Below are 144,179 nucleotides of genomic sequence, written 5' to 3'. Positions count from 1 at the left end.
TGATGTTCAAATGGTTAGAAAATATAAGAGAATAAGATATACCACTGAAAGAGGAAAGACAAAAGCAATGAAGAATACGGAATTTTATCAGATAAGACACTCCTCGTCTTGAATAGATGTCTAATTATTGCGGACACGATTTTATTATCAAGTGAAAAGAATGAATCCGATGAAAAGGATATTTGTCGAGGTGCTAAAAAAAGGATAGAAATCTTTGAGTAGTGAGGAAATAATTAGTTAATTGCAACTTTGGTGGCCTACCAGCGGCCGAGCGGTAAGAGCTGCTGAACACTGGTACTTCAGTCCGGGGTTCGAGTCCCGGCGAACGGGCTGGCTGCATGAGCGCTCCCGTGGTTATCCCCATGTGTAATGTGGATATGAGCCAGTTTTCCTTAATAAACCTCCACGGCGCATCCCTCTCTTTCCGTATAATGCCTATGGGTCGAGCACGTAATAAGTAATAACAACTCTTGAATTAATTTTAGTTTTACGAACAAGCAAGTTCGTAAAATCCAAAATAAACTTAACATCCGTAAAGATTAAATTAGGAAAAAATACAGATTTTTGTATTGTGTCGATTAACAATCTAAAAGATGTTTAGGACTATATATTTATACCTGAAACATTTAAATTGTTAACCAAAAACATGTTTTCTGGAAGATTTCTGATCGGTTGAAACAGTTGGTTTGAACAGACAGTTTGGTTGAAAAATTCATGTAAATTGTTGTATTTAAAAGATAAAAATTCAATCTAGATTTCTTATACTGAAATCTCATTCAGCGAAACTTCATTAAAATTCATCCATTCAATGGATTTACTAACTTTCATTTCAAATTATAAATTTGATTTGTTCAATTCATTTAATAAAAATCCTTCATTCAAATTCACGCAGTTAAAAAAATAATTTCATTCATTAAAAGTGTTTTTATGTAACGTTCCTTGTAAAATTTTATCTTCTATGTTTTCTAAACCCCAGATTGTGATATTTTCATCCCAAAAGAATAAAAGAAAACCGGCATCAGAAGATTCCTGAAAATTCACGAGCTGTTGCTGGACATCATGCACCTGCTGGGGAAAGAAACGCCTATTCGTTGTAAGCTTCGATTAACCTTCAGCCTCAGGAAAAGGACGGGTCAGTGTTTCAGAGCATGCTAGAGTTTCCCATAAGGTACAAGAAAAATCTCAATGTATTTGTCTTTTCATGTAATAAAGATTGGCCTCATTTATAAATAAAAATTTGATCTGAAATTTTTCCGTGGAAAATGTAGCAAAAATGATTGACCATGCGATTTAGAAATGATAACTCGGCAACTTTCAACTCAGCAAATGTAAATTTACGTATTAAGTTCATGTGTTTTCAATCTTTCTGAGTAAAACTAAGTTTAAAAACGTTTAGCAGTCTATGAATGAAACTACGAACATGAATGTTTTCTTAAGGCCTTTTTAACATAGCTTAACCATTCCCCATTCAATAGGTCCTGCATTCTTGGCGTTAAAATATTTTTTAAGTCGGTAACAACATACATTTGCTAAAAATATTTTAAAAAAGATTTTTCTAATTAATTTAAGAGAAAGATTATCGGAAAGAATAGAAAGAAAAGCTTTAGTAAGCTTGAAAGTAAAATATTTTAAATAAATTAACTTCTTCCCTTTGTGTATTTCAAATTTATTTCTGAATTAAATTTCAACCAAGACGCAATACACTAATTGACGTTAATTGCAAAAATGAACGTGTGTGAGTGTATTTGCATAACTGTCTTGATCAAAATTAAAATCTTGATCAAATTAAAATCTTGTCTTAATGAAAATTAAAAAATGAATGTATAAGGTCTTGATCAAAAACCTTATGCATTCATTTTTTAGTTTTTTGATAGATTAATAGGGAATTCTTAAAATACAAACTATCGAACACGAATTAAGAAAATATGCTTTTCCGAAAGAAATTCAATTACATTTTCTGTAATGAATACTTATTTATATATTTGAGCAGTAAATAATTATACTGATACTCATTTTACGTCTAATGTATTAGCAGTGTTTGTTTATAATCACAATGAATATTACGGCGGGCACTTGCCTTTTCGACACTGGCCACTCCTAAGGCCGGAAGTGGGAGCCATTTTATTGCGGATGCGCCTAATAGGCGGCCACCCTTGCCTCCTATGAAGGGACGGACAGTTACAACCATGCCTTCTCTGGAATTCGAACTTGGGCCTTTCGGTATCGCAAGCGACTCCCTTAACCGCCACACCATCTGGGCGGCTGAATGTAAATTATTGGCTTTGGTTATTGAGATCACTCAGAATGTATACCCCAAAATACTTTATATCATGTCATAACCGTATTATTGAATTTTTCTAAATTTGTGCAGTGAAATTTACCGTTATCGTGCGAATATTCTTTAAAAACTTTAAACACATAAGTTCAGATGTTTTTACTGAGTTAAAATATTGATTCTGAATAAATTTGGAAAATTACAATCAATAAACAAATTCTATACCTAAATTTATTCCAATCAAGTGCAACGGAAAAACAAAACTGAGTTGAAGTTTCTAGACTGAACTAACAGTGCATTTGTGATTTTCAATAGCGATGATAGTACAAAGGTGTTTTTATGCTTCCTAGTGAAATTTAAGAAATACAAAGAAAACGGAATGAAAATAATTTAAACATAATTTTGGAAATAAACAGAAGTGCAGAGAAAAGTATCCGCGTTCTGTGAATATTTTTTTCCTTTTTTAAATTTAAAATGATTTACTTTTAAAAATAGGAAATCAAGGCTTTGTGACTGAGTTACTGTGATTTGGAGGGGGGGTATGGAATAAATAACACTTTATGTACATTAGGGAAGGAGTTGTGAAAAATATTGGTTTTAGTATTAGCCATTTTTAGTATCTGAGCATGAAGTTGAAATAGCTCTGATTATTATGTGTTATCTATTAGAAGCGAGAAATTGCCTTATGTCTTAGATCTATCGATTGCTGCTTATGGAATTTATTTCTGTTGCGTTGTACGTAACTGAAAATTATTTGAAGCTTGGTAAGTGAGACTGCTAATCAAATTAGTTGTTTTTGCCTAAACAGCTGGTTTTATGATTTCGCTAGCTACTGGAATACCTGTTGCATTATAATTTATCTTAAATTGCAAAACCCATAAGTAATTCCAAATGAAATTTTGATTCCTGTTTCTTAGGTTTGCTTCATTAGTTGTTTTATTGCCGGAGGTAGTTTGACATTACACTGAAGTTATCCAAACTTGGACGTTAAATTTGAATCAGAGTGGCACGCGGAGATTATGACAGTATTACTGCGCAATTAGGGAAATCTTTTAAGCTGGGATATAATTATTTCTCACGGCCACTTTGCTCTTTAGTATTGATGAGAAAGCGAAAAACCCTTAACGCATTTTGCCGTCTCATCACCATGAACGTTGTCTAGAGAGCACGACAGGGACGGATTGAAATATCTGCAAGAAAGGGAAGCTCTGCTACAGTTTTGAAGGAGAGCATCCCGTAACATGGATCCAAGGGCCTCAACAACCTCTAGAAAAGACTTTCAATTCAAGTACTTTGTAGCCTCACTTCTGCAAATACACTGAGATGCTATACACTTATATACATTAATACACTCTCAGAGGTTGGAAACAGGCAGAAGACTTTGGCAGACAACTTCCTTAATTGCAATGCCAACAAGCCAACAAGCATATATTATGTTCCAAACCCGTACGCAGGCAATACTATTTTTTAATAATAATATTTTTTCATAGTGTGTAATGTAAAGCAAACACCGATGTCCTGTGAATATAAAAGCCTAACAGTTTGAATTTGGAATTACACAATGAAATGACAGTCGGGTTTTATTTTTCAGAGAAAAAGATGGAGGGGCACAGTTGTTAACTTTTGCAAATGTATATTTCAGGATATACACCTTTAAGAAAATTGTCTCCTGATTGCAGTGACCTGAGTTTGATCTGGTTTACAGGAAGTTTAATTAAAATAATTTATATGTAGTCTTACGCATGTATTCTAATGTAAGTATCTTTGTTTTGACATGCTTTATGTAATAAATGTAACAAAGTAAAGATTTCTATACACTAAGGTATCTATATTTTTATGTACTCAGTTTATATTTTTATGTACCAGTTTCTACTGCGTATTTGTGTGAGGCGAGTAAAGATTAATGCAAAAGACGAAATCACTTCGAAAAATCACTGATAACACCAAAGTACTGCAATTTGCGCAAAGGAACAGTAACACCATTCGCGGAAAAATGAATAAAAAATTATGCTGAAGTCACTCTTTATTAGCCCAAAGGAGCAATTTGCTCAGAAGGACTATTAATTTCGTTTTAGCATTTTGCGTTGATTCATTATAAACGGCAAATCGTTTTTTAAATTGTTGCCAGCAAATATTAGAATCCTGTATAATATTTAAAGAAATTAAATGATGAAGCATCCACATAAATGAATATATGTTTCTCGCAATGTGATAAAATAGCGGTACCTAGAGCCATCAAATTTTGAATAACGTACATCTCCACCCGAATATGGGTATCTGGAAGGCCAAATTTGGAATTTGTTTTATTAAATATTTCATATTTTGTAAAGCACTTGTGAATTTTTGATTAAGAAACTCAGCGATTACAAAGTGAGCAATAGCAACACTGTACGGAAAAAAAAATAGTTATTTGTCAATGAAGCAGATACTGTTTGACTTAATAAGCATTTTGTGAATCAAATTTTTGTCTTATGCGTTATAGGTTAAAGAAAGAATTCACATGAGAAATATTCTTTACATGTTGAATTAAGTTAAGAAATTAAAAAAAAACAGTTGTCATGACATATCTCGATTTCCAAGTATCCGCGCGGCTAAAAATTTCAAAGTATAATAACGAAAAGTTCTTTCTTTAGGGAAGTATTTTTAATTTTAGTGTTGTGCAATAGTATAGCTGTGCTGAAAATACGTCCAAGTTAGGTTTCCTCTCTTTTCTGTCATTAATTCATACGATTTTTGGTTGTGGAAAAACCGGAAAATAAATTTCTAGCATAACAGAATCTGTAATTTGCCAAAAGAAGAGGCTATATCGCCATAGGCAGAGTATCATTTACGGTACGTCAAATTTTGTAGAAGAACACAGCATGCTATGAATGAAATGTTTTATCTACTAAAATGAGCACTACATTGAGGCCTATATTCATCTCACCAAAAGACATCTAATAAAATTTCAGAATGTTTAAATTATAGTTCTTAAATTTTATAGCTCGTTGACCTTTGAGTCAATAAAACTTATTTTGCTCATGAATCAAACTCTTCTCCATTCTTTTCTGAAGAAACCTATTGAAAAAATTTATTTACATACAAAAAATTCTTTTTTTCTGAGAACTGCAGGATTATTCCTTTTTTTACCATTATTCCTCTTTTTCTTCTACCGGTGCTTTCGGAATGAGCTTCTTTTTTCCTTTGGACGTAATTTAAAATCTGAAACCTTCTTTTTTCCTACATTAATATTTTCCTTGATCATTATATATAATTATTATATATCTTAATTATTATGTATATGAAGTTTGATACATTTTTGGAAATTAATAAAGTAAAGGTGAAAAATCTTTCATACAGAAAACAATTATTATACGTTCGCTCTCTGTTTAATAGAAAACTTCTGTATGTATCTATAATTATTAAAAATTCGTGACAAAAATTTACAAGCAGGAACAGGGGAACGAAAAAAGCAGATTTGGTAACGGGAATAGCACATTGAAATTCAACAGGGTGTTGTTGAGCTGTGCGTAAAAGCGTTCTGCTGGCATTAAACGGCAAATGGCCATTTTCCGTGCGAATTCCGAGCGGGTGCATCGATACATGAAAGCGGATATTAGTGATATGCACTTTTTTGCTGTGGTTGCGGTTGGAACGAAGAAGCTATTTATATGAAGTACAGAAAAAGATTGCTGCTCAGACGGTACTTTAAACGCAGTCCAACCCACCTGTCCGTCCGAAGGGCGGATTCAATGGCCAAAATGGTCAATGGCTACTCAGACGGTATAGTGGTTAAGGTAGCATCCTTGCAATACCGAAGGGTCCGAGTTCGAATTCTAGAGAAGGCATGACTGATTGTAAATGTGCAGTGTCTGAGCGGCTTGAGAGCCCCCTTAATGTGCGGCCAGCCAAAAGTCCTCTCTAGAGTTTGGTGGTAAGGAAAGACGGATTGGAGAAATTTGGAACGTCCCCCGGGGCACGTTCTTCATCAAAATTGGGGACTGAACTAAGTCATACTATCACCTGTATGGTGCTCAAAGCTCTTGCCAAGGACAGGCGCAAACTTGCTCTCCTTGCCACTACAAATTTCGTTAGCTTCGTTGGATGTCACTATAAGAGAAGTGAGATAAGACACATCAACGAAACAAAGAAAGGTTCCCAAATATCTTCCTGCCTTTCTATTTTTAAAGATTCTATAAACAGCAGTCTCACAAATAGCAATTTGTTTGCATACAGTTCATGTCTGCATTAAGGGTTAAAATCTGAAACTCGAAAAAGTGCTACAAAGTATTTCATGTAATAAACTAATAATTTATATTATATAAGACGTTTGAAAAATCATTTTAAATAACTACAAGTAATTATAATTATAATTATTTTAACTTAAATAAATATAATAAAGTTTAAATAAAAAGGGCTATATATTAGTTTCATACATGTTAATTCAAACAAATTCTAGTAGAAGAAAGAATTTTGAAACTCTGTAAGCAAAAATCTTGCCCCGGTTATCAATGATATGAATTTAATTTGATAATTTTTTTGCAGATTTCTGAAAATCCTGATATAGAACATAAATGAAAATATTTATAACTTCTTTTAAAGTTATGCAGATTGTCTTTCTTTGAAATTCTGAATTTCCTAGTTTGAATATTTGAATTGGGCAAAACACATTCGACTGCAGAGCAGACATGGATCCTCTCCGTCGGGGGCCCCTTCCGTGCCAAATGAACCCCTCTGAATTATGCAAAAGTTGTGTTCCTAAGACAGAGAGATTTCTATGTGATCGCTTTCCACAGAGTTTTAATCAAAATCTACACCAATATACCTTTGCGTTTTAGATCATTTTAAATGCCATATTGGAGTAGACTGAAGAATGTTGTACAATTGCTTTTTATTACTTATAATTAGCTTTTTACACAAACTTTTAAGGCAAAATACAAACTGTATATATATATAAAAGTATGTATAAAGTTTTTATACACACTTTTTGTTATATATACAGTTTGTAAAATGGAGCATATTTAAAATCAATTCCCATATATCTGTTACATTGACCTCCCTTCATAAATCACAGCACTGTCTTTCATTGTATAAAATGTACTATCCGTTTCACGGACGATAGCTTTCCTCCGTTATCTAAGCTGGCTTTCCTCCGTTAAATTTGAAAAACCAACGTTTTTAACCATTAAAAAACAGGTTCTGTAACAAACCTCGTTACTTAATGATGCGTCCATATCAAAGCGGGAGGGGAGATTTTTTTCCGCAACTCATTTCCGAAAATACCTAATGACTCAAGATAAAGCATCTGTCTTTGAGCCTAGAACAAACTCATATTATATATGAAGGATGGTGACATATAATATTTTGATTCTACGCGTTGAAAAAAAAGGAGAATTCATCATTTATACATATCAGTATTCAATGACTGCAAATGTTTTAAAGATAATTCCAAAACTTGAAATCGCATATGGACATTAATATAAGCACGATGATTTCTGAATTTACGGTCAAAAATTAATTTTCTTTTTAAATTAATTAAAATAATATTTCTTAGTTTCTAAAATATTTTGGTGATTAATGGACTTGATATGCATTTTTAAGGTGTATTAGAGAAATTAATTTTTGGACTGATTCGGATGTATAGAATAATATTTTAAATATATAGATTGCTTTAAAGATTAATTTGAATAAAATTATTTGTTAATTAATTTAAAGAATTAAATTTAAATTACGTAATAATAATTTAAATTACAGTAGTATTGCAATTTTGAAAACACAGAAATAGCGATATAGAATTTAAAAAATGTTTTTCTTTAATTAAAATTTAAATGTAAACAGCTCAGATTATCAGTTCCATTCATCACTTTTACAGTTCCGCTTACAAAGCTTCACAGATGCAATAATAATTTATTTTTCTTCTCATACTGATTCATAATATACAGTACGAAAGATATCAAATTTGTCGTTAAATTGAGTTATGAAATGATTTAAATAGCAAATGCATATCCAAGACGTTCTGGATACCTAGTAATTCTTGAAGTATCGCTTAATGTATACTGTTCAACACCCTGGTTAGGTAAGATTTTCGGATGTGGCAAAACACAGAAGGATTATCTGCCTAAAAATAGAGATGTTTTCGTGAAGAACATTCTAAGGGAAGATGTTTTGTATTCATATGACACATGGTGAAGACCACCCAACCCTATATCGTTATTTATGTGTTTCAAAATTGTAATGTTACAGTAATTTAAGTTAAAGCCATACAGTAGCGTGTTCGCCTAGGCTCGAACTACCCGTATTCAGCTATCATAACCACTCGATCTTTGGTGCGTCACTCTTCTGTAAAATTCACACATCTCAGATACAGGAATTTTACGTTTGCAGTGTTTCATTTCATTCATATTTAAATTGGAAAATGAGAACAAAATATGGCAGTGTGAAATAAACTTTCAAAACATTGTCGAAGTTTCAATTTTAGTTATGAGCCTACATGAAGCACGTTATAATTATGTTTTCACAAAAGTAATTGTTCTCGAATTTTATTCGAAAACATTTGCTTTTATAAAATTCTTTATCGAAATCGTCCTTAAACGTGTGTGAACAACCTCTGTACTCGAAAAATAAACACAAAATAAAGATAAAAATAAAAGAACATTCGAGTTGGAATTCAGAAAAAATATTGAGTAATTAAAATCAATGTTCTAAACAAATTTCTAGCTAAAGAATAAATAGAATTGCTAAAAACTTTTACCTATCCGACTATTCAACTGCCATTTGTGACCTGTTCATTTCCTTTAAGGAATATAATTTTATTAACAATTATCCCAAACCAGAACTTATATGTACATAGATCACATCATTCCCATTAATAATTACAATGATAATGAAAAACAAGATATCTATCCTAAATGTATTGAACTTAGTAAAACCAACAAAGGTGACACCAAAGCAAATCATCTTTACCTACAACGTTTAAACAATCTCAACAATATTACTTTATTTGACAAAACAAGAATTTTCAATTTCAAAGCAACCAAACCAATTAGTTAGAAATCCAATATCTTCAGAAAACTTATTGCTTACACTGTTATTAATCAAACAGAAAAGATATAATGTATATGTAATAACAGCAATGATTTAACAAAAGAGCTTGGTTTATTAATTAGAATGATAAATGGTTATAAAACTTCGTATAGCTTTATCAAAAACAGTTAATGTTTAGTTGCTATAGTTGCTATAGTTGTCAACATAAAAACTATTTTCCCCATCAAACTTCACATTTTCATTCAACAAACTTCACATTTTCTTCATAGGCTATATCTAGGTACTATAGCGGTATAATCTGGAAGTTCTCAACAAAGTTGAATTAGGCGTTCTTCGTCAGAAATAGTACATTAGATTTAATTTAGATTGAATAATCTAATAATTGTATTAAATTGAATAATCTAATAATTATTTTAACAAAACGGTATCAATTTCCAAGTCTCAAAAAAGCCCTCTTGAGTGAGTTCTATATTTCTGTAACATTTGACAACGTCTTTTATTTTCTGCCTTTTTTATTCTAGGATACCTATAATTTGTAACGTTTTTGCTAAATTCCTCATTTGCGTTTTCTAAGATTGATAATTGTTTACTAGAAACTGCTCTATCATCATTGCATTTTTTAAAATACACGCTTTAATACCATGTTGATTCTGAGTCTGGGAATAGTCGTACTCTAACGGATGTGAACATCGAAAACGTTGGCATTCACTGCTGAAACATCGCCACTGTCTTATCACATGTTAGCTTAAGAGAACATTCACCAGGATGAGCTTGGAAAAGTAAGTCTTAATCTCATTTTCAACATCATGATAATGTACCGTCAAATATTCCATTCTCAGCAAGCATTTTCTACCAAACAAAAAGGCGAAATTTCCAGATATTTCGTTTAATCATCAGATACGTCATCTACAAGATAAATTCCACAAAGGAATCAAAAAGCTACACAATCGTTATGAAGTATTTTAGAGATTTACAAAGATAGTATATTGAAAGCTAAAAGATCAGAATGCTTTTATTTTGTATTCTTCAAATATGCCTGCCAATTAGTAGAAGCATTATGTAGGTTATACTCTCTCTTAACTCTAACAAGCATTTGAAACAAAATTGGCTTTCTTCTTCTGCATAAGCCATTTTTCTTCTAAATACACTAAAAGATTTCCTTGTTAAAAATAAAAGAAAACCGATTGGCTTTTCAACTGATATTCATGTTAAGCCATTTAAAGAATGTGTCCATTGTTCAACTGGATGGAAGCCTCCTCTTTTTTCCTCTTTTCCTTTTCCAAACTTGTGGGAAAGAATTCAACGCCAGATCAGCTTTTCTTTATTTTTCTTTTCTTTCCATTTCTAAAGAATGAAATGGACCGAACTTTGGACAGAAAAAGCGATAGCTTGGACTTCAAGCCTGAAATTGTCACTGCCCGCCCATTTTTTTGAATAGAAGCATATTAAAGGGAGGGTACACAATTGTCTTCTCCCCCTTTTCTTCTCTGACTTCAAATCTCCGGTTTTCCGCATTTTATGCAGGACGTTGTGTTCCTTAAGCGTCATTAGGTGCAAGGGGATGTTCTGGTATCATACTGTTTAAAAATGGCTCTTTGAATTTGAGAGCTTTTTCACTGAACTATATTGCTGAAATAAAAATCTTGTTCAGCTTATGCATTTCAAGAAAAATTAAGGTTTATTTCAAATATTGTACTTCTTAGAAAAATTCTTTAAAAGTCAATGATTAAAATTTAATAACATGACTATTGATAACTTACAAAGAGGGAACATTATGGGCTAATTTAACGCATGGCAGTAGGTATCTGCAGTTAGTTTATGTACAATTTCTGAAGAACACACATTTATCTATTGCTGCAGATACAATGAAACATAATTATTATCAATTGCTAGAAAGATATGGAGACTTGTCAGAAAAGTTTTGTTGAGAATATTTAAAATCTTGATCTCTTTTAGTGATTTTGACTCACGTGAATTAAGAGTTAACAAATACTGGCTTCTATGCTTTGTAGGCTTTATAAAACTGGATATATATTTTAACGCTTGGAAGCACACTAAGTTTCATAAAGATATAGTATTATTATTGCATTACTGCTTGCTTTTTAAAGCATATTTTTATTTTGTATGTACTTGAGTAAGATAGATACCATTTGGCTGTATAATTTCTATTGTCTCTCTATATAAAAGGAAGAGTCTGTCTCTCTGTCTGTGTGTCTTTCGTTCGTGTTGCGCTTAATCTAATAGACCCAGGCCTACGAAATTTGGTACACAGGTGAATCTGGACAAGAGCCAACACACCTCGAAGTAATTTTTTTCAAAATTCAAATGATTTTTTTTTTTATTTTTTGTTTTTTGATGAAATCGCATCAAATCGATAATTCTCCCTCATTATATGAGCAAAGATGGCACGCAGCCATTGTTGTTGATATATAACTGTTGCTACTGTTGCTGATATGTTGTAAAGCACTGTTGCCACTGCTGCTGATATGTTGTAAAGCACTGTTACCACTCGGAAAAATGAGGGCGATAATTCTTTGCGGTTTCTAAATTTAATGTTTCTTTTGGATACTGGACGTTTGTCGAGAGAAGGCTGTGATGACTTCGTGGTTTAACAAGGCACCATTTAGCAAGACGAAACAAACATTTATTAAATATATAATTCAAAGCATAATATAATAGTTACTCAGAGCAGTACGTCGCTCCTACCGCATAGTACAATCTACTACCTTCCTCTTCCGAGGCTAACATGCAACTCCTAATAAATACATTAACCCTTCTCGAAGAAGAGCTACCTGCGCCAAGCATGCTCTTTTGATCGCCAAACAGTCGCCAGATATCACAAAGGCAACCTAGAAATTGGTTAATTTATTTATTAGGATAATTAATATTTGTATTAAGAGATGTTGCTTATTTCATTGTAATTTTTATATGTAATACATTTTTTTTCTCTTTTTTTTTTTTTTTTGATAAAGTTGTTCTGCGGAGTAAAATTCTGTGCAAGTTTTAAATTTAATGTTTGGTGTTCCCTTCAGGCATTTTTCCGGTACATTTAAAAGCTAGATGAATTTTACTAGTAACATTTTCTAGTAAAATTATAAGGAATTATCGTATTCCATCCATGAATATTTTTGTGATGTACAGGTAGCAAGTCGAACTAATAAATGAAAGATCCCTGTTTCGAATACTAATGAAAGCATAGTTCATTTCTTCTGATTGCACTGAAATATCGCTAAGTTTAAATGTTGCGTAATATCATTCTTCACCTGTATTTGGTCGACTGGATTTTACGCGTCTTCTTTCATGTTTCTTTTAAATAATTAAGAACATAAGGAATTATTGCATTTTCTCCGTGCAGGATTGTCAGAGTATAAGTTGTAACATTTTATAGCTAGATAGTTTAAGATCGTGATTTGAAACCCGGATAAAGCACAGTCAATTTCTCATGGTTCTCCGCTTCAAAAAACGCAGTGCATTTATAAAATAACTCAAAATAGTTAGAAGTCAAAAGTTTATTGCAGTTAAAGGCCTGAAAAGAGAATTCATTATACTTTGTATAGCTTTTAAGTTTCGAATACAATCACATTAACTTTTGTAGAAAGTAGTAGTTATCTCATTCATTGCAATAAATATTTCTTTATAAAACGTGTTACAGATCTAAATCTATTTGCATCTGAACTCAATATATTATAAACATTTGATACTTTTTAGTGAAAGATATCAAAGTTGTTTATCAACAATAACAATGTACTAGATCTCCACGTTATTAACATTTATGAGTGGATAGCCCCCAAGAAGATGGTCAATGAAAAATCACACAAGCAAATGCACACCACCACCAGAACTTACAAATCTAGATAGAATCCGGAGAAAGTGGCGGCGATTGAGGTCAAATGGACGCCGGCGGATCGAAAGCTGGACTATCACTAGAGTGTTTCAGTAGATAGCTGGATCTATTACGATAGATCTGTATGTCCGATGATGATCGTTGACTGTCTGCACTGAGGACGAGGGCCATTTTGGGCTATTCGATAATTCCGCCTCTCACAAAATTCTACCGATAAGAATGGAAATTCGAAGAGAAAATATCCTGGGAAAAATAGAATTGGATTTTATAATTCTATTGTATTGATGGACATACTGAAAAACTGAATTATTTGGCGGTCTTTTTAAGGAGAAATTCAGTCAGATGCTGAATTTTGACCATAGGTGGAGGAGAGGATAAAATGAAATCAACTATTTATATATATGTTTTAACCACTAATCGCGATAAATGGGAGTTATATTCGGCCTTTAAATGTAATCATAATACATTTCATTTACACAAGTTGGAGTAAAGCTATCGACAATGTCTTTTAGTTGCAACTCTTCTGAATGTGGTAAAAAGGTTCGTCAATACTCCATATGAGTTTTATGTATGAAAATTTATGTTTTACTTTATGATTGTTTGCATGCAAGAAGAGTAGAAAAATGTATTTCAAAAAACCATTTCACACGTATAATTGCCACTCTTGAATTTATAAAATGCTAAATTATGTAGTACACAGAGAATCATCATCAGAGAGAGGTTTATCGGAAATTCTAAAGATATGCTCATTTGAAATTATTTTGCGATATTTCTGTTGAAATGAATTTTATGTTTTACATGCAAGGAACATGATATTTGATATTTAGGGTAACACAATAAACGTTAAAATCGCCCCTTTAGGCGAAATGTAAAATCTCAAAGCTTTAAGACTTTTGCTAACATTTTATTTTATTTTTAAACTTAAAACTCTTGAAAAGAGTACGATATAAAAGCTCCTGTTAATTTCAAACTTTCTTGCTTCTTAAATAGGCATTTTATTACATTTTCATCTGAAAAGGAAATTTATTTATCTATAACTTATCCTTCAAAGAATTACAGAATTTTCTATTAAAATCCCTTGCTTTATGTTTTACTTTGAATCTCTCACATTATTTCCGTATTTGATTATTCATCTTTCCGTCTCTTCCTATATGGATCGTGTAAGGGATTTGCTCAAGGCCATCGACTGCAGTTAATATTCTCTGTTATATGGATTTATAAGAGTGCATATATACACATTTTCATATGTATACATAAAGAGTTGTTTTAAAATGTTTGCTCGCTAAATATCTCTTGATGCGTTTGTTGTAAAGCAGAGATGTCCAACCTTTTAGCTTCCCTGGATAACACTGAAAGGAAGCAAGATAGTTTAGGCCATAGAAATTATTTCCAAGACTAGTGGAAGCTTGTGTCATCAAAATAAGTGAATTACACAACTGCGAAAGTTCTATTGAAAATTTTTAGGTTTGCACTGTTTTAAGAGCTGAAAGAAACGTGTGAATTTCACCTTATAAATATGCCAGTTTGAAGACGTTAGTTCAAATTTGCTCAGTATGTGCTACACATAAGAAAGAGCATGTGTAGAAGATGTTGATGTTTAAGCGTATCAGTGATTCACTTGATTCATATAAAAAGCCATCACTTCCTAGAACTAATTACGGCTAATCCCCCCAAAAAAGTCTGAAAGGTTTCAAATTTTAATTGTCATCCAAAGCGGTTGGTTACGGTTTTCTACGCTCTCGCTGAGCTCACAGTTTACCAGTCTGCTCTTACACTCTCTTCTACTAAACCATTTCTCATTTATTTATTTATTTATTTATTCATACTGTTATTCTAGCTTTATTATTAAACATTCAGACTTATGCCATATGCCGTTCACTAGCAAAATCCCCTAATATTTGAAAATAGTATCCTTTACAGTTTCCGACAGAGGGTTAGAGTTTGACATGCACATTTATATATTCCCTATATTATTTCTTTAAAAATTAACCGCTTGCGTGGCCAGTCATGTCATGATTTTAATACATTTATTTAAGTAAATCGTCTTGAAAAGTTAAAAAAACATATTCTTAGGAGCTGTGCTTATTGATTTTAAGTCGTTAGTTTTCAATAATCTTAATCTTCCAGATTATATTTGAAAGTATTTTACTGATTGGCAGTACGCTGGCACATGGAAAGATAAAAGTATTTTATTTACGGCTGCGGCAATACATTGCTTACGTAGAGCCAAGTTTGTAGATTAAAACTGAAAGATAAATTTCTTACGATTTCCGTAATGGCAACAGCCTTGCGTGTTGGAGGTAAAAAAATATTTTATTTCGAACAGTGTTGCCACTGCTTACTTTCAAACTGTTAAGTTTATTAATCAAAAATTTATTCAAGTTTTACAAAAAATGAAATAAATAATAAAATAAATTCAGAACTCGAATTCGAGTTTCCAGGTACATATTTTCGAGTAGACCACCACGTTATTCAAAACTGGATGGCAGTAGGTACGATCATTTTTTTTCAGAGTGCGAGGAGCATAAATATATACATGAAGATCATGAAGATTTTTCCTTATTTAGTTTTTTTAATACTGGGTAAGAATAATAATTAATGTTCGGTGGCAACAATTTAAAAAATGTTATGGCGTTTGTAGTGAACCAACTCAAAATCCCATTTCGGGACTGATACCCCTTTTAGGATAAAACGTATGTACGTAATTTAAAATTTATTAATCTATGATTTGTTTTAATAATAATGAGAGCAACATTGTAATTTTACTCTCAGTGTGTTACAATTTTGAAAACAGTAATTAAAAATGTACATGCTGCCAAATAATGATGACATGCATAACTTATGACTGTGCAGAGATGTCAAAATGAGGATAATCACTTCACTCACACATCAGGAAAAACATTTGAAGCAGCCACATTTATTAAAAAGCATTTCATTTCTGTCGGGCTTGCAGTGTCAAATAATCCCTCTGTGTTGAAATCCAACCTCGAACCACGATCACAAGAGTCAAATGTATTATCGAGGTGGAGAGGGTGTTGATGTTCCTTTTGCGCTTCGGCGCTCGCCTCTTGGCTGAACTGATACTTGCTTTGGGCCATATGCGGCTCGAGGGTTAGACATTCCTGTTGTAAAGTCATGAAAAAGTAACGTTTTGTTTACGAAGTGAATCAAGTCAAATAGATTTTTTTGACAATATCAATTCTTCCTTACTGCTTTTAATAAAATCGTAATAAATTGAAATTTTTACATGGCTTTTATATTAAGAATATTCCAATGGTAATATTTTTTATTTTATTAAAGAGTTTCTCTTATCATACATAAAGTAAATAAAAGCATTTCTTCATCCTTACTATTTTCATTACAATTTTAATAACTTTTTCCAAAACTATCTTAGATAGAAATATGCCACATATGTTCTGAAACGTCCAATTACAGACTATCTCACGAATTTATTTGACATACTGTACTGTAACTAAAGCGAAAAAACTGTAAATATTGTAAGAATTGGATGCAGGAATAAAATGGGCACATTTAGGCGCCATAATTGGCCTGAAAGATTGTAACAAATATCTATCTATATTGTAAATTAATTCGCAGCAGTAATTAATCTTTTATTTGTATACAATTAAATTTTCATAGCTTAAAATTTAAATTATCTTTATATAATAGAGAATATTTGTTAAGTGTAAATATATATATATATATATATGCAAGAAAAATAAAGAATATGTAAAAGATTAAATCAGCAGCGTAAATTAATTTCCCTTCTCTATTCTAAAAATAGCAACATCTATTTGCCTTGCGCCATTTCGAGTAAAATCTATGTCATATGACTCTTACGTAATTCTGGTGATGTAAACTGAACTAAAACTCAAGCAGCCAATAATAATTTTACAACAATATTAACTATATTAACCCAATCAAAATGTTTTGAGAACCAAAACTAACTCAGTTTGACTTCATCCTGAACATCCTGAACATAATGATCCTGAACATCCTGAACACAAAGATCCTGAACATCTTGAACATAACAAGATTTCATCCTGAACAAAACGCACTTGCTTTCCACTCTTTGGCCTAGCTACTCTGCTGTCTGTCTGCTGCTACAAAGTTATCAAAAATGTAAGCCTTTTGGAACAGACACATTCAATGCGCCGACTTGTGAGATGAAAATAAAACTGAAGATTTAATCTGCGTTCGCCTCCTATTTCCTAGTCGTTATGGATCAGCACTTCCACGCCATCAAAATTACTGCTCTTGAGTACATTACACAGAAGCAATGACCAAAAAATTGGAGGCGAAAGCAGATTAAATACGTTATAAACGTTAGATTTACGTTAGAAAGGTTTCAGTTCTCAGACTTTAGGTTCCGAAATAACTAAGTCATCAGCGTTACGCAAACTCTGGAATAGATTAATATAGAAATGACACAGTCTAAAAATGTTATTATTATTATTAGAATAAAGAGGAGATAACTAAATTAAAAATGAGGAATTGAGAGGCTTTTATTAATTTAAATTATAAAGATGATTTACATATTTTTTTATCTTATGTATATATATATATTGCTTCTCTGGATGGCTATTAAGGGCTATTTAGAAGTAACAACTGCAAACTTCTTTTCTTATGAGAAGTCAAAATTGGAAGAACTTATTTGTCTATCATAATACAACATATTTCAAGAAACCTGGAAACTAGAAATTGCAAGGTAACTGCTTCTTTCATTTGAAGGATTTCGTCCAAGAATGACTGAACCGTTAAAGGCTTTACTTCTAAGTAGCATTTTTTTTTTTGCGCGTTAATTGTGCATGTGAGATTATGGCCATAATATGCTAGATTTTAATGCAGTAGAGATTTTTCTGGAAAGTACCACATAGGAATCTTTTTTTGAAATTATTTTACTATAGAACCTATTACAATAGTTTTATTACAGAATACGTCCTAGGTTTTAGTTTAATGAGAGGAAGTTAATGTAAACTTTTTGCCAGGTCGAAAGAAGTTTAGAAAGGTCTTTGTTTGGTATTTCTAGATTCTCATGCCAATACTGAAGTGGATTTCCAATCTTCTTTCAGCTTGTAGATACTTTCTGGAAGGTGAGATAGAGGAATCTGTCCTTGAATTATTTTACTATCCATGGGAATGATTGAATTTCTGCCATTTTTTCACCTAGCTTTTAATTTATCTAGAGAAAGCTAAAGTAAAATTTTTGTCAGATGGAAAGAAGTTTTGAAAGGTATTTCTTCGGTTTTTCTAGATTCTTATGCCAACCCTGAAGTGGATTTCCAATCTTCTCTCTGTGTAAATATATAACCCCTACAATTCGGGCAAAGCAAAAGGAAGTGCCGGAGGAAACTGTTAGAATTCTTCAAGGAAAGAAATCCCCATAACTGTCCGTTGGCCATTTGCACCACTTCCACTGCGGCGCAAAATAAGATGGATACAAACAGCAAGTAATCTGGAAAACGTCCGGCAGTGCCCGAGGCGGAAAATCCCGCCGAAATATGGCCGCCTGTGCATAGGACATATGTAGGAGACGTGCCTGCCCCCTTGTGCCCACAAAACCCATTTCGCTGGACATTATGTGGGTTTGCCATAAAAGGATTTCATCGCTCATTTGGCGAAGTGATTTATTTCGAATGTAAAAATTTGCTTTACCTTATCGTAAAGAAAAAGGTAATATGACTTTTTAATTTTTCTCTAAAACTATATTTAAAATATTATCTTCTAGTAATAAAACGAATTGTAAGGAATATTAAAAAGAAGTTTCTAAGTATTCCGCCAACATATATTCGTGATAAAAGTTATTTAATAATTTCTTATGCGGATTGATTTTTTTCAGTTTCATCTCTGAAATTACATTTTGTTAGTAAACCATTTAAAAAGTTATTAGGAAGGTCAAAACTACATAACAAATATTTTTTTAAATATTTTTTCTCTTAAAAAAATTTGAAATCGTAGATCGTAAATCGAGCTTAGTATTTATATATTTCATGCGTCACCTCACGTGATATTACTATTTTCGCTACAGATGTAAAGCATCTCCGCTGATTGGCAAATTGCCAATTCAGTGAGTTGTTGCCTTTTCCCGCAATTAAATATTATGTTCAATTGCCAGATTATAACACCATATTACTTATGTAAAATTAAAAGATTTAGGAAAAATCTTGTGTGCTCCAAAATTTTTAATCTTTTGGGTCAAAAATACTTTATTATATAACGCTTAGTAACGAAGTTTGGAGTAATGCTTTTATTTATTTATTTACTTATTATGATTAGCCCCAAAGGGACGTTAGTTCAGAATAAAATATTAACCTCGACACTGCATTTTGCGTTGAATCACTATAAACTGCGTATCACTTTTCAAATTGTTGCCACCAAATATTATCACCATTATTTAAAGAAATGAAGTAATGACGAATCTGCATGAATATATGCATGTTTCTAGGGCTGCGAAAAAACAGCAATACCTAAGGTCATCAAATGTTGAATAACGTATTCTTCTACCCTAACATGTCCACATGTAAGCCCGAATTTTTATTATCTATTTGATATTTTTTGGAATACTGTAATGAACTTTTTGATTAACAAATTCAAAGTAATTTCAAAGCGAGCAGTGACAACACTGCGGAATTAAACATTTTTATCTCCAGCGCGCGAGACTGTCTACTAAAATTCTACAGATATGCTGTTTTTAAAGATTTTGGGATTTTACTATTCAGTCGAATTTTATACGGAGCAAGCGCCAAGAACGTGATACTTAATAGATAAACTAAACATATAACACGTTCATAATAAAAACACACACAAAAAAAAGTTTTGTAAACCTATGTTAGTAAGAAAAACTGAACATAATGATTTTTTTTTTTCTGTTTTTTTTTTTTTTTTTTTTTTTTCTGTTTTTTATAACATTGATATAATAAACTGTGAGAACACTGGGAAAAAAACAGAAAAATGTGTGGCAACACTTAACGCTGCATCGGGAATTCTAAACGTATTCTGTAATGTTGTTGTTGAACTGTATATAGTGCAAGTGCGAAGGAAATTATCTTCAATAATAAAGCTAAAAAGTACAAAAATTTTGTTAGCAGGTGTGAGTGTAACAGGAGACTGGTAGACTACGAGCTCAGCAAGAGCGTAAAAACCTTAACAAACCCTTTTGGGCGACCGTTAAAATCTGAAATCTTTCAGATTTAAATTATTATTAGCAGTAGTACTGTTATTATTATTATTATTATTATTATTATTTCAGAAAATGCTTAAACATTAGTTTTACGCCTTATTGAAAAGAAAAAAAAAATTCAGTATTATTTATTTATTTATTTTATATTTGCCTTTTGGAAAATATTTCAGTCATGCGTCCTTTTATATATTATGTCTCTAGCTGGAAAGTCTTTACGTCTCTCTTGCATTTATTGGTTTTATGAATTACCACAACATGTAATTTTTTACTTCTTATAATCTTCCTCATTATTATTTTTTGTTTAATTAATTTTAGACGATATTTTGTAATTTTGAATTTCTTATCAGAGAAAGGGTATAAGTTTTAGTTCAATCTCGTTTTGATTTGAAAACACCGTGAATTAAATATTACAAAAGTACTAATTAGCCCATGCAAGTATCACTACTTTTTAAAAACTCTGGTGGCAAATCAAAAGAAATATGAGAATCTCGAATGTGAGGGAATATGAAGAATATGAGGATACTATTTCCCATGCGCTCATCATTAACATCAAGATGGAGAACAGATATATACCCTTTGTGTACATTACCTTAATTAAATAATTTAATAAATCCAGGGCTTCGAGTTAGGTTCTGAACGATTGGAAAAACTGTGATTTAAAATTATCTTCAATTTAGAAAAGATATGGAACGAGGTCTTCATTGAAGGAAAGATATTTAAAAATAAACTTACAAATATTTAAACATAAGCAAATATAACATGTTATGATTTTACATTGGTGAGTTAAAACGAAATCAGCTATTGTGAAATATTATATACATCATTATTGCGAAAAATTAAAACAGTTGCCAATTAATTTATAAAGGTTTGATAAAACAGCTACAGTGGCGAAGTGGCTGTTAAACTTCAACTAAAATGTATTTATTTAGGAAATTTACCACAAATGTCTGAGTTAACACAGTCTTTCCAACTTTTTGATAACTCACTGCAATAAGTTAAACATTAAAGAAACATAAAATCTTACAGAATTTTAAAAGTCTTTAAAATTATGATAGCAGAATTTAAAGGATAGTAACTTTGTTTGAAATTGATGAAGTGGATTAATAGCTTTGCTTTGTGTCTTTAATTATTAGATTAAATTTTTACAATATAGGGTATTTCTCCCGCCTTCTTAGCATACCTTCGTGGTGTAACGCCCAGCACACTCGGCGCGTATTCGAGAGGTCCGAGGTTCGAGTATCGGCGAAGGAGTTGCTCATTTTTCATCTTTCCTGCATTCGAAATATTCGAAATAACTTAATGTCTCTACAATAAGTGAACCTCAGAATACTAGGAGCACACGTATTGCAATTATAAGCATATCAATGTATTCTTGAGAGTAAAAATGCACTAATTAAAAAAAGCATTTTGCGAAATATCAGTTGTCATTATTTACATACAACTTTTGCATAAATTCTACCGTCAATAAATCAATGTGAAGATATTTTTGTTAATTTTGCATTTCTTTAGATGAGAAGATAATCTGGATTTTCTCAAAATCTAAATGCAAATATTTCAGAGCTTGCAAAAAATTCGAATGCAATCGAAAGTCCTGCAATTAAACCACAGGACAGTTATAGCATTTATTTGCTTCCTTAATTACTTTACTAGCTGGCAATTAATAAGTAAAGATGTGATAAACATTTTACAATTGGAAATTGCAAACATTTATTGTAGTTCTCTCTGATTATGCACACCAAGTTAAAATAAAACTAAAATGTTTACCTATTTATTCTTGCAAATTTCAAGAACAAATGCAAGGTTGTCTTGCAACTTCAGAGCTGATTCCCCCATTTCCAGTATTAAGACCAGCATTGAGTTTGCTATAACTGCAAGAATTCAGTAACTGCTAGGTATAGTCGCTTAACTAAGCTATTTTAACATTTTTTACCAATATTAACTTTATAAGGCATTTTCTTCCTCCTTGCAGCATGCATTCGTGGTGTAAGGCAGCACACTAATTGTCGAGGTTCAGTTTCGAGTTCCGGTGAGGGCACTGCACATTTTTCAAGTCTCCTGCAACTTGAATGAGCTTATTACTTTACAAGCCTGACGACTATTCCTACTTAGTTGAATTATATAAGTTATTCCACTGTGCGAGAAACTTGATATAAAATAATTATACCTTTGTCTCCTCTCTTTAGGATCGTATTAAATTCGCTAGTAGTTAAATTAATTCTGTGTTATAGGAAGTTATGAATTTTAGAAATTAAGTATTGGAATTTGCAAGAACTTTTCCAGTGATCAATCACTACGAGTGTTAAATTCTCGGTGTAGCAGAGAAATATAGCGGAGAAAACAACTCAAGGCGAAAGCATTGTCGTAATTGTAAGAAATCATCGCAAGAGAAAATAAACTAAGGAGGAAACATCGCAGCACTAAAGTAATCGTAGTATGAAATTCTATCGCCGAAAAAAAAGATTAAAAACATCGCAGTTTCTAAACATCACTGTAGAAAATATTGCGGTTAAAAATAAGGCAACTGCAAATCATCACATGGCGATGGGATCGCAGACACGTGTTTTTCAGGCTTTGAATGTTCTAAATGATTTATAAGCGCAGGAAGGTATGAGAAATACTTTTATTCCTATATTTTATATTTTTGAAATAAATGAATTAAAATAATTAAATTAATTAAATAATTTTTTGCTAAAAAGCAAGAAGGAAATTTAAGCATTAAAAAACTGAAAATGAGTAGAAAATTAATGCTACGCATTTAAGTTAATAGAATTTTAACTTTTGTAATTATTTAATGAAACTCTTTTACATTCTAGGAAATACTGGTTCGTTTTAGGAAGATAGTCAGGAAAAGGATTGTCTGCAATCACATATTATTTCTGAAAAAACTGAAAATGAGTAGAAAATTAATGCTACGCATATATTTGTTTTTGACGAGTGGCTTTATGTAAATGACTTGATTTCGGACAGAAGCCATAAGAAACAACAACTATATTATTTCACACTAAACTTGGATTAAAGTTGAGATGAAAGAACAAGTAATAAGGATATTGCTATATAATAAAATTAAAGCTGATATTTTGCAAATACTTTGCATCATATTGTTGTTGCCGCTAATCTTACTTGTCTAACATAATCAGAACTAGTCCACGAATTTCATTTTGGCATCGAATTCATGAATTAGATCTGTCGTCGACATTAACTTTGAGTGCTGTATAGGTCACAATACAATTTTACCCATCTCCGCCCCAATTTTGAGACAGGCCTCGCCAGGAGACGGCTCAGAGACAGTTCCACAATTTTACAATTGAGATAAATTTTACAATAGATAAATTTTATCACTGTTTGTGTTCAACTGTGAAGCGAGTAAATTAGTTGACTTTCAATTTTTTAAATTTATTTTGGAAGAAAACCAATATACAGTTTGTAGCTTAAAAAGAGATGAGCTAAGAAGTTACCCAAATGTGACAACCCAAGTAGCACATGACGTTGCAAACTGGTCCGAGAGGTTGCAAAGTGGTCGTAGTAACGTTTACGACGTCTTTACAACGTTGCTAAGACGCAAAATATTTGCCGTTGCATTTTTCCAATTTATCGACGTCGCTGAAACGTCATGATATGACCGCTTTTAGACGTGGTCGTTCTAGCATTTTTTCATAGTTTATCAGCGTTACTTTTAGAATGAGGAAAGAAGAAATTGCTTTTCAAGAATCTGAAATCCGCATAAGATTTACTTTGTAATGTTTCATTACTTTATTTCATCTAAATATATTCATTTAAGGAAATATAAATTTAATATAAACACTTTTAATTTATTAAATTTAATTAGTACTAAAAATACGTGCTAAATTATTGTTTAAAATTTTGTTAAAATAATTAATACTTAAAATATTTTGTATAAATATTATAGCAAAATATTTAAAAATGAAACTAATGTATAGAGTAAGTTATTAAGTTATGTATTTTATATATTTTAAAAAATCGTATATCCGAAATCAATGCAAATCACACGTTAGTAATTATTTCACTGCTGAAATATGACTTTATTTTCGAAGTAAGGACGAATTTATTTGAATTAATATGCTGACATAATATGAAACATTTTATCGCATAGAGTGCAAAAAGTACAACTTTCGCGAAGATATGATTGTGCGTGAAGATGTATTCACGGATAAAAATGGAGCAATTTTAAGAATTCCGAGAAAACGCCCAATGTTAAAAGGCGATGCATATCCATTCATATTTAACGGCTGTTCGATATATAAGACGGAAGACTCACCGACAGTCTGCAAAAGCAGAATAGGAAAGTTAATGGAAAAGGAGAAAGAAATATTAACACTTTTCATGGGAAAAGGCAAAATTAATGACTTGATAAATTACTAATAAGTGTTGACATCAAAATTAGAGAAACTGTGAACAAAAATACGAAATTCATTACCTATTCTAATGAACTGTTTGTTATGTTTTTACGTTTTTGTCCATCTCCACAAATTTCAAATGCATTCAAAAATGCTTGGTTTAATCCTAGTATACTGTACACTCGGGATTCGGCGACATTGGCATTACAAATGTTTTAGCGAGCCCGATAAATATTTTTTGTAAATATAATCTTGTGAACATTGTTCGTAATTCTATTCAGTTGAAATAATTCTTCTAGGCCATATACATTGTTTGTGATGATCTGCTCTATAAGACGACACCAAAATATTGAATTTTGGATACATCGTGGAAAAAATATCACATGCAACGTGCTACAATCCTCCATAGAGTGAACTAGTGTTCTGTTTTGGTGTTTTATGTTTCCGGTGATTAAAATTAAATAGTGGTGTTGTCAATATTCAGTGGCTCCAGCGGTGCAATATTTGGATACACGGATATATGCTCGAAAAAATAGTGTTAAGGAAACATTAGCATTACTATGAAATATTGTAATATATAATTATGTGATATTTAATTGTGTAATATTAAAAAACACTAAATACAAATATTGGTTGCAAACTGCAGGTTTATTACTTTTCGTTTGGTATCTATTCTTCCAAATACTGTGTAATTCGCGTTTTTTAAATATTGCCGTAATTGTATGTTTGTTAGATTATCTCAAATGAATGTTTGAAATTAGGTTTTATTCTTTATTAAATTTAAAGTATATTCTATTTTCTTTGCTTACTTTTTATGTGCTTGTGATAACAAGGAAATTCAAAATAAAAAGAAACAAAACATTTCAATGTGTGCTATTTAACGAAGAGCTTAACGTACTTAGCGTACTATCGTATACTATATTCTTTAAATTATTTCTGTACAGTATTAAAAGGAACGTTATTGATTATAAAAAGTGTATGAAATGATTATTGTAGTCTACCACTATTTCTAAAATGTAGAAACCAAAAGTAAGTAAATACATTTACATATAATCGAAAGAAATGGTTTTAAGAATCATCAGCACTACTAGTAAATACCGCAATCCATAATTATTGCGCTTTTAATTGCTTACTATTTAAAAAACTCAAATAATTTTTAATTAATTGGATATTTAATTCTGTACGTTCCTTCTGCTATTTATACTTTTAAACCCTGCTAGTTCATGTTTTTTCTTAAATAGTGCTAATGTTGCTTGTTAGGTTATTATTTTATTCTATGTAGATATGAATATGGGAAGCGTTTTTTTTTTTGGTTACTAGCTTTAGGTATATTTTTGTTGATTTGTATTTGATCACATTTATTAACTACTTTATACAGTCTTTCATTTGCATATCTTGGAGATATAGAAGTTAATGGTTATATTTTTTACTATGAAACGCGAATAAATTTATACCTGAGTTCAAGTAAAATACTGACTATATTTATTACCTTACGCTTCCTAATTTATCCTGACAGCGGCAATTTTCATTGTCTCTGAGATTTATCAGAAATAAATGTGATGATGCTGTTATAATTAGAAACACTCTTTTTTTACACACATATATAGCTTTACTTTTATTTATGTCTACTATTATTGTTACATATTTAAACCACTTTTATAGTTACTCTCACTTACATATTAAAGGATTAAGGAAAAAAAATTATGAATTATTAAATAAAATATTAAATAATCGTAACTTAGAATTTTTACTATTTAAAGTACTGAAAATAATTAATTCTATTATTAATTATTCTCATTTAATCTGAAGAGAAATTAAAAAAATATAGTTTAAAGTACTGATAATAATTAAGGCTATTATTAATTATGGATATTTAGTCTAAAGGGGAAAAAATGTATTATCTTCTAGTTTTCAGGAAATGATAAAAAATTTAAACTTTAGAAAAATAAAAAGAATACAATATTTAAGAAAAGAAGAAAAATACATTAATTATTAAGCTTATTTTCCTTCATAAATCAATATGTAACACAAGGACGTTTTCACAACTGTTGCAAAAAGGTTGAATTTCGCGAACATTTAGACGACCTTAAGACGTCGTGATACGATGCTTTCACAACAAAAATATAACGCGAGAAAGACACAATAACGAGGTCTTTTCAACAATAACCTCAACTGCAAAGACGTAATAAAGACGTCTTTGCAACCGTTGCAAAATAGTGGAGTTTCGTGGACATCTAGGCATCAGACGTCATATATTGCAATGTTTTTGCAACGACATCTGCGACCAGTTTGCAACGTCGTTACGACGTTGCTGTGCTACTTGGGAAAAGTCTGCAGATGTGATACACATGTATTGTAAACAAAACGCTAGCAATTGCCACGTTCCGACTGACGAGTTAGATGGGCTCAACTCAGGGACTGTCGGAGACACCTCTCATCAGAGCAGTAAAATGCTCAGTTGGGAAAAAATCTGGCGATTGTGCCATATAAAAAGTGTTGGAGAAGCAGAAGATAAGCAGTAGAAGCGCATGTCTTATACGGCTGTGCATTATCCTGCTGGATCTGTGAAAGGAACGGCAACACTACGGGATGTAGAATCTCATCGACGTACCACCATGCTCTGAGGGTATCACGGATGACAACTAAAGGAGTCCAGTTATCAAATGAAAAGGCACCCCATACAATAACTCCCAGCTATTGGGTTTGTGGCTTACGACAGTCATCCGACCATTATCGTGGACGTATCCAGACATGTCTTCACTAGTCATCGAGGCTCAAATATCTCTTCGAAATGAATTCTACCAGTCCGTGAGGTCCTAGGTCGAATGCGCTCGTCACCGCTGCATCCGACCCCGATGGTATGCAACGGTGAGGGGCAGTCGACACAATGACATCCGTGACCTCAAACCGCATTTACTGAGTGGCCTATCAGTGGTCCTTGCAGTCACTGCTGTCCGGGTGACACGTCGAGTCATTAATATTTACACAACAAGAGCTGTGAGCTACAACCTGACGATCAATCTAACTTCGCGTCCTGTTGTTGTGTTCTGTAGTCGACATCTACCTGACACTATGTACGACCATAGTTCATAAATTTCTGTCAACATCGACAAATGGTTGCATCGCTCCGAACAAAATGTTTAGAGACCTGCGCTTTGACAATTACGCAGTATCTCAAATGGTGATATCTGCGTATACCGTTTGCGAGGCATTGGTACAGCTTCGATCAATCTAACGATCAATCTAACTTTGCGTCCTGTTGTTGTGTTCTGTAGTCGACATCTACCTGACACTATGTACGACCATAGTTCATAAATTTCTGTCAACATCGACAAATGGTTGCATCGCTCCGAACAAAATGTTTAGAGACCTGCGCTTTGACAATTACGCAGTATCTCAAATGGTGATATCTGCGTATACCGTTTGCGAGGCATTGGTACAGCTTCGATCAATCTAACGATCAATCTAACTTTGCGTCCTGTTGTTGTGTTCTGTAGTCGACATCTACCTGACACTATGTACGACCATAGTTCATAAATTTCTGTCAACATCGACAAATGGTTGCATCGCTTCGAACAAAATGTTTAGAGACCTGCGCTTTGACAATTACGCTGTATCTCAAATGGTGATATCTGCGTATACCGTTTGCGAGGCATTGGTACAGCTTACGAGTATCGACGAAACCACACTAACATGGAAGTTGTGCATTACTATGGAATGTCCTCTGTTTTAACACCATCCGGATGTTCCGTTGCAGTGCGTTGTGTCTACAGCCCTTCGCAGCCAAAAAGTGATCCATTTTCATATTCTGTTATTCTACTGTTCAAATTCTAATATTTTATTGTTCGTATTCTAATATTCTACTGTTATTCTATATTCTTCAGGTTCTTGACAGTACATCTTCATTATTTAATTTCTTTAAATGCAATACAGGGCGATAATATTCGGCGGCAACATTCTGAAAAACGATTCAGACTTTTAAGAGCGATTCAGCGCAAAGTGCCGTTTCGAGACCTTCTGGGTTTAAAGCTCCTTTGGGCTTAAAAAAATATTACTAAGAATTATCAAAAATGTCATTTTGTATTTTGTTTTACTGAAACTCAAACATTTTATTCTTTTTAATTGCATAATCTACATCGAAATAAGATGTGATAAAGGGGAAAAACATTCTGATTGATATGTGTTAAAGAATATTATTATCAATAATTTTAATTAATAAATATATTATTTAACTGTGAAAAATACATATATGGATTACAGGAGAACGGTAACCAAATTATCCAAATTTTGCAAATATCCAGCTAGAGTGTGATCTGAATTAATTCGGTTAATTTACATCTCTTGTAGAGAATACATCTTTTACCATTTTGATAGCAGAAATATTGAGAATTTTGGTTATCCGTTAAGCTAAACTTTAGATTTTCAAGTAAATGAAAGTGTTTTCGGCCGAGCAACTTTCCATTTCAAATCATTCACTCGCATGGCATCATCTTTTCCCCCAGTGTTCGGCGCCAAATCTGATACTTGGCGTTTCTAATCCCCAACCTGGAGCAACCCTGGATTAAAGAGGCCGTTTCTGGAGGCCGCAGATATTGCAGGGGATTACCCGATTTCTTCCACTATCGCTTCGGGACGTTCCATCACTTGGTTGGTTGGTCAGCTGTTAGAATCATCATCCTCTCTGCCTCTATCATCCCTCAGTTGCTCTTGAGCTTCTTTCTCCATCATTTTTTCTCTCCCTCCGGTACTCCAATTGAGAACTGAATGATGCGGATGGAGCAGTTTCTGGAGGATAAGGAAGAAAAGAGACTGAACTTGTAAGAGCCGAAAATATACGGTGCTGTTCGTGTAAAAGGAAAGATAATAAAAAATGTCTCGTAAGGTAGACTGCTTTCTAAATCCTTGCATGAGCTAAAAGAATATAGCTGCATTTAAAACATTTGACAAATAGTTTACTATTTAGTTTATTGGTAGTTTATTACTACTACACTTTTAATACCACGTTTATTCTGCTTCATTTTGCTTACCGATTTCAATATTAGATGGTATTTTTTAAATGGGTAAGCAAAAAAAAATGAAGAAATTGGGAATAATATTGTATTCAGTTTATCTGTTCATGCAAAATAGTTAGATTACAATCAGATTACAAGTTGGTCGTACGTATAAGATGATCCTATAATTTTCGAGGTATTTCGACGTAAAGTGCCTCGTAAAACGAAAAACATGCATGAAGCCGACCTGCCATGCATGCGATAAATGCATTGGTCTATAAGAGAAATAACTCTGTTGCACAGATCACAAAATTTGTAACTAAATATTTGTTTTCCTAATTAGTGCTAAATTTACATAATGCACTTTTATGTATTAGGATTCGCATTTAAAACTGTATAATTTTCAATAAAAGATATTTTAAGGGAAAAACAGGATATTAGGTTACAATGTAATAACTTGATATACATACAATGCGAAATGCAAGGTATTCGTTGAATTCTGCACTTATAACTGAGTCCTCATTTAATGCATTCCGTGGATTCATTTGTCTGGAAACTTGCCCATTGTTTGTAAAAAGTGTAAATTACCTTACTGCAGAAGAAGTGAAGTGGAAGATTTGTACAGTCATTAAATCATTAAATTAATTTTGATGCAGGAGATATGAAAAATGAGTATTGCCCTCCCCGGAACCTCTCGAATACGCGCCGAGTCTGCTAACCGTTACACCAGGAAGACACGCTGAAAGAAGGAGAAAATAACCTTATGTATTTTCCTTTTAAAGGGCGAATCGGGATTAGGGGAGCCAATCGCTGAAGAATCATCATCTACCACCTTTTAGTTCGGGCGCCACTGGAGAATAATTAGGATATTTTTATGAGAAAGACATGAAAAATTGAGCAATGCCCTTGCCGGGTCTCGAGCCTGGACCTCTCAAATACGCACCGAGTGTGCTAACCGATACTCCAGGAAAGCGTCATGAAAGGAGGAGAAAATAGTAGAATCGAGTTTAATTGATAGTGGTAAAATATGGAAGTTAAGTAGATAATTCCTCCTTTTAGCATTAGAGGCTACTAGGATTTCATGATGATCTGAGCGCTATCGTTCTGGAGATTGCGATCTGCTGTGGAAGGAGTTGATCTGACATAAGCTTACTAAATTACCATTTAAGGGGAATACGCTTTGCTACAGTAAAATATTTGAAAAAATTGAAAAGTTATTGTTTATGGCAAATGCACAAAAATTAATATTTATTTTTACAATAAAATATAAAAGTAAAACAAATTGTACATTTACCAACCTGGAGTTGCTGAGCTGCCAGTCTGGTGTTGCATGAAGGAGCTTTTGTTTCGTATGTGCCTGAGCCTTTCTGCACTGTGTGTTTAGTGGTTTTGATTAGTAGTGCAAGTAGTGACGTCTGCCCTATGGCTAGGCGCAAACTCGAGTTCCAAAAAAGCTATAAAAGTACTTAAAGTACCGTTGCGCTGACAGTATTTTGAGAGACTTGTAAAAAAAAGTTGGAAATCTTTGGATCCATCCTCCGAGGTGCTCTACAACAAAACTGAGATGGAGCTGACTAAACTTTTACATCATCAATAAGGATCCTATAGTGTTGAACAAAGTTAGGCTCAACTTTTGCCCTCTTACCCATTGAATCTCATTCAGGCTGCGTTCAGAACGAAAGGAATAGTTTTCGTAACAACAACAATTGTATTGTAATTTGCCACAAACGGGCTAATGAATGATTAAATCGGAAAAATTTAGTCGGAAAGTTAGCTGAATAAAAAGCAGTCAAGGAAGAGGCATCCAACTTGATTCACTAATAACTATACATGTTAATTAAATATTGTAGGAATAAACTATAAGACAATTTTTATTTACTTAGAAATAAACTATTAGTCGTCTTACATGCCAGTGCTTCTAGAAGACAGATTAAAATTTTTAAGTGCAGAGCCCGTATTTAGGTTGTTGTTGTCTATAGATGGCTCCGAGTCGCAAAAGGGACATTTACGAGGATCCCTGAGTCTGATGTAAAGTGATCAGCATTGAGGCAATCGTATCCTATCGAAAGAAGGAATGATGCCACAACTGTTGCACGAGGAAAATCAAGGATATTCTTTCTTTTATCCAGAATACATTGCCAAGTCTTTCCCCTAACTTCTATGCAGACATTTGAATTATGAATATTGATAGATACCATATACGTCATCCAAGTCAAATGAAAGTTCATAAAATTTTATTTTATTTTTTTGCTGCCAGTTGTTCTTTATTTGCCAGAAAATCTGCACCCTCATTTCCCTGTACTTCACAATGCCCTGGAACCCACTGTAGACAGTAGCTAATGTAGTTTTTATAGTAACCAAAATAATAATTAAAATATAATTTTGGTTATTTATATTAATGCTGCATTTTGAATTCAGTCCAAGTTCATAGATACTGATGACGCCCCGGAATTTAGAGAAGGATTTTTCTGCTTTTTAAAAAAATAAATAAACATAACTAGAAAAATTTGCGTAACGTTTAAATTCCATATTTCTGCTTTCAAGCAGCCCACCGGCGACCGAGAGGTAAAATATTTGAGAACTGCCAGTTCGATCCAAGGCTGACTGGTGAACAGGCTGACTGCATTGGCGTTAAGGTTTTTCTCTATGGGTGATGTGTATACGAGCAAGCTTCTCTCATAAAGCCCTCCACGAAAGCATCCGTCCTCTTAGATAGCACTTGAGTGTTTTGTCATAATCAAATAAAACAAACTTGTTTTTAAGGGGCTAGCTACTACTGGAAGGCTGTTTAGTAAAACCAATGCCACACCAGTTGAGATAACTACTTAATATTTTCAATCTGTCTCCAGTGGATCTATTTGTTGTCTTATCTTCCGCTTGTGTAAATGTACTGTGCGCGCACAAAATAATAAGCACTTAGGGAACTTTCTTAATGCACAATTAATTATTACTTATTTTATGAAAATAAGATTGAATATTAGCATGAAATTATTATAGCTAAAACTATGGATATGCATCTTTATTAATTTACTGAATATCCAAATCAGAAGAAAGGACCAGAAGAATTAAATATGAACGAGCATTATGCTTCGCCTACATGCTTAATTCTAAATAAATTTATTAATTATTAAACATGTTTCAAAGATGTCATTTAGATAAATATCAGAGTTGGCAGATGTCTAGTAGCCCAGGAGACGTTCAGTCGCTGTTGGATTTCAAAGATTTAATTTTTCCGCAAAACGTCATCACAATGAAGAAGGGTACTTATGTATTAACGCCACCGCAGCAGAAGTTGCGCTGATGCGCCAATAAAGAGCAATCCTTTTGTTCGCACGCTGTTATCTTTTGGTTTCCTTTTTGCCTTTTGTTTGCTGATTTTTGACGCCATTTTTTAGTACGAAAATGCATCTTTGGGATTTGCTAAACACAGAAGAAAATGCAATTTTATTTTTTCAGAAGCGAAATGTTTTACAAAAAAAAAAAAAGTACCAATTTGCATGATATGAAACTATATTTTGGTAAACGTACGTTTTGGAAATGTAATTTAAGACAGTGTGATCAGCAAGTGGGACTTAGAACTGGTTTGAAGGAAGCAGAATTCTATTTTGTTCAGCTTTGAGATCGAGGAGTTGGCGTTGATTAAATTTCGTGAAAAGCAACTTGATTTATCGGATAAAACTGTTATAGATTGGAACAATTACATGCGTGAATTATGTGCGCCGGGAATAGAACCATGGACCTCTGGAATAATAGCCCAGCGTGCAGAACCACTACACTAGGAAGGCGGGAGAAACACCTTATATATTCCCCTTTTTAAGGGGCGACTGGGGTTTTAAGGGACCCAATCGCCAAATCCTGGGTGTGGAGAATCCTCATTCTTTTAGTTTGGGCACCACTGTAGAGACATTAGGATTTTTTGGAAGCAGGAAAGATGAAAAATTAGCAATCGCCTTCGCCGGGAATCGAACCACAGACCTCTGGAATACGGGCCCAGCGTGCAGAACCACTGCACTACGAAGGCACGCTAGGAAAGTGGAGAAATATCTTATAACTGTTCCCAATAGAACTGGCTCTACCCTTCTTAAAAAATTATTGAAAACATTGCAGATGGTAGCACAATTTATTCTGACAGGTGGAAAGGTTACCAAACAAATAGAATAGAAAAAGAAGGATTCCTACATGCTAAAGTTAATCATAAAAACAATTTTATTAATCCTGATACAGGAGTTCATACACAAACAGTTGAGAGAATGTGGGGCAGTACTAAATGGAGGAACAAGAGAAATAGAGGTACAGCGAGACATCATTTAGAATCTTATTTAGCAGAGTTCATATTGCGAAACCATCAGGTCAAAGAAAATACAGACTGTTTGGAATCTATTTTAAACTCTATATCGGCCCATTTTCCACAGAAATCTGATTGACTACTTTGATTTTAAATAAAGTGTTTTGATTTTTGAAAGTGTTTTGATTTTAAATAAAATGCTTTGACTTATGATTTGTCTCAAAAATTTTAGGTGTAGATTGGCGGCACTTAAAAACCGCCAAATCTGCAGCTGCTGTGGCGTTAATACGTAAGTAACGGAAGGGTAAGCGATTTATTTTTACAGATGCAATTGATAATTATAGAAAACTTTTAGATACTTCAAAAAGCAAGGTAGTCATATCCAAAGATCAAACTTAAGGTAGTCATATCCAAAATCCATTTCTTTTCTTTATAGGCAACACGAAATCTTTATATTATGGCAAGGCAACTTATATGTAACCTTTTAGCAGCCACAAAAAAAAAAAAAAAAAAAAAAAAAAAGTAAAATTACTGCTTATCTGAATCTTCAAGAAGGTTTGTCCAGACATTGCGTTTGATGCTTAAGGATGGAAATGTTAATTATAGAAAACCTTAAGGTAGTCGAAAGTTCAAGGTAGTTTTATATAAAGACAAAACATAAGGTTGTCATATCCAAAGTTCACTTCCTTTCTATATAGACGGCATGAAATCTTTATGTTACTGCAAGGCAACTTATATAGGACCTATTAGCAGCCACAAGAAAAAGTAAAATTACTGCTTAAGTGATGTCATAAGTTTTCAATGATAAGTAAATAAAAAGTATTTATGCATAACTGGTTTAAATTCAATATCAATGTATAAAGAGTATTAAATTTGATTAAGAATTAAATCACATTCTCTCAACTGTTTGTGTATGAACCCCTGTATCAGGATCAATAAAATTGTTTTTATGATTAACTTTAGCATGTAGGAATCCTTCGTTTTCTATTCTATTTGTTTGGTAAACTTTCCAACTATCAGAATAAACTGTGCTACCATCTGCAATGTTTTCAATAACCTTTTCAAGAAGGGTAGAGCCAGTTCTATTATATGATATAATGATTGAACAGTTATAAGATATTTATAAATAAATTAGATAAAGTTTTAAACTGCTTTCTTTGTGAAAAAAATTAAGGGAGAAATGAATTAATGTTCAGTATGTCGGCGGCCGTCAGTCATCAATAATATGACAATGTTGTGAACAGTACCGTACAGCATATCTGTAGGTATGGTGAGAAACTGCCTTCGCACGTTGTCTTTTAACATCCCTAATGAGGTTAATTTAGAAGTCAAACAACAAAAATCAGCGTTATATTTTCAAATTTCACAAGACTAGTTTCGATGGTTTTACCGAACCATCATCCTCAGCTGCAAAAGCACAAATGAGCGAGATATGATATAATGATAAGATAAGAAAGCCTGTACAAGATCTCCTAATTTGCTTCCAAGTTATTTCTATCGCATCAATAGATTTATATCCATTTTTAGACGTACGTATATCCCCGCAATATTTACGTATCAGTAAACGATGTTTTAGTATTTGGTTAACACTGAGAAGTGACTACGATGTGTTCCGGGATTATTAAGATATAAATCAGTAGGGGCTTTCGAATTTGATTTTTGCTGTTGTGCTTCGTCATCACCGTTAAGTGCAAGAGAAAAACAAGTACAGTTTGGGTAGCGTGCCTGTATTACAAGAGTTTTGAAGTTCTAAAAATAGAACGATGTCCTAAAAAGTACTCTCTTCTAAGGCCTGATATAAATAAATATCTAAATGTAATAGAAATAGCCATAATATATGCTGCATTACTTAAGATTATACTCTCCTTATAGTGAATCTGTACTTTTCCATTCCAAGCAAAGTACCACTTTTAGTTTATCATATATGCTCAAAATCTAATTTGCTGCCCTCATTCATGATCGTATACGCATCGCAAATACCTATACGAGTTTTATTACCAAATTTGTGAATATTGTTTCATGAAAAACATTTTAAAGTTTCAAGTAAAGTACCACCTCCGGCTTATCAGTTTTAGCCAAAATCTAATATGTGCATCTAATCTGACATGTTTATCTCCCATTGCCATAAATGTCTTGAATACTGAAATTGACAAGTTGTACGGTATAATTTAATAAAGTGTTTTAGTAAAAACTGTTATGGGGCTCAGGTAAAGTGCCATTTCCTACTGTTCAATTTTACGCAAAATTGAATGAACTTTTTATGTGAATACTGAAAGCTTAACTACGGTAAATAATTTTTGGAAGTTTCATTTTAGAGTTAGCATAGACAAAAAATATTCGGCAAACGAACAGACAAACAAACATCATTGAAAAAATAGTAAAAACATGTTGTGGGACATTCGTTCGTACTTATTCACTAGAAATTCACTACCTAAATTTCGAACCGGCACTATCACTTCCATTACCTACGCATATAAGATATCAGGAGGTTAAAAATAAAAGAGTAATTTTATCCGACTAAAAGTAGTAATAAATTAGCCCATTCTAATTATAATCTAATAAATTATCAGATTCTACATTACATAAATTAGTAGATTAGCTGATTAGCGGCTAGTAATAAATTAGCAGATTCTCATCGGCGAGGGAAAGAGCGGTATAGGAATATTCTTTATATTAATGTAACAAGCTTTTAATATAGTTATGAGATGCTGAAGAAAGTCTTCGATAGCAATGTAAGACCTATCTCTGTTATTCCACATAAACTAAATTAGATCCTACAATGAACCTGGCGAATTCTCGCACAGGCGTGAATAAATTACCAGCACAGAAGAAAGGGTGAAAAATAACCCTTTATTAATTCAAACTAATTTAACAGAAAGACACGGACTTCGTGCGTTACAAAATCACCGTCCACTTGCGATGGGAATTAAAACGTAGAATATAACACAAGTCAAACCTGAAAGAAATAGTGCAAGAACGCACTTAAATTTACGCCTACAGAAATCTAACCGGCGTGATACTAATCTGATATGGCCAAGAGGCTTACTAGCGTGACCACGAAATAGCAACGAAACGTGCGCTTGGCTAGCGAAACACGCTCTGAATATACTGAGATATTCACACGTTTAAATAGCACTTCACTTAACTTTAAATTTACATCCTGGAGAGAGAATGTGAGGGGAAGATGAGAAGTTAAGAACAGGAAAACTTAAAATAAATTTGTTATGCAAAATAAGGAAAACCCTACAGCAAGGTCTTAGTTTCAGTAATGACATAAAACAGTTGATGCGTTAGAGGTATGAATTTAGTCACATATTTTTTTTTTCAAATACAAATGCTACTGAAGCTCTTGCAGCTACGTTAAATGTTATATTAAGTATGTTAAAATTCGGCGAAGATTTTTCAATTTTATTCTCTGTGTCGAATTATTTTAAATTTATATTTTGGCTTCTTCGTAATCTAGTCTTTTTAATCCTCATTACTATCATTAAAAAATGGAATTGTTTTCATTTGCAGTATACATGTTTACGATTCTTACATATCATTATAGCTAATTGAAAACAACTAGATAACTCGTCAAAAGTGAAATTGTTTTAAAGTTTCAACCGGTGAAAAAAGAGTTTTTAACTTTAAGCATATTTCTCTTAGCTGATCATATCTGCAAAACTCGATATGCAAATTTAAAAAACCACCATTAAACACCCCGCCTCATCACATAAAATCAAACAAACTTTTATTGCCTCCCTTTCAGTAGCATCCTCAATCTGTAGCGAGCAGGGGATAAGAAGTTTCAACTGTGCCGTACTGAAACTAGCGCCCCACGAAGCGAACAAACCATAGGATGACTTCAATTTAATTAATCGGTTTGTCCCCCTCCGCTTCAGCGCCTATTTGACTTCCCCTACCAATCTATTCTCTGCATCCATCCCGGCTCTGCGATTCACGTTTTAAATGGAAGTAGTTCGGCCATCAAACCGCAGAAGGTAGCCGCTCTTTCAGGCCCTCTATTTCCCCTTCAATGCAATGCCCCCTCCATGAGTCCTCGATAGTCCCCATAAGACTAGAGAACTGGGCCCAATCCAGTCACCATCTGTTAGGATTAATAAAATGAATGGGTTACCACATGTGGCGGATTCTCGCTTACTTGATCTTTGAGAATGAAGCCATAGTTTAATAAGTAAACAATGGGGGGGAGCTTGCATTAATTAGCTATCATTTTGCGTTTCTGAATGATTGTCACACCAAAACGAACATGTGTAATATATTGATGTATTTAATTAAAAAAAATTATTACGCTCTGATGGGTAGGACGTGCAGTAGGTATCTATTATAATTCTTCCCAATGTAGCCTCTGTTCGGATAAACAAAGCTATAGAGCGTATTGTAAGGCGTGCACAAATGAGTATTCTATAGCAAAGAACGTAATTCTAAGGCGTTAGAAACACCATTTGCTGATTACAATAACGTCATAAATGTTAATGAAAGTTACCTACTAGCTAAATTATAAATAACATAAATGAGATATACATCAGTTAGGGTGGTTACTATAAAGAATTATGATTAATTTTACTTTTAAATCACTTAGATATTTATAGAATAGAAAGAGAGAAAGACGTCACAGCAAAAAATAAAAATAAATAAATTAAAATTAAAAAAAAATTAATTTTTGTGTTTTTTGGCGGAGGAGGAGAGACTCCTGAAGAAGAGGAAACTATGTTAGTTTTATTCTTAGACCGTAGAAGTTTTTATCGAAATTGAATGTCAATTTAAGATCTCTTTTCCGGCCTAATTTTTAATTCAGAAACCATAGTGCTTTAAATTAGTTTTGGAGACTGTTCTCTTTAAGAAAATTTAAGTAATGGATTTTATTCAAGGAATTTATTTCTACGTAGTCATAGCCGATGGATATCTAACTTTTATTATAAAGTGTAAATTTATGACTGAGTACGACTGAGGTCTAAGAAAGTTAATACCTTGTTAATAAAAATAAATGAGCTACGCTTAATCCAGTATATTTTATAATACATACTGTTAAACTTGAAAATATGATGTAAATAGGACTTTCAAAACAAAATTCTGCTTAACTGCTGCTAAGATTGATATAAAGTAATTATGTAGTTAGGTTAAATTATAATTAAAAGGCAAAGATGAATATAAAAATTTGAAATTTTATCAAATTATTAAACATAATTTATAACATAATAAAGTTAGTGGAATCTCTGAAATTAACCTGGACTAAAGTTATGAAAAACGAAAGAAAAATATAAAAAAAATTACAAATGCAAACTATAAATACAACTTGGAAAAAGCCATTTTATCACTGTCAGATTCAAACCTTTTCAACAGATGGAAGAATCTTCACATCGATACTACTGCTTTTTATGGCATTATCAGTTATCTTTCTTTTCGCTTCAATTAGCTAAGGCACTGAAATTAATTTTTTAAAATTTATTTGTGCCTCTGAAAAGTAAAAACGCCTTCTCTACATAACCAGTTTACCTATACAAAAGTAAACCTAATGTATTAATATTCAAATAGAAATTCAAGAATCAAATTTTCGTGAAGCATTTGAAAAATGGCTAAATTGTCAGAAGGAAATTCTATAAACGAAAATCTAACGGAAAAAATGGGAATGTTTACAACCTGGAATAAATTCAATTAAATTTTCATCTAATTCAATCCATTTCGCGTCAGTGTCCAAAATAATTAATGAAATAAGCCACGAAAAAATCAGTACTTCCTCCCAAGCTGAAAACTCAGTCAACCTTTTGCAACGGTTATTAATTCTTATTCTAGTTCATTTGAACCATAAACAACAGCTACAAGAATTTTGAATTTAATCTTAAGTTTTGATTAAAAGAAGTATTAGCCAGTGCTTTCTAAATCATGAATCCAGAGATGGTCCTTTAAACTAAAATCAACGGAAAGATTTTGTTCTTTTTATTTTTCAGAAAATCTTTTAAATTCTTGAGTTGTGAACGATTCTTTTTGACGTTTAATTTATCTTTAATTTATCATTTATTAGTAAAGACTTGTTTCTTCTTTTGAACTATTGTGCTAATGTAATGCTCTATTTTTTCTCGACAGAAGCTTCTAGAAACCATTCTTATATATATTTAAAGGTTAATCCTAGTGAACGATCTAGTTTCTTAAACTGGATACAAGGCAATATTTTAAATACTTGCTTAAATTTTGTGTTAAAATCGGCAACTGAAATATAAGTATTTATTTATCAAATATATTAAAGTTTTAAAAGGAAAAACGAATTGAGTTTGCATGAAATTTTATTGCTGATGTTTTCAAGAGTACATACATTCATTTCCATGAGTTCTGAGCATTTTTGCATCAAATATTTTCATACCGATATTAGACTTTTAGATACTATAAGTTAATAAGCGTTTTATTATTTTGTGCTTATGAATTTGGAGAATTTGCATTATTTATAAAGGATTAAATAGTTTAATATGTTAAGACATTTGAATAATTAATTAGCATTAACTGTATAGATATGTATCTTTAGGTATAATTTATGACTTTAAATTACACTGATTTGAATTTCAAATACACAATTTTTGTTTAAAATTAAAAATATAAATCTATGGTAATATTTATGAATATTGAGTTTTCGTTTGCATTAGTTTTCCCATTTTTTGATACTCACGAACTGCGTATTTTCCTTGTAGTAATGTACTAAATAACTACAAATATACGACAAGTAATTTTTTTATTTAAGATATCATTTTAAGGAGAAGAAACTTATAATTGTTGTTTATACTAAATATTTCTATCTCCTCAAAATTTTATTGCAGATTTTTCATTTAAAATACAATGCATACAATACAGGATAAATTTTATTTTTGAATTAAGACTCAGTTTCAAGATCTATATCTTGTTTTTTATATTAATAACTTTTAAGTCTGAAATTCGGAAAAAATCATTAAAATATAATAAAGATATCTTTTTTGTTTCTAGTGGTTAAGTTACTCATCGGGTGCATAAACTTGGAATAACCTGGTAAGGCTGTATTCAGGAATACAAGTAACTCATGCAACGTATCAGTGATCGTATAACATTAACTATGTATGTGCATATGCATTAAAACGGTTTACCATCCCATCGTAATAATACATTTATAATATATATTAAAATATTTAGTGTTTCTTACAATTCCGTAATTGTTTTATGCTATATTTTTAATCGGCTTTTACAACTTTCTCAGCCATATACAATTTCACAGACTATACATTTATCCGAATGTGTAGGCAATATCCAATATTCCTCCTATCTTATTATGATGTATGCCACCAGAACATGAAATATCGATAATACAACATGTAAAGCATTAACATTTTGCTACTCTTTTGGCGGAAACTGGCTCTTGTTTTGGCGACAAAAATCAGGTATCATTTCACCCTTCCAAATGGTAACCTAGAGCACGCTACATTGTGGGTTGAAGGACAGATGCCCCGGTTCTCCAGCAATACAAAATAGAATTTAACAGCAAATAAGTGAGATCATCCCAAGCACAGCCTGAATCAATCAACACGTCAGTCCGGTGGATTGATACAGTTAACAGGTTTCTCCCGGAATTGGCTGGTGTGATTGGTAACTCACATTATCGGATTTTGGGTCCCAGGCCCTTTGCTTATAAGCCAACCGGAAAGAATCACTTGAAATTAACCTATTCTGAATCCTAAGCCGTCAAAGGCGATTGAGAAGTAGTGAAAATTAGATTCAAATAAGGGGAAGGTATTACATGGGCGCTTGATCACCTGTTACTATGATGAACAGAAACTCAACATGTATGTTAGAAACCCTACAGCTGTAATTTTTGTTCATTCTTAGCAAGAGATTAAAAGTTTTCTTTTAGTTCTTGAAATAATGTCATTCTGAAATTACACTCGTAAAATTCATATAGAAATTGGCTTTCATTAAATAAATGCACACTTAATAATGCACTTAAAATGTTAGATGCCTTGATTAAAATTGATTTTTACTCAAATATTAATAAATAGAATCATTTTAATATTAATGAATAGAAACTGTAGAAAACTGGACTTAACATAAACAAGATAGTTTTTAAAATTAGAAAGAAAAAGCAACTTTTCGTAGATTTTAAATAAAGCTATATCGATTTCAAAGGTAAAAATTCCTACCTCTTCTGAAAGCCTTGAATTTTGAATAAGTTGTAAACCATAACCTTCTTCGTTAATGAGAGAATTCCCGGTAGCAGGACCTATTCTTGTTTTCGAACTTCTATCAAAATTTGAATCAATTGTTGCAAAGTAAATTGGTGTTTTCTTTCGCATTACATTGATTTCAGAAGATTTGCAGTTATGAATAATGTTACTTTATAATTAAATTTCAAAATATTTGCATAATTAAAGTAGCTAAAATTTATGAAGAAGTAATTCAACTTAGTGTTCTCGTGGCTAATATTTTTAGTGTAATTTATTTATAATTAAAGAACATACGTTGAAAATAATCAATATGTTAATAGGGACCATTATAGGTTGTAAAAGGTACACTTTGTAAAAGTTATACTACGTTATAGGATTAGGTCACCTGATACGTATGAGAAGGAAATATTAAAATATATGCTGGCGAATATTTTCATTTTCTTCCAGTAAGCGTGTCCTTTTTTAATGCATCAAGCAATTTAATAAAGTTTTCATTACTTTCTGAGATTTGAAATCTTGCAAAATTATGATTTTAAAATCTAAAGCTTTTCCTGTTTCGTATTCTGAATTAAGGACGTTGCATTAAGGGAGTTTACTTTATATTACATAACTGACATTTAAGTAAAAGGCGATACAGAAAGCTTCGTTTAAAAGAAATCTAATGGAGGGACTTTCTTTTTTGTTTTATTTCAATGAAATCTTTATCATTGAGTCTAAATAAGGCATCTTTATCGTAGGGTCTCCGTTTTAACTTAACAAGTTAAAGAAGGTTTTCGAATTGTTATTACACATCATTATTTTAAAGTATATGTCATATATAAGGTCATAATAAAATTAAGGATATTTTCTAAACAAGGTAATAATCCCGAATAAAAGAATACGAAGGTCAAATTTCATTACAGCACTGCTTTTGTTTCGTGTATATGCAACACAGATGTACTAGTATTGTTCATACTGCATTGAAGTTCATATAAAATATGTGGGAAAGAAAGCAATATAATTTATTGCAAGAAAAGTAATATAATTAAATTATATCAATAGAAATCAAAATTACTACTTTTTCAGTTTGGTTTGGGTATACTTGAACTTGGGACACCTTGTGTAATTTTAATTTTCATTATTTTATAATTTTAATAATTTAATAAATAAGTAGCCGATAATTTTCGCCGGTTATAGCATACCAAATTGATTTGATTTAATTAAATTTATTTAAAAGTAAAGGATCATTAATAATAAAAAAAATAAAATTTTATGAGGCACCATTATCGTTTACTTGCCTAACATATGTTTTCAAGTTATTTTTTTCTTATTCTTTACTTTGCTTGTAAGATTAAATCGGGTTACCTATTAAACTTCACCTTCCTAATCTTCTGGTGTTTCAGATTAATTCTGGCTGTCATATTTACTAGAAAGATAAAAATTCCAAAGAATGTAGACAATATGTACAACTTAACTAAATGTTATTAATAATCCATATCTTCTAATGCTAAATAAAAACTGACCACTATTGCTTCAAGATAAATGAAATTTAATTATTTAAACACAAAAGTTAATTTTAGAACCTAACTAGCTCGGCTTCAGCCGCCACCGCAGCTTCTAACATATGCTCTAACAAGTACAAAAGACCTTGAAAAATTCATCAAGACCATATTCGGTATACAGGTGGATATATTAGGGAAAATTCAACTTTCGAATGAGTTCTGAATGTTTTTACTCTAAACTAATTGACATTCTGGTGATGTCTGACTGTAGAGAGAAGAGCAAAGAATTAGCGTAAAAATAACAAGTAAGTTAAAATAAATTTTTCTCCCTAATTTATCTTATGCACATATTGGAACATTTTAAGGCATTACATAGTTTAAAAATCTCTTAAATTAATTTCATTCGCTTAGGCAGCATAAGTGAATTAAATAACTGTGAACTAATTTTAATTCTTACTTCTTTAATTTATTATTTTAATGGAATTTGTAAATTAAATTGTTAATTTATAGTTAAATTTGAATAAAATGATAGGTTAAAATAAAAATGCAAAAAATATTATCCCAGCCAATTATATGAAAGATATAGTCTTGAAAATATAAAGAATTTACGCTTTTCGAGAATTTACCAACAATATTTAATTTTGTTTATTCATGAATTTTCCTTCACTGCCTTTCTGTCTCTCATTAAGCATTTAATATGATGATATAAAAATTTCTCTTTGAAAACTTAACAGAATTTGTAAGTGTTTTTGTGTCAATAATTTAGATCTTCTTAACTGCAGTTTTCAGCTGCTTGAAATTTCAAAAATATTTAAAACATCAATAATTTATATAAATTCCTATATTGAGTCGGTATATACATTTATACTGAATCTACGTATTTCGTTTATACGTCTGTACATTTTGCCTAATCCATACATTAATTTGCTAATGTATCCTCCAAATGGCGTTCAGAAAACGAATATTGCTCTAGTTAAAAGTACACATTAGATAATATATTTAAAAATCCAAATACCATTTTAGTGAACATGTGTTGTTTTGTTTGGAGTTTTAAAGCGAAAGGATAAATGTTCAGCCTCAGTGATTATTTTTCCTTATTGTCTTCGTAGTTTTGTAGCAACTTAATAATTTTTTCTACTCAAAAGAAATAATTGCTTCAAATCAAATTTCTTGTAGACAAAATCTCTGCATTGCGCAAATAAATATTGAACATATCTTCAAGTAGTATATTAATTGTTTTAAAACTGGTGATGCCTTTGCTAATAATAATAAAAAAATTCTGACTTCAAATAAGAATTAAACTATTATCTACATTTTAAGGGTAAGAAACAATATAAGTTGATATCTCAGATAAAAATCTTAATCATCATTATATTTATTAGACTGAGTAAGTTCAATTCATAATTACTGAAATGAAGCTATTTTATAACTTAAGTTGAAATGAGTTTGAATGTAAAAACAATATTTTAGTTTAAAAAAATAAATAATTGCATTTTCAAAAACTTCACACAACTGTCTGCATTCATTTATGGAAATACGAAGCTCTTCAAACATTTTGAAACTTTGAAAATAATCAAATATTTATGTCCCACACTGCCAATACGCAACGTGAGCCTTTTTCTTTAAAATGTGTGGGTATTAAAACCTCAGATGTATTTCTCCAGATCCTTCCGACCAATTTCCAGGACATTTCAATCGGTGGCCCCTCCTCATCTATCACGGCTCTCAAGCGATTTGCCGAGCAGGATCAAACTTACGGGCCAATGAGGAAGCAGTATTGGCGGCGCTTCGCCGCCTGTAGTTCAGTCTTTGCGGCATATCACATCGAGCGCTGCCGCGAAACCAACTAACTGTGAGAGGAAGACTTGCTTTTACCGCTGAGGGAGACATGTAGATTCAGGTTTCTTTGACCACGTGATTCAACAGCCTGTTTTGTCAACAGAACTCTATGTTGAGAATATTAAGGTAAGAATTAGTTTATTACTTTGGATACTTCGTTTGTTCCGTATTTATTTATATTTGAAGTTTGAGATGGATAGAAGCGAATGCCGTTATCAGAAATTTTCCTTAAAATTTTCTGTGATTTCTAAATTATGCATTTAATATTTTAGAAATATTCTATGGACATCCCTAAAATATTCTAAATAAGTAATATTCTTAAATTTCCTTTAACATTGTTTTATATAGGTGGACAGCAGAAAATATTGCTCTTGCGTCATAGGAAATTTAGTTATTAAGAACAACATAAATGAATAATTGTATAATTATTCCTATTTATCAATACATTATTTGCATTAATTTCGTATTTGTCAATCATTTATATGTGGATCGCGAAATTCTTCAAAATACTGAGCTTGCTATTAATGTTAAATTTTGCATTAAAATAAACTTTCGAAATTTATATTTATTAATTTTCAAAAGCAAAGACGGATCAAAATGCCGAATGTGACATTTATGAGAAATTTTGCAAAGGAATTACCTTTTTAGCTCGAATGAAATCTACGCTTTGGAAGCTTTAATCTTTTCAGTTTCACGCAGAAAATAGGATTGTATCACTTCTTATGTCATTTTTTAATTTTTAATATCTCTTGTGCATGCACTACTGCTTTGACATTTGACAAAGAAGTTTATCAGGTTTTGTTTACTTTCATATTCTAATTTCACATCAATATTAAGATCAAAAGGAGAACTCATGAATCTTCTTTTCAACTTCTTTCTATCTCTTCTTTAAGTTCAAAATTTCAGGTTATTTCCCCCTTATTTTAAGGAATATTTTAAGCACCAAATTTATACTGTACATTTCATTTGCTAAACGTATATACCAGATCATAATATTAGAATATACATCAGATTATTTCAGTACTTCTCATTTTTGCTTAATTTTACTTTAATTTTACTTGAGGTACTGGTTCATTAAATTAGCGAATGTGGATTTAACGACAGCGCAAAAAACTTACCTTTTAGTAATAAACCAGAAACGTCGTGCTCTTCTTTAAGATTTTTACATTCCAGATATTCGTTACGTTATAAATAATAGTTATTATTACACTCTATAATAAAATAATTAAAAGAGTTGTAAATGCAATAAAATTTTATATTTACAGCTTTCTTTTTAAATGTAAAACATACATGGCACCATTGCTTTGAATGTAAAGCATATAATTTGCTAAAATATGGTGCGAAAATATAATGCTATAGTTTTATTTTATTGATTACAAGAAAACTAATCTTTCGTCCCTTAAAATAATTATTCAAAACTGCAAAATTTACTACTTGAGCAGAGTATTTAGTAATCCCAAATTTATGTGCCATGAAAGCTTGCCATGTTTAGTTTATATTCATAATTATCTGAATAACTTCACAAGTAGTCTGAGTATAAAATGATATCAATAGCACCAATGGCAAGAACTTTCCTTCTCGTACACTCTAAAATGGTGGTTTCAAACTGGCGGCCCGCAGACGGCATTCGGTCTCCAAAGCAATGTTTTACGACTTGGGAAATAATTCCTGTAAAATTTCCTGGAAATAATTTCCTGTAAAATAATTAGAATTATTATGATACTATAATGAAGAAAAATTTAAGATTTGAATGGTCTGGAATCCAGTTTTACGTTATTTTCATTACCAAAAACGATCGTGAGTAATTCTTCTGAAAATATAGAAATTGAAAATCTAATTACTATACACTGCGATATAAATCCTATTCAAACACTTGAAGATGCAAATTTGACTAACTAGTGAGTTGATTCAATTTTTTTCTCAAATAAGAGCATCTATATTCCTCGACTGCATTCCGATGAGATAGTTGAACCGTAATGGTAGCATTTCCTTCCTCCTTCCATCATACCAGAAACGTCTTTTATAAGTCCTTTGGAAAACTTCTAGAGGTTGGAAGGAGCATTCCAACTTATTCCAAATTTTCAATTAGAGTAAGATTTGGCAACTTGAAATACAGTGTAAATATTATAACCTCACTGGAGTACCACGAAAGCAACCAACTGTGGGCCACAAGTTGAATAATAATACCAATTATTATGCTGAAAGGTGACATCATTATTATCAGAAACTACTGATAAATAGGTGTACATGTTCAATTAGTGTATCAGCATATCCTAAGCGTGTTTAGGGATCTTTCTAACGAAATGAGTAATCCTAGGAACGTAAACGCTCCACAGTTAATATTATTGATACAGGTGATATTACACTGCCATCAGCTGCTTAATAAAACCAGTTTGACACAACAGGTTAATTGTTTTGCAACATTTCTGTTACATACACATACACACAACAACACACTTTACCATCAATAGAATGCAACTGGAGCCTCAATTTATCTGAATGCGTGAGATATGTTCAATTCATTATAGTCCAGTGATGGAGGGATTTTACAAATTGCAGCGAACTACGCGCCTCGCAGTAAACAATCGTAATCAATCAAGTTATCGGCTGCTAAATGAAAATTTGAAATGCTTCGACTAAGAAACCTTGTATACAAACACAGAAAAGCCTTTGCAGTGTTTTAATGCAGAGATACAGTCCTGCTTTGGGATCTTAAGCGAATGAAAGTTTGTACTAACTTTTAACATTTACTTTTGGTAAGCCTGGACTTTCTTTACGACTTGCTTGAGGTTTTCCTGATTTCACATTCTACTGATACACTTCCGCTATGGTATGACGTGAATCAAACGTTGAAATCTATATGCCAGATTTACGAAAGCATATGATTGTTAATTATCAAACTCATCTAATTCGGTATAGAAAACAATGACAATCATCTCTCTCATCTACTACTCATATATTTCACATGTATACTGCGTAAAACGTTTTCGCTAGCCTTTGATTGAATGAATTACATATCCTTACCTGGGTCTTTTCATAATCCTACCAAAACTGTGTCTAATAATTATAGGTTCAGCATATAATGATTTACAAATAATTGGCTAATTCTTAACCTGTTTTACTTAACTAAACTCTTACGATATTCACTCGTATATTCGTCAAATTCGTAACTGTTTATGAGAAAAATAACTAATAAAAACAATTTTAAGTATAAAAATTACGTTTACAATTATTTTTGCGTTTTCGTCTTTTTAAAAAGTAACAGCAATAATTACCGATTGTAAGAAAATCAACTAAAAAAAGTAATGTAAATACGTCTTGTAACATACAGCACTAAATAATTATTATCGTCAGTTCATAAATCTTCAGTGACATGTGAACATTAAAAGTAAATTTTGTTTTGTTATCTATAAATATCATAATAATGTTACCCAAGCCACTGCTTTTGACAACTGCTCAGCACAAAGCATGTTAAGTAGCGACATTAAGAAATGCAGAAAATACAGGCAAAAAAACATTTATTGGAGCTTATCTCACTTGTCTCATCAGATCAAGCCCATGGACAGATCAACGAACAGTAACGTCAAATCAAGGCCATGAACAGATCAACGAACAGTAAATCAAATAAAGTCTATGCACTTTTATAGTGATAAAGATCGGGACTGTCGTTGTTGTTTTAGTTTTCGCGTACCTTATGATAAAATTATGAAATTTCCTCAGCTTCGTCCCTCACTCGAGGGAGACTTTCTCTGGAAATGAATCCGAGTGTTTCACAATCCTTTCCCCGTTTCACTACTCTCTCGCTTCGGTTCAATTAGTCTTATCAATGTCCCCATACCACAAAGACACTAACAACTATCCTTGATTTCTCTAATAATAGAGTCCTAGTCCAAGACTATTTCAGTTGGCTCGCAAACAAGGCGGTATAAAAACAGTTAGCGTATGCTATTGCAAAAGAAATTAAAACAAGCAGATAAATCAAAAAGTACTCTGCTGAATTAATCATTCAAGGCAAAAAATCTAAATGCTGGTGACGTGAAATACACAGGATGTTCTCATATTTTTTAAAAGATTTTGCTTCGGTGTAAAAAAACAAACTTCCACCTGGAAAGTTTTTTTAACTGCCGCTATATATCTGAAGGTACAAATTCTCCTCTGCTATTTAGTTTTATTTTCATGCAAAATGTCGCTTTTAAAGAAGCAATGGATGGAAGGCTATGCCGGTGTTCTTTCCGAAGGAAATTATTCCTACCTAGTTATTAAGAAACATTGTGAAAGCCATGAGTTTTCAATATCTATAGTTACGATTGGTAATGTTGCCAACAACAAAGGAAAAAATTTAGCTTCAAGTGGAAATATTGTTCCAAATATGTTTCCAAGGAAAAAACGGAATGTTTCGAATGTTGTAAAAGTAGGACCTTTAATGTTAAAAGAAAATCTTTGAAGTCAAAGCACGGATGGATAAACATTGAAATGCGTAGTGTCAACTCAAACCAAGTGATAAATGCTGATTTGAATCATAAAAAGGCGAAAAAATATAGTGTGCATCTTCCTTTTCCACCACATATCGCCGAAAGCAGAAGGCAATTCTTTATGAGAAACATTTATGCGGATAAATATGGAAAACGTTAATAGACGAATCTTGGGTATACTTAAATGACTGCAATAAAAATAGATCCATTTATTATCAAGAAAGACAAGAAAAACATCTAAAAAACATGGTTCAAGGAATCTAAGGAAGGGTTTTTTCTAAAGGATTTATGATTGTTGTTGATTTTTCATATAACGGCAAATTAAAAATAAAGAGAGGGGAGAAAAATGTTCTGATAAACTCCCCATATTAATAAAAACATATTTTATACAAAATTCCTTCTCTTTACACATAGTCTGATCGCTCAGTAGAACTGCATCAGGACAAAGCCAAAATCTAGCGTTAATTTCTTGGAAAACTGGAACAAGAAACGGATTTCAAGTCGACTTCCTACTCTCATATTCGTACTTTATTCTGATCTAATAATTCTGATTTAAAATGCTGATTGAGTGCGAGATACGATATTTGCTGACAAAGTATAAATTTGATTAGTTTAGAAATTATACATTAGCGGAGAGGGAAAAAACGTTAACATAAAATTTTAAAGGTCATCCCAGTTTAGGTTTCATTTTTACCTGATTTTAATATATCTACCTCAAACTGGGTTTGCTTATTCGCCTAGTTTTAAAACATAAATTAATCTATAAAAATTAAGTTGATATTGACCAAATAATTGTTCATGATAAAATTTCTTTCGAAATTTGTGCTTTACAGATTTACAGACAAAGTGAAATGTTTTCTGTCCCCAGAAAGATATAACCCTATAAATCTTCTTGTCTTTCCAAGTGATTGAATTTTCTATGATTTATGGCTGTTTTTGTAAGTGAAATCTGCATTTAAGGATAGAAGATTTTTTATATAACTGATATTTTACAAAAATTAAACGAGAACTGAACATTATTTAAAAATTCGGTTCTACGTCAGCTTTCAGATATGAGAAGGCCATCTGAATCAGTGTATAGTTGCATAACGGGTAATCTTTGAAAGTGACAGTATACACCAGATATAGTTCCTCTCATATATGTTTTAATGATTTATTGAAGAAATTTAATTATCAGGCCTAGTAATTAAATTATGCACCAAACTAGCAACTTCCTTCTTCCAACATTAAGAAACTCTATGTGCACGAATTTATCAAAGGCTGATTTTCGGTTTTGTAATTTGTTATGATATTAAAATGAAACAAGGATTATTATTATTAATTGCTCGGTTTTTTAAAACAACAGCTAAATGAGTAATATAAAACTTTCTTCTTATCTGTACATTTTAAAATAAAACTCACCGTACTTGCAAACTACTTCCTTACTTTACAAGTATGTATAGCAGGAACACTGTTCTAAAAGTTATAAATCATAAAAAATCACTTTTTATCAAAATGTGAAACTAATAATCAAGAAACGCAAATGGTGCATAACAGATATATAATTCTGTAATTCTGACATAAATTTAAATCAAAAAGGTGTTTAAATTGATGATAAATATATTTATCGGAGGTTATATTGAAAATAAGTTTTATATTAGTAAAATAATGATGCTTTTTAAAAACAAATGATTATATGTAAACATAGAGGCAAAATACGAAGAAAGCGTTTCACAGTTTTTCGTTAAAGCAGAGGAAGTTTTCCACACTCTTTTACTCCTGACGAATTCGAAAGTTAAGTGGGAAAAATTACGTTTTCAATTTTCTTGCGTTGTTTGTATATATAAACAAACGCAACATTTTATAGTAACAAAAACAGTGTTATTCTTGTAAATTAAAAATTAATTTGTAAAGAATTATTTCATTCCTTTGAGTGTCAAGTCGAATGTTACGTGATTAGCATACCCAACTAACAGCTGGGAGATTCGCGGCTTAAATCTCGAAGCATGCAAAGTAGATTTCTCACCCCGAAAATTATAAAAGTCTACGGTGGATTTCGAGTCCAAATGTTGTAACCTGTTATTATCTAAATAAGATAACTATTATTATCTCTCTAATTACCATCTCGTGCCTCTTTCCCATAGTCATTTAAATGGGAGGCAATATGAGCAATTATGACATATTCATTTGCTTCTCTTTTTTACGATGTGAGTGTTTAACCCATTAGTTAGTAGCTGGGAGATTCGTAGTATGAATTCGGGAGGGAAAATAATTCATATTAAAGCTTTATAGTATAAAACTTCTAATGGTATATACACAGATTTGATAATAATAGTCAACGTTATTCATTCTGTTCCAAATTTATCTCCTTTTTTATTAAAATGCTAAAATGGTTCACTTTAAGAAAATTTCAATGATTTTTATCAAAAAGAAATTCTGATATTTTTTATTAATAATGCTTTTTTATTGTTTATTTATTTAATTACCTTATTACATTTTCATTTATTAATAATACTTATTTTATCAATAATACTTTATTATACTTTTACTTCTTAATCATCCTAAAATATAAGGAGCTATAGCTCCTCATATAATTATTTTCATTAATGTCATTTATTTACAAAGCATTTTTATTGGTTTAAATAGATTTAGAAAGTTGCTGTACTTTAAAATTTGTGCTGTACATTATACTGAAATACATTATACCTTTCACTTTCCAGGCTCCGAATATTTTTTAACAACCTTAAGTTGATTAAAAAAACATTTGGCTCCCTGATTTCCATATGTTGGAAAAGCATAAAAGCAAATTGATTCCCTATCTAACCCTCTTACTTAATTTCCCATCCATTTATGATCCATTTTCAGTTCCCAAACGGGCTAATTTACCACCAAGTGAAGCGCTTCAAGGTAAATTCTCCGGGAAGTCTTTAACTGTCTCCTTATTCCAGGAGAACACAAAAGCTCTTTAACCGAACAGCATCCACTTGCGCAAACCGAATAATCAAAGCGACCAACGAACCGTCGACTTGTGAACGAACAATTAACCTTTAAATTCCTGGCATCGCCACCCATCTCCAATCTTCTCATCCTCTAACAATCATCTTCTCATCTTGGGCCTCCCTCCGACATGCCCTGGAGCAGGGCAGAGAGGAAAATCGGCTAGTAACGCTTGTTTGGGTTCTCATTTTCCACTTGGCTGCCCCGCAGACACACAGCTGCGTCATGCAGTTCTCTTCCTTCCCATCTTACTGCATCCCTGGAGTTTGTGACGCACTTGGTGGCAACAGATACTGAAGTGGAAACCATCAGCTAAGACGAGGGAACACCTGGTTTTCTTAGAAGTGGTATCCACTTCCGCCTGCACGGACCATGACCTGATGGTTATTAGAACAATAACAGACGGTCGAATGACCATCTAGCAAAGGTCAGATGGTCACTCTTCAACTATAAAGGAACTATTTGGTAGTTTTTTTTTAACTGAACGCACATTTTTCCTGTTTTAAAAATGACGTACTAGAGCCAAATAAGAACAAAAATTTGCATTTTTGATGTTTGGATTACATAATATTAAATTTTATGTTATATTGCACCTTAAGCTAGCAAATATTTGTCAGCGAATAAAATTAACTCTTGTAACTACAAAAAACAGACTATATTTTCTGTCAGATATGCTGTTTGTGTACAGATTTAATTTCCTTTATTAAGTCTAACTTTTGTTCTCGTATATTCTTTAACTAATTCAGTAAGTTGTAATTTTATTGTGTAAATATGAATACTGAAAGATGTTACAGCTCCCAAAATTCAATTCTAAAAGGGAAAAGAATATTGTAACATATTTTTTTCAGTTGTTTTTTACATTAGAGTTTTGTTATGCTTCACAACTTCAAACAAAGCAAATATAAAATCTAAAGACCATTTATAAGGTATTTCTCCCGCCTTCTTTGCATGCTTTCGTGGTGTGGTGGTTTGCACACTGGGGGCGTATTCTTCCTAAAATTTTTAAATAATGTTAAGCTACTGAATGACCTGCGAAATGCTTCAGTGCTCTATCTTCGAAAAATAATTTCTTTGAATAATAATCGAAATTAATACTAAACTACTACAAAGACTAAAATGTAACATGATGATCTAAACAATTTATTTTCCTGTTCCTTTTATTCAGACATATTCGGCACGTTTAAGGAATGAAATTAAATAAAATTAACTATTTCGGAAGCTCAAATTATCTCATATTCATACAAAAATACCAGATTATGAAATGCTTAGTAACGTAGCATAGCATTAGAATAGGCACTGCAAAAATGTCATGTACAACAAAAATAAAAAGTATTTAATTACGGGATAACAGCATACTTCAATCAAAACTCATGTTGTTTAAATAAGAATGTAACGCAAATACATAGCCTGCTATATAATGCGCAAATATATAAGCTAACAAAGGGCAACATAACTTCAGGCTGAATAATATTTGCTGATGACCATAGGTATTACATCTCATAAATGAATGACATATAAATTGGGAAGCTACGTATTTTTACTGCAGTGTTTCATTAAACAGTGATGTGCCATATTGTTTCCAAAATTTCCTTATTAAAATGTTATAAAATTTTTATTTATCAATATTACCAGTTTTTCGGCGTACTAAATACTTAAATTTATATGTTTAAATAAACAATTTAAATGTAAATTTGCACAAATTTTCTTCAAAGTAAACGCATAGATTTGTAAAAACGCATTTAAACTTATTAGATTGAATTAAATCTACTTCGTCGGTATCGCATAAGCCACAATAGAATAAATGCACTCTTTAAAATCCACTATATTTGTTTACCATAGCGACACTCTGGCGCTAGGTTCACTTAACAGCGTTACATTTCATTTTTAAACTCAGAATGCACAAAATTTATATCATCTTAAGATTTTTTTTTTTAATTTTAATTTTAATTTTATTTTAAAAATTTCTTTAAAGAAATATTTTCACGTACATGATGTGAAGTACTATTCAGTTTGTTGAAGAATCATCCTACTCGCTATATGGTACATATGAGATAACCCTAATTTTGCAAAACAGGATTTGCATTTTAAAATAGTTACAAGTTATACTTAGAATTTCCTCGAGGGCATATTTAAAACTCCCCCACTCAGTTCATAATGTGAGATTTTTTATTTCACTAATAGTTAATTGACATTAATGTTAACAGCTTAACTTTAAAATAATTACATTGCGTTTGCACTTTTTATTACTAAAATTGATAGGCCTTTGAAAAAAAGATTAGGAAACCACAGGGACTTATTAATACTTGAAATGAATCTCTTTAAACCTTTAAATAAACAGCTGTTTAAAATAGTCTTTGTAATTCCGTTTTGAATTTACATTTTAATATTCCATCAGGTAACAATAAATAATGTTCCTTTAAATAAACCAGTAGCGATTCTTGGAAAATTATTAATATTTTAAATGTTGAAACGACAAACTGAATTGAATTATTCTCCGGGAAAAATATTCCAAAATACCTGATATGTTGCAAATAGTGCTTTACTTGAAATATTCACATCCTTTTCGATAGATGCATTGGTTATTTATCTTTCAATTTCATACAAAGCAAAATCGAGTTATCGTAATAAATACATAAAATTGTTTGACGTAATGGATTATGCGATGAGAAATATTGTCATTCTAAACTTATGGTTACTGACTGCAGTTCTTATAATTAAGGGAAGACAACACAATTATTTTAAAATTAAGAAAATATAGCCTTTATTTTGATGCCGATTTCAAATAGAAAAAAAAAAGATAATAGCAAATAAATTAGTTGTATTTAATAATATTAAAACTTTCAATATAAGTCCATGTAGAACAAAGACTGGAAGCTGAAATTATATATTATTAGTTAACTGGTCTTCTATGTGTATTATATAGAAACTTACATGTGATTGGTTACATGAGTTATGAAATAACTGATATAGCCAATGATAGCATCAATAACAGACATGTCTGTATCAGTGCTTTAGCCTTTATTGCCTTATGACTGCACGTAAAGCAGCAAAAGAAAATGCATTTGATAGTCCCTGAAAGTGTGTCATAATATTTCCCTAAATTAACTAGAGTAATAGATAGTATTACAAAAAAACCGCTGTTGTATTAAATGTCTTAAACATTGGTACATAAATAGAGTACCAATTCAATTTTTTTTCAGTTCAAGGCAATATTTTAAGCATTATCGATAATTAAAAGCAATCGGGTACCATTAATCATTCATGATACGTTATGTCCCATAATCAAGTAAATGACGTAAAAATAAAATTCCTGACTGAAAAAAGATATTTCATCTGCAAATGATGACAGAAAGCAATTTTTTTATCGCTCTACAGTGAAAAGATAATAATTAGATAGTGTTATTTTCAGCTTTCCAAAACGTCACTAGTTTTTCGTGGTCTAATCATGTGGGGTTGCCATGTCATTTGGCGACTTTTTCTATAGCTCACAGTAAAAATTTGGCGATTCTGCAATAGCCTAGTACTACAATAGCCTAGTAAATAAATACATTAAAAATGTTTTCCCTTAAATTCTGGAATGGTTTTAGACTTTTAAATAAAACTTTCAGTTAGTTGCGGGGTTCTTTAAAAAGTGTTAGTATGTTTGTTAAAAAAAAATTTCTAATAGCTTCTTGATAATTCGTAAATGTTTTTTAGAGTCCTAAAAAACCCTCTTACTGTTTTTTTCTAATAGTATTTTTTATTATTTTGCTACTGAAGAATTCTCTTTCTTTTTCTCATAAAAGCGTTTAATCTCTTTGAGCAAAAATAATACTATTATTCAAATAACTTATTGTTTATAATAATTTGCTTAATTCGGTATTAAAATACAATTTGAAGAAGCAATTAAGGTTATATTCTTTATTTTGCCTTAAACTATTACATAAAACACTTTTAGACACTTGTAGAGAAAATTATCTACCTTTATAGTTATTCTGCATACCAGTACTTCCTGTGCTTTTGATCTCAATATCTATATACAAATAATACAAGTTATAGTATACATAGCTGAGATCTAAAAAAAAAAATTTAAAAAAAAGTAAAATGCAAAGAGTGTCTCTAAAAAAAATTACAATATTAAAAGAATTTGAGCGGAAAATAATGAAATAATAATAATTAAATAATAATAATTAAATACATATAATTATTAAAAGTTAATTAATATGTACGGATTACTTAAAATTATAAAAAATATTCATAATTATGTAGCAAAATAAAGAAGCTTAAAAAAGGTTTTGCGAGCTATCGAAAACATCGTCCGGCGAGTTGCTTACGGGCCTAAAAATAATGCTGCATAAAATGAAATCCACCTACAAGCTAGATTTTTATCTTGTAAAACATTATTAATTCAGCATTTTAAATTTAAGAAAAGGTCTTTAAGGAAATATTTTAAATTAAAAAAAACTTTTAAAATTAAAAACAGTGTGTGGCAGCTTCTGGTATGAATTATGGCGCATAATTAAATTTATCTTTATGTAACTACTGGAATGTTTTTCTAATTTTTAAAAATTAAAAATATTTTTTATTCTTAAAAATTAAACAAATGTTCAGTAATTACATAAAGATAAATTCAATTATACGCCATAATTCACACCAGAAGCTGCCACATATTGCTTTTTCTCCTTTCAACTCAGTTGAAAATCTTAGAGACTTTAGTCTAAGCAGTGACTTTTCAAAGATTTTACGAAGATATAGACTTTAATTCTATTAAAGCTTGACATTTATTAAGCTTATTATTAAATCTGAAATGGTTTGTACAGTCAAGGACGTTCTTTTCGTGAAAATATTGTTCATGGAGCGGAACCAGTTTTTATACTGTATATGCTTCAACTTCAGCACTATTAACAGCGATAGTCTCCATAATGATTTAGCTTGCTTTACATTATTAGTAATTTAATTACATAGTTTTCTTATTAAAGTCCTTGCAAAAAAATCCAGAAAATTATTTATGGTTATTTTATGCTTATATATAAATTTTAATGTTTGATAGAGTATGATGATAATAAGCAATACATGTTCGTTTAATAATAAATAAATAAACTAACAAAAAATGCAGGTTTGCAAATTTGTGACCAATATAACACAGAGCTCGCCGGAGGTTCCTAAAGCTCACCGCTCCTAAACCTTACTCATGATCATAGGTAGTGGCCTATGATCATGAGTAAGGTTACTTTTGATTATGTAGACAAAAGCTTAATAGTATTCCATGTCCTATATACTATATATCCTGTCTTGCATGTAATCTGGTTTACCTATTTATTTCATATGAATAACCATTTGCAGATGAAATTATTTTTAGCCTGAATGTGCATTAACCCAGAAGGGATAACAATTTCGTTTTGGCATTTTGCGTTGGTACACTATAAAAGTCTGAATCACTTTTCAAATTGTTGCCACCAAATATTAGAGCCCTGCTTTATATTTAAAGGAATTAAGTAATCAAACATCTGCATGAGTGTATATATGTTTCTCGCATTGTGAGAAAACAATGGTATCTAGAGACATCTAATTTTGAATAACGTAGTCCTCCACTCGAATATGGGCATCTGGAAGCCCAAATTTGGAATTTGTTTTATTACTTTCATATTTTGTAGACTTCAACGAAGTTTTGTTAACAAACTCAATGGTTTCAAAGCTTTCCATTAACATCGCGTGCATCTTCCAGGATGGCTATTTTATACGCGAGGTTTATTTACATTTCTTACTGTTATTATGTTGGTAGCGTAGCAATGCCTAACAGTATTTTGCTTCGAATGACTATGAATGTCTACATGCCTTTTAAAATCCCGTTTTGAATCCCCCATGAAAAAACCTCCCATTGGACGTAATATAAAATCTGAAAGCTTTCAGATTTTTTTATTTAAAACCATATCCAAACTTTTAAGCTTTTGTTTTCTCATAAGCTTTTGTTCTCTTTTGTTTTTTGTTTCTGTTACTATAAAATATAAAAATAAAAACATTTGATTGCTGACGATTACATGAACTAAATAGAATTCAGGAGAGGAACTGATGCTTGAAGAATCACTATTTTTGGTACTAACGAAATAATGATTCTAACACTAGCAAAAATAAGAAACCACACTATATCATGAAATCAATAACAGAGGAGCACTGTTCTCATAAATGCATTTTATATTACACATGTACATGTAGATATATTACAGTTTACTAATGAACATACCTTGCTTAGTGTTTGTCTAAAAATCTTTTTCCGCAAAAATCTCAACAAATAGTAGCTTTCGAGATTCATACGCTTTCCTTTCAAAGAAAAAATAAGGACAAAAACTGAGTTTACTTTTAGAACACAGAGACTAATGGTGTTATTCTATTTCGAGATTGCTCCCACTATCTGGCAGTTGTTATCAAAGCAGAAAGCTTCTTTTACATGGATCTGGCTAGAATTTTTGTGATAGTTTAGTTAATTTATTTTACGTAACAGCATCAGGGTTAAAAAAAAAACTGTATTTCGATTGTTTTGAATTATTGCTTTATTTTCTTCATTCGGTTAATGAGGCCCACCAGCTCTCGAGCGGTAAAGTCGTTGAACACTGGTAGTTCGGTCCGAGGTTCGAACGATACGAACGGACTGGCTGCATGGGCTTTTTTTGTGGTTTCCCCATGTGTAACGTGTATACGAGCCAGTTTCCCTTAGAAAGTCCTCCACGGAAGCATCTCTCACCTTAGGCAGATAGCCCTCGAGGATTTACCTAATCACACTAACCAAACCAAATCATTTAGGAAATACTTGTGTGTAGTAATTTAACTTGTTTAATAGATATTAATATAACGTAATACGTCTTTACTAATTTGCATTCAGAAAAGGAGAAACTGAGACTCAAACATGAAAAAGTAATTTTTTTCTTTTATGATTTAGGCTTGTGCTTGCGAATTTTTCTTTTATGACTTAAAATGATGTTGAATTTGTATCTAAAATAACACATGATTGCAGAACGATGTTAGTTGCTTAAAATATGTACAAGAATCAAATTACTATATCTTAAAGATGAGGTATGATGAAAGTTTAACAGTAATTATTCAGTACTTCAAAATCATCCAAAATGCCATTTTTCTATATATAGCAACTTATAACACCGATTCTGGAATCTGCCATCAGTAAAGCAGTTAAGACAAAAAATTGTGAATACATTTTTAACACTAGGTTATTATTTTCCGGTGACAGATTATGCAAATATATATAACCTTTCATGAAGCTCAGCGTTTAGTTTAAATTTTATAGTACATGCTTGTAATAAGATATTTACTTTAAAAGTTTAATACATATGATAGTTGCATGATAATTTGTTTAAAAGAAGTTATTTTATTCTTATGAATTAAACTACAAGTTTCACAATTTATAAATTTTATTATTATTATTATTATAAGAAGTAAAATTTTATTTCATGAGTACAATGTTGGGAACGAAAATATATCACTTCATTAAGAGGAACTCTCAAATATTTCGATAACCTTTGATATTATACGAAAAGGCGATAAAGAGCCAAATGTAATAATCCCAGGAAAAAAAAAAAAAAAAAAAAAAAAAAAAAAAAAAAAAAAAAGAAGAAGTGCGCTGGCGGGACCACGTGATAGCTTGAACTAATGAGAGAAAACGATAGGTTACTCATGAAATGGCTATCTGAAAGATATTCTTTTGTTTTTACAGCTAATTTATCAGCCAGAAACAAAAGAAACTTTTTAAAGAGTCTAATGACACACAAAAGGACGGCCATATTTCTTCTTCTTTCCATATGTAATAGAAAAGTGCCCTCTGGTGAATGATGGTGTCAAATGTTGTGAGAAAATTAAAATTTGTTATTTCCTTCTCTATTTTACTTTTACTTTATTTTTATATAAAATTTAGTTAATTTTACTAGTTTTGAATAACCAAATTTTATATTAAGAGCAAAGAAAAAGACAACAATACGCGTGTTTGAATGTTTTAAAATTAAAATCGAAACCAATACTTTAAATTCGCTTTCCTCCAACATTCGCTTTCATCCAGAAATACTGTGTTTGAAGTTAACGTGTTCAAATATTCGGGTTCTAAAAAAATCTAAAATTGTACTGTACATTTTCCTTTACATTTTCCTCTCTTGTTATCTAAACTTAATTAGTTAACTGAAATATCTTTGGATAAATTTATAAATATTTTTACTCATTTAAATATAACTTGAAGCTCATTTTATTACTTTAATAACCATCCTAAGTTCTGATTTGAAACGTACTTTTTTTAATCCATAGCCAGTTTAACGCAATTATATAATAATACCTAATACTTCTATTTTCTTCTGCATTATCAAACTGAAGTTCTTTTAAACGTCTGTTTAAATTTAATTATAACGAAATATATTTATTTATAAAAATCGTCTTGCTCTTACATTTGTGACAAAGACCTTGTATAATTTCTGGAAGTAAATTTAAAATGTAAAATGGCAAAATTGAGTTTGAAAATTCCGCTAAATGCACTGAAAGTGGAGGGAATACAGCTCTTTTACTTCATTATCTTCCTTTTTATTTGTCATTTCATATTTGAAGTTAGTAAAGATTTCTGACATCTAATTTCTTCTTCTTTAATTTGTTTAACTTCTTGATACTTAATTTGTTAAGTCTTTATTATTTAATTTATTAACTGGAATTTAATAGTTTTAAACGCCTTGCATTCAAGTTGAATTTTCAACTGATCAGAAATAGGAAACAGAAGTCTACATCTGGCATGTCTACATCTTAATTATATGCACACATGAAAATTTCATGTGTGCATAATTAATTTTATATGCACACATGAAAATGCTTTAAAAATTTACGAAATTATATATGTGTTTAAAAAATGAAGTGTTGTAGAGATTTTATTGACTATTTTAATTAAGAATTGTTGAACGAAAAGTAATATTTACGCTGGGTTTCCTGCTTGAAAAGAATTTTCTCTTTTTCCTATTAAATGCATCAGTTTTACACGCTTTTCTTTTGACTGGTTTTCTTTTCGGGAAAAATATACTGTATTAAAATTAGAACTGTGTAGAAAAATAAAATATTTCTATGAGAAATGTAGCAATCGTTACAGATTTCTACTTAAGTTATAGAAATACTGAAAATTTTCGATGGTGAATATCCTTAGAAATCTATTTCGGAAGAATTTAAATTTATTATGCTAGAATCAGTAAAAGAATCGAGTTAGAATGCTTTGTCAATCCATCAAAAAATTTAACTTTTGAATTTCGAAGATGATTATTAATACAACATAAAAACTCAATTATATCTGGAAAAGTGCTGAAAAAATTATATATGCGAATGAAAAAACAAATATACTTAAATTCAAGAGAATAAAAGACAAACGAGTTCTCATAAGGAAAAAGGTCTCCATATAAGGTAAAAAGAGACAAAAAAAAAAAAAAAAAAAAATTAAAAGTAATAGGAAGTTCTAAATTAGAAAAAAAGGGGTCCACTGAACTGGAAATAATTAGATTTTGGAGGGATACCCACTAAACTGTATGATCATAACGGCGATCTTCATGTTTAATTGGTAACCGTAAGTAAGTTTTCTTTATAATTACTTCTATGGTTACAGTGACTTTTCAAATATATCACTTTTTCATGACCAGGATTGTTCTATATTTTTAAGACACGCATTTCCTATTTCATACAAAATTACCAAGATATTATCGTTAAATCCCAAATAAAAAAAATTCAAACTACGAAAAATTTCTGCACTATTTTTAAGACATGCTTTTAAACATTTCCTATTTCACATAAATTACCAAGTTTCTGCGATAAAATTCTAATAACAAAAATTGAAACTACGAAAAGAAAAATAAGAACTAAAATTTGGTTCTCCTTTTTCATAAAAATTTGTTCAGCAATTAAAGCCATATGAATAATTTGTTATTGAAATAATTTACAAGTGATATCACGAAATACTGCTGCAATAAATACTTGATTTACATATTATTTGAATAAAATTAATTGTCCTTGTATGTAACATTATAAGAAATGAAAGGTAATCATGTCACCTTTCCTTGAGAATAGATGATCCTCATACGTTACCTTAAACCCTAAACGCTAATTGCAAGTTACGTAACAAAATTACTGATTATTAAGTAATTAATAATTAAGTCTAATATTTAAGTTAACAAAAAATAAAGTTAATTTACATTTACTGCTTAAAGTTGCAAGCTAAGTAAGAAAAAAAAGCCCTTAAAATGGTAAAATAAATATGGTTATAAATTTAAGCAGTTTTATATCAATAGTTATATATCAAAAGGTAAATAAGCTTAAGGGAATCTCAGTGTTTGATAAGAGGTTCTCTCGAAGTCTTGACAAGTGGTTAATTCACCAGGATTTAATCACTCGTTAAGCACTCATGGGAAATGACGATGTTTTGTAAGTTGGATTTAACCCAGACTACTTTGAATACTCGTATGTTTTCTTGAAAAAGAACTATAAAGAGTTTAGAATGCACATGGATACCGAAACGAAGTTGAATTCAAAACAGAAACTGACTCACTAATACTTAAATGTTGCAAGATTACCTTAACATATACATAATACTGGAAGAGAGAAAATTTAAGGCGTTTTCTTCGTACTTCATATAAAATCATCAGTACAATCATCAAAAGATTTAGAAGAGCTATAAAATACTTAGTTCATCAATAAATGTCATAATATTTCATGAGAAATTAAAGTTCATAAAAAATATTAAAACAAAAATGTGCATTATACTCATAAATTACATGACATTTATTTAAGCAACTGACGAAATTTTATGGATAGCTCCTACAAAATCAAGTATTTAAGCCATATGCAATATTTCTTTCGATTGTAAGATGTACATATTTCCATACAAATATGGATAAAATCGAGAAACTTCTAAGAATTGATAAAAACGAAATATTTTCCGCATGAAGAATTGTTTTGAAATATTTTTTCAAATTACTAATTTAAATAAATGTTCTGTTGTTATTGTGAAACTCGATTGTTAAAATATATTTAAGAGATGTGTTTCAGCACTTTTATAACCCAAAAAGATTATTTGCCTCAAAACAACATTTTGCGGCGTTCCCCTATAAACGGCGAATTACCGTTTTCACTTAAATATTATCTCCTTATATTATATTTAAAGATATTAAAAAATGAAGAATCTGTATATTTCTCGCATTGTGAGAAAAGATGGTACCCAGAACCATTAAATTTTGAGTACCGTAATCCTCTACCGGAACATGGGCACCTGGACGTCCGAATTTTGAATTTCGAGTTCGTTTTATTATCTATTTCATATTTTGCAAAACTTTAACAAATTCTTTATTAACTAACTCAACGATTTCAAAGCGAGCAATGGCAATACTATATGAAAAATAAACATTTTTTATCCCCAGCACGGGAAGCTCTCTATCGGAAATCCTAAAGATATGCTGTTTTTAAATATTTTATGATATTACTGAATTGAATTTTATGTGATTTAATTGCGAAGAACATGATATTTAATAAATAAATATAACACACGAAACTTTATAAAAGCGCCTCTTTTGGCGTAATGTAAAATCTGAAAGCTTTGAGATGTTTTTATTTATTAGCCCAAATGGGCGTTAACCTAGAAGGGCTATTAATTTCGTTTTGGCATTTTGCGTTGCTTCTCTATAAAAGTCTGAGTTACTTTCAAATTTTTTTGACCAAATATTAGAGCCCTGTATTATTTTTAAAGAAATTAAATAATGAAGAATCTGCATGAATTTATGTACGTTTCTCGCATTGTGGAAAAAGAACGGTACATACAAAGAGCAAATTTTGAATAACGTAGTCCTTCCTTCAAATTTGGGTATCTGGAAGCTCACATTTGGAATTTAGAATTTGTTTTATTATCTGTTTCAAACTTTAGAACAAATTTTTGATTAACAGACAACGGTTCCATAGCGTTCCACATTAACATCGCGTACATCAAGCACGGATATTTTATGCGCTAGGTTTCTTTACATTTCTCACTGATATTATGTTGGTAGCGTAGCAAAGCAAAGACGTTACAATATCTAACGGAATTTTTCATATGACTTTCAATGCCTATATCTTTTTTCAAATCCCGTTTTCAATCCCCTGTGGAACAAATGTCCCTTTGGACATAATATAAAATCTGAAATCTTTCAGATTTCTTTTTGATTCTGAATAATTAGTATTAATGTAATTCTGCTTTTTTTGCATAATGAAACTCGATATGACAGTCGTCAGGGAACAGAGTACTCTCACTATCAGCCAAATCTGTAACATTCCAACTCATGGCCCCATCATTTAATTGATTTACCTGTTTTTCTATTGACGGTAATGAAATTAAAAAGTGCATCTTAGCATCGAAGAACTCGAAAAGTACTAGCCATTTCAATGGTCATTTGTAATAGCTATATAATTTAAAATAGTACTGAAAGCACATAATGAATATAACCATATGCACCCTTATTTTTATCAAGTGTAACAGAAATTGCTTTATTTGCTGCTATTGACAATTTTATTGATTTGCAAATCTTTAAAAATATCAGCATCAGCTGAATCCTAACTAAAGAATACGTAAAGCGCATGTGTTTGATCATGAGAATGGAAATTAAATTATTGCAATAAAATAGGAAAAAAGGAAGGATGGGAAATACTAAACGCAGGCTAAGAACCTACGTAACGGAGAATGAAAGTTTGAACGAAGAGAATGAATTTCCCATCCCTCTCATTGCAATGCAGATGAGCCTTTTGAAAAACTAGAAAAGCTTTTAGTTTGCTAATTAAATAAATAATACAGGTTAAACAATGCAAAACATCAAAAGCAAGATGACTAATCCATTTCATGGGGCTGTAAATCAGTAATGGCAATCAGTAGAGAAAAGATTTTTCGTTTATTTTTACTTGCCTTTTAATTAGCCCCTGACTTTATTAGATAAATAAGTATGTTACAGATCTTTTCGTTGAAGTGAAACCTCTTTTCCCTTTTAAGCGAAATCGGAATCTTTTGATAATTATCATATCTTCTCCTACAGTATAAAAAAGATTCGCTGAGATAAAAAGTGATTTCAATCTTTACATAATTAAACAGTTCTCTGATTAGATGGATATCCCGCTAAGCGTTCGTGGTAAAATGTAAAAATAGTTTTCAATTCACAGAAGATATTAGTGTAAGTTCCGTTGAGTATTTTTTTCTTCTTGCATTTCCTGTTCCTTGAGAGGGGAAAATTTTCTTCAAACGATAGTGTAATCGCCGAAATAATTAATTTCAAGCCGTACGCATGGGGTGAAAAAATGGTTTATTAATACTGATGTATATTCTCTTTATGATTTCGATCTTTTTTTTTTCGGCGTTCATAATTTTTTCTTTTATTTCATTCTTGGATTATTTTTTCCCTGTACTGAAATCAGTAATTTTCCTAAACGAAATTAATATGCTTTTTTTACTCATTACTTATTGAAAATGTGTATCGAAAGTCTTCCCGAATTCATTTGAGAAAATTAATTGCATTCATTGGGAGTATTCGGAGAAGAAATACGAAACGAAATTTTATTATGTTTTTGCCTCAGCTACTTTAATACAAATGCAACACTAATTCGTAAATTCTTTTTTCCGATGCGTAATCTAATATTCTTGCTCAATATAATTAAATTTGAATTTATTATAACTAATTAAAGGAAGGAAGAAATTTAAGTTTTAACAAGTCTTGTAAATTATACGATATAATAAAATTTGTATAACGTAATTAAATTTGAATGTACTCGTAATGTTAAATTAGCGTCCATTTAATTAAATTTAGCTTCTTTGATAAAGAAAAGATTTTCAATGTAGCCTTACATTTATTTCGCCGGATCGCTTGTATGCAAAGCTTGCGGCAAATATTTCTCTTCAGTAGCAACAGTTTGCATTTATCCAAGGGGAAGAGACTGGGAACTGAAAGAAATGAATATCACTAAGCGATTCCTTCATGATATCAATTCCTTCGAGGCATTTAAAAGAATACTGCATCAGGAATTAATGAATCACGGATTCTCTCTTTCTCCTCGATACCATAAGCTTACCAAAAAGACCTCCATCTCCTCGATACCATAAAAAATGCTTTTAGTATATATAGGTGAACTTTCTTTGCTTCGTATAGTGAAGTGCGACAGAAGATATATCCTGTTATTAGCCAAAACGGGCAATTTGCCCAGAAGGGCTATTAACTTCGTTTTGCCATTTTGCGTTGGTTCACTATAAATATTTATTACTTTTCCCTTTTCAAATTGTTGCCACCAAATATTAGAGCCCTGCATTACATTTAAAGAAATTAAATGACGAAAAATCTGCATGAATGCATGCATGTTTCTCGTACTGTGAAAAAGCAACCGAATACAGTCATCTAGAAGCCCAAATTTGGAATTTGTTTTATTATCTATTTCATAATTTGTAAAACGTTAACGAATTTTTTATTAATAAACGCAACGCAAATAACTGAGCAATGCCAGCACTGTATGGTACAAGCCCTTTTTTATCTGCAGCGCGAGACACTGTGTATCGGAGATTCTAAAGGTATGCTCTTTTTAAATTATTTTGTGATACTGCTGTTGAATCGAATTTTTATGGTTTAAATGCGAAACCCATGATTATTAATAAAGAAAGGTAACACAAAAAAAACATTAAAAAATGCCTCTTTGGGCGTAATATAAAATCTGAAATTCTTCAGATTTTTTTCTGTTATGTTATTAAAATATTATTACCAGCGGTCTTTTTCACACTGTGAGCTGATCTGTTTGATGCAAGTTAATAATAATTTATTCCTTTGCGTCATCAATGTAGTATTATTAATTTAATTTATAACTTTTCAAATCTCTTCGCATAAATTCAAGAAAAGAAAATAAATCAGCTGCCATATAATGACAAAATTTCTGCAATCATGTAAATGATTGTCTTAGATAGCTAGTAAGGTTATATATAGTTAAAAATGTTTGATAATATAACTTTAACCAAACATCATACCATTTTACTTTACATTGTGAAATTAACAGAATATACATTAAATTAATGTCTATGGAATACAATTGCACTTCAAAAAATTTCTTAAAGGTCCATAAAATGTCCATCGTTAAGTATGTCCGCAAAGTTATTTTAGGATGTGCAGATATACTATAGTTTCAGTCAGACTATAGAAGAGAATTTACAATATTGAGCAACTCTCAATATAAGGTTATACATAATGCCTTTGGGCAATGGTCTCCCTTCTACCATAAGATTTCGGTTTAATTCGCCAAATAATCCATGAGGCAGTTGGTGATTTGGAATCAGGACAGATTCTCATAAAGCAATTCAGCTGGAATCAAAGTTAGCATTGATTTAAATCCGTGAAACTGTTCAAAAAACGTTTTTCGACAATTTTTCTGTTTCTCAGAATACAAAGGATCCACTGATGATCATGTAATGATCCATACGTAAAGCAAATAAAATAATATATTTACAGATATCTATGTTTCATTGCAGCTCTTTCAGTGACATTGTTATTATTGCGCTTTCTCGGTTTCCTGAAATCTACATCTGCAAAGTTTCATTTAAAAACTTAACTTATTCATCAGTAAAAGTAGTTTATGTTGAATATCCATCGATAATGTTTGACTTGAGAAATAATCTACATGTTTGTCTCTGTCTGTTTGTGCATTTGTTTGTTTGTTCGCGATACACCAGTCAAAACTATAGCTATTGTCACCAAACTTTCTACAATTCCTTTCTGGGTCCTAGGAAGGATCAATGTCCACTTTTTTTCCAAAAAAGGTCAATATACATATATTTTACACGTAACGAACTAAGCTCAGCGATCTGAAAGCTTTGTATTGCCGCTCTGAAAAAGCGTAAGATGTAGTACATGTTTCAAATTTAATCAGAATGCTCGGAGGTAAAAACAAAATGTGTTGCCACTCGGGAAAACGCAGTTATATTAATTTGTCTGGAAGTTAATAAAAACATTCGCTATTTAAGAGAAATGTGTTGCACAGCCCAAATTAAAATATTTCAAAGTGTGTTATCGTTCAGCAAGGCGTAAAATATTTACATTTTCACGCACTAACACGCACATATCAAAATGCGTGTTACTGCATCACAGCATTTACTTTGTCTTTCAAAGTGAATTTGTAATAGTCTTCACAAAGCGTTACTTTTGCTGTGAAATAAGTTATGCGACCGGTGCGAAAATCGGTTGCTCGATTTTCACCTTAAACACGATAACAGCTTACTTAAGAGAGCGGAATAGCCTGAGATACACTGAGAGTTGCTGACACAGTGGTACAGACAATAATTAAAGAAGAAATACAGCAGTATCGTTCTCTCTGTTGTTAGATACATTACTCTCAATCTAACTTAACTGGCTTCGGGTAATTCTGCTAGTTTAGCATAAAACTAAAGAACAATGATAATATGCATGCATATGCATTTTAAAGCTCTTCAGCTATAAGTGAATAAAAACATGCAAAGAATAGGTTTGACTATGATTTAAGATTTCTAATATGAAATACGGAATTATGACTATAAATTAAAATATTCCTAACTGAACAGTCAGATATAAATTAAATACAAAAGCTTACAATGCTAAACTCTTATTTAATCTATGGAAAGACAATATGTGAGTTGAAACCTATTTTTCTTGTAGATCAAGAAATATTTTTTTTATTATATTTTAGTAGCAAAACTGCAGAATAGTACTTGCATCAAGTGCATATTTGTTGTTATATATGTTTATTTAAGACTGTTTTGCATTTTCAGAAACATCCTCATTTTCTTTGCTCTTGTCTTTTTTTCCATTGTGTAATATCCGAATACATTTTATGACCGAAAATTTGCATAATACTACCGATTCTTGAAAACATATCTCCCAGTTGTACAATTTGTACACATTTATTCTCTATGTAACTTAAGTTTCACTTTAATACCTCATAGTATGATGCATTAAATTTCCCTTAAATCGTTATTTATATTGTTAATAATTTTGTACATGTATAGAAAATTTGGGTGAAATTATATATGAAATTGTTGTATTTTTCTGTATAATGTAACACTGAAATCTAAATAGACGATGTTCTGCAAAAGAAATAAGATTACAGGGACAAGTCTAACTAACATTGATAAATGGATATCTCTCCAAACTAGCGATGGTTTTGGCGAGTAATTTTTGTTGCCGAATGATAAGTGAAAATCCTAGGCCGTGAAAATATCGAGTTTGACTTTCTTTGGTAGCATAACCTAGTGTTAAACTCCTAAAAAACATAGAGCAAATTATCACTGGCCTGAAGTATGGAAAGCTTTAAATAACATTTTTTGTTATAATAAAGCTTGGACATAAATGCACTCCTCGTGCTTGACAATATCAACCGTCACTTGTGGCGATGTAACTTAAAGTAACAATCAAATTCCAATTGAAATTTAATCCCAGTAGTCAAAGATTAAACAATTGATTTTACATTCAATGTTGGCTCTGAATTTCTCACCGGAGTAATATTAATTAAATATCGGCAGCAATAACGCAAAGCCGAATAATTATAGTCTTATCAGAGATGGCGAAACCTAGTAACGTGGCGTCGAGAGGAAGAAACACGCTCTGTCTTACAACCCAAAAACTTGGACTTAAATACTCTCAACCTTATTTGTATTCTGGATAGCTGGAATAACTGAGTAATTACAATAGTAATAACCCTGCACCGGTTTGCAAAACTTGATGATACACGCGAGAAAAGTTCGGTGAATGAAGCCTTTTTGTCCACGTAAAGTTTCCACCTTACTAATGTTTTATATTCCTTTGTTTTATGATATCATATAGAGTCAAAATCCGAAACTTTCAAGAAACAAGATTTAAAATACAATATTATTTATATACTGACATTTCTATGTTAGATATCTAGTTCACTAAACTGGAAGATACACTCTGCAAGAAATTTGTAAAAATTTAGAGACCAATAAAATTCTCCACTCTTGTTGAAGATTAAGAAGCATTTTTGATCAATTTACTCGGTACATAGAGCACAGTTCTCAAATATATTTTGATAGATACCTAAATTTTTATAAATAATTTAGTATTAATATTTTAAGTGTAATTATTCGATATAGTTACGATGATTTGTACAATCTTTCGATATGGTTGCTTATCTGGTTTTATGGTAAAGCATGTGATTATTTGCCTTAGCAAGGATGCATTTGAAAGGGATACCTTAGCAGAGATACATTCGTATTTTGGACAAGTACAGGGAAAAACACCCATGGAAACCAAATACAATCATGTGTACAATCGATGTCTGAGAAACAAACTGATAGCTTTAAGGTAATTCAACGTATTGTTACAGACATCCAGGAAAGAACTATCTCGACTGATTGACATTCGATGTTCAAAAGTGTTACTCAGGTGTTAAATAGTATATGATTCAAACTAAACTACAGATGTACAGTGGTCTTAGATCATGAGCGCGAAAGTGAGGCTGACGTGATTTACATCTTATTAAAATAATTTCCAATAGCACATTGAAAAAATGTCATCCGAGGCATTTTTTGCAAAGATAAAAAAAAATCTTGTATTTATACTACATTAGGTAGTAAATACTAATATATCGTAGGCAACTGTATGTCAAATAAATGGTATATTTTGCAACCAGCTGGTTCCATCATCATTCAGACCCAAGGCAAAAACTGCTGATGTGCTATGCAGTCAGTTAAAGCTAAGTAAGTCTACGTGAGTCAGAAGACTCTCAAATAAAGTATTAGTTAATTTTTTGTGTAAATAAGCAAATATTATTTTGCAAGGTTAAGATCTTTATGCAACATTCACATTTAACACTTCCCGTAAATATCTTAAGGACATTCTGATTTTGAAGATATGCATCGCTTAAATAAATTTATCTGCTATTTACACTCAATAGATTTGCATAAACGGGATTATAGTCTTCTTATTTTCATGTAATATTAAAAAAAAATATTTGAAGCGACTTGGAGACTATTTTCCATTCAGTTTGGATGGGATTTGACTGTCGTAGAACAAGAATATTTACTGAAGAATCTATAAAAGAATCGTTTTGAAAAAACAACCGAATTCCAGGAAAATAACTCTATTTTTAATTTGAAAATATTTTTGACAACCCTAGTAACTACAACAGTTTTTATTAGTTTGGTCGAATACATTATTTTTTAATTTTTGCCGACTGTAAATATATGCTTTTTGATTTAACAGATAGTTACTCAACTATGCTGAAAATATATCCGTCTGAAGGAATTAGTTATATATCTAAACTTTCCCGAAAGAATTGCAGTCTCAACTTTATCTATCGGATAGCAAAATCATTTCTCAAATCAACACTCGACGGAAATAGCTTTAGATAAGTTAAAAAAAAATAAAAATTCATGTCCCCTCATACGCTCTCATAGAGTAGAAGATAGATTTTCCAAAAAAAATTATATCCTTCATTTTTATTTCCTTCGAACCCCTCTCGCGCATCAGCTTCACTAACCTTCTCTCCTCCCCTTAATGTCGCCATATCGCACCGCGCGCAGAGACTCCGTAATAGGATTGAGCACCAAAATGAAACCAAGTCCCGTACGGTGGAAGTCTAAACGCAGAAAAAATTTCTAATGACAAAAAGAGAAGAAAAAAACGCCAAATAATAAAAAAAGTCTCCAAATAAAAATTGTATTGCGAATCCAGAAATCCGTTGTATGTTTATCGTCACGTCCGCAGGCAACTACCAATGCAATAGCTGAAGGCCTTTACAAAAAGCCTTCAGGCTGTATGTAGCGCTAATAGAAATGGACAGCTTACTCGAGTGGGAACTAAAACACCCTTTTTCATATACCCCAGACAGTATTACTCAGACTTCAGAATTACACAGTTATAAAGAAGAATCCATCTTGTCCTAGAAGGAGACATAATAATTTGGACGAGGGAGATATTTTGGTAATTGGCACCATTCAACCGCTATTGCCTGTCCATGTCATTTCATTTTTCTACATAATTCGTTCTGGCATACGAAGGCTCTGTAAAAATGATTATTTAGCCTGCTTGTAACAATTTATAACATTTTCCCTACAGAATATTTCTATGAAAACCAGTCTTTTTCCCTATAATGAAATGAGATTTTTATTTTACATTAATTAGTTACAAATCTGTCTAGCTAAAGCTGTGTTATTGTTACTTATCTCGCTGACTTGAATCAAATCCGGTACACGAATTCCTAATGGCCAATAAGAAGAATTGAGTCCTTTCGTTTATCACGATCTTGAACACATTATAGCTACAACAGTGCGACTTTTGTTCAGTTCTATATTCTTTTTGATCGAGAACACCTCGACGGACGCAATCAGAACGTCTCGCACATCTCTTCACTTTCCAGTAGCCTCTTGAGGAAACTTCCGTAACAATGAATTTTAAATGCTCCCTAGTCTCAAATACACTATGCGTGTGTTAAGTCATTAGTTTTATCAAAGCAAGGAAACTGAAGAAATCCAGAATGCTTTCGCCGAGAATCGAACTCCGGACCTCTCGATTACGTGTTAGATGTGCTTTAAGTTACAAGTTACACCAGTTACAGGCGAACAAAGAGGGGGAAATCCTTATATACTCTTCCTTTTACTGGAAATAGGGGAATCAAGTCAATGAGGCACGAAGGCAGGTGGTACCACGAAAGTACATGGAAAGGAGGGAGAAAATACTTTGTGCATTTACAAATACCATGCCTTCTTCAGGATTCGAACTTGTGCTTGTTCCGATAATCAGCGTAATGAACATGACAATATTTATCGCGTTTCATTTCAATTTGGGAAACTTACAACACAAGTATTTTATTTACAGAAATTAATTTTGATTAAGCTAGTTAGTATTAAAGCTCTTCTACGAATAACTCGTTTCGTAAAGCGTCGTTTCATGAAGAGCAAGGCAACAGTTCTTATCTATGCACAAATTTTCTAGAAAAATGCTATTTTTTATTGCTTCTTGTATAAAATTTTTTGTAAAAGTTCTGTTTCCTTCAAGATTTTATTTATTTTATTCAAAGTATATAGAGGAAAAAATAAACATCAATCTTTATAAAAATTTGATGAATTTCCATTTTTCAAAAGTATCATTTTCAAAAATTACATTTATATTTTTATTTTTTCCAATCCAAAGATCATGTTGATCGAGATTTTCCTTTTTTGAATTTAGAACTAAAAGATTAAGATTGAACAATATTTAATTTATAAACATGGGTATTCATAAAAACATTCATTGAAGAGAAAAAGGATTAAATGAAAAATGTCACAATCTTCTGTAGATAAGAATAAACTTTCTAGTTTTAGATATTTTCTTCAAAATATTGCTACCATCAATGAAGAGAAGTCCACAAAAACAAATGTCATCATAAAATTGAAAAAAATGTTTGTAGCATAAGGAAAAACTTTTTTATCATTTACTGAAATTTTTATGCTTTCGATTTTCACAAATTCCAGATTCATTTAAAATAAATCAGGTTTTAATTTATTTGATCTTTTAATATAATAGATATACTTCGAGGCTTGAAAAATACCATTGCCTGTTTAGTTAATTAGAAAATTTTTTATATTTTGCCTTAATAAAAGAGGGTTTTATGGTCACTTATTAATATTATATTGCATAATTAAATGTTAGTAGGTAGGAAGGTAGAAATGTTCAGGTAGGAAATAATTCAAAAGAGGTAGAAAATAATAGGAATTCAGGTAGGAAATAATTCAAAATAATTCGTATTAATATGAATTTTTGTAATAGGCAAGGCCTTGAATGCAGCAAAAGGTCACTGGATACCAACTCCGGTACTCGGGTCAGGTTTTTGAGAGATTTCTAGCTGAAACTCCAAGTACGATGAGAGAGCGGGGGTATTAATTGATTTTCTTAACTTTGATATTGATATAACTTCATTTAATATCCATTTATTTATCTTTTTAGTCCAAAGAGGCTTTGTCCCTGAAGAATTATTGTTTGCGTTGAATCACTATAAACGACGAATCACTTTTCAAACTGTTGCCAACAGTCCTGCATTATATTTGAAGAAATTAAATAATGAAAAATCTGTATAAATGTATGTATATTTCTAGCATTGCGATAAAACAACGCTACCTAGAGCTATCGGATTTTGAATGACGTAATCCTCCTAACGAATATGGGCATGTTGAAGACCAAATTTGAAATTTGGAATTTGTTTTATTATCGATTTCATATTTTGTAAAGCTTTTACGAATTTTTGAGTAACAAACTCAACGATTTCAAAGCGAGCAATGGCAACACTCTACGGGAAAAAACGTTTTATCTCCAGCGTGCTGAACTGTGTATCGGAAATTCTAAAGATATGCTCCTTTTAAAATTATTTTTAAAAGGAGCATATCTTTAGAATTTCCGATACTAATTATTATGCTATTGAACTGAATTTTACGGTTTAAGTGCAAAGAACATGATATTTAATAAATAAATGTAACACACAAAACGTTAAAAAAACGCCCCTTTGGACGTAATTTAAAATCTGAAACCTTTCAGATTTTTTATTTATTTATTTATTATTATACGGTTATTATTATTTTTCGTTTAACTCTCCTAGCTGCCTACCGTAAGCTCTATCAAATTCTAATTTTAGAAATTAAGCACTAGTAATCAGTATACTACATAATATGAGCTTATATTTTTCATAAAATTTTCTGAAATAGTTCGTAATTATTTACATTAACATGATTTCAAAGACTCTCGCTAACGTCAGAGCTTTACCCATTATTTACATACTGACTATTTTATTTATAAGAGAATATACTATGCATGTCAACAATTTAATCATATTTAATGAATGCATTTATTGCTCTCTACTTCAAAATGATATTATTTATTATTTCATTAAATAACTTTATATATATTTAAGAAATGGTCAACAGAAACTGTAAAACTTTCACTACTCTAAAACTATTTTCTATCATCTGAAATTTTTTAACTGTTACTATTTTTATGTGGCTTTCCTGACGAATGATTGTTCTGTTGAAAATGGTGTGAAGTCGAGCAAAGTTAAGGCATCAAGAGGGAATTTGAGATTTTTGATTTCTTTTCTTTTATTTCTTCATTTGTTAAGATAATTAGGAAAAAGGTGTTTTGATATCTCTTTATAAACTTTATGAATGACATAAAAATATTTTTAAAACTTTCGCTTAGGTTTCAGAAATTTCAGAAATCAAAGTGATTTGTTACTTTGTAAAATATGGCTATTTTTAGTTATTCAAAGATATAATATTCTGTCTGGAAAGAGGTGACTCCTTCAAAAAAATTGCTTAATTGAAACTAATGAGGTGAAAGTTCGATGCAAGTTCCTCCATTTGCCACTTTCACAGTTTTTTCCCTTAAGAAGAATTTCCATTAAGATTTGATTAAATATTTGTAAGTATTTTCTCTCATTCCTCCTCCAACATGTTAAGTTGCTCTTGGAGTACTTTTAGGATCGTTTGGTCTGGCTTTCAGATGGCAGTCTTAACACATACGAGAGATGATCGTTTGAGTTTAGATCAAGGTCTTGGACCGAAGATTCACATCCATTTCACCATACGGTAATTGTCTCGGCTTTATGTATAAACAGGTTAATTGGCGCGTTGAAAATTATTCTTATAAGAAGGATAATCAGCACAGAATTGTCTAGTATTGTCTCATAGGCTTTTGCCACTCTGAATTCTAGGCAAAAAAAAGTAAATGAAGACCGAACCAAAAACAAAATAGGTTCACGTTTATAAATTCCTTCTCTGCTTAGTTCCATAATGAGAAAAAGAATTAATCTGGTACTGACCAAGTTTTTATTTGCCTGTCGGAATATTACAACATGTTAAGTAATTTATCGTTTCTCACGCTACTCCTCCTCTTACTGAGTCTACAAGCGACATTTTTTTGCATCATTATAATCAACGACGAGCAATAACTTTAGTGGTAATTAGCTTATATGCTGCAGCTTATCAGTGAAATCCATGTTGAACATCCTTTAGAACATTGGGTGGGCGAATACGTTTAATTAATGGACCAAAGAGGTCTTCCTTAGTGCTGTAACAGCTTTAAATAGTATTAAAATCTTGTAGTTTAAATAATTTAAATAGATGAACATTAAGTTATTTGTGAATGGCAATATTCGAAACCAGACTCGAGTGCCACGTGCGACTCTCGCACGAAGAATGTAATTTATTTTTAAATGTTAGAATATGTTTTCTCTTCTTGTTTGTATGTCGCCATTTTTTTGAGTGTTAAATAAAAGTTATTGCTGTGTTCCATCATTGGAATTGCTTCATTTCGTCAAAGAAGTATCACAGTCATAATTATTTTGGAGGCACCGACGAGATCGAATAATCGTGCGTATTTTTATTTTATTAGTTCATCACTGAACATAATATTAGTGATACCAGATTATTACTTCCTGTTCATATAGAATTGCTTTATTTTATTAGTTCATCACTGAACGCAATATTAGCGATACCAGATTATTATTTCCTGTTAATATTAAATTGTCTTATTTTATTACCGTATTTGATATTATATTTAATATTCATTTTAGTTGTGCAGACGGTAGACATATATATATATTGCTCTATGTTATTATTCTTATTTTAATCACAATTAATGTGGTAGAGAGAATGAACTTCATATAATTTAAATATTTCATTTTTGAGGTATACGTACTTAACAAAGTGCATTTAATTTCGTGATTCCTGACTGCATTAATTAATTAAAGTAATTGAATTGAGCTATTTTGAGGAAATATAAAGAAAACAGTGTTCGTTAATTTTAAACATAGAAACAATGTCTTACTTAGGAAGAACTCGTAAGGAAGATTTGCAAAATCTCGCGGCTGAACTGGGAGTTCATGTGACTGCAGATTTGAAAATAGTCGATTTAAAACAGAAAATTGTTGAAAGTAGAGATTATGATGAAGTATTCGTCAAAGGAGTCTTAGACACAATAATAGAAGAACGGAAAGTGAGGGAGGAAAGGGAAGAACGGAAAGAGAGGGAGGAAAGAGAAGAACGGAAAGAGAGGGAGGAAAGGGAAAGAGAAGAACGGAAAGAGAGGGAGGAAAGGAAAAGAGAAGAACGGAAAGAGAGGGAGGAAAGGGAAAGAGAAGAACGTAGGAGACAGGAAGAAGCGGAAGAGCGGAGAAGGAAAGAACAGTATGAATTAGAGAGATTAAGACTTGAAGCAGAGACAAAGTCTCAAAATACCGGACAGATCCGGCCGAAAACGGAGCTGCGTCACCTTATGCAGAAATTCGATGACAAGAAAGGAGATATCAGTCTATATTTGCTATTGTTTGAAAGGCAAGCAGAATGGGCTAAAATTGATAAAGAAGAATTTGTATCTCATTTACTAGGACTACTTCCTTACGAAGTAACCCAGTTAATAGCTAGAGAACCCTCCGATAAAGCTAAAGACTATGAACACGTAAAGAATTTATTGTTAAGACGGTTTAAACTAAGCCCGGAAAAGTTTAGGCAGAAACTTATGAAACATCAAAAGAGTACCGAATCCACATGGGTGGATTTCAATTATGAAATAGAAAATTATTGCAAGGAATGGGTGACTGGTCTAGGAGTTAAGACTTTTGATCAGTTGCTAGATTTGATGGTGATTGACCAACTTAAGCGTCGAGTTCCTCCTGAAATTCGAGATCATTTTCTTGATGAGTGGGTAGAGATGATTTCATCTAAAAAATTAGCTGAAAAACTTGATGCCTATGAAAACGTTTGCGGAAACTTTAAAAAAAAGCCTGTAGTGGATAGGCAGAAAGAAAGATACAATGCACTAACTCAAGGTAAATTGAGTTCAGATAATTAAAATAAAACTGAAAACAAAATGTCATCAGGATTTAATACGCAAAGCTTGTTTCATAGACCTAGAAGTCCACGTCCAGATGATAAATATGAAAAACGAAAGACGCCACAATGCTATCAGTGTGGGTCCTATCAACATTTAAGGCCCCAATGTCCAAAACTTAAGAATAGTACTGAATCTCCTGCTAATCTTAACAGAATTAGTGCAAAACCAGAGGATAAATTTCTATTACCTTATACTAGTATGGGTTACGTAAATGGTCATAAAATTCCTATATTAAGGGATTCAGGTGCTAGTATTGATATAGTTTGTCGCAAATACATCACACCGGAAATGCTGACAGGTGAAAATGTGTGGGTGCAACAGCCATTAGACTTGAATCCAACCTGTTTACCATTGGCTGAGATCGAACTAAATTGCGATCTTGGGCGAGTAATAACTAAGGCTGCCATTATTAGAAATGAACTCGACAAAGGAAGGTATTTATTAGGCAATCGAACTTTTGCACTGTTGAATAAACAAAGAAAGGAGCCTGATAGTTGTCCTCACCAGGTTAATGCTGTCTCTACTAGAGCTCAAAGGAAAAGAGAAATAGCTGAAGAGAAGCTCTTGGAACCGATGAAGGAAGAAAATAAAGCATCCAGATATGTTTTTGAAGAAGAAGATAATTTACCGGAACTAAATACGGAAGATGAAGCTCTCATGAAACTGGTAAAAATTGACTCAGAAGAAATTGCACAACTTCAGCTTGCTGATAAGGAACTGTCTAAAATCATCCAAGAAGTTAAAGAAGGTACATGCAAAAATGAGAACTATAGTCTGACAGGAAAAGAACTTTTAGTTAAAAAAACGACGGATAAAATGGGCTTTGAAAGACAGCTTGTCGTTATACCTGAAAAACTCAAGCCGTCAATTATAAAGATGTGCCACGAAGGAACTTCTGGTCATTTGGGTGTCAAAAAGACCAAAGACAGACTTGCTAGATATTTTTACTGGACGAGGTGTTACAAAGAAACTGAAGATTTTGTAAGAACCTGTGATGCTTGTCAGCGCGCTGGAAAAGGAAATGACAAAAAGAAGGCTCCAATGACATTAGTACCAGTAATTTCCGAAATATTCACTAAAATAAATGTCGATGCCGTTGGTCCGCTACCTATTTCAAAGACTGAAAAAAAATATATTATTACAGCTCTGTGTATGTCGTCCAAATATCCAGATGCTGTAGCGGTGACAGACATTTCTTCGCCATCTGTGATTGATGCTTTCTTACAGATTTTCAGTCGTATGGGTTTCCCAAAAGTGTTCCAAACAGATCAGGGGACCTCTTTCGTCAGTGCTTTGACAGAGGAATTTTTGGAGCGTTTCGGCATTAAACATGTAAGAAGCTCTGTGTATCATCCGCAGAGTAATCCCGTTGAGCGATTCCATAGAACGCTAAAAAGGGTGTTAAGAGTCGTATGTATAGGAGCGACTTCGGATTGGGAGAATTATCTACCATCAGTTCTTTTTGCTCTCAGAACAGTCACACACGAAAGCACTGGTTTTACACCAGCAGAATTAGTTCATGGCAAAAACCTACGAACGCCAGTCACTTTACTTTATGAGCAGTGGCTAGAACCGATTGAAGAAAGTAATAATGTTGTCAGTTACGTTTTCAAACTTATTAATCGAATGAAGAAATGCCAGGAACTTGCCGTGGAAAACATGAAAGAAGCTCAACAACGGAGGAAAACATGGTACGATCGAAACGCAGTGAAAAGAGAATTTGCTAGAGGAGATTTAGTTCTTGTTTTATCAACGAATCGTCAAAATAAACTAGAAGTACAGTGGAAAGGACCTGGAAAAATAGAGCAGAAAATTTCAGAAACCAATTATATTGTAAGTTTCGAGGAACAAAATGAGCCAAATCAAGTATATCACATTAACATGCTTAAACCATATTACAAAAGACCAGAAATGATTAATATGATAACTGAAGTGGAAGGAGACTTAGAAATGGACATTCCTCGTTTACCTTCCAATCCAAGTATATTAAATTTCTCGGACATCATAGAAGAGAATGAACTCGAGAAAAGGTTGAAATCCGAGCAAATAGAAGATTTACGAAAGATTTTATGGAAATATTCTGGTTGTTTTTCAAATAATCCTGGACTAACAAACTTAGTTTGTCACGATATTGAGCTATTAAATAACGAACCAATACAAATAAAGCCATACAGACTGTCACCCCGACAGACTGAAATTCTCAAAGGGGAAATACAGAAAATGCTCGATCTTAAAATTATAGAGCCGGGAGAATCGGACTATACATCTCCCATGATTTTGATAGAATCTTCATCAAAGGATCCTCGGCCTTGTATTGATTATCGTAAACTCAATGCTGTTACTAAAACTGAATACTATCCTTTGCCTAATATTGAAGAACGTATCGAAACTGTAGCAAAAGCAAAATATATTACCCTATTAGATTTATCTAGAGGCTACTGGCAAATTCCGTTAACAGAAAGAGCCCAAAGATATGCAACATTTGTAACTAGTTTTGGAAGTTTCAGGCCTCTACGTTTACCCTTTGGATTAAAAAATGCCCCATATTTTTTTAGCAAAGTTATGACTAAAGTCCTGGCTGCATGCGAAGGTTTCGCTGTACCATACCTGGATGACATTGCCATTTACTCAAAAAACTGGGAAGAGCACCTTAAAAACTTAACTTCTGTTCTAGAGAGAATACAGAAAGCAAATTTACGACTAAAACCATCAAAATGTAAATTTGCACAAGATCAAGTGAGATACCTAGGCCATGTTGTGGGACAAGGACAACGAACCCCGGATGAAGTAAAGATCCTGGCTGTAAAGGAGTATCCTACACCTAAAACCAAAACAGAAGTACGTGCTTTCTTAGGACTGGTAGGGTATTATCGCCAGTACATACCGAGATTTTCGGAAATTGCTTCACCCCTCACGGACGCTTTGAAGGGGGTAACAAAAAAAGGAAATATACAATGGTCTGAAATATGTGACAGAGCTTTTAAAAATTTAAAAGAGTTGCTATGCAAGAAACCAATTCTGTATGCTCCCGATTTTGATAAAAGGTTTATTATACAAACCGATGCCTCAGACAATGGCATGGGTATAGTACTATGCCAATTAGATGATGAACAACGTGAACATCCTATCTTGTATATAAGCAAAAAATTTACTAAGTTTGAAAAGAATTATTGTACTACTGAAAAGGAGTGCGCTGCTATCATCTACGCTATCAAGAAACTGCATTTTTATCTGGATGGTCAGCAAGAATTCTTGATTCAAACTGATCATAATCCTTTGGTCTGGCTACAATCCAACGCCAAATGTAACTCTAGATTGATGCGCTGGGCACTCTCATTACAACCTTATAATTTTAAGGTCATTCATCGCAAAGGATCTTTGCACAAGAACGTAGATGTTCTGAGTAGAATTAAGTAATGTAACTCTTAGTGTATGTAACCACGTTTAGAATTAATTTTATTGTTTAATGTATGCTCAACTAATGTATTTGAACGTTCTCCATTTCTTTCTTTTTAAATGTAGTGTAAAAGTATTGTTTAAAACTTAAAATTTTTTGGCCTGAAATTTAGAAATTTATAAGAGAAATAACCTTTGCTCTTTAAGCAAATGAGCAAGCCGAGCTTATTAAACTGTCAAATTTTACAGAACTTTTCCCTTCGGAAAAAGTCTCTCCGTTGGGGGAGAGGTTGTAACAGCTTTAAATAGTATTAAAATCTTGTAGTTTAAATAATTTAAATAGATGAACATTAAGTTATTTGTGAATGGCAATATTCGAAACCAGACTCGAGTGCCACGTGCGACTCTCGCACGAAGAATGTAATTTATTTTTAAATGTTAGAATATGTTTTCTCTTCTTGTTTGTATGTCGCCATTTTTTTGAGTGTTAAATAAAAGTTATTGCTGTGTTCCATCATTGGAATTGCTTCATTTCGTCAAAGAAGTATCACAGTGCCTCATGCGGGCAAGGCAGCTTAAGCTAGCTTATAGTTACGTATAGCTTTGCACTCATTTTTCATTTAGAAAATAGTGTTCTTTAACAGTTAGTAATTAATATGTATTTAACGTGAAACATAAGATCTCTTATATTATTCACGATTATTTCATCCAAATTAGGTTCCAACTCACTTGTAGCAATCCTTAATACCGAAAGTAATTTTTCGTAAATGATTTGTGATGATATTTACTTTTCGGGTACTTCATTAACGAAATTCTTGCACATAATTATGTCGATACAAATAAGACAAATACTTTTTTACATAAATCTAGAAAGTTTTTGAATTTATTTACATCCGTGAGATCATAAAAAAACGTTAATACGCTTGAATTAATCTTTTCCTTTAACAAATGATGCAACGGCAAACCAGTCAGTTCTAACTGAATATGAGCTGGAGCATCCTGATCATTAAAATTAAAAGGCGTACTTATTAATGACAAGTCATTTTAGATTTTTCTGATGTTTTAAAATCTTCTGTCAAATATAGGACTTAACTCTTTTACTATTTTTCAATTACAAAATCATCATTTCGGGTGGAAAAAAGATGAAAATGTCGTTGTATAAGATTTTATAATGGATCGGATTAAGCAATTAAAGCTGGACTAAGCCGCATTCATCCTATAGGGCGGTTATTTTCTATACCATGTTGGCATCACCTTCAGAAGCCAGCTAAAATCTGTAGCCACGGCTTCCAACGAAACCTTTCTGTTGATTTTATACCACGTTGGAGACATCGGAGATCACTGTCTGCTAATACTTTTGTATTTCGCAGTCAGAATTGGGATTTTGTAATTCCCTCACTTTTCATTTCACTATTGCGTCCTAGTTGCACGTGGTATTTGGAAATTTGAAGGTATCTCATGAACAGAATAACGGAACCAGTAGCCAGTCCCTTTAAGCCCCCACGCAGCTCTCGTCGTATGTCCATTTCAACAGTTGTAGCTAGTGTCAACTATCTAGACGTCCCAGTCATTTTAGAGGTTCACGACATGCATTAAAAACGATTGGGAGATACGGATTTTCCTGTATTCGGTCATTAATAGCAATGTAATGCCATCTAGAGCATAATTGCAACAAAAATATTATATCTAATTTAATAATAATTTTATTTATATCAAAAAGAATGTTGAAAAAAAAATGAGTAGAAATTCTTATTTTATTTTAAAAGAATTGAAGGTCTTTTCCTTTTTACATTAGTAATCTATAAGCATAAAATCATAAATTTGAAAATTTAGTAATTAAAACATCAGTTTTGCTTTTTACAATCTCTGCTCAAAACTTTCTCGTAGCCTCAAATTCTGAAATTCAGATTAACTAAATGTTTTCGGATTTCTTTCGAAATGAACCTTACATTTGTACATCTGCCATCACAATAAGTATTTTAATAGCAGTGATCAGTTTCATATTAAATCTATGTCGACAATGTAATGTTTAAAAAATAATATTATTAATTATATTTTTTTAATTTCAGCATAATTAGAAAACTGGTGATTAATTATGTTAAACGATGCTAACTAATTTAAATAAGAATTTAAGAAAAAGCAATAGAAATTTTCTATTAATATAATTTTTCCCTAAATGTTCAGCTCAGGGGACCGAGGTTCGTAGCGATGTTAATCATTTGATAAATAAATTATCAAACAACTTCCAAAAAATTAAAGAAAAAAAGTGTCCTTCCAAGCAACAGCGCTCCCAACTCCAATTTCGATGAAAGCTGTATGGGTAAATGCTCGCCCTCCTTTTATCTGGACAGATTCTCTCCCCCCCTCCGTTCACTATATCCTGAGCGAGTTGTATTTCATCTCCCAAAAGCTTAAAGTTCTTGATGAAGTGCTACATATATGACACCTCTGGCCCTCTGCAAACAAAACATCTGCCTGGACGGCTGGTAGCTATAAGTTTTGCTGAGATTTTCAGCCCACCCCCCTTTCTTTGCTCAGACCACCCTAACAGTATTTATAATATAGGGGAAGGGGGACGGCAGTTTACATATTGAAAAGGGGACGTTTCGCGCCGCAATCAAATCTGTCAAATGGACTGTCTGTCGGTCTGGATGTGTGATTCAGAAGGAGACTGAGAGTTTATTACAACGCCCGGAGAGAGGAAGTCTCCGTGAATCTAAACACATTTCGGAGATTGGGATTTGCTATTTTTTGGTTCACTCGTCTACTGTCTGGGTAGGTTATTTGGCACTTCTTTTATTCTTATCAGCGTATGAGCCTGGGATTTGATGGGTGAAGAAATATGTCGTCAACACTATTCAAAAGAATCTTGAGCGGAATAGCTGAGTGATTGTCGCGAAAGTGTCGTCGGAATAGTTCAGTGTAAAGAGAATTTAGTTTTCACTTTAAAGGATTTTTTTTTACGTTTCTTGAAAAGAATGCTATTATGATTTATGGATCAATATGTTGCTTGGTTTCAACAGAAGAATGAATGTTTAAACTATTCAGCCCGCTACCCTCAATGTTCTAAGCAAAACGTATACTCGTAAAAAACGAATGCTTAAGTTGCAGTTTAAATATTTTTATATTCAATTGTTGTATCATTGTTTTCTATTTTAAGTTAATTATGCTTGCATAGTTTAAGCACAGTGTAATCCGCCGACAATCAATAACCATAAATTGTGTTACTAATTGTTATCAATAACAAAATCATAAATTTTATTTCAACTGTTCTAATCAATTTCAAATTTCCCGACAATATTTTGCTTTCAATATACTTAACAATAATTTAAATTACTTCTTCCCTAGTCATAAAAGAAATTTGTACCTTATTTAAAATTATACGAATGCATCTGGGAAGTAGAAAATTACATTTGCTATATGTATTTTAAAACTTTCACAAAGTTGCAAAATGATATATTTGAGGATGTTTATAGAGAATTAATGTTATTTCCAAACCAGTCACTATTTACTGTTTTGGAGTTTGTAGTGGTTACCATTGATTGACCCATTCTTACGCCGTCAAGTTCAGGTTCCATCTTTGGATGAGACATTGACCTTTATAACTGTAATGCCTCTGTGACAAGGAAGAACTTTAAAATTTGTTGAACTGGCAGTCCTTTCAAAAGGTTAGTGACAGGAAAAGATAAGTGATAAATACAAAGTTAGGTTCTATCCTTAGACAGCTCAAGTTCACTTTAGAAAGAAATCTAAACAGGTACCCATTTGTCTCAGAATAGATAAATAATTATTATATCTCTCAAATTCGAAAAATAGCGATTTGACTTGAGTCAAATGGAGCTAATTACTTTATTTAGTGTTTTGGCTACTTTAAATAATCCGTTTCATTCTCTTCAAATCCAATTACTGTTTAACAATTAATCTTCAAGTCATATTTACAAAGTTATTTAATATCGTTATTATGCTTTATATAACAAAGTATGTGATTAAATGTACTAGTATGGTCAAATATGGAAATAATTTGTTTCTTTGCAAGCCATGTTAGAACTTTTGAAATGAAAAATATTACCTGTCCTAAAAGTTTTCAGGAAACATATATTGCAAGGATGTGTTTCCGTGTGTAATATAAATACAACCAGTTTCCCTTAGAAAGTACTCCGCTAAGACGTCACTTCTTTTTTCAGAAGCTCTAATATGTTTTCCACATTCAGAAAAGCAAATAAACATGCACCATTAAATTTACTTTCACCATTTATGGTGGAAAAGCATGCTATTTTTCTGCTATGTTTACTTTTATAGAGAGGACTACAAAAACACTGGAGAACTATAAAAAGTATAATATTCTGGAATGTTTAATATTTTAGCAAGTTTAAAATGTGAAACTTTTCCTCGAAGTTTATGTGCAAGACGTAATATCTCTTACTTAAATACCACATGTACTAGAAACAAATTTAAACAACGTTTGCTTTTTAAGTACTTTTATTGTTAGTTTTAAAGATAATCGCATTATAAATGAAATAATTAACCTCCTCAATTATTTTTAATAGGCAGCAGCACATTTGGCTAAAATGTCTAGCAACGTCTTGTTTCAACGTCTATTTCTTTTAATTTTGTTTAATAAAAATAATTGAACACAGTAACTTAAAATTCAAATTAGCATGTTAAAAATAATATTCTGCCAGTTTTTAATTAGAATAATTAACATTCTAAAACTTACATTCTTGGCGATTACAGAAGTGGAACTATTGTCAGTTAAAAAATGAATAAATACAATACTAATACAAGAAATGCAAGAAATCCTCAACCTGGTGTTAAACCCATCGTTAATTTATAGAATTTTACTTGAGTAAAAACTTAAATCAATGTCTTTTAGATCTTATTAGACTGAAAAGCGAGTCATTGCTCTAGTCTGAAACAAATATTAAAGTCTCAGGAAGGTTAAAATAACCTTTTTATTTACTCTTGAAAATTAACAGCAAGCACTATTTGTGCTGTAGAACAATTTTCACCACTTGCGGGTACTTAAAATGGCATAAGTTTAAATTCAAGTGAAGTAATTTGAGACTACATACAAAATTGTCTACTTAAGCTGCATTGAATAATTAATGGCGTACTTTCAACATCGGTTAGGAAAATGGCTAAAAAAAAAGGCGAATAAATTTTGGCAAAGCTTGCAGCAGGTATTTATATTCAAGCGAGAAAGCCAGAAGTTCTAACTCTAATACATTCAAAACTTTGCCTTAAGCTTAAATATCCTACAACTTATCAACATTCTAGTAAGAATTACAGAACGAAAAAGTTACAGTAAAGTTTTAAATCAAAATAATTGGTTAATTAACCAGATTTTAAAATAATTAAAAACGACGCCTTAATAGCCTTGGAGAAGATTTTTTAATTCTAATATCTAAAACGCACAAGCCAGCTTTTTCAAAAACTCTTCAAGTTCTTGCGGCTAAATTTACATTGTACAAAATTTCATTTAAATTTATATTTTCATATCTATCGTCAGTTTTGTCTCACATCACCTTAACCTACAAGAAAATATAATTTTATAGAAAATATGTGATACACAATGCACATATATAAGAATTTTCTTTTCTAATATCTTTTCCCTCTTTTAAATTATTTTAACCCGCTCTCCAGCTTTTGTAGATGATTCCTACATGGATAGAATCATTAGACACACCAAACTTCAGTACTACCCTATTTTTAAATCTAAACCGAATGTTGCGCATTTAAGTTTCATTAAATTTATGCGTGTCGAATTAAGAGTCTAAATCAATCCATTTACAGTATGCTAATTAATTTTCATTTACAATACATACTGTCAACAAAACGTTTTACTTTTACAATGCACTTGTGCTTAGCTTATATAATGCATTCAAGATATTAAGTTGTATTCAGTTTACTACGCTACAAAGGATTATTTAGTTTTAACTTTACTTAGAAAAACGCTTAAGTGCGTGTACTAGTTGGTGTTATTAGACTTATTTTCGCGCCAAATGTTTCTTCTATTCACAGTTTTTTGGATTAAAGAAACAGTCCTTTTTAAAACACAAACATATAAGTCCTAAAAAGAGATGAATATCTTAAAAAAAAAGAAGATTTCTTAACTTAGACATCTTCGCTTGAGTTAAATAAAAGTATACTGTCAACTTCATATATACATCATACGTAAAATACAATAATATAACATACGTAAAATAAACTTCTGCATGAAGAAATAACGTAAATTTTCACTTAGCCTTCGTTTTTGTAGAGTCAGCCACCATCTTTACTCCAGATTCGCTTCATGTGGGTCATGAAAGTTCTAAATCTATTCACACAGATTCGTCTACGGGGCTTGTAGTTATCATGATTCTGGCTTCTTTCGTTTCCAGATTCGATTCTTAATTCTCGTCGATTTCTTTAAATCGTTGGTGCATTTTGGTTGTGCTGACCTCTTCCCTAGAAGTTTCCTTTGAGTATTTGGTCCCTGTCAATGCAAACTTCTTTCTAGTACAGTTCTTCCCCCAGATGTTTTATTTTTTTTTCTACCGTTCTTCAAAGTGTCTTTGTTTCTCACTCGGGTGATCGCAACATCTCAAGGATCTTTGAAATTTGCCTTGAATCTTTATCTCGTTATTTGTTTTTTTTTTTCCTTCCTGTTCTCTTCTCCTCTGTGGCTTTTTTGTTCCTGATACATCATAAATCTGGGCAATTTCACTTTTATTTTTATTCATTCCTCGAATCTTTTATTTTATTTTGTAGGCCTTCTGTGACATAGACGGCGCTGCTGGCGCAGTTGAACTTTTCGAGGAGCCTGCACCGTTCGTGACAGCGGGTTCCTGCAATACAGCTCTTAAAAGCGGCATATCAGCCCGTTCATAATATTTTTTACCTGATCCACGTTCATTCTTACTGATTCACCATCCTTTCATTTTAAACCTTCATCGGTTACGAGATATAGCTATTCTTTCTTTTCAAATACGCGCGATATTTGTGTACGTTTGCAACCACTGTGGTTCGTAACCGGACTGCGATCTGAGTTCGTTGATGACTATTTAAAGGTTAAATACATAAATATTTTACTGAATCTCTCGATTAAAGAGGGGCCACCATATTTAGTATAGAATGTTTCCCAGTTTTTCTTCTAGTGCCCAAGAAAGTGAATGCTTTATTTTTTTAAATATTTTCTCCTACCTTACAATCGACCTTACACCTTTTCTTATCATAATAGAACTTTTTTTTGCACAGGTCATAATTGCAGGTTACCTTATCTACTAATTTCTGAATGCCTGCCAACTGAAATTCTTCAGATATTTTCCAACAAAAAAATAGTTCGTTTATCGAGGGACGTAATCAACTTCCTGCCAAGAAATAATGCAGTGTTTTACCAGTAGTATCGGGCTTAGTGGATCTTAGTGCATAGGGGAGTTCATTAACACAGCTATTCCAGTGTTGGTTGTAATTCCTTATATAACTGTGGCTAGTTTAAAAATATGTTTCTGTTTACCTGCTCATCGATATTCGACTGATGTTGATATGGGACCATTTTAAAATGCTTTATGTCAAGACCCGCACACTTAAGCACTGACTTTATTATTTGAAATAACTTTTATTAGAGCTCCATATTTTAACATAATTTTATATAAAACTAAATCTGCAACAATTTTCACCGACGCCCATCTCAGGGAAATAAATCATTTTTAGCCGTGTCGAAAAATGATCAACAATCACGATTAAGTATCCAAGTTACATTAATAAATATATTGTCAAGATAATTTAATAATATATTTTAAATTTCCCAGTGAACGGCCTGGATGTATAAGCGTTTTGTCTTATAGAAATAAGTGTCAATTTCCTTCAACAAGCACTGCACAGAAGCTTCCCTTCCCTTATTCAAACAGCTCTCAAATTCTTAGCTTTCGTCTATTAAACAACTACTAAGCATTTGAAGTATACTTTCAACGTCTTTTTTGACAGAAAACGCGTAACATAATTATACTATTTTGAGGAGGACTAATTATCCCTTAATTAATATTCAAATCGCCATTTATAAAATAAATTAGAAACCATAAAGTACTTAGTGTAATTTATATGTTTGGAATATTATTTTATTCTAGAGGAAAAATTTACTTGTTTGATCTTTAAGAGCCTCAAAAAGTGAAATAAGTTTAAAATATGAATATAGTGTTTCAACATATTCCACTAAATGTATTTCCAGCATCAAACTGGAAGTGATTTTTTGAAGCATTAAAATTACTATCGGTTCTTTCTTTAACGATGTTCTTAAAAAATACCTGATATTGCAGGCTCTTCAAATAAAGCTTTCCACGCAGAAAACCTCTAGCATGATAATCCAGCAATAGAATTCTCATAAGAAAGTGGGTCCTACTTCCATGACGTGAATGACTACATTGCCTTATGAATGGCAAGATTTCCAATTCTCTTAACTTAGAGTAATCACGGCACACAAATGTACCGAGTAAAGAACCAGAAACACGGATAAAAAAGCAAAAACATACAACTTCTTCAAATGGCAGGAGGAAGGCATTTTTACTAGTGCCCTTCTCTTTCCTTTTCCTTTTTCACTTTTTTTTTTCTAACCCCCTTCCCACTATTCACTTGAATCACTTTCCGACGAAAAAGGGTGGGTCGTGAAGTCAAAATGGTTCTTCCACTAGTAGGAAGATATAAATGATTCCACCGCCAGATATGAATTTCAAATTGTTTTCCAATCCCCATGGTTCACGAAATTGCGACCATTTGGAAACATCTTTTTTTGTAACTGGTCGCTTTTAGCCACGGAACTGAGTGAGGGATGAAAATAAAAAAAGAAGATAGTAAAGAAAAACAGCAAAGATGTATATAAAGTGAAAGGGAAACACAGAAAGCGGGCTCTTCATACTATTTGGCGTCATCTCTTCATTTTTTTCCTTCTCTCTTTCGAACTGGAGATTTCTGTATGGTTGTTGTTGGTTCTTTTTTTTCTCTTTTCTTGTACTTTTCTCTCTCTTGTCTCAAACTCGGTAGAGATGCTGAGTGCAGTCTTTTGGGTTTGCCATTTCTAGCAGAAGTTAGATTTCGCCAACTGTTGGTTTAATAGCTAAACAAGCTCTCATTTTATTTAGATTCATTCACAGGCTCCAGGAGGTTTGATGTGATTTTAACAATTGCGATATCGGGCTTTCATAGCTCATATCACTAGATATCTTTATACAGTGTTTCAATTAGTGATATGAAGGTTAAATTCATTACCCCATTGGTGGTATGGGATAAAGGAAGGTGAATTTTTATTTGTGAAATTTTAGTTTATTTGTATTAAAATAAATATAAACCGTGGTTTCTAGTTTCATCAGGTGACTGTGCAGTATAAAAGAGGTCAGTGCTACCAGTGTTAAAATTCAAAACTATGACATTATCAGAGGACGGAGCAATCCTAAATATTCTTTACTTCCAATCTTAGAAGGTTCTCAAATCTCTGAAATCCTTCAAATCTCCAGTCTCTCGAAGCCTTCATGTAAATGTAATAATAATAAGAAAATAATGTAGTATTAAAGGTTTTAATTAACTCAAATTTTCAAGCTTACATTTAACGAAAACCACGTGCTTAAAAATACAGTTTTTAAAAAGGCACTGACATTTATTAAAAAGATACGAAAGAATGAAAATTAGTAAATGAAGTACATAAAGGAACCTCTTGAATTCTGAGACTTATTTTATCAGTGTAACTTGGCGAAACATATGTGAGCAACTGTTGAAATGTTTCCTCTTATCTAGCTTTTTTTAAAATCAAATTAAGCATGGAGGAGAGGAAGAGATGAATTATTTTAAGAGATAGAAGAGATGAAGACCAAACATAGAATGCTAAATTTTGTGCAAAAGATTAAAACAATGGTCTGCATGAGGTAATAGTGATAATGCCTGTCTACTGAAGTCGCAATGACAGCGTTTTTTTTTCAAATGAAGCCTTCCACTGGACATCAAACAAAGTTAATCTTTACAAAGTTTTGAGCTAAACCGTTAATGTTTTTTAGTTTTGAATTTTAAAGATCTCAATGACGAAATCAGGGCGGGGATTCGAGTTTTCCAACCTCGAATTTTCCTGAGATTTGTGGGATTCGAAGTTAAGAATGTTACGTGTCTAGATTGATGATTGAAGCCTATCGACAATGAAACCTTTTTCGTTTTGCATTGGAGCTTAGGATGAAAGTTGAGCTTTCTTAACAATAGATAAAAGAAATGATAATTTATTATTAATAGTTCCATGTAAAATATTTGAAAAGAAATATGAAATGAGATTTAAAGAAAAATCATTGAATAATTTTTTTAATTAATTGTAAAATTATTTGAAGATAGTACTTAGAAAATCTCCATAGTCTAAATGGTTAAAACTGTGACTGACTGTCTTTTAACAGTTAATAGTTTAATGTTTCTCTTGAACCGATTAAAACAAATGTCACATATTTTATTGCTTTTTTTTTAGTTCATTTGAATTTCTAAGTAGGAAAATATTATTAAAATTAACATTTGTAACATTTTTAAGCATGACAGCTTTTTTAATTACAAATAGAGTAGTATTTTGCCTAGAAGTTGTCTTTTGCTCCTAAACGAGTGGCTAAAACAGAAGCTACATTTACAGTTGTATACACAAAAAATATACAGTAAGACCCCGCTTAACGCTGTTTCGTTTAGCGCTGTTTCGGTTTAGCGCTCTTTTATTTCAACCCAGGGATTCTCCGAAATTGTGCGCAGCGCTAGGTTTCCAAATAACATATCCGAAACAGTGTAGTTGTGTTTCTTGCTTTGTGGATGCATTTTTATCATTTGAAACATTTGTTGACATTATTGTAAGTTTAAATTTGTATAATACTATAACGATTAATACAGTGACAAATATTATGATCTTTAGTTTTATCATGGGTGATAATAAAAAACAAGAAAAGAAAGCAACCAGAAAAAGAATTTCACTGGAAACTCAAATGCAAGTGATTAGAAGATTAGATTCTGGTGAACGTCAATCTCAAATTAGTGCTGCATTGATTTTGGCAACTTCAACAATAAGGACAATTCTTAAGAATAAAGAAAAAATACTGTCATCGGCAACTGCAACTACGTCAAGCTCTGCAACTAGAATTACCCGTTCTAGAAATAACATTATAGAGGAAATGGGAAAACGACTGTCTATATGGATTGACGACGAAATTGAACGCAATATGCCATTAAGCCAATCTATCATAATGCCTTCTTTACAAAAAGGCAGAAAATTGGAAACCCAGAATAGACTGAATGATCTGACTGAGAATTTTATTTGTTTTTAAAAGTATATGCGTTTATATTGTTTTTATTTTTGTAAGAAATAAATGTTTGATTTTATTTTTATTAAAAAACATTATTAAATTTAATGCCTAACCATTTTTTATCCGTCTTCCCCTAACCCCATTATTTACATGTTAAGATTATCGCTTAGCGCTGTTTCGCATTACGCTCTACTTCGATGGAACGTATCCCCCGCGTTAAGCGGGGTCTTACTGTAATTACTTTACAATTATGTTCGACTTCAATTACTAGAACTGCATTTACTTAACATTTGTTTTCGAAGATCTGATCTAAAGTGATATATCTCAAAACTAGGTGAATCAACATCACATTACATATAAAAATACCGAGTCTCTTTTTCTAATTCATTTGCTGTTGCTATTTTTCTTGAGTTTCCCACAGCATCGTCTTTCCGGTATTAGCTTTACTTTTTCCTCCCGAAAATCGCTAAAAATATCTTTCTGCTACTCTTAGTGAAGCTGTTAAACATCCAAGAAGTCTTAGTGTAGTTCTTAAACACTTTTTCCTTTACTATCCACTGTTAAATGCTTTTCGGTCAGTCAAACAATAACCTTCAATCGAAATTGGGAAGTCGTATCTTTACCGCTAAGCTTTTATGCTAGTATCGGAGTCATCTAGAGATTTTTCACTACTCTCAGACTCATTTATAGATGTTTCAGACTCTATAAATGATGTGAAATGTAACGAAATATTGTAAATATTTTGCAAAAACTTAAACACGTAAACAGCAGTTGAATTTAGAATAATTATATGCATTTCTATAAAACCTCAAAAATGTTGTTATTCTTTGCACTACGTTAGTTTTAAGACCTAGAAAAATCAGAAATTTCTGCATTAAAGCAACTGTAGCCGTTCTACGAGCTCCATGCGCAAGTAATACAGTGAAAATATGGCACAGCTACGGCTTGTTTAATGTTTTCTTTATGAGTGCAGAAGCTTTTTTGTCCGATAATATCATAGCAATTTTTAACTGTCATTTTGCCGTTTTTAACTGATGGTTGTAAATTTAATATTTTGTTAATTTTATCGTCTGCATTTTGAACTTCTGTGAATCAGTTCTTAAACTAGTGAGTGTATAGTAACAGCCTAAATTAAATAGTTGTAAGATGTTAAAATGGAATCTGAATTAAAAAAAATAAGATTTCATATTCTTAAATTTTAGCAGTTTTTAAAACATCTTTTACTATTTAATAGGTTTCTACATATTTAGCTTTATAGCATTTTGTATATATTATGTGTGACTGGTCTTTGAAAAGTTAAATTGTAAATCAAAGCTTTTAGACCGTTTTCTCTTTTCTTTTTGGGGATTTTTCTTACCTTAAAAAGGGTTTTTAATCATCCATGGATAAAATTTGCTTTTGGAGATAATTATATCTCGTTTTTTCATTACAGTCATATTCAAAGCTTTGCTAAAGAATATTAAATAATGAGGTTTACAAAAATTTGGAATTCAGACAGTATATTTTATAAAATATTTTTTCTTTTTGATTAAAGACTCGAAATGAACGATCTGCGTTAGCAGCACTGCCAAATAGTTTTATGCATACAAGTGTTAGTCTAACCAAGTTTCTAACCCATTTTTATGATACGTATACATTTTAGCTCTGCACTGTCATCATTATGAGAGAGCATACAAATCACGCTTACCACGTCAGTCATTAATGCAGAAAGTAAGGAATCAATAGTATTTCTTATATTGGATCAAGCGAAAGGAATTAACTAAAGGTGTTACATGTGATTCCTTTAGTAAATGGATTTATGCCATGATTACTTTACTCGTAGTCAGATGTATAATACTCGTATAAACGTATCTTCATTTGTTTCATATAGCCGAAATGGTGTATTTTCCAAACTTCTTATAATATATCTTTCTTATTTAGTTTAAATAAAAAATAATTGTGATAAGAATTACACAGAATAATCATTTAAAACAATAAAGCAGTGTTTTTACTGTTACAGAAATAGAAATAGGACAGTTTTACAACTAATTAGAGATTAAGATTAAAGTTCAGATCAAAAATAAATAATGGATAAACTTATAAATATAGAAATTGCTTCTTCCTGTTCGAAAAATTTCTATCTGGAACTCATGGTACTAAATAAACGGTAAAACATTTAATATATAAAATATTCTAACAACCATGTATACATATTCAGCAGTGATTGCAGAGCATTACCTTTCTGTAAATAGCAGTCATTACAGGAAACTTTGAATATAATGGAGTGAAAATAAAATATACGTCAGCATATGTAAACTCATGGGAAGATAGATTTTATGCAAACTAGCAATCTGAGCATATAATTAGTAACTAAAGTTTAAATTTTTAAAATATAAAGGCTATAAGTATTTTTTACATGGTCACGAAAGTAAGAAGACAAGTAAATAAACAGTAATGAACTCATAAGTAAATAACATAAAATCTTAACTTACGGTACGAACTAGGGTTACTAACGTAAACGTTTAAACAGAAAGACCGAAAATAAGAGCTTCACTTTCATTTATTGTTCGTATAAAAGATGCTTTACCTAAAAAGAACAAAAAGTAAATATTTTAAACGTTTAATTAATTAGTTGCGGGCAGCTTCATATCTTATACATGATCCAGCCGTGCCTCCAACGCATAAAACTTTAAAAGCAATTAGCCAATATTCCAGCATTTTAATCCAGCCATTCTCACAATAGATTCTCTTAATATGTTACTCATTCACCTTTTTCCTGCTCATTAATTCAGATAGCAATAAACTAATAAATTACCTCTCGTCAGATTATGCGATCATATGGCAAGGTTGTGGGTCCTTTGACAGGTTTTCTTCGCATTTAAAATGAGTCCCAGCCAATTATCTTCAAAAGCCATTTTTACGAAGCTAGATAATACTAGAGAGCTTTGTCATTTTAAATTATCTGTATTTTTTCATCAGTAACATTGCTTTAGATAAAGCTCCGTAACATTGCTTTAGATAAAGTTCCGTAATATTGTACAAAATCTTTGCTTAATAACTATTACTTTTATATCTGAAACTAAGTGACTCTCTAAGACACTAAGTGACGTCTCTATCTATATCTGAGACATAATTAACGAATATAAAAACTGATAAATAAATAAATGGCAAATAGAAATAAATATTGTTTTTGCAGTATTCTGTATCGTTTACAGTACAATCGTTTTATATACATAGTTTCTTATTAGAAAATGTTAGTATATTTTTTTTTTCAAATTACGCATGTTTCTGATCAAAAACCAGTATATTAGAACTGTAGACTCTGATAACCTTCAGATGAGCTTTCAATGGCAACATATGGAAAATGTTCTCAGTTAGGCACCAAAGCATTCTTGAGGTGGTGTTAATAACGCGAAATCAGCAAATTGCATACCATAAGTACGAAATTCTGCACTAATTCGTGCTATATATCCAAACCCCACTGCAGAATCGAGTAACTAACAGTAATGCAATCTTGTGCATTTCAATTAAATACGAGCTAGTCGGAAACAATGTAAGAATGGCATTGTTTTACTTTTCATCCAAAACGTCATTGGATACATGTCTTAATAAAACTTGTTAAACAAATAACATACATGCAAATATGCCAAGTGCTTACAACATAATTTCGCAAATTTTAATTCAACGTCCTTTTTCGAATTACCTACCCCAAGAATGTTTCTATCCTTGGTTTGGTTTTAGTTTATTATATTACGGCAAAGCACTCAAGGGGTATCTGCCTTAAGTTAGAGATGCCTTCGTGGAGGACCTTTTAAGAGAAAATGGCTCGTATACACGTTATACATGGGGAAACCACGAAAACACCCATGCAGCCAGACCGTTCGCAGGACTCAAACCTCGGACCGAACTACCAGTGTTCAGCGACGTTACCGCTCGGCCGCTGGCGGGTCTTTTCTATCCTTGGAAAACTCATATATTGAATGTCTTTTAAAACTGGTCTGTGAGTACTGACTGAAAATCCGTAATATTTTTAGATATTAATTGCACTTGCATGTCATCAAACTACTCATTAAATCATGCTATATGGAAACAGAATGCTAATGGTTAAAAACTTCTCGAATCATTTATAGATCTGACCAATTGTTCCCAAGTTCGACCAATGCAATGGAATATATTAAAAAAATATGCTACTCTTGCGTACTCAGTATTACTAGATATCATGTTTTTTGTCGTGTTTTTAGAATACTAATAATTTATAACATCATTCCTTTGAAACAGAAAAATGAACTGATATGTAACTTCAACTAAAATATGTAAAAGATTGGATTTTGTGAATATATATAATAATAATAATAATATTTGCCTAATAAAGTGAGTGTTTAAATATGTGTTTCAAGAGTGTTTGAAGAACCACATTTTTCAGGCGTGTTTTTATTGCCCTTTTGCTTTAAAGTATTCCCGTAGTGCCCTTCGGACAAGTTAGCGTCCTCATACATCGCCTCAGCACTCACGTTGTCAAACTAAGGCCTGCAAGAATGAAATTTAATCAGATTGTGTTTAAATCGCCAATCTGAAGATAAAGTCGCCAAAGCATCCGAACCTTTCTTTTCCCTCTCTTAACACATCTCAATTGATGTACGCGTGGTCAGACTACGAGACGACTGTCCTTTCATTCTCCATCCGTCCATCCTTCCGCTCCTTTTCTTTCACAATTTTTTCCAACTTTTCCCTCATACGTTTTTCCTTATTCTTACTATTCCTTTCAAAAATTCATAAGTTAAGATTATTCACATTTGCATATTAATGGCGCTTAGTGAAAAGGGGGCTGCCGAAGTGGAACATATCTCTTTCATAATGGGCAGAAGCAGTGGTATACCCTTTTCATTACTAATGCATGAGGCCGCCATTTTCACCTTATTTGTGTCCTCACTGACCGGATGGTGTATGTTCTTGCCGTACTGTTCATTTGAAGCAAAGTAGATTGTCACTCCCCCTTGCATGTTTGCTCCCCCCTCCACCTCTGGAAAGATTTCCGCCGTCTTGACGGTCAGGGACTTCGCTCTGATTCATTTATGCTGTTTTCTTTTATCTTCTGCATGGTTTTATGATCACAGAAGAGGTGTTAGGAGTTTTTTTAGCCTCTTTCGTCTCGTTTCTTCTTTTTTTAGGGGAATTCTTTTCATGCATTGTTCGAAGATTGAGTGAGGCTTAAAAATATGTGACTTCTGAAAAAAAAAATGATTAATATAAAGTTTCTTTATGTGAAGTTCAAGTGTATTTCCGCCTTAAAGCAATCCGTCGCTTTTATTATTATCATTATTTACGAAGTAATCCTTTCCAATATTTTTTGTATTGTTAGATTAAATTTAATTAGCTTTTTAACTACAATTGCTAACGTTTTTAACTACACTTGTTTATTTAGACGAATATTCTTCTTCGCATTTAAAGAAAGTTCAAGAATGCAAACAATAAGAAAACGTAACTAAACGATTGATTAAAACTTATATCTTATAGTAAAATAAAGTATCAATACATATCAGCCATACTATTTGTGGACTTCCAATGACTGAATTAAAATAAGTACAATACACGCTAATTGTCAACGACTAAAATTTACTCGGCTTCAAGTAATATGGTTTCTACTTAACAAACATAAAATTCTCTCACCAAAAACGCGGATCAGTTATTAGTGGGTGCTGTCAGGGTAAATAGCTTTCTGGTGGTACTTTCAGGGTAAATATCTACAATTCTGTCCCTAAAGTAAAAGTTCCTTCGCTATTTAACCTGAATCTAACTTGCATTCTGGTGACATTCTGATTAAAGAAAAAAAAATAGAATTTAGAGAAAAGACGTAAGATAAAAATAGAGTATTAGTTAAATTAAATTTAAGTCGCATTTACGTCAATATTGTGAAAGGAAAAAATGACTACAATTATTAACTTCTTTCTCATCTATTACGCGAAATTTGGGCTCAAGATTTTGAAACTTTTACTTTTAACTCATCAAAGCTTAATGCATCTATTAATCGGAATTTTTACTCTGTGGATATGATATAAAAATTTAGATCTTTCTTTCACAGAACCCACATTACTCTCGCATTTCAAAAAATTCTGCAGCTTGTTTAAAAAAGCTTTGCAGCAAGGGGAATACTCATAGAATCAATATTTAAAGAAATACAACCTATTTTTGAACACACTTGAAATACCAGTTCGTTATCATATCGAAAAATAATCAGATTTAGGCTAACCTAGATTTTTAATCTGTTTTCCTTAGTTTCAAATGATTAGGTATGGGCAGTGTTTTTAAAGGTTCACTCAAATTCTCACTAAAAGGAAAGTGACGTGATATTAACGAGCACATACCTGCACAAAAAGAAGCATTTGCATAAGAAGATCATGAATACTTTCTTAGAGCACTTCATCCCTGAAGCACGGTTGTTTGAAATGTGCAAGTGCGCATATTCGTGGAATTTTTCCTTAAAGTACACTAGAAAGGATTTTGGATATTTATAGCAATTCGGAAACGCAGGCACTTAAATTGCGTAATTACAAATGTCTCAAAACTCTGAAAAATTAGCTATAGCGTGAACGCAAAAAAAGCATGTAGAGCCCGGCTATTTTATCCTTTACTACCTTACAAAATTATAAATTATTATTAAAATTTAAAATATTTCGAAATATTTAGATACTACGAATGCCATAACTGGAGGTGAGAAAGTTGTAAGCAAATTTAAAGAAAAACTGAAATTAGTATTTAAAATTGACTTTACATATTAAAAGACACTTTTTTTTACTTTTACTTTTACACTGCTAAGGAGGACTACTGACCGGGAACAAGCGCTTGCAGTATGATGTCCGCCCTGCAGAAGCCATAACGGCATTTATTAAGTCTAAATTTAAAAAAGAAGATTACAGAGTCACATCTAGATAGGGAATACAAAGGACTATCTTGAATACATATGACATTCTTGATTGCATAGATTAAAAAAAATACTTAGAAGTACAAAGCTGCATTGATACAAACTGGTAAGAGTGAAACAAAAACAGTAAAATTCAAGACTAACAATGGAATTTCAAGCCTGCAATTATGCATCACACTGACTTATTATTATACAATTATACACTTACTATAATTCCGCACATTACTAAAAAAAACATACTATGCAATATATTACTAGAATACTGAACAACACACTGACATAGTAAAGCTGATACTACAAATAAAACACAACATATACACTGTTCGTATCAGAAAAGTAGACAATTCTGTACATGACGCTGTACTGTAACGCTAAAACTAATCAAAAGAACACTAGACAATAAACCTTTGGAAACAGTCACAGTGATAATTAGGAAGATAATATATTGTAGCAGAGTTAGAATACTGAATCAATTCAAAACATTAAATCCAGCAAAACATTTCAATACGTATTTACAAAGTTCTACAAGCAAGAAAGTCTGGTTCAATACTACTATTATACATCACACTTACTTATCATTATACAACACTAAACTATCATACTCCACATTAATAGAAAATAAATTATACAACATACTTAATGGAATACCGTACATACACTGAAATGAAATGGCGAATACTAAAAATAACAATTAATATACAATGTGCTTATCAGAAAGTTGCCTCTGCGGCTGCGAATATTTGTTAGAAACTGTTACATTTTGCACAATACTAAAAACTGTAAAACATTTGCACACGATATTTCATGGTACTAGCCGAGAGCTCTATATATGCATTTAATATTATACCGCAAACTTAATTTGAAAACATAACACAACTCACTTACTACTTAACAGGTCAATACACTAAGACAATATGTAAATTGAAATACACAGAATACAATACAAAAATTAAGTAAACACAATAAAATTTAAAGATTAATAATGAATAGAAGCGACACTGGAGTACAATTAGACAGACATTCATTGTGGTAATCTGCATCTCGGAGGTAACATGTTCCAGCAAAGTTATTCATGTACTGCACTAAACATGGCTGTCATGCATATAGGTAACATAGGCACAATGGTATGCCATTAGAGTGTCTGAAATTGTCCTAATTTGAGTAGGACACTGCTATAATCTGGTGCAGTATACTTTCCTAATATTAGGGTGAACTGAGTTTTAGTAAGCATCTGTTTAATACATTACCTGATATTTGTCGTCTTCGCCTGATGATTTCGTCTCTCCAGTAAAACAAGCGCGACAATAAAACTCGAATTCTCGAAATTCCCCATCGTTTTCCAGCGCTTTCAGTGTAATATTTTCCAGTAATATCATAAAGTAATACAATAATATCATATTAAAGCGATTCTTCTTATGTTATAATTACGTGTAATAGGCCAGCAAAAAATCATAACGTTTAATGAAAAAAATTGAATTACTTACTTCATACATATTGCATACTTTTTCAAATAACGATGTTTTCTTGTAGCATTTTCTTTTGCCATGAAATTTTTATGACCATCACAATGATTCGTTAGTATTCTGAAGAAATCGTATCGGAGGATTTATATTGCCAGTGACTGTACGGTAGTTATACTGCTATCAAAAGTGAACTTTTAGACGTTTAGATGAAAATTAATATTTCATCATAAATTTTCTTTCTGATTCCTTGTTATGAGTAACATAAATATATGGAGTGATTTATATCTTATAGCAGATTATTAATGTAACTACACACATAAAGATGATTAATCTTTCAAACAGATATCTTAAACTTTACCGTATCATGAACTTACAATGAACTTTCCATTATTCGGCGGACGGATGAACTCATGCTTCTGGTGAAAGGATTTGAAAACGCAGGTAAATTATTAAAGTAGATTAACATATTTTTCTGTTAATTATCATATTGACTTTCTTTGTGAGCTTAAACTAGACTGAACTCCAGCAGACGTCAGATTAACCGTTATTTCGAGTCATCTCCGTTATCACCTCATTTAATCAGTACTTGATGGCAGTGTAATGAAGTACTATGAGTAACCGAATAAGTACCGATTAGTAACCGAAGTAACCGAGATTCTTTAGATTCATTGAATTAATTCTATACTTTAAGAATGTTTTCTTCTATATTTTGTTTTCATAAACCTACATTATTTTACTAAATTTTGCTTTAAGCTTTTTAGATTAAAAAAACTATTAATAGTTAAATTTTTAGCGGGGCAGAAATTATACGAGTACCTGACTCTATGTTAGTTGCTGACACACTCGACAGTCATTTAATTCAAAGGTTACCTGTATTTACTTTATTTCTTTAAGTATTACCAATGAGGTTTGATATACAAATCTTAACTAGACAATTTGAATACCAAGAAAGTGATATAAAGCTATGTTATGTAAAAAGATAGATATCATATAAAATAAAAAGAAAGGGAAAATACACAGCAATTATTTCATATCTTTTAAAATTCGATTCCATTTTTAAATATATTCATTTTTATGCAATAACTTATAAAAACGTAATTTACTTCTCTATGCTGAGGTAGGTTGGATCTCCAAGGATATATACTTGCAGCGTTTCATAGATATTTTTAATACCGCCAAATATTTTTTTCCTTGAAGTTGAGAATACTATGGCATAGTTAATAAAACTCAAAAACACAAATATTTCACTTAGCTGGATCATCACTTAGCTGGATATTCATGGATCAACGCTACACAAACTAACTGCGAGGAAATGACATCAATTTCATTTGAGCTAGAACGACTGTCTTCAGTTTTTGTTTACAGCGACACTGAATCATAAAATATTCCATCACTGATAACTGAGTGCAATTGCTCTTTACAGAAAATATTTACGTAGAGGATATACTATTATATACAAGCTCTTTGCAAAATTTAAAAGACGATTTTAATGTTCACTTCGAAAACGCTAAAGATCTGAATATGCCAATATGTCTCTTAGAAACGTTGAACTACGACATATTTGATCCTAATATTATGATGCAAAAAGAGTTGATTGCTTTAAAGGAGGTTTTTCAAACAAAAGTTTGAAAAACCTTGCTTTAAAGGAGGTTTTTCAAAAACTCATTTAGATGCTAAGTTTCGGAATTCAAAGTTATCCGAGAGAAATACCTCAAACTAAACGTTGTTACTGAACCAACATTATTCATTTTTCTTTTACCGTATATCTAGTGGAAGCCATCTTTATTAAAGTTAATAATTTACCAAAGAAAACAAGCAACTGGTTGATTATCTTTGAAAGAAGGGATTTCAGAATTAAATTAAGTAATTTTATGCAAACTATTATAAAACTTACATTAATGCATCAAGTGCATCTGCATTAAAATCGAAGTTTGTGCAATTATTATCTGTGATTTCTGGGTCTGAAAACTTGTTTATGTGTTTATGTTTCTAAAGTTAAAAATAATAATAATGCAGTAAATCTTTTTTTTTTTTCAAAACGTTTATTTCTATTTTAATCTAACAGTTAATCTTGAAATCATTTACGTTCAATTATTTGTATTAAGATTATGTTGCATACCGTATATCTGATATAAAAAATATAAGCTATAAAAAAACATTCATCTAAAAGGATCAATGCAAGAATTGGGAATCTCTGGTTTAGATTATGCCTGGTTTATTTTGTATTCTGAATTAGAATGAATTTTAATATATGTTTGTTAGCCGCAAGCTAGCAATTTTTTTAGGTCTGATAAAATTTTAATTTGCACTCGTAAAGGTTAATAAATACTTTAATTTTATTTCTGATACGTTTAGCGAATGATAAACGTCGTTTGGCAGTCTTCTAAAGTTACTCTAAAAGTTGTTCTAAATTGTTTAGCTTGACCGTATAAACACCAAAGTAGAAATAGCGCACAATTAGAAACACACATTCGGCATTTTAATTAATTCACCAATTTTGTTACATAGTTGTTTTATACCCAATGTTAACTTCCGTTCAAAAAAGAGAGAAAGAGAGAATTACATTAAAAAAGAAAACTTTTGAATACTTTGATGTTTTAAATAAGTTTTTAATGCTTAAAAATGAACTTAAAATTGGTACAGTTTTAAAGTCATGCAATTCATTGTTTTTTTTTTTTTTTTTTTTTTGTAATCTTAAAAATCATAATTTTGGATTTAATTATCTTATTTTTTTTTTCTATTTTTACTTTCAGGATGCTATTTGTTTCCATATGACTTTGCATGATTTGTTAAACCTGCAAAATTCAAGATTTTAATGTTTTATAAAAATTGATTAAAGAATAAATTAACGAACATAAAATCATATTCTTATAAAAATATTCGTATACATTAATCATATTCTTAGAAACAAACTCAAAAATATTTTAAGCATATGTTTTAAATAACGAAAAGTACAAAACTGTAAATATGTTTTAAGTTTCTAACTAGCACGTTCTTCAAGCATACAGATCTTTTAAAAACATTTCAAGAAAATTTTTGATTATAACACTGCTACGAAAGTTACAGGATAATTAAGTATTATATAAGCAGCTTTTTATAAAAAATTTTAAAAAGTGCAATTTCTACGACTTTTTATTTTTGTTCCAACAATTTGCTTTCTTCCCTTTAAATGCAAAATCATTTATTAATCATTAAATTTTAACCTGTTAAGTTAACCTTTGTTAAATATTAGACAGCATGAAAATATTTCAGAATTATATATACAGACTTCAAATCAAATTCTATAAATTATTGTTCTGACAGACGAAACTAATCCACTTTCGACCCATCACTTCAATACGCAACCAACGCATCACTCTAGCCATCATTAATAACATCTTATTCCCCTCCTCCACTTCCTTAGAGCATCACCCTAACCGAAACCTTTAGGCAGGCCTAATAATAACGGAAACCGAAAAAGGAAGACCCGTTGCTTTCAGAGAAATTAGTTGCGGTCTGAGCGAAACGCTTTCCCATTCTTATTTATGAATGAGAATCTGATGAGAATGCGAATGAATGGATGAAGAATGGGCTTTTGAAGGAATTCTTCCGGAGCTGTGATTGGTGGGTCTTCTTTAAATGACGAAGGCGATGACGGATTTTGAATGATTTATCGTGCTTGTCTTCGGAGATATTCATCCCAGATCTCTGTTGAAGCTTCTGGTCAGTTATGATGGTCAGTGGCATGAAATATTGGTATACTGAACCAACACGCAATTTTATTTATGGAGGATTCTATTATGAAAAAATTGCAGTAAGCATATTATCTATGAACAAACTTTTAAAAGCTTGGTTGGCATTTTAAAACAGTATTTAAACAAATTAACTACTATTTGGAGCAATATTACTTAATGGAACGGTTATAAATTCTTATACCTTTTATTAGTTCTTCAGTAAATTGTCAAATAACAATTAATTCATTTGATCATGGTAAATACATAAATATTAACTATTTTAACTATGAAATTGGCTATTGGTTTATCTGAACACTGCGAACAGAAACAGGTTTCTCTTAGAAAGTTAACCATACATACATTTATGGTAAACTTTCTAAAAGAAAACTGCCTCGTATTCAAGTGACATATGGTAAAAACCACGAAGACATCTTATCCAGCCTATCTGGTCACTTAGATAATGAACTTAAGCTTTAGCAACAAACAGTTCTCATATTAGACGCAAAAACCTCTAGGAACCTTGCTATAATTTTCATATCTGATACCTTTTATGATATTTATTATCGATGGTTTATTTATATTTTTGATTTTATTCAGATAAATTTACTTAATTTTCTGCAGCACGAACGTTTATACTTTATTTTCTCCAATCCTTATCTGAAATTATCTAGGTCAACAGGAGAGCTTTGAAAATGAATAATCACAGACAATTTCATTTGAGGGCATGGAGCAGAAATTTTATGCTAGTTGATTTAGGAACTTTTAATATAACACATTTATTTAAATTTTGTTAATAAAATACACAAATAGAAAAAAAATTCTTGTTATAAACACGTAAATAAAACAATCATGAATTTAAAAAAGACGAAAATTCTAATAACTCATTGATCTCCAAAAATTGAAAATAGTGAAAAACAAAAATACAGAATACATATTGTTACGAAATGTACAGGCGCGGTGACATAGCTTCCCCGCAAAGCAATTTTAGGGTTGCCATAAAATGGCAAGGGAAGGCCGGGTTGCCACATTTGGCGAGAGGTCGACCATTTGGGGACAAAATTAGCGATATGCCATGGACGGATGGAGAAACTTCTGGAACGAATTCTTACAGGTTTAGCCCAGAATGTTCTCGAACAACTGGTGTCAGAAAAGAAAAACGCAACAATATACAAGAATATGAATACTGCGTACACTATATTAATATTGTTACATGAATAACAGTACACTAAAATTAACATGAGCTTATTTTTCTTTTCTATATTAGAAAGCATATTAGTTGTAATACTATATAAACTAGGCTATAACGCATAAATTATCCAACATGTCTACATTTTTATCTATGCAAAAACTAAACCTACGTATCTTTGTATAGAATAATAACACAGGTAATAGGTCTGGTGAACACATTATTGGACATCAGAAAAGTGATCTTCCGTTCCTTTCAAAGCGTAGTTTTCTCCTTGCTGTGTTCAAAGAGATTAGAAATGATTTGAGGCTCTCTAAAACTTAGGAATTTAGACTCAATGCTTCGTGCCCTAGGCAAAACTAGCGCCTGATGGTTGCTAAAATTTCCATGATATAGTCTTGTAATTATAATCATTATATAAAATAATCTTTCAGGGTTATGCGAAAGGAAATATTACTTTCTTAAATATTTTGTTTCTTCTCTCGTATTTTTCTTGCTGTAAAATTAACTTCTAGTGAATGTCCAATTGTAATTTTTATGTTTTAGTATACAGTAATGCAGAGTGTTTTATATATTGTGAGTAATTTGTATAGTATCAGAGTACGATTTACTCCCAAAGACTAATTACAAAGGCAGAGTTATTATTAAATATTTCATGTCAAATTTTTATCACTAGGTTGGGCTGTTAGTGTTGCACTATATAATAGTATGTGAAAAATTAATGTTATTCGCATTTATTCATTCTCATTTGCCTGCATATTACAACACTAATAATAATATATTGCTAATCATACGCTTGAGACATGTATCAGTGAAAATCTTGCTAAAATCTAGTTTAGACACAACCATCCCCAAATCTCGTGTGTAATATGTTTAGATCGAAACAGCATTCTGATAAGCCTGTCTGTTTATATGAATTTTTTAAATGTCCAAAATTGTGGGATAGCCTATAAAAATCGTATCTTTCTCTGTTTAACTGATATATAAACTTTAATACTAAAACCAGCATGATTAGATCATATAAAAAGTGTATAAAGCAAGAAAATCGTTCGTACATGCAAATTTTAATTTTTATGAGCAGTTTGATGTATTTTCTCTGCTATAAATTCGTTTTTCTCTCATTATCGGAGATATTACAATATTTTACCTAGCGAAGTAAGAAGCTAGTGCATATGCAATCAATCCTATTTCTTCATTTTACGTTTTTCTCCAAGGAATGCTTATTATCGGCATCTTGTTTATCTTCAGCATTATATTTACTTCCTTCTTAAGAATGTGCTCATTCCATTTCAATCCGAAGTATTCAAGAAAGGGAAAAAATCAAATGACTTTCCATTTCATTTTTATTTTTATGCTGTTTTCCTTCCAACTACTTTCAATTCGCCACCACACCTTCTTCAACAAAGAATTCGACAAGTACTTCATTTATATTTCTGTTCAGCGTTTCTACGAAAAATGCGTAACGTTCCACAATCTATTTTCATAAGTCGTTTCATTCTTCTTTTCCCTGCTAAATGAAAAAGCATTCAGGTACTCGGTTAAATATACAGTTTTTCCATCTCTTTTGCACAAAAGGAATTACATATATATATGTATATAAGGACATTGCTGAAGGCGAAGTTGAAATGACAAGAAAACGCCATTGCTGGTAATAGCGCATTATGAAATTGTGACTTTGTCTTAACTCTATTTCTCGCAAATTCGTCTCTTCGTAATAAGGACTGGAAAGCGAAAAATTCGAGGGGAAATCTCCGTGGGGGTATGTTTTGAATGTGAGGATTTCCTATTCTTGTAAATGTTCTCCATTAACAAAAAGAAATGTGTCTTTTGCAGACAGGGATCATATCTTTGTTGAACAATTTAATATTTTCTTTCTGAAATTTAGTTTTGAACCAAAAAATACTGAAAAATCTTCTCGAAGTGAATATAATTGTCAATGTCTTACTTTCTTTCATGAGAAGAAATCTTAAAATTTGCCTAAAGGGCAAAATTTCCTTGGACGAACTTCTGAAAAATGTTAAAAAGCAATGCTACATGTATGTTTCGAGCCTGAACATGGTATGTCTTCAAATACTTCTCATTCCTACTCTGCTTTTGATCACTATAACATCACTTAATTACCCGAATACGAAAACCGATAAATTTATTATATTAAGCATAAAAAAACTTATATATTTATTTATTAATAGTATATTTTAAATGGATGAATGATATTGAGAATTTTAACAATATGCATGCAACTTATTTATTTTAAGTTTACATATAGGAAAACTTAAGTTTCCTAATTATACATTATTATAATTAATTTTCCTAATTCGTACATTTTAAACGATTTTCATTGTACTTACGAAACTATTTTACCTAAACTTTTTATGTATTAAATGTTCTATTTGATAATCCTTATTTTTCACTCTCTTTGTGTATCATAATTTCCAAGACAGTAAAGACTTTTGTGGTATCGGAAGAGGTATTTTATCCCATTGTTCTAGAACAGCTTTACAAAGACTAATTAGGTTGTAGTTCAACGTTTAGACAATCCGCTTTTTAAAAGTCCACAAGCGCGAAAATACACATGATAGATCAGGAGATTTCATAGGGTGAAGGATAATCAGGAAATCAACAGTAGAGTTTGATGTGTCGCTGCTTTTTCTTCATGTAGTTTTACTGATTGATCACAATTTGCGTAATGAGAAGTTATTTCATATTTGAAAACTGAGTATATGTTTTTGATAATGTGTGGAGTTGATCTTAACATATTTCTCTACTCTCTTTATTTTTAATTTGCCGTAATAAAAACCCAATAACAATCATAAATCCCTTACAAAAACTTTCTTTAGATTCCTTGAACCATGTTTTAATATTTTTTTTCCTCTTTGATGATAATAAATGGATCCCTTTTTATTGCGGTTTTTTATATACAGCCAAAATTTGTCTATTGTGATAGCATTTTTTTCATTTTTGTCCGGATAAATGTTTCCCATACAGGATTCTGCAGTACATTCTGAGTTCGGGGATATGTCATGGAAAAAGACGACACACATCATGTCTTTTTTTTTTTTTTTTGCCTTTTCAAGATTCAAATTAGCATCAATCATTTTGTTTACAATTGAAACTGAGCATTTTATGATCTTCAATTGCCCTTTGATTTGGCAGATTTTCTTTTAACATTAAAGGTTTTACGTTTCCAACAGTCGAAACATTTCATTTTTTTCTTGGATATGTGTTTGGAAAAATGTTTGCATTTAAAGCTAAATTTTGACTTTTTTTTCTCTTGTTGTTAACAAAATTACCTATCATAGCTTTACATGTCGAAAACTCATGGCTTTCACAACGTTTTTAAGTAACTAAATTCGAATACGTTGCTTTGTTCAGAACAGAAATATAGCCTTCCATCCACTGCTTCTTTAAAAGCGACGTTTTGCATGGAAATAAAGTTTTCAAGTAGCTGATGATAATTTATACTTTCAAAAATATAGTTGCAGTTAAAATACATCTAGGCAGTAGATTTTTTCTACAACAAACCAAAATCATCTAAAAAAATGTGAGAACATCCTCTGTATTCATAAAAAAAATTAAAATTTCGAATTTTTGTGTGATATTTGACAAAACAACTTCCCTAACGTGAATGAGGCAGCTACAATAATTAAGATGAACTAATCAAAAAATGTGCACTTTTTATTTTCACCTGATTTTTATTTGAGAAGCTATCTGCCATATATCGTAATTATCTAGAAGAATCTATAATTAAAATATTGGCATAAAGTAAAGCATGTATAATTATCTAGAATCATTTGTAATTAATATATTGGTATAATTTTTCTTATTTTAATTATCTGTATATTAATCTACCAATGTTTCGATACAAAAGCAAGACTAGACTAAAAATACGTTTATAACACCATCAGACAAAAATCAACAAGGATAAGAAATGGAAATTATCCATGTAAAATCCCCTTTTCTTAACAGAATGAAATATGAGCATTGATTCTTTATTCCCAAATAAAATTTATTTACAGTTTTACATATGGAGAGAATATACAAGTTGTACATAGTAATACATAGATACTTAAAATACTCTGTACTTTTAAGCTGTTGAACCTGACTTTATTTTGCTAGGATTCTTCTAATAATTCGAAGAGAAAGATTTTGAAATGAAAAATTACTGTTCAAGTAGTGAGTGAGTGCACCGCTAAAGGGGCTTCCGACTAAGGTGAATTAAATGGAATGAAGATCCCATTGAAATAGTTAATCTCTGACGTTTGGAATTCATGAGAGTTAGTACACAGAAATAAGTTGGGAGACAGAAAGACATTAAGAAAGTGCCGCCATCCATTTTTCAAAAGAAGAGAATAGATATCTTGCTAAAAAAGAGTAAAAACTGCTAATCAGTCATTACGGTCTGTAATTGTTCGAAAGCCTAATACCAGAAGTGAAATTCGCTGAGATAATAGCTGTACATCTTCCTCCCCCATGCTTAATATAAAATTATCCAAAAATATTAAAATATCTTTGTTTGCCTTTACTACATTTGGGTAACTTATATGTTAAAGTAGCGAAGAGGAATTAGGGCAAGATGTAGCCTCTATAAAATGCATTAACTAATTTTCAATATTGTAACATTTGTTATTTATTAAAACTGCAGGTTTCTACCCTGTTATTTTTGATTTCGCACACAATAAGAGCCCATTTCAGATGACTGTATAAATTAGCTAAGAAGGAGGAACAAGGGACGGATGTATTTATGTACGTTAATTATAATGGATAATATCGTTGAAATGACAAGTAATGAAGTAATGTTAGTGTTGCACTATATAATAGTATGTTTCGGTGATTATCTATTACTCGGCTTCGCTGCCAAATTATTTTGGAGATTTGAGCAAAGGCTTGTGAAAATAAATGGTACTTTCTGAATTTAAAGTTTTGTATTTGGTAAAGAAGTACAGAATATTTCCAGTAAATTATGTTGAATGAGTTTACATGTTGAATAATTTGCTGAATCAGTACATTCTTAGTTATATAGTTGTACTATTCTTAGTTATGTGTTTGACATGCCAAGAAAAGTTGCTTTTAAACGTTCTTAATCCACAAGTCCTTGTAATATTTTTTTTTGTTAATATTATATTATATTTTAATTTAGTTACATAACGAGAAGTAACCTACACGAAACGATGTATTTTAAACACATTTCAATTGATATTACGTCATAATACCTGAATATTGGTATAATTTCATTACAACCCTTCAAGTAAAGATACGCAATAAAATAGTTTAAATTAGGAGCTCATAACTTCTTTTTACTTCAGCTTCTCAGTAGCTATCTTCTTCTCTGATGCTTTAAATGGAGCTTTTCTTATAAGCCAAATTTTGCATATTAAAACAATAACGAGCGGTTGAGTTTGGTTAATAATGTGGATACAGTTAGTTGGGTTACTTACTAATGTGCAACTCTAAAAGAAGGGATTACATTCTGCGTTCTACTACTGGTGATGTCAAACATTGTATAAGAGTTTACGTATCACCATCGATGGCGCATCCATAGCTAAGTTAAATCACAAGGCACTGAATGATTGTTGTTTTCGTGGCTTATTTCACTTGTCTGACTTTATCAGGACAAGTCCTTGAGTTGTTTCGTGGTAAGAAGCTCAAGATTGCATCTGTCGTTGACATGAGCCTTAAGCACCATATAAGGGACGGTACGACTTTGCTTAGCTATGCCTTAAATTTGATGGAAAGCACTCTGAGGGATGTGCCAGAGTCTCCTTTCTCTACCATTAAACTACAAGAAAAGACTTTCGGCTCGATATATATTTTGAGTGTCCCAATTCCGCGCATATACTGCACATTTACAAACATCCATGACTTCTCCGGAATTCGAACTCGAACCCAGCGAACTAAACGGCAGCCGGAAGCGCTATTGGATTGACCAGAAAATAAAAAGATTAGTTGCTTTATCACGAGAAATGCAGATGACGCGAAGTTCAGTTTGAATTTGCAAATAGGAGGCTCGCATGTTGTCGACTGAAGTCAGACCTGGAATCTGTAAGAAAGGATTGTTAAAAGCAAATTCCGAAGAGTGCAGCAATGCTTTCAGTTGGTATTATTCTGCAAATATATGAAAATATGCTTAGTTGAAAAGGAAACACTATGAACAGTTAGAGTTTGAAAGAAGAAGACTTATAAGAGGTATGTGCGAAATGATTTTCATAACATAGTTTTATTGTTCATGTATTAGAAACGAAAGTGCAGTCATATACACGTGGAGTGAATAGACGTAATCTAAGAGTTTGTATCTAAGAGTATCTAAGAGTTTTAGTTAGATAGTTTATGAAATCAACAGAAGGAAAATGTGACACCTAAAATTACGGATAGTCACCACTTGACCTGCATGGCAGTGGTGAAACGTGCCGCAAGATCCTTAACATTATCACAATAATATAGGATGATCAGATGGATAAATCAGGCCCTTAAATTTGATGGAAAGCACTCTGAGGGATGTGCCAGAGTCTCCTTTCTCTACCATTAAACTACAAGAAAAGACTTTCGGCTCGATATATATTTTGAGTGTCCCAATTCCGCGCATATACTGCACATTTACAAACATCCAACAAAATTTCTAACTCAACTTCGTCTGTGCGCTTTTGTCTCTATATAAGAAAATCGACTTTTTATGAGATATTTTTATGAAGCATCGATTACAATCCTTTATCTGTGTTTTGTTTTTGTTTTGTTTAATTTTAATGAAACAGCTTTGTAAATCATTTGACGCTTTTGTAAGAATTTACGTTCAAAACCAGAAGGTCAAAACTTTTCGAACTGAATTCTTTGTAAAATAAGTTTTAATTGTGTTCACCAGTAAAAATTTAATTTTATGAACTGACCGCAGCGGATATCTTTTATTTATTAAGAAAGAAGGGAAATATCTACTTGCTAGTACTGTGCGTCGAAGATTGCTGCAGTAAAGTCTTCGCTCAGCATCCGTTACTGAATACTGATTTGATACTCTTTTATAAAAGTAAGTGACTATCGGTGCCAACAGCCCAGTCATAAGGATACTAAATGGGATTAAATCATCTTTTCCCGTCAAAGCTTAGTGAAATCTTTAGATCCATCATGGCTGAACTTTTGTTCGTCGCTACAGTAGAAAACGAAGCTGCATATCGGAACGTATTAATACTATGCATTGCAACCTAGTAATACTATGCAAAGCAGCTTTTCAGATTTCTTCGTGGTACAGACGATGTCAAATTTTTTTAAATCGCTCGTTCTCTACAAATGCAGGTTTTATGGACAGTCGGAGGTACATTAATGAAATCTGGAATTAGAAATCTTACTACTCCTCCAGAACCCTTTTTAAACTCCCTTATAGACAGTTCTATTCACATGTCGTATGCAGTTTCCAGCGTTTCGTCAGTGACCAGCATGTACTAACTTTTGTTTGGCCTGCGCGGTTGCATGAAGTATCACCCCATTGAACAGGTATGGATGTGCCTGATTGAAATTTAATCTGTTTGTCTGCATCCACTACTTTTATTGATGTACAGAGTGTAAGTATTGAATTTGTATTGAATAATATTCCATAAACAGCCATTCAAGATTATTACCGGTCTAAGCTATACCTTGTGCAATTCGTTGTAACCGCTGCATGTGGACACACCAAATATTAAATTTAGAATTTTTTATGGAAAGATCCTCATTTCAGTCACATTAATGCAGGTATCAATGGCTCGGAAAACCATATTCAGATACTGATAAGAAAAGGATGAATATCATATATATTGACAAACAGATAAGAATGTTACTATCAAACTGAGTTTTATTACAACCGAAATATTTCGTCTTTGTATCTAAGAGTTTTAGTTCTTTTATTTCGTTTGCTTAGAATCCTTTTCTAAGCATTTCAAGGAAGTGTTATTATTTCTAGTTAGTGACAAAATTATCTACTTTAGAAAGAGAGATTAGAAACCCGAGGGTATGTTATCGCCAATCAGCGATGCACAAGATCCATTTTTTAATCTTCAGCATAATAAAAGGTTTATTACCCAATAGTGAGTGAGACTTAAATAATATTTTGCAACAAATAAATTATTTTATACTCTGTGTATGCTACTTTTAAACAACCTATAATAATACTGTGATTGCAAAATTTCTAACTCAACTTCGTCTGTGCGCTTTTGTCTCTATATAAGAAAATCGACTTTTTATGAGATATTTTTATGAAGCATCGATTACAATCCTTTATCTGTGTTTTGTTTTTGTTTTGTTTAATTTTAATGAAACAGCTTTGTAAATCATTTGACGCTTTTGTAAGAATTTACGTTCAAAACCAGAAGGTCAAAACTTTTCGAACTGAATTCTTTGTAAAATAAGTTTTAATTGTGTTCACCAGTAAAAATTTAATTTTATGAACTGACCGCAGCGGATATCTTTTATTTATTAAGAAAGAAGGGAAATATCTACTTTTCCACACTTTAATTTTTCTAACTTTTTAATTGTAAAATCTTTTTCAAAATATCTAAATATATTCTGAAATTTTTAAATTCATGTTTTTTTCCCTCTGCAAGTGACTGATAAGTTTGATCCGAAACGCAGCGTGTAATTAATGTTTTAATTAACTTATTTTTGGTGAACCCTGTGTTGTACATTTTTGGTATAAGGAGAAACCGTATGTATTCAAAATAATAATAATATACTGAAATTCAAATTTCAGAAGATTAAATGCACATTTATTTGGTGCTGCAGTTGTACATCTTTTCGCTTAGAATATTTATATAAAAGAAAAATAGTTTTTAGAAAAGTGAATACGATGCAAACCAAACTCTGAAATTTATAGGTAAAAACTGCCATCAATTTTTGCATTGCAGCATTATATTAAAATTGCAATCGAAAGTAACCAGTTTTATTTAATAAATTGAATAAATAAGAAAAAATAAATTCTTACATCAACTCTAGATGTAGTAAATGCTTCCAGCAGCTGTTTATTAAACAGTGTATTGATCCAGTATTTCTTTTTGTCAAATTATATTAATAATCTTATGATCTGTGGATATTTTAATTACCTAGATTTCATGAGAATGATTCCAGAACTTAACTTGAAGGTAACAAAGTAATATATAAAAAGGGAAGCAAGTTGGATGATTCAATAAACGCACGTGCGCAGTTCTAATCTTAAACAAATAGTATTTTTAGATTAGATGAATAAGTAAGCTGTGATATAATTACTGTAATAAAATTTGTTTTATATGGATATTTATAAGGCAAGAATATTAAATAAATAAAATTTATAAGGCAATAATATAAATTTTATTAATATCTTACTTTTTGTATCTACTGAACTATTTTGGAAAACAGTTCTAACAATTATCCTCTATGAGCGAGAAGACGAAGCTATTATATTGAATTATATTATTATGATAATCTAAATTCTAAATAGCTTTCTTAATTCAAGATTTTACTCATAATAAAATAATAAAATGATTGATAATTTCTTTCAAATATAATGAAAATGAGATTTTTCTCTTTAAATAAAATATCCCTTAAAGGGCGCTGTTCTTTTAACGATGATCTCTTGGTTTCCTACTGAGGCATATCGATGATAAGAGATTAAATTTTGTACCATATGTAATGCTAGTAGATCATTACTTAGTTCTTTGATAAAGAATTAAAATATTGCATCCTGCCGAGGTACAAAATTTCTGGTAGTCTATGGATTTACATCTAAAATTATTCATCTCAGTAAACAATAGCACAACCCCTAGCAAAGCCATCCTCTTGAACTGATTCATATATGCCCCCGTCCCCCACTGGTCCATCCCTTCATCATCAATACCGTGTCCAATTGTCTTTTGTAGCCCCTCCATTATCATTTCAATGCTTACACTACCAGCTCCCCTCCTTCCTGCACAGGCATCCCCGAACCTCAGGGCTTTTTCACTCCAGCTTTGGCAAAATTGTCAAGTTAGCGGATTGTCTCTGCCCATCGCCAAGATGCTAGAGATCGCCCCGGGTCTCGAGACGATCTGGGCGCCAATGTTTTGGCGCGAATTATTTGGGGGACCAATTTTCGTGTCTCTTTGGTGCCTGAGATCTGGAGGTTGCCCCGAGGCTGAAGGGTAGACTGAGAGTGATTAATCTTCTATCTAGACGTCACATGGGGTACAACCAAGACATTTCCCACTCAATCAGAGGCTGTAATAACAAGGTCATTGTCGAGGTGCAGAGTAGGGATGAGGATCTTAACATGATTTTGAAAGTAACGGAATCGTGGTAGTTATGAAGTGCACGACACTTTGTGGCAAGAAAGATTATGTTGCATATATTTTATTAGCTTGTTATTCTCTCGATGCATAAAGGGCTGAAACATTTATAGCATTTATTTGTTACTAAAATTTATTTGATGCGATACTTAACTCTTTAGAATATGAAAGAGTTTCTTCTGTGATGAAATGTTACAACAGTAATGAGGTGCAGATTCTCACATTTGTTTTTGAATTCGTTAAATGTTTTACCGTTTATACATCCCTTTACCCATTCTTTATTTTCTAGTCTAGTTGAGAAACATAAACATATGTATGTAATAGGATACTTCGACAATAGATGCAATGTATCGAGGCTGTAATAACTTGGAAATACTTTGCTGCATAGATAAATCGATGACACGGGAACACAGATGTAGCATTTCGACGCATAATTTTATTCCTAGATATCTAATTGTTAGAACGCATTCTTTACCGTTATATATCATTATTATAAGAGCGCTGTGCATCCCACCATTTTTATAGCTTACATTCTCAGACAATGGAGACGAAACAGGGCGGCGAGCACACGTTTGAACAAGGCCGAAGTAGACAAAAGGGTTATGTGTCAACAAATAAAGCGCTTTATATACAGTAATATATCTCTTTAATCTAATTGGCTGAGAGCTCACCGCATTACAGAAGAATTATATAAGAAAACATGAAGCCGAATAGTTTAGAATAATGCAGTCCAGAAAACGATTGTAAACAATTTCTCCGTTTAGAAGAGAAAGGGTAGATAACCAAATTAAAATGAAGAATAAAAGGACTAGAGTCAAATTTAAATTAGCAGTTTTTTTCATACTTTATATTTTAAACACACGCACATATATGTACAGATACCTCAAGGCAAGTTTAAAATTACGGCTTAACTTCTTGCATTTTTATTTTTTCATTACGAGTATAAAACTTTCCAAATATAAGTATAGGAACCAGAAGACTGCATTGAACGTTAAATGTCGTTATTTGTTCAAAAATATTTCTTGAAAGTACTCGGGCAGCCAATGGCCTAGGGGCTGCAATTCTAGGAACGTATGTGGGCAACCAATGGCCCTGTCTGACAATACTGTCGTTGATCGCTTGTTGTGGCAGCTACGCTCATTTTTGCAGTAAAGCATGTCGGAGCTCGTGGGGGTGCCTGACAGCACACTTCGACATGCTATCCCTAGTCCCAACATGTTACACACATGTTGCAGGGATTCGCGTCCGGTGATCTAGCAGGCCACGGCAAATGTGGAATGGTTTCACTCTCCAGATAACTCCGCATCACCTCGAGCTTTATGCAGGAAGGCTTTGATTTCCCTAAATATCGCTTCCGTACCCACTGCAACCATAATCGTATTCCCAAGAGGGTTTAGAACTTCGTCGTGGTATCGGACGGCTATGACGGAACGCCCAGGAACCACATAGAGGTCGGTGCGACTGTTCGCTGCCATCTCAGCCCAAACAAGTAAGCCCTCTGCTCTGGAGTTTCTCTTTCGACGAAGTTTGGCGCGAATAGCATGTTTCTGGCTCTCGCCACATCATTGCCCTTCGAGAATCATTCTGGATGTTAAATCAAGGCTCATCAGTAAAGAGTACACAGCTCCACTGCTCTGATGTCCAAATGCGAAGTTTAGGTGTCCAGTTCAACTGTGCAACATGCGATGGTGACAAACGAACCCAAACCACAGGTCATCTGGCATATAGTCCATCTTCATGCAGTCGACGCGACACAGTTTCACGAGAAATGGGCAGTCCTGCAGCAGTACAGAGATGCAATGCCAGCTGACGTGTTATTAATGATCTACTCCGTCTTCCACATAGCGAAAGGAAGCGATTGTCTGCCAATGTGGTAATCCTCTGGCGGCCAGACCTACGTCACTTGCAGGGCCTTTTATCCTTTCGTGTAAAGATTCCATAGTCTGTTAATAACACTGAGATGCACATTCAGTTTTCTCGCAACTGCTGATTGTCTTGCGCCAGCTTTCAATATCGCAACAGACCTCCAGTGCATTTCATCATGCAAATGTATCTTCAGCTCATTCTTAGCCCTTTGGTATCTCGGATTAGACGGAACTATCGATGTTTGCGAACTCACGCTTATGTCCAGCATGGCCCTTTTAAAGCTGTTGTAGTGTGACTGCGGGATTGCGTTTTATGCTAATTTATTTTGTCTATTTGCATTCGGCGATGCAACCTCTACCTCATATGTAAATTGCGCGCTTAGATACCCTTTTTTATATTCGTACGTTTTCTAGGATGTCTTGCTTATTTTTAGCATGATCGCAATATGTATAGATAATAGTAATAATATATATTATATATGTTATTATTATTTAATTTTATATGTATTATTATGAAAATATCAGACTAATAATGGGTATATAATAAAATTTTATTATGTAATTTTATATAATATGCATGTATGTGTTTTATATAACATATTTATATTTTTATCATATTATTATTTTTATATAATATTTTATACAATTCATAAAATGTATATAAGTGTTTTACCTGCACAGTTTTCCCAGTATGACTTGTCTCATTTATCTCAGAGTAACATTAGAAGAATTGCAAGAAATTTATCTTTGCCGAGAGGTTACGACTGTCGTTAGCTTAGGCTTTGGGCACCTTACAGCTGACATGAATTTGCCCAATTCCTTTGCATGTTTGAAAAGGATTTCTTAGGGGACGAATTTCATGATCTCACACTTCTCTTCCAGCAACTCTTCGAAATGATGTTTAACTAGACAGTATTTTAAAAGCCTCGTGCCTAGAAGATACCATACAGTTATAAACATCCGTGCTATCACTGGGATTCAGATCCCAAATCATATCAGTTGAGTACAGCTGCAGGAGAAAATGTCACCCCAAGAATCAAAAAGAATGGGCACCGAAAAATAAGTTGCTGTTGTTTTGCAATGGGCAAAGTAAAACATGTTTAGAAATGTCTCCAAGCTGGAAGAGCAATGTTTTATTATAACAAACATGATTTCAGACTTACAGAAACTTCTAATGATAACTGCAAGATAAACGAGCTGCTGGCCTGTCCAATAGTAAAAATATAGTAGTCTCCAGTGGTTCATTGTAAGGTCATCAATAATTGCTCCATTTCCACCCCATGCAGTAAGTGAAACGTTAAATATAGTACAACTAAATAAGATTTCACCTGAGCGTCGGTGTGAAAGCAGAATCATAACGCGGGCGAAACAAATCTATGTAAGAACAATTGGGGAGAACATACGATTTTGCCTGAGGCATCTCGAAAAATCTTCCTTTCCAAAGGACCTTGATAGGCTTCAGCTAGCTCAGCGTATTACCCTTAATACCCACTTCTCTCAAGTGAGCCCGCTGTAACTCTGCTAGTTAAATGAGAATTTGACTGTTTTCCTTATTTTCCGGTGCCTTTATTTCTCTTTCCTTTTTCTCGGCGTGACTTTTTTCCGCGCATCGTTGGATACCATGTCGCCATGTTAATATCTCGAACATCTTAAAAATGAAAACTATGATTTTTATTATGTATAGACTATCCTGTTTAAGAGGATTATGGTATTTTATAGAAACCATATACTTATTAAGAGATTTAAACTCTTTCAGAAAGTGCGAAATGAAACGCAATGTTACACAGTGTGTAGCTTTCTAAACATTTTATTTTGATGACTTACTTTCGGCTACTTTAGATCGCTCGCCGTGTTAGAACTCGACGAACGGTTGGGTGGTTATTTTCGACTTTTTTTCTACAAAGAGAGCGAATCCGAGCTAGTTCCATTTATAAAGAAAATTTTGAAAGCATTCTTCTTTGCAAATATTCCAGTATCCGATTAAACGCGAACTACATAAAATAAATAAGTAAGTAAATAAAAGAAAGGGAATTGAAGTCAAAAGAAAGGGCACTGAATATTTTAGTGTCGTATCTCAATTTCATGAAGTTAGCTCACTTCGAATTTAAGGTCATACAATTATCTAATATGCACTTAGTTCAGAGAAACCGGTAGTTAAAATTTAAAAGTAATTTCTATTGTAGGCAATTTATGTAGCTTGAAAGTCTGCAATTGGGTAAAACTCATCACATCATTTTAAGTAAATTGCTATGAAATCGTAAGAAAATCATTCAAAACTTGCAAGAATGTTTCAGAACCGTAATACAAAATAAAAATAATTAAAAGCTGAACAAAATTTCCAAAACGAATTTAAAGTTGAGAAAAGATTCCCAGATAATCATAACATTTAATTCAAACTTATATGCTATGCATTAAATGTATCAATCCGTAATGAGTAAGCTAATTACACGCAGTACATTAAGTCCATTCTACCATAATGAGTAAATAACTATTGTCAATCCGTAATAAGTAAGTGAATTACATGCAATACATTAAGTACATCCTACCATAATGAGTAAATATACTACACATACTGAGTTAAGTATAACTCACTCTCATGAGTAAATGTATGACTGAGAATAATTATTCATGATTTCACTTTTTTGTAATAATAAAACCCACATATAAAATTTAAACTATTAGTGAAAATAAAATATGTCCTCATGTTATTAATTCATTGGCTATGTGTTTTAGACACAAAAGTGTTTGCATTGAAATATGACTTTCAGAGAGCCTAAGTCATTTTATTTCATTCGGATGTTAGTCAGAGTACACTTACCATCATAAATGAAATAGGATAGAATATATTAAAGCGTTTATAGCTTATTATACTCGTATATCTTACAGTTGTCGATGAAAATTATGAAACATGAATTTATATTTTGAATCTTCACTCAGCGTACCTACTTGTACGTTTATTTTAATACAATGGAAAATTAGAATTACTGGAAACATAAAACGTTGTTCGAATACTAAATACTAAGAAAATTCTGTAGCTTTTTGATGTTCAGTCTTTACTATATTTAACTTCTCATGCACAAATCACAGATGAAGTGTTTCAAAGTAAGATCTGTCTCCTTAAAAATGTAAACAGTACCTTACAGAAAATAATGGAAAATAACATTATTCCATTATTTTCTTGAAATATTTGTATACTATATTTTTATATTTCTACACTATATTATTATTAACTACATTATAATAAAAATAGGAAATGAAAATAAATACTTAAAAAATTCAATCCAAGTGTCATTTACGGTGAATCGCCATGTTTCGCAACATTTGAAAAATATTCTGTTTCTGTATTAAGCAGTATTAAAGCAACTTTATTTTAAAAATGGATACGGGCATGTTACGTTTCCCAGAAATTATATTTTGAGAAAATGTTTAAAAAAAGGCTTGTCTACATGCTATATAAATTTTATCGTTATGAAATTCATTTGTAGTAAATAAGTTTTTAATTTCCCCAAGTTACTTTTCTTAAGTTACTAATTCCTCCTAGTATTGTAACTAGTAGTATATCTAGTACAATGTTAAACTCATCTTGCATACATCTAATATATTACTTACTAGGGTTAAATATCAAATCATGAAAATCGAGATAAGCGCAAGGAAGTACATTATCTGAGGAGGACTGTGCATTCATGCGTTTAGCATAGATAGAATAAGTTCACTACTGATAATTGAGTTTCAACACGATTACTATCAAGTCTTAATAGAGCAGTCTGCTATTTTCTCTTATCAGTGAAATCTATGACAGAATTTGGGGTTCTTGAGTAGTAATAATAAATAGAAGAGAGATTCTTATGCTTCCCTTTTATGTTGCAGTGAAAATATCCAGAAATATTAAGTCATTTGTTTGCAACAATTAGAGCATTCATCCCACGTGTCATTCAGCTAGCAATGAAAGGTCTCAGGTTATAATCCTGACGACGTTTTTAAAGAAAAAGCAAACTATCACAGTGAGTGCTGCTAAATTAAAATATGTTTGGAGATAACTGATTTTAATGCCCCATGATTTTGATGCCTGAACGTCAGTTCGTTTTTGAGTCCCAAATGAATTGAGTATTTAAATGAAAAGGATGCCAGAAATTCACGGCATACTTTTTATGTATTTTTGTGATTCTGAGGTCAGCACTCCAGATAGTATCCGTGAGGCCTTGGATTCGATTTCTGGAAAGAGCATTACTGATTTTTCAAGATTACTGCATACAACAACAATGACATAATTCAATAAAAATAATAATGAATCTATGAGGTAACATCAAAATGTCGGAAGCGCCTATTTGATCAACTTACAAGTTTTTAATTGAAGAATGCTGCTTTAAAAGCTTCTTGCACAGTAGAGTCTGCCACTATTAAAGCATCGTTTATGTTATATGCACCAAATATGATATGTATTTATGTGTAACAGAATGATTGGCAAGTCAAATCTATATTGGGTGATTACTTTTCACTTTCAGTAAAAATAGAGATTTATTCGAAATTAATATAACAAATTGAAATGCCTGAAATATAGAAAATTTCATTCATATAGTCATAAGGCATCATGGCAACATAGTTCTTGGCGTCGTTTCTAATCTAGCAACCCCTTAAGGAGGTGGCCAGACACGGGGCGATGGTCCGTAAAGAAACCCTTGCTGTTCCATAATTCATTTGCTCCACTGTACCGCATATGTTGGCCGGAGAACTCCCATCATCGCTTCGGGGATGCAGTCTGTCCCGCCCTCAACTGTTCTATGCAGTCTTTCTCCATCCCTCGATGCTCTGGCAGCATCTTTCTTCCTTACCCTTCTCCTCCGCCCTCTATCAACGATGAAATGACCATCCATTATATTTGAAAGATATCTCCTCGAGTTTTAATTTCTAAGATGGATTACAGCCGCTAGATGTTCCTCGATGCCCCCTGATTTTATCAGAACAGATAATGTATATTTTTACTGCACTTTTTTTCTTTTACCTGGAAGTTTTTATAAGCGGTTTTAGTTTGGATACAAGAAGATGGATTTTTCTTTCTGGGAAATAATACACCATGAATATACTATATAGGCTTCTCAAGAATAAAATGTGAAAAAGAAAAACTCATATATCTGAAATCAGTGTTTTTACTGTAATTTGGTTTATATAGCTGGAAAGAAAACTCAAAAGGATTTGTTTTCCCAAAAGCTTGGCGTGGAGCTTAACACCTTTATATTTCTTTCTGGGTGGGTGGGTGTATCCGCTCAACCGGAATAGTGGTTTGTTGCTCTGACTGCCGCACCGAAGGGCCCAGGTACGAAACCTGGAGAAGGCATGGATGTTTGTTAATGAATAGTGTCTGTGTAGCGTGGGGGTACTCTAAATATGTTGCGAACCGGAAGTCCTCTCGAGGGGTTATTGGTAGGGGAAGAGGGTTGGGAGACCCTCCGATCCGTCCCCTCGGGATGTTCCGCATCAAAAGTGGGGCGGAACTGAGCAAAGTCATGCTATCACCTGCATAGTGCTTAAGGCACTTGCCAGCGATAGGCGTAATCTTGCACTTTTTGTCACAATGAATTTCATGGGCTTATTCTGATGTTGCTACAGACAAGTGAGATAAGTCACAACAACAACAACAACAACATATTAACATGATGTGGCCGATGTTGCAAATCTGTGTGCTTGAATTATGGAATCGATATGATTGACATATCAGTGATCTTTTCCAATCTGCAGAATCAATATCACCTAAATGTAGACGAGCTACAAATGGAGACCCTATAGGAGAGAGGTTCTAAAATATTTTCAGCAATTTTTTCCAGCTGCGTAAACCGCAGTGCAATAAACACAACAATTTTGGACGTGTCATTCTTTTTCATAAGTTCTTTCTCGGACTCTCTGTATGTATATGCAACCTAACTTCTCAGAAAGTACTAATACGGTTGATTATTTAAATTCCCGAAACTTTACAGTAAATTTATATATATATATATATATATACTTATGGCTTACTTCTAAATATGATATTTAGTTATACAGCTGTTTTTTGTTGAACATATTCAGTATTCAACACATTAGGCTTTCACGTATGAGACTGGCTAGCATGCATAGTTTTTTATGTTACAGTGTTTTATCTAAAGGTCATATGGTCATATGGTACAAAATATGGTACTCCTTACACTGATTTTATGGGAAAAAAGGACTTAAAGGTATATTAATTTAATAGTCGAGACCTCTCCTTATTTATAGCCTTTATTAAAGATAGTTTGAATACGCAAGTAATTCTTCCAAATGGATCTCAAAAAAACTAGGACCCTTAAAGTTTCAGCATATCATAGTATAATAAATTTCAAAACGGTTTTTAACACGGCTACTATCAGTATGGCTTCCAATGTTCCTTTCTAGAAATGTATGTATGTTCCTTTCTAGAAAGGAACGTCTCAGCTTGACGTCTAAAATGCCATTGATAAAGGGGTTTTTTTTATTTTTTTATTTTTCGGTTGTCTGTTCCAGGGTGCACTAAAAATATCTGCGAACTTCTCTAGGAAAGTTTTTTTATCTTATATAAATATGTACATATAAATTGTTTTATAATATTAACCTAAATTTATATTATATTTCAAAATTAAAACAAACTCTTAATAACTTCGAAATCAGATTATTTTCAGAGCGGAAAATACGATATGCCTAAATGCTTGTATTCTCTAGCCTGGATTCGATTCACAAATCTTTAAGCTGCTAACAAGATGCGCTTCCCTTAAGCAACGAAAGCACCACGGAAGGATCAGATAATTTCTTATACTACCCTCTAATCACAAGGAAAATCAGGAAAAGTCAATCCGTTTCGAAAACAAGCACCAGAAAATGTGATAACTATACCCTTATAAGTGGTTAGAATGCAAAGTTTCTAGACCTTTTTCCCATATATTCGGTCTCTCCATCTAAATTAATATTTAATGCTTATGAAAACATTTTGTGGTAGCATACAGAATATAAGTCAATTTTAATGTAACTAACTACGCTCAAATGATAATATACTTTTTAATATTTTGTTAGTTTACAATTTATATATTTTTGCGAAAAAATAAATTGCAGAAACAAATGCAGCTTTTAAAATCGAAATTCCTTTTTTAGAACTGTGTCTTAATTTTATTCAACAGTAAAGACAAAATTTCATTAAATGGCAGCAACACATATTATTTTTATTTAAGAAGGAAACCGATATATTTACACAATTTTTCTTATTTTTTGTTAAAAGTTTTAATGAGACAACCTTTTTTAAAAAATCATATTGTAATTCGAAGTTTTTAAAAGGCAATTCTATTGTTTCAACATTTTGGAGATGAGTATTGCTTTCCTTTAACGTGTAAATTCCCAACGCAGCAAAATAAAATCCGTAGACTCGTTTATGTCTCGAAAATGAGCGTATGAGAACAGCGAAATGAATTTAGATTATAGCAGCCCTATGCAAATTTTGCTGTTGCGGGAAACCTAAAGCCTTTAATACGTGTTCCACGCGCCCTCATACCCTTCATCAGAATGTTGTAAATTATCAGAACTAAGATTTTAAAATTATCTTTCAAATTTAATCAGTTTGTTATTGATGGAAAAAACTGAACGATTTTAAATCTATAAAGGCATTTTATAATTTAAATCTTTATTTTAATTTTTTAATAATGATATAAATTAAGATACATTTTATATATAATATTCCCAACCGATAACTTTTATGAGCCAGTAATAGTAAAAGTTGAGGGTTAACACTATACGAAACAAAAGGCCTTAATTTAAACATTCCTGGCACATTTCTTAATTTCAGAATGTTGCCTTTCAACAAAGTAGTATAAAGTTTCTAATCTATCATTTAAACTTAATCGATTTGTTAATGATAAATAAGCTGAACGATTTATAAACAGTTGTTTATTAATTTTAATTCTTAATTTTAATTTTAATAATGAATTTAATTGAAATAAATTAAAACGAACTTAGTTTTAATCAACTGATAATTTTTATGAGTTGTTTTTTTAAATTAAATGTAATTTAATAACTCAGTGTAAGCCTGTTATAAAACATAGTAATTAAATGTAAAATGCTAACGGATTTTAAATTAATTGTAATATTACTTTTAAAATTTTAATATAAAGAAATCATAAATTAGATGCATTTTAATACTGATGTAATAATATCGTTTTCTATAAGTAATAAAATATATTTCTAACACCCTATGCTACATATTTTTACGATATTTTCTTTTTTAAATTTGAATAATATTTTTAATTTTTTAAAATAATAGTTTACTTTGTTTGGCATTTTCATTAGTAAACTCGTTTTGGATGTATAGCCTATTTCCTGCAGTTTTTCTCTCACATCCCACCTCCAAGTGTCCGAACCACTTCCGAGCATTCCTCCATATAGAGAGATTTAGTTGTATATTAAAACGACCCCAGTCTAAAGATGCTTCTGTTCTCTAATCTCTTATTTGTTGCTGATGATGTGATGGAAAATGTATTGTACAATTACTGTGGAAATTTATTTACATTTTCGTACTTTTAGCCATATGAAGAATGACTGAATCTTACATTTCCGTGGTCACTCAAGAGTTGATCACTTGTGGAACTCTTCTTGGACCCCTTCCTTTGACATCAGGTTCTCCAGATTCGCTAGCAGTGTTAACGTGGCGCTGTATTGACAAATTACCGATTTCAAAGCAAGTGTTGAAAGTAAGTAGCTTAACCTGCAGCTTTGGATGATATGTTTCTAATGTCAGCATAATAATATTATGTAACTCTATGTAGGAAAAAAGCAGATGAAACATTAAATAATGTACCAGAATTATTCCATTATATGTGATAACTTTTAAACTTAGTCAGTCAAATTTAAATTCAAAATTGCTGAGAAATGGCAGAAATAATACATGATGGATTGAACACAGCTTTTATTATTGTTGCCCGAAGCTGCTTGTTTAGAAAAGCACCAATTTTAGGCTAAGGTAAAATAATAATTTCTGTTCGGCAGAAAATATTTTCGTGTAATTTCGAAAGTAAACTAAGAGATTTATTTACATGTTTAAAACTGTCTAATACGTTTTTAACCAAACTTTAAATCATTTTAGTACTGTTTATTCACTTTATATGCTTTGTGTAAATATTGGGCTTAAATGTTTGTTTTAATAATTATCAACAGTCTGATCCCTTCAGATAAATATTTCACACTTTATGCTCTGTAAATTGATAAATATATAAGTTGGTGCTTACAAGCAATCTAAAATATAGCTACTTAGGAAGTATTTAAATTTACTAAGCTTCTAAATTTTAGCATGTTTATAACAATTTTGTGTATTGATTACAAATAATCTTATATACCGTTATATTTTCTCTGTTCTCGAATGCACCTGACACCTTACAAATAATTCAGATATTGTTATTACTTATTTTTCTGACAACGAGTGATGACATGTTAAGAAAGGTGTCCAAATTTCCCATTACAGAATTTTATGCAATTTTCTTTAGGTAAATAAAGATCATTAAAACAAGAAACAAACTCTCGCAATGCTTGCTCTAGCATGTCTTTTGTTACAGTATGTATAGCAGTAGTGATCATTTTTGAGAGACTTGTTGGCACCCGTAGATTGATTTCATTATATGATAGATAAAGGAAAAACACTCGGCAGCTATTTACTTAAAAGGAAGATTATTCTCCTGAAGGAAGTTCGAAGAGATATTGCTCGTATTCACTTTATATATGGAGAAAACAAGCATACAGCCACCCCGTTTGCTGAGAGTCAAATTACCAGTGTTCAGTGACCTTATCCACTCTGCCGCTACTGGGATGGACACACGTGGAAAAAATACGTTATTCCTATCGTTAATCTAAATAAAACAACAGCGCATGGCCTAAGGTCCAGTAAGCTGCAGAATACAAATTGAATTCATTGAGTCGTTAATGCATTATATCACTAAATCGCTGGTTCCTTTAAAACTAATGCATGCCGGGAAAATATTTTGTTAAGAAAACAGAGAGTCCTATAAATTATGCAACCAGAAGTTAAGTCCAGCATTCTAAATAATATACTGTATTTTTCTGAGGCATTTTCATGAAATCAGCTAATTACTCATGTAGATATTATATTTAAATCCAACCTGATTATATTCTTAACAGTTATAAAATAAAATGCAGAAAATTAAAATAATTTGCAAATTAATGTTGATTAAAAACTTCACAAATATTCATTAATGTTATAAATTAGGTATCGCTAAGGGAACAAAACAACAGCAGAAGTTTGCCCAAGACACCACCGTGGTTGGCTCATATTCTTCCCGCCAGAAATCCGGAAGAACAGAACTTGGAGGTGATTGTAAAGGGTGGACAGCTATACTTTCGGGCTTTAAGAGACATTATTGCCAGTGAGGAACTCAGAGCTTGGTTCGGTCAAGATTTGGTCGATATCCTGAAGCTGCCAATGATTCCTCCTAGCATCGTAGAAGGTAAGCTTACATAATTGACCGAATATTACTAAAGGAAATGGGTATTAGAATAATAAAAGTTTAAATAAAAACAATATTCTATCCTCGAGATTTATATTGAGCTGAAAATTAAATTGAATTAATTTATGTAGTTAATGATATCACAGAAAGGTCGTATGATATAATGTTAACTGTATGACAAAGATTTCAATTATTTATTTAAAATAGCATGAGTATGAATGTACAGAGTGATATACACCCTGGGCACATTGTGGTGAAATTATTCGATCATTAGTGAGTTATCCAGAGCAGCGCTCAGAAGCGTTGATGGCTTACAGTTGTGACTTGCTACATTCTTTTAATTCGCCTTATTAAGGTAAAAAAGAAACACAAAAGTAGAATCCGCTTCTTATCAGCTGATCATCGAAAAACATAATATAATAACATAACCTGAGTTACTATGAATATCTTCTGGCATCAACACTTTTGTCTGGTTGCTTTATAAAGACTCTGAACTTATTCAAAAGCTGACTGTAGAAATAAACCACACTACTTATGGACCAATCTTCTGAACTGGTTAAAGACCCAGAAGTGGGTTTCTTTAACCAATCCAAATATTGGCTGTGAAAGTAAGCGGCTTGATTGGTGAAACTTTTGTAATATTCAGTTATTATAAAAAGAGTTTGGAACTTGGTATCTTTGTAGTGAATCGCCAGTATATCTGAAGAAAATGAGAGGAAATGGGAGTTTTATCATGCTTAAAATACTAAGTCTTCAGGTGGAATTTTTTAGTTGTCAGGCTCTTTAGCAGCACTTCATTGCAAACCAGAGGAAATTTCCTGATTATTCTTTCTGTATCTAAAATTTGTGCTACTGTCTAAATTAATATTAAATATCTGATATATTTATTTGTACATATACTGTATTTATCCATACGTCTGGCATTAGTCGTATTTTTTTCCCAAAGCAGCTATCGTGAAAAGTAGATCGAAAGAAAGTAGCATATTAAAATAATGAAACTATTGGCAATGTTTTTTGAAACATTTGAATTTATTGAATATGTTTCAGCAATTTATTTAATATAAATGTGTTAGCATGTGAAAAAGAATAGAATGCTTTCATTGAAAATTACTTTTTTCTATAATTAAATAAATGTCCAACAGTATTCAGTATCAAATTATTATTAATCGAATTTTAAATTATTCAAAATTCAATTTGTTTCACGCTTACAAAATTAAAATAAGCAAATATTTAAGAAATCTTTCATCTGCTATCTAGGTGTCGCATATACATCGTTACATATATGCAACATATGCATACTGCAATGGAGTTTCATAGATGTAATATGGAGTTAAATTAGAAAGTATAATCATATTCAGATAGCATTCATTGCTAAGAAATAGACACAAAAACCCTCTCTGTGCCTTTGTGGATTTTTAAATCGAAATCTTTCTATATATCAAATCTTTATTTCTAAAGACAAGAATTTCATTTATTTGTGAAAAGAGATATATAATGGTTGATAATTTATTATATATTAAGGATAGTATAACATATGAAAGGATAATTTTATAAAAAATATAAACAAATAAATTTTGCAAAGAATAATTTGTACTTATGTATAAAACAGGCTAGGTTAAGCAGTTATTTGTACAAAGTTTTTACAAAAAAGTATTTATAAGTAGCTTTGCATTTAATATTCATCTTAAATATGTACTTCTTAATATAGAGAAACTAAAACTAAGAAACCTGTTCAGTTTGCTGGTGGCTGAAGGGTTCTATAAAAATAAAATGTAATAATTGTATAAATATTTCGATTAATAAAATATATTTTATGATCCAATTAATTAAAACCAAGAACTTTTATACCTTTATCTTCAGCATTCATGGATTAATACTTATTTTCTGCTCTCAAATCCCTTAATTTACATATGTAATAAGTATAAAAATGGACTAAATCAATAAGATATTATTAGAATCTCTCTGTAGTCTAAGCTATGAAATGTTTGGCTTTTGACTAATGAAGCATGATGAATACATCATTAATCGAATTTGTGTGATACGGGGCAGCTAAGAAAACTAAAATTTGATTCCTACATAACTCTAACAACCATAGGTTTGTTTTAAGCTGTTTTCACAAAATTCTGCACGTTGTTTTAAAAAACACATTAAATAGGTGTATATGTCCAGAAGCAGTATTTCTAGAAATAAGGGATATAGCGGATTTTGTGAACGTTTTTATGCTTTCCTTCAATAATCAAAGAGAGACATATGTAAGTCTTTCTGGGAACATGATATATGCTTCTTTTTAATTTTAGGTGAGAAGAGATTTGAATGTATGCTGTGCCAAGAACAATTCGAAAATCCGTTTCCTGTGGTTGCTCACCTGATGTACCGATGCCGACGTAAAGACCAAGGAGTGACACCCGTTCAAAATCCATTTCGAAAAAAGAACGGTGGACGGGTGAAAAATTTCGACATTGCAACTTTGACTGACATGAATGATAGTGAAATAACTGGCAGTGAAGAGCACAACTCACCACCGCCTACCATATCCACAAACGTCTCAAAACTCTCCCCCAAGGAAGCTTTACAAGAAGTGAATAGTGAAAGTTCTAATAAGAGGAAGAAAAAACTTGAAAATATTGAAGAATACCTATGTGCGGCCAAAAGGCCGAAGACAGATACCACGAAATCAAATGAAACAGCATTGAAACTAGACAAAAAAGGTGCTAATCTGATAAAAACACAGTCCAGCGCTTTTAAAATATCTTCATCGCCGGGATCTGTCACTTATCATCCACCAATATATACGGGTGTCGATCTCCATCCAACAGAAAGTAACAGCTCAAGTGCTTTCAAGAAAGTCGACAAATCAAGTAACTCATTCCATTCAAACATAAGCTCGGTGTCCAGTTTATTTCCCGGAACTTTAGACCCAAGGGAAATTTTATTTCAAGCTGGATCTAACAATTTTTCGCCATTTCCGTACCCTATTACCCCTGTGACAAGTAGCCCCCCTTGTGGAGGGGTCACTCCGTCACAGAATGGTATTAATGCGATTCCACATCCAACGCTAACCAGTCCTTCCATAGATGTGCACATGACAAGTGCTTTTGCACCAAGTGCGAAGATTGCAACGACAGTTTCAAATACATCTGTTAATATACACCAACAGCTGAAAATTGCGGAAGAACTGAAGATGATGAGGAAGATTCCAACCTTGCCAGAAGGAGGTTATGAATTAAGTCCTCTGATTCCATCAGGCATTAATGGAGCTCGTATGTCTAGCATGTCAGCTGCTTTGCATTATGCTCCCAAACCTCAGTCTTTAGAGGCATTTCCAGGGACTAAAGGATTTCCTACACCTCTTCTTCCATTCTTACCCCCTTCCTTGGCAGCTCTATCTTTCCCAACACAGAATTGGTGTGCCAAATGCAACGCTTCTTTTAGAATGACCAGTGACTTAGTTTATCATATGAGGTCTCATCATAAAAGAGAGACAGATCCACAGAAACTGAAAAGGGAGGAAAAACTGAGATGTCACATTTGTAATGAAACTTTCAGAGAAAGGCACCATTTAACAAGACATATGACATCTCATCAATGAACAGAATCTTGTAAGTTGGGAATGGGAACTTCTAGTTTGCTTCGTGTTAATGGTTGAAATACTTTATATTGAATCCCGAGACTGCTTTAATTAAACTAAAATGAAAGAGTCAGTCTGCATATTGATATGAGGTTTTGTTACAGATACATGCTTCATAAAATAGCGAAAGTTTTCAAATATAAAATACGTAAAATCGGGCCATTGGTATTTTAGGAAGAAATGAAACAAAAATTCTTAGGTATCTGTGAAAAATAAAAACATTTTCATGGTATCGCGTTGAAGAAGAGTTTTATTACGAATACCCTCTACAAAATATTTTATTACACAATATTATTGTTATATATTATTATTATTATTATTTTTATAAAACAGAGCTTAAATTCGGCCTCAGCCCGCCATAATAGAGCTTCAATAATTCTCAGTTTTTGAGTGAAATTTAGTTTCAGGAGAAGCCAGCTGAATCTCTAAGTTACGGCGAGTTTCGATAATTTGTTGCGTAATTGTACTACATTATAAGCTCAGGATTCTGTCATTAATTAAACATTTGATTTAACAGTCAGTAAAATGATGTTAGCTACTGAATCATGCTTCAGTTTCTGTCCAGTAAGTAAAGCACGCGGACAAACTTCATTACCCTGAGAAACAAGTCTCCATTTCAAAATAGCAATTATCTTTCCAAGAAGAGGATTATTTATGGATTCTGTTTATTCTATGAAGAAAGCTTTATGTGAATTGAGGGCTAAATTGAGAAACCAGTTTTATCCCATCTGAATATAATTCAAAATTTTGGTGTACTATACCTTGTTTTCATGAATTATTAAATTTAGAATTCTTATAATTATAATTAATGTTCATTAATTTACAAATATTATTATTTGTTATTTTACATTTCATTTAATTTTAATTATTAGTTATGTTTTATTTCATTTATTATTATTACATTTATTTATTTATTTTCGACGTTTCTGACGACCTTTCCTAGGGCTGTAGCACTAACTAGAAATTAAGCCCCGAACATCCCAAGGTACAAAGTGTAAGCGAACAGTAACCTCAAACTTCTTCTCTTGATTTTCTTTTCATACTAATTCACCATTTAAGTATGCTTAGGAAAAAAACTCATTAATTGATATAATTCTGATACTGTCCCTTTACTATCCGAAAGAAAATATAGTATATTGTTTCAGTTATTTGGTGTGCAAAAGCACAAAATAATTGTAGAAGGAAAAAAAGAAATCCGCATTTATTTTTCACGTAATGAAATATAAAAATTTTTCTTCTCTTCGGAATCAGTTAATTACAGATACCTAAGAATTTATGACAGTGATATAAAAGTTCCGTGTTCACACATGTCACATTAATTTCGATAAAAAACGGCATTAAAACAAACCTTCCATAATTCGGATAGAAATTTTTCTTCTCTTCGGAATCAGTTAATTACAGATACCTAAGAATTTATGACAGTGATATAAAAGTTCCGTGTTCACACATGTCACATTAATTTCGATAAAAAACGGCATTAAAACAAACCTTCCATAATTCGGATAGAAGAAGAAAGTAAATTACAGAGAGAGAAACAGAAGAGGAACTTTGTAAAATTGATTTCTAAGTGCGATGGCCATGCAATATTGTACAGGATTGTAAAGACAATCTGCTGTTATAGATTACTCAAACAATTTGTTACATATTACTGTTGGATTTCTGAACAAGAACTTTAATTGCTAAGCTATTTAAGTACTACATATTATTAATGAGCATAATTTTTTCCGGTGAATTGCCTCAGCATTTTTTTTTCATTTTTTGTGTTATATATTTATTAATTTGAATTTAATAAGGAATTATTAAAACTCCTTTTAGTTTAGTGTCAATAACAACAAGTATAAAATTACTAAATATTGTAATAGTATTTACCAATAAATAACTGCATAAAATTTGCTCTGTAAAGAGTGAAAAAGTTTTTACAGTACTTTGTAGAAAGAAATATTTATTATCAAAAGATGTCCTACAGAAAGAGATATTTATTACCGCTATATTATAAAGGAAGAATTGAAATGAAGTACTACTAAAGCTGTTCGCCCATTTTTTAGACCATATTCATTGCATTTACATAAATATTTTGCCTAAACTTTTTGTGTTTGACATGTTCCATTTGATAACCCTTATTCTTTACTACCATTCTACACTGTAATTTTCAAGACAATGAAACATTTTTAGTAGCGAATGAAGTATTTTATCCCATTCCTCTTGAACAGGTTTCCGAAGTTCAAGGAGAATTGTAGCTCGACGTTTGAACAACCCGGTTTTTAAAAGTCCAAAATCGCAAAAATGCATTTGTGGTAGATCAGGATATTTATTACGGATATGAGTGAAGGGTATGCCCTTTGATACCCGTTTATTGTTCCATTTTTCCCGGAAATTAACAGTGGGTTTGGACGTGCGGCTTCTTGCCATGTCTTAATACAATTCTGTTAATTGATGGCTCAGTGAGTAAAACGAAGGTATTGAACATTTGAAAATTGGGTACAAAATATGTTTCTGATAATATTTGGAGTTTATTTCAATTTTTATTTGTCGTTATATCAAAAACCGGAAACAATCGTAAATCCCTTTGAAAACTTTCTTTATATTATTTGAGCCATGTTTTTAAGATATTTTTCTTCTCTTTCATGATAATAAATAGATCTCTTTTTGCTGCGATCGTTTAAATACATCTAAGATTCATCGTCTGGGAGACATTTTTCCCATTTTTGTCTGAATAGTTGTTTAGATTTGAAATTTTCATAGAGAATTGTGAAGCGAGTTCTGCTTTCAGAGATATGTTGTGTGGAAAGACGATGCACATTTCGTGGCATCCTTTGACTTCGAAGATTTTCTTTTAACATTAAATTTCTTACCTTTGCAAGATTTGAAACAGTTTGAACAATTTTTATCCTGGAAGCCAAACATTGACATTTTTCCTTTCTTATTGAAAATATTTTCTCTCGTTGTTTTAGATACAGAAAAAATCATGGCTTTCACCGGATTTATAATAACTAAATACGAATAATTGTTTTCGTAAAGAACATTTTCATTGTATTGTCCGTTGCTTCTTATATGCGCCATTTTAGCGTGAAAACAAAATTCTCAAATAGCAAACTCTTTCAAAAGTATAGCTACAGGGAAAAAATTCTAAGCAGGCTATTTTTATGGCAAAGCAAATTCGTCTAAAAAGTGTGCGAACAGCATCTGTATATTCTTATGATTTCATATTTAACTATAATTTATTTCTTGATATCACTTGCATCCACAGAGATTTTCCTCTAAGAGAGTTTAAAATGTTCTTATATATAACAACATATAACTTTTCCGAATGGAATATTAATGTGTTTTGTTTAATTTTTTAAGACTTTTACATATAGTTATTGTTAATAACGCACCGATTTACAAATATGAGAGAAATGTCTTTTCTATAATGATACTTTTTGTTAGTTTATTTTATGTTATATTTAAATAAAGTTGATAGTATCAGTTTCTTGGTAGATGTGACTATTACAATTGTCAGGACATTATATGCATTTTATAGTCATTTTATGTTACTACAAACTGACAACTAGCAGCTCCTTTATAAATTTTTTGCAGTTATATTTTCATTTTATTAAAATGTACTAATGATTTATATGTTTTAATTCTTGATGCTGTTAGGATAGTATACATGATATGAGAATGAACGATAATGCTTTATTATGTACGTACAAATATAGTAAGGATTTTATATCTAACTTTCATCAGTTTTTTTTTTTTTTTTTTCAATAGAAATTTTAATACCGCCTATAATCCAAAAATTCCCTTCCTTTTCTAAAGCAGAAAATTAAAAAATATCATTTTAAAAATAATCTTCGAGCAACAAAACGATTATGCAAATATAATGTATTATATTTGCATAAATCACTGTTTTTTAAGTTCTGACTGATTTAGTTTAATGATAACATTTCGAAATAATTTATGTTAATTGATTTCAAATATGCAGTTCTTTTTAATGGGAAGGGATTTTTTTTACATTATTTATTTATTTATTTTTGGTTAGTTGAGTTCGAGGTCGTCATGCATAAGGTGTGTTTCAGTTTTTAACATTTTAGGGCCTTTCTCTTTCTTAAATTTTTACCTGCATGCGAAGGAAATTTCAGTAAATAAGTAACTAATGAATCTTATTTGAAAAATGATAATTTAAAAATAATTTTAGATATATCAAATATTAAACATTAGTAATAAATAATTGTCAAAATTTTACCTCTGTTATCAAATATTAAACATTAGTAATAAATAATTGTCAAAATTTTACCTGTGTTTCCTTTTAACAACAATTAAGTTGTTTATGTATTTTAAAGACAGAAATGTGATCCCTTATTTTTCGTGGCATATATACGTATATGCCTTTTCTCAGGAGCATGTGTAGTTTATGTGCGAAAATGAGAGATCCTTTTTTTATGTCTTAAAATAAGCTGAACATTGTAATTGCTTTTACAGCCCAAAAAGCATAATTTTACAAATTTCCCATTTTATTACTGGCATCATGTTCTTCATTTGTTACTAGTAAGAATATTGCCTTTATTTGAAGTAAAAATATGTTTTTGGAAACTGGAAATATATGATCAAATTTTCTAAAAGGAAATATGTATATGGTTTTAAGAACTGTCGTAAAAACTTTTACGAGGTTACAGAGTAACATCATCCTTTAGATTATCTTCCAAATATAATAGCTATTTACAGATATACTTTTTAAGTTAATGGATACTTTTTCCTGATATTTTTTACTTTAGTTTCTGGATATACCTCTGAAAATAGAAATTTATTTATCAAAACATCAAGATTAATTTCCTGTTTTATTAAGTAATATAATTAATAATGCTTTCAAAATGTTATTAAGTTACTCATTCATATTTTAAATTTAGTCGTTTTATTATTGTTATTTGTTTTTTGAACTATAGTTCTTTTAATGTAATCAGTTGTTGTCAAAAGAAATTTTAGAACTGTATATTTGTAGTCGTTAAAGAGAATTGTAAAGCTTGTATATTGTGTAAAATTTAATGTTACTATTTACAATGCAAGTTGTAAATAAAATGTTTAGTGGATATGTTTGAATATTTTTCTAGATGTGTACTTTTTCTTTAGAAGTAGATATATAAATATATACATATATCAGCTCAATCAGTTTATATATTCAACTAAATCAAGAAGCCTTCTTTATGCTCAAAACGCTGTAACATTTTAGACCCAACATTAATTTTTATGAATAACAGAATAATCCAAAAATTTCGTTTTTATAAAATCCTATAATTTTTCACAATTAAAACCAAAAACGTTTCAAATGGAACAAAAAAAAAAAAAAAAAAAAGCCCAAAATCTATTTTAAAATCAGCAGATATCTTTAAATTATTCATAAATTCAATGAAAAAACGAAACTGAAAAATTGAGAAAATTAGCTTTGTCTTAAAAAATAAGGAAAGCATTTTACAAATATTTAGATAATATCTCTACAAACTATAATATGTTCGCTGATATTGCTAAAGACATAGCGAATTAAGGGGTATCAGCAACTCCTGTACCGACAATGTTAAACTGGCCCTTTCGATGTACCTTTTCTCAAAATCTGCTGTAGATACATGCTTAATTTGTTTTGTGTAATTAAATTATACCTATCTGATTATACTGAAATAAGCTTTTGAAACATTTTGAATTTTAGAGTAATTTACAGAATATTTTGTTAAGCATAGTAAAATTTAGCACTTTCCTCACACACACACAATTTTTTTTTAAAGTTTATCACAAAAAGCTCATTTCAGTAAATATCAGGAAGCTTAATAAATAAGCCATACAATTTTTAGATACCTGTGAGCAGTAGTTTCTGAGAAAAGGTACACCGAATATAAACAATCACGTTTGGAGAAAAACGCGTTTTTAAGCAAAAATCCTCATTGATCAAAGCAGTCAACTGACAAACTAAAATTAGATTTTTTACAGTTCTAATTTCCATAGAGAAAGAATGGTATTTTTAGAAAGATAAAAGTGTAGAGAATTTGAAAATGCAAAAATCCGAAATCACAATTTTTTGAAGATTTTTGGGTTCTAACACCCCCCCCCCTTAAATTATTAGTAAATTCAGCAACAAAAATGCAGTTAAAGGAATTGAGAAAATTATTTTTGTCCTAAAAACAAGGAAACTTGAAGCATTTTACAAATATTTAGATAATACCTCTACAAACTATGAAATGTGCATTGATGCTGCTAAAGACTTTGTAGAGTCATTATGTTATTTTGAAGCACGAGACGTAAAAAATGGGCCATGCCGTCCCCGGGACTCAAGCCCGCAACCTCTCGAATACACATCGAGCATGCTTCCAATTGCAACACGAAGGCATGTGGAAAGGGGGAAGGAAATACAATATAACTTAATTAATTACACAGTTTGTAAGGTATTCCATGCTATTCAATCAGCTATTTTGTTTAAAGTCTTTGCCATAAATTCTCCTTTCATGAATTAGGCTTTGTGTAGATTAAGCTGAGGGTTCTAAATTTTTTTAAGCTTCTGGCAACAGCGTCTTGCGGACAGTATTCTTGCCATCTTTTATTCAAAAGTTATATTTCGGCTTCAGCATCTCGCTAGCATCTAGCCCATGTTTTAAAAATACGTGTCGACTAAAGAGCCAGCTTAATTTAGTCTATATGTGCAGCCTTAGACTATGTTATTAACATTTGAATTTAATTATTATGTTAATTTAAATAGCCATAAGTAGTGAAAGGTTCATATGTGGCTCAAGTTGTACCTGTTCTGCTCAACTTAGGATTAAATAAAAATGTTATTTTAACCATCTTCGTTATTTTGTGAGTTGTTGAAGACATAACATTAACTCGCTATTTGTATAGAACTTTAACTCTTGTTTCCAAATATAACAGGAGCTCTACAAGTTCTTTAATCTAATACTACCATTATAAATTACTTCAAAGTTGTTTTTATTCATCCTAACTATGAATTTTATTTGAATTTTTCAAAATTCTTAAGCAAAACAACTAATAATTCTCACTCAGTAATGTGGATTAAAAAACTCTTTCAAATAAAACAAAAAATAAGGAATTCTAATTACCAATCAAGCATAGCTTCAGCAAGCCTTAATTATGCCAGAAGTTTCTTTATGAAAGATACGTTGACCAACATCACAAGTACATTATCACAGGTGATCTTAACGATTGAAAACATACAGCTTAAAGAACTCATGAACTTCGGCATCTTCAGCAGGATAACGCCCGATCATACAGTGCTCGCATTTGCCAACATGCTCTGCAAAGTATACAAATGCTTTCCTGGCCACCGTACTCTCCCGACCTGACGCCGTTCTCGCTCTGTATTTTGACTATCATTTTGAAACAAAGATCACTTATTGCTGCTTGCTGTGTCTGTCTATTTTACACATATCATCACTTTCTGACCACTCCTTCTTGGTGTTGCATTTTCAATGTCGAGCAGTGTATATACATATATATATATATATGTGTGTGTGTGTGTGTGTGTATAAAGCATTTTATAATTATACATATCCTATTAAATATCTAAAACATTTCTAAGCACGTACTTTGTAAATGCACAGCCATTTTATTATTTGATCTAAATAAAAGAAAGCATTTTTCTTTTCACTTGAAGCAGAACAATCTCTACCTATAACAAAAGAAAGGTCTGTGTGTCTTTCATTCGTGATGAGCGTAAGCTAATAGACCCAGGGCTACGAAATTTAGTATATAGGTTCATCTAGACAAGAGCCAGTGCACCTCGAAACGATTTTTTTCAAAATTCGAATCAGTTTTTTTTTTTTTTTTTAATCTTTTCGATTTAATTGCATCATTTGAATAGTTTTATTCTTTTAGAAATGTGGTTTTGGCAACAGTTTTTCATTCAATTGTATACTGGACCGCTGACTGTTGAAAATCAGTACCGTTGCCACCGAAAAATGAGGGCGATAATTCTGTGCAGTTTTTAAACTTAATGTTTCTCTTGGATACTGGACGTTTGTTGAGAGAAGGCTATGGGAAGTTGATTAATTTATTTATTACGATAATTAATTGTTGTATTAAGGGATATTGCTTATACCATTGTGATTTTGTTACATGTGATACTTTTTTTTAATTAGTCCAAAGGGGCTTTGTGCCTGAAGGACTATTGTTTTCATTTTGCGTTGAATCGCTATGAACGGCGAATCACTTTTCAAACTGTTGCCACCAAATGTTAGAGTCCTGCATTGTATTTGAAGAAATTAAATACTGCTGAATGTGCATAAATGTATATATGTTTCTCGCATTGTGATAAAACAACGGTATACAGAGCCATCGAATTTTGAATGACGTAATCCTACTGCGAATATGGGCATGTAGAAGACCAAATTTGAAATTTGGAATTTGTTTTATTATTGACTTCATATTTTGTAAAACTTTAATGAATTTTTGATTAACAAACTCAACCATTTACAAGCGAGCAATGGCAACACTCTACGGGGGGGGGACCTTTTCATCTCCAGCGCACGGAACTGCATGTGTATCGGAAATTCTAAAGATATGCTCATTTTAAAACTATTTTGCGACATTTGTGTTGAACTCAATTTTATTGTTTAAGTGCAAAGAACATGATATTTAATAAATAAAGGTAACACACAATACGTTAATAAAAAACGTCCCTGTCAACGTAATTTAAAATCTGAAATCAGATTTTTTATTTTCATTAGTTATTTTTTGATAAAGTTGTTCTACAGAGTGAAATTTTGCGCAGTTTTTAAATTTAGCTTTTTGTGTTCCCTTCAGTCATTAGAAGGCTGGCAGCGTAAGCTGCTTGTAACTGAATAAAGGTTAAAAGGTACAAATACTGTTTAATTGCAAACTTGAACTATATAGTGTTTGAAAGGAAATCCATTAATATACTTACCTATATTCATGCACTAATATTTTTTTTGTTCACAAATGTTTCGAATTTAACAATTATTTAATAATTATATGTCGATAAGTTCAAGATGTTGTACTTTATAGAATAATAATATTTTCTAGGACAATAGGATTATAAATGCGATAGTATTATAGTATAACGTAACGAGACTTAAGCTTTAGTTTAAGATGAGAAAAAGATATTATAGTTAGAGAATTTTTAAGGCTGCACTGATGCTATACTATTACTATAATAATATATTACACAAATTTATAAATTTATCGTCTTTCTTTTAGTTTATTTAAAATATTATCCTTATTTTAGAATAAGTGAAAATACATTTCATTTTTAAAATAGTGAGAGTCGAAATTTTATAACACTTAATACTAAATAAAATTAAAAGTTTGCCGTTTTTTTTTTAGTCCAAAGGGATTTGAATCCCGAAGGACTATTAGTTTCGTTTTGGCATTTTGCGTCGGACTCATGTCAGTTCACTTTTCAAACTGTTGCCACAAAATGTTAGAGTCCTGCATTATATTTGAAGAAATTAAATAATGAAAAATCTGCATAAATGTATGTATATTTCTCGTATTGTGATAAAACAACGGTACATATCATCGAATTTTGAATAACGTAATCCTCCAACGAATATGAGCATGTGGAAGACCAAATTTGAAATTTGAAATTTGTTTTATGATCGATTTTCTATTTTTTAAAACTTTGACGAATTTTTGATTAACAAACTCAAGGATTTCAAAGCGAGCAATGGCAACGTTGTGCAGAAAAAACATTTTTATCTCCAGCGCGTGAGTCTCTGTATCGGAAATTCTAAAGATATGCTCGTTTTAAAACTATTTTGCGATATTGCTGTTGCACTGGATCTTATGGTTTAAGTGCGAGGAACATGATATTTAATAAAGAAAGGTAACACACAAAATGTTAAAAAACGCCCCTTTGGACGTAATTTAAAATCTGAAACATTTCAGATTTTTTTTTTTTTTTTTTTTTTTTTGTTTTTGTTTTGTTATAGCATAGCTGATTTTTTTGAGGCATCCTGTAACATTAACCGGGACAATCCATGTTATTTCTTTGGTTGTCACCATATTGACCAAAGAATTAACATTTTAAAATACCTTTGTTTTCTTGACTTTCCTATGATTAGAAGTATAAGCTTTACCTTTCTTTCATCGTTTGCATACAATGTTTCTGTTTACGCTTCTTGACTACATTGTACAGTGTACACTGCGGAAAAAAAGGGGGCGGGCCAGTTCTATATCTCTCATTCTACTGGGCTGATTGACGAAATTTAACTTTCGTTTTTCATGTCTCGAAAGCGTGACTTAGAATATGTATTAAATTTATATATACCATTGTTCTAATATAGGTATTTGCCACAAAATTGGACTTTTTATGAAATGACATGCCAATTGTTTTCCATCTTTCCATTCTACGTTTCAACTTGAGCCAAACAGCCAAGTTTTGTAAAAATCGCAAGAGTAGTTTTAAAAAAAAATAAGCTCTCAAAATTCTAGCTTCTCAGTGTTAATTGAATTTTATATATATTTACTAATATCTCTTTTTACTTCCTTGTACGAAGTAAAAAGGAAGTATTGTAATCGCGAAAAGCTTCAGGCAGCATACTTCAACGAAAATATCCACTTTCACCGCTTTCGAATGCAATTTAACGATGTTTTTGGCGTGATATCTGTACGTAAGGACAGAATAAAAGACTCTTTTCCTCCAAAAAAAAAAAACTAAAAAACTGCTTTAAAATGAATTCTGAAGACAATTTTTCGTGGCATCTGTACGAACGTACGTACGTACGTATCTCGCATAACACAAAAACGAGTAGCCTCAGAACGTTGAAATTTTGTATATAGGACTACAATAACATGTAGATGTGCACCTAGTATTTTGGTTTCAATCGGCCGCGCCAAACGTATATAAATATATTTATAAATATATCCACTCTGTTACCGGGCTCAGTGATCTCAGTTCTTTACTCTTATATGTTTGTAAATTTTACATTTTTTTCTTCAAAAATGATTGAATTATGTTGTTCTTATCTTCCAGTTAAATCTGGTTTTTATGCCTTCCAGTTTTTATGCCTTTAGTAAACCTGTATGCAATATTTTTAGAATTATCAACAATTTAAAAGTTGTTTAAGTGACGCTAAGCCTATTTTGATGGCGGCCACTGCTTGTTTACATTTGAAACAGCTGAGTAGTGAATTTGTTGCCAATCTAGAGAAACGTAGCTTCGCAACAACAAAGATAAACGCCTTTATTTATTATTGCGATTTAAATCATGCTTAATCCTTTCTGGAATAATTCT

At 31.7% G+C, this 144,179-nt stretch overlaps 1 protein-coding gene across 1 annotated transcript; it reads left to right on the top strand.

The window, feature by feature from the left end:
- Positions 1-45,306: 45,306 nt before the first annotated feature.
- Positions 45,307-137,993, top strand: LOC118189677 (zinc finger protein 488-like). The gene is made up of 4 exons (XM_035360336.2): positions 45,307-45,579; positions 127,391-127,557; positions 129,084-129,321; positions 131,619-137,993. The coding sequence occupies exons 2-4, from the start codon at positions 127,402-127,404 to the stop codon at positions 132,908-132,910; spliced, it is 1,686 nt and encodes a 561-aa protein (XP_035216227.1). The 5' UTR covers positions 45,307-45,579; positions 127,391-127,401; the 3' UTR covers positions 132,911-137,993.
- Positions 137,994-144,179: the final 6,186 nt, after the last annotated feature.

This window comes from Stegodyphus dumicola, chromosome 1 (genome assembly GCF_044657685.1).
Source record: "Stegodyphus dumicola isolate Sdum_Otavi_A_Nest chromosome 1, ASM4465768v1".
NCBI classification, from domain to species: Eukaryota; Metazoa; Arthropoda; class Arachnida; order Araneae; family Eresidae; genus Stegodyphus; species Stegodyphus dumicola.
Note: the sequence above shows the minus strand (reverse complement) of the source record. Positions and strands in the feature narration are given on the sequence as shown.

Excerpts from the sequence above, each read along its gene's own strand:
- LOC118189677 (XM_035360336.2), top strand. The coding sequence starts at position 127,402 with ATGACTGAATCTTACATTTCCGTGGTCACTCAAGAGTTGATCACTTGT. Across the intron at positions 127,558-129,083 it reads TTTCAAAGCAAGTGTTGAAA|GTATCGCTAAGGGAACAAAA; the intron begins GTAAGTAGCTTA and ends GTTATAAATTAG. Across the intron at positions 129,322-131,618 it reads TCCTCCTAGCATCGTAGAAG|GTGAGAAGAGATTTGAATGT; the intron begins GTAAGCTTACAT and ends TTTTAATTTTAG.